Source organism: Neolamprologus multifasciatus, chromosome 5 (assembly GCF_963576455.1).
Source record: "Neolamprologus multifasciatus chromosome 5, fNeoMul1.2, whole genome shotgun sequence".
In the NCBI taxonomy this organism is placed as follows: Eukaryota; Metazoa; Chordata; class Actinopteri; order Cichliformes; family Cichlidae; genus Neolamprologus; species Neolamprologus multifasciatus.
This window is the reverse complement of record NC_140443.1, coordinates 27,306,662-27,450,840: the sequence shown is the minus strand read 5'-3', so window position 1 is coordinate 27,450,840 and position 144,179 is coordinate 27,306,662. Positions and strand designations below refer to the sequence as shown.

The following is a 144,179-nucleotide window of genomic DNA, read 5'->3' as shown; positions in this document are numbered from 1 at the left end:
ACCCTAACTCGTGAGAGATTTTTTGACAGAGCAGTTGGTAAATGTCCTGAAGTTGAAATTGAGGTGGGAGGGATTAAGGCTAGGACCCTTTTGGATACAGGGAGCCAGGTTAGCACCATCTCAGAGGCATTTTTCCGACAACACCTAATGGGTGAAGATGATGATGTAACCCCTACAGCTAAATGGCTTAAATTGACTGCAGCTAACTCATTGCCAATTCCTTATATAGGTTACATTGAGCTGGATGTGCAGGTCATGGGGTTAACAGTGCAGGAGTGTGGGTTTTTGGTAGTCAGGGACCCCGCCCCAGAACCCGGAGGGCCACAGGACCAAGAGCTAATGTCAGCTAAAGTTAAGGTGCAGGAAAATGATGTGGAACAGCAGGTGGAAAAAGGTGCCAGCAGACTAGAGGGATCCCCCCCTGTTCTTGTTGGAATGAACATAATAAAGAGATGTAAGGAGCTAGCCATTGCTAGTTTTGATTCAACTCTCGGAGGAGAGTTAAATGCTGCTTGGGGAGAAGCTTTTCAGAGGGTTCAAGCCTGCGAAGTATTAGAGAGGTCATCCACCGCCCGGTTAGCTGGTAAAAATACTGTACACGTGCCAGCATCATCCGTGGCCACAGTATTTGCTAGAGGGCTTGGGAAAGTTTCAGATGACCAGACCTTAATGTTACTTGAGCCAACCAACACGCTCGTTCCCAGCGGTTTGGTTGTTGTTCCTACTCTTGTTGAAACTGACAGGCACGTGTTTCCAGTTCAAGTTGTGAACTTCTCTCAGGAAGATGTGTGGTTGACTCCCCGGACCAGACTTGGTGTGCTTACTGTAGTGGAGTGTGTTGAAAATGCAGCTGAGGTGCAGTTTAATCGCATTTCTGCTGACCACGAGGAAGTGTCACTGAATAAGAAAGGGGCTAAAGAATCTGATGGTGAACTGAAATTGCTCATAGAGCAGCTGAGTATTAGTGGCTCCCAAGAGGAACAGACCAAATTAGCTGCACTTTTGGCTCAGTATGCAGATGTTTTTGCTTTCAAAGATGAAGATCTAGGTTATACAGAGAAGATCAGTCATGAGATACACCTAGTTGATGATGTCCCTGTCACCCAGGCCTACCGACGGATACCTCCAACACAGTACAAAGAGGTGCAAGAACACATAACCCAGCTTCTGAAAAAGGGTGTGATCAAAGAAAGCACTAGTGCCTATGCATCGCCCATTGTGCTGGTGAGGAAGACAGACAACAGCTTGAGGTTATGTGTCGATTACAGGCGGCTAAATGCCAAGACCAGACGTGATGCCTTTCCTTTGCCCCGTATAGATGAATCCTTTGATGCATTACATGGTGCAAGGTTTTTCTCGACTATCGACCTGGCAAGTGGCTATCATCAAGTGGCAGTTCACGAAAGGGACAGGCACAAGACTGCTTTTACAACCCCATTTGGGTTGTTTGAATATACCAGATTGCCCTTTGGTGTGTGTAATGGTCCAGCCACTTTCCAAAGACTCATGCAGGCCACTATGAGTGACTTAATCCTTCAGATTATGCTCGTGTACCTAGATGACATATTAGTCTACTCATCAACTTTTGAAGACCATTTGGCACGTCTTCAGACAGTGTTGCAGAGACTCAAGGAAACTGGGCTGAAGGTTAAGGTGGAGAAATGTCATTTTCTCCAATCTAGTGTACGCTTTTTGGGTCACCAGATCTCAGCTGAAGGGATAGGTACGGACCCAGACAAGATAGCTGCAGTGAGGCACTGGCCAGTACCCACCACAGTTAAAGAGCTGAGATCCTTCCTGGGTTTTTGCAGTTATTACAGGAGATTTCTCCATGGATTTTCGCAGCTGGCAGGTCCTTTGCATGATCTGATTAATGCATGGGGCAAAGAGGACAGTCCAGCTAAATATAAAAACTTGCTCGAAAGTGTGTGGACGCCATCTTGTCAAGAGTCATTTGAACAGCTGAAAGAGAAGCTCACAAGTGCCCCCCTACTTGCTTATGCTGATTTCTCACTGCCATTTGTTGTTGAGACAGATGCCAGCAGTTTAGGACTGGGAGCAATTCTTTATCAGGTGCAGGGTGGCAGGAAACGTGTTATAGCATATGCCAGCCGAAGGTTGAGAAATGCAGAGAGAAATGACAGAAATTATAGCAGCATGAAATTAGAGCTCCTCGCCCTTAAATGGGCTGTGTCTGAGAAGTTTAGGGGGTATCTCTTAGGCTCCAAATTCACAGTTGTGACAGATAACAACCCCCTCTGCCACCTGAACTCAGCAAAGCTGGGAGCCATTGAACAGCGCTGGGTTGCCCAGTTAGCGCCATTTGACTTTGAGGTGCAGTATCGTCCTGGTCGGTGTAACACAGCAGCCGATACCCTCTCTAGACAGCCATTAGCAGGGGAGCCCCAGCCTGCAGGAGATGAGGAGGAGTTTGATGGATGCATATCCATCTGTAACCTAGTCAGCAGAGGGACAACACTAGGCCTGGACTTAGTAAGTGCAGGTGTAAAATGTTGTCAGGTGAGGCAGGCCCGGGTCACAGCAGTTGAGCAAGACACCCATTTTACTGATTCCCAAGGGAATACACCCACTCTGCCAGGGTATTCTAAGGAAGAGTTGCGACAGTTTCAGAGCTCTGACCCTACTATCAAGTCCTTTAGGCAGTTTTGGGACAAAAAGAAGAAACCCACACACCAGCAGAGGAAAGGTTTGGCTAAGTCTGTGATTTCTCTGCTCCGGCAGTGGTCACGTATCATAGAGTTTGAGGGATTGTTGTATCGGGTCATTGAGGATGGACATTTGGGGAGGTGTCAGCAGCTCCTTTTGCCAGCTTGTTTAAAGGAAGCTGTACTGGGGAGTGTGCATGATCAGATGGGGCATCAGGGGGTGGAGCGGACCCAGAATCTGTTAAGACAGAGATGTCTGTGAAGGTTCTCAGTCATCCAGGTCATCGTAGTCAAAGGAGCTTGCAAAGAAAAGCGTCTGGACTTCTTTAAGTTACTTGAAGACGTTTCACCTCTCATCCGAGAGGCTTCTTCAGTTCTAAGGTCAAATGGTGGAGAGTCCCAGATATAACCCTAGTGGGAGTGTCCCCCCACAGAGGGACAAAAGGACCCCCTGATGATCCTCTAATCGCCTGAGCCAAGGTGTGGAACTGGGTGTGGGTCCCAATCAGCCAGAGTTTCGGGTGATTTCATTGTGAAACCTGGCCCCACCTTATCATGCGAATTCCTGAGGTCAGATGGCCCAGGGTGTGAGTGGGCGTTAAGGCGTCTGGGAAGGGATCTCAAAACTGGATTATAGATGGCAGAGAGTTGGTGTCGTAAACCACCGCCTCTGTTCAAAGATGGTCGCTCACAGTGGACATAGATGGCCACCATTTGACCTTAGAACTGAAGAAGCCTCTCGGATGAGAGGTGAAACGTCTTCAAGTAACTTAAAGAAGTCCAGACGCTTTTCTTTGCAAGCTCCTTTGACTTAAGACAGAGATGTTTTTGGGTTGGTATGTATGAAGAAGTGGACCAGTGGATTAAGAAATGCTACAGATGTGTGCTTACTAAGTTGCCACAGCCCAAGATTCATGCCCCTGTCAAGCCCTTTCTGGCCACTAGACCTCTTGAAGTGGTTGCAGTAGATTTTAGCGTGTTGGAGCCAGCCTCAGATGGACGGGAAAATGTGTTGGTGGTTACAGATGTTTTCACCAAGTTCACACAAGCTTTCCCCACGCGCGACCAGAAAGCTGATACAACTGCTAAGATTTTGCTCAGAGAGTGGTTCATGAGGTATGGTGTACCAGAGAGGTTACATTCTGATCAGGGCAGAAATTTTGAAAGTGATGTGATTCAGGAACTGTGCAAGTTATATGGGGTTAAAAAAAGCCGTACTACACCACATCATCCCCAAGGTAATGCACAATGTGAACGTTTCAATAGGACACTTCATGACCTATTGCGTACCCTCCCACCAGACAAGAAACGCCGTTGGCCTGAGTATTTGCCAGAGTTGGTCTATGCATACAATGTGACTCCCCATGCCACCACAGGTCACTCGCCTTATTACCTCATGTTTGGAGTGCACCCCCACCTTCCTGTAGATGCTTTACTAGGGCAGGAGCAGGTGCTTGATAAGAGACATGACTGGCTGGTTGTGCATCAGCAGCGCTTAAATGAAGCACATAACAGAGCAAGGCAGTACACGGAGCAGAAAGCAGCAGAAAGGCTTGAGCTGGACAGAACCCGGGTCTATTGCCCCCCTGTTGAAGTAGGTCAGTTAGTTTATCTGCGACACTGGCCCCAAGGCAGGAACAAAATTCAAGACGCCTGGAGCCCTGTAGTTTATAGGGTTGTCGAAGTCCAGGGCAGCACACATGCGGTGGAGCCTGTGGAGGGTGGGCCAGTAAAACGGGTTCACAGAGCTAACCTTAGACCTTGTATTGGCCCAATTCCTGCACCCAGGAAAAAGAAAAATAATGAATCCCTTGTGGTAGTGGGTCCTATGCCAGAAGAGAAAACAGGCTGTTCAGATTCAGATCCTGAGTATGTGTTGTTCGGAGAAACCTCATACCCAATTGCAGAGCAGGGGTCTGATGAAGACAGGGAAGCAGTTCAAAGCAGTGGCGTTTCAGAGTCTGTAAACACTGATGATGCTCGTGTTACTGCACCGTCTGCCTCTGAGCAGGTGTCCACACCAGAGACAGTTGCTACTGAAACCAACAGGGATATTGGGGTCATTACACCAACACCAATGCCCCGTCGGAGTAAAAGAGCTAATGCTGGAGTGCATTCAAACCCTTACCATGTCCCTGTATCAGCATGTCATGCCATCACCTTGAGCCCTGAGGTACTGTCTCAGTTGTTGACTAATATGGGTACTGCCCTCTTTAAAGAAGCAGTGCATGAGTTGAAATATACCAATTGAGTCACCGGGGACGTTGACTCTTAAGCAGGGGAGAATGTAGCCAGGTGGAAGTTCGATCTTATGGGACATGCCACTGGATGGCGCTGTTTCTTTTGGGGTACCCCTGAGAGCGCAAGGGATCATGGGGATCTACAGAGGCATTCACGGGAGTGCTAGCTTGCGGTTTTATGTGGGTGTGCAATGCCTTTTTTTCGCTGCGTGATCTGTTTTGAATGCAAAGTGTGCAACAGTTAAGGCACCAGGAGTTGCTGCAACCAACGTCGCCGTTCATCTCAGAGGGATCTATATTCCGTTTTCTGCTGAATTAATGCACTGTATGTATTTGAGTTCACACTTGTATTATACTATCTCTGTGGGTAAGAGGGAAATGTACCTTGTTAACTGTTTAATCTTGGCTCTGTATCTTAGCAGGAGAAGCCACTACAGTTATTTTTGCACTGCTAAGTTTGTTTTATTTATGTATGGGTTTATATCAGACACCAAATGACGCTAGACGTCCTTGAGTTCCAGATGCTGATAAAGTTGGGGAATAACCTGCAGTAGCAGTGGGTTACCAGTGCACAAAGCTGTTACTGGATAAGAACTGTCTGTAACAATTTTATTTCTTTATTTTTACAACCTTTTTTATTTTCTTCTGAGCGCTTACTTTATCATTCAGATTAAAAGAACCCCAAAGATAATCTGTGTTCTGGGCTGGTTAATTTAGCCAGGCTACATATAGATAAGGCTGCATGTCTCTTGGATTGGAAACAAAATATTCATAGAAGTTTTAGTAGTGTTCCCTGCTTAACCCAGTTTACCCAGTTAACAACATTCTCAACCCAGTAACAATGTTGTTACATTCTTACTGTCATGGTCCGGGTGTGCGGCTGTAAAATTCCACTGGATGTCTGAGCTTCCCTGGTATCTGCCCATTGACAGGGCCAACAGCCTCCCTCCCTGGAGCTGATTGAGGCAATTAGGCTGAAGATTTAAGCTCCTCGCTGACACTGCTTCCTCGCCAGTTTGTCAACGATCCTCTGTTGGTAACCAGGTCTCACGCTTCATGCTAGTAATTCTCAACTGCTTTACTTACCTTGTGATTTTGTTCTCTAGTTGCTCCCAGATACTCCATGGCACTGAACTACTCATCTAGTAAATCTGGTTCACCTGCCTGCTCTTCGGAAATATCTCCTTGCCTCACCTGCCTGCCCTCACACCACCACAGAACCTTCAACGCTCAGGACAGCCGACACACACCACCAAACTCACCCGGACTGCTCCACCTCTCCTTCAACGCTTCCATCTCCCACCTGCATAGTAAGACAAAGAGATTCATAGCATCCATGGGGCAGATGCTATGGGGCGATCGTAGCTCGAGAGTTGGCAGTTCGTCTTGTAATCAGAAGGTTGCCGGTTCAAGCCCCGGCTCGGACAGTCTCGGTCGTTGTGTCCTTGGGCAAGACACTTCACCTGTTGCCTTCTGGTGGTGGTCAGAGGGCCCGGTGGCGCCAGTGTCCGGCAGCCTCGCCTCTGTCAGTGCGCCCCAGGGCAGCTGTGGCTACAATGTAGCTTGCCATCACCAGTGTGTGAATGACTGAATGTACTGTAAAGCGCTTTGGGGTCCTTAGGGACTAGTAAAGCGCTATACAAATACAGACCATTTACCATCCACTCTCTCCAAGACACCTCACTGGCTACCATTTTAACACCGCTCTCCTCTCTTCCTAATTACCTAATTACCAGCCCAGCTCCGATTGCTTCCTTGGACCTGTCACTCTGCTTTTTCTCCTCCCTCCAAGCCAAGTCCCCACGTCCCGTTTACCAAGCTTTAAGTCGAGTGCTATTGTAAATATATCCCTGTGCTGGTTAATAAAACCTTTCCTTAGCCTGTGCTTTGGGTCCTCTGTACTTGGGTTTGGTTTGGGTACTGAGTCTCCGGCTGTTTTGTGATGCTTGCCATGTAGCAATACTGTTACATTTATTTACAAGTAAAATAATCAATTTAAATAAGTAAATAATTACTTACAAGTAGGGTTAACAGATTTTTAATTATGTCAACCGGTAACAGTTGCCCAAATAAGAAAATAAAATCTGCAGAAAAGATGTTAATAGCCACTGTTGTCAGAATGAGTCAGATCAGGGGGTTTTTGTTTGGGGTTTTTTACGTGCTTTTTGGTGCCAAAGACTTACTTTTTGTTGCTAAACCCCTGACACCGCTTCACTACTGCAAACAAGAAATTCTATGCAAAACATACTACAGTTATTCACTTGATATAATTAACGCAGGCAGCTTGAGTTAAAATCTTGATTGCAATTTCACATAAAATTACATGTAGCCAGGTGGAAGTTCTATATTATGGGACATGCCACTGGATGGCGCTGTTTCTTTTGGGGTACCCCTGAGAGCTCAAGGGATCATGGGGATCTACAGAGACATTCACGGGAGTGCTAGCTTGCATTGGTTTTATGTGGGTGTGCAATGCCTTTTTTCGCTGCGTGATCTGTTTTGAATGCAAAGTGTGCAACAGTTAAGGCACCAGGAGTTGCTGCAACCAACTTCGCCGTTTATCTCAGAGGGATCTATATTCCGTTTTCTGGTGAATTAATGCACTGTATGTATTAGTGATGGGATTTCCGGCTCTTTTTAGAGATCCGGCTCTTTCGGCTCGGCTCACTAAAAAGAGCCGGCTCTTTCGGCTCCGAACCGGCTCTTCAGGTTGTTTTGTTGCTTTAATTATTTAATCATTAACAATAATATAAAATTATGCAGAAAAGCTAAAACTAATTTTAAAAAAAAGTGGTTTTATTTATATATGTTTATATATGTACCCTAGAGACAAAACACATACAAACTCCAAAACACATTTCTAGCGTTAACTGAACTTCCAAAACAGAGCTACCCAGATCACTTAAATTACACAATTGAAAGCATGTGTGTATTGTTTGTGTATTTATAGACAAGCACTCATATTTATTCAAATAATTTAATAAAAATAATTCATTTACCTGTTACTACCACACACCAAATCTGGTTGTTGATACTTCTTGGCTTGTGTAGCCACTAGGTAACAAAAGCTCAACACTGCGCCTTAGCATCCTGGAGCACTTCTGTTGTCTTTTGTACGTGATTCTGAGTTTGTACGTGCTTCTTAGTTTTTACGTGTTTTGGAGTATGTACGTGCTTCTGAGTTTTTACGTGTTCTGGAGTTTGTACATGCTTCGGGGTTTGTAAGTGCGTCTGAGTTTTTACGCGTTTTGGAGTTTTTACGCGTTTTGGAGTTTGTACATGCTTTGTCTCTAAGGGCCACCATAAATATACTTTATTTATTCACTCCACATAAAATGTAATAAATAAATCATATAATACAAAGAACAACTATTTACATTTTAAACTTTTAACTATTTAAATTTTCAGCGTTTTCCTTTTAAACAAATTTAACGTGAAACAACACAAAACACTGCAAACCACAACAATTCAATATAAATTAAAATATTAAAACAAAAAGAAGATGCACATTCTCTGTCATATGGGCCTGCATGATTTCTGAATCCTTTATCATCTGCAACTGAAAATAGTGGATGATTACTATACCTTTCTAATGTGACGTTGTTGTCCCTCACTCTCTTTCTCTCTGGCTCTGTTCCTGTGCTACTGCAAGTGTAACTAACGCCCCTCCCCCCTCTGCCCAGCGCAAAGTACAGGCCGTGCATTCGAGTTTAGCGGGAAAAAGGGCGAGAGAGAGGGTGAGAGAAAGAAAAAACAAAACAAAACCTCACGGCTCCCAATAAGGAGCCGGCTCGCGTTGTTCACTTCAAAGAGTCGGCTCTAAGAGCCATTTCGTTCGCGAACGACCCATCACTAGTATGTATTTGAGTTCACACTTGTATTATACTATCTCTGTGGGTAAGAGGGAAATGTACCTTGTTAACTGTTTGATCTTGGCTCTGTATCTTAGCAGGAGAAGCCACTACAGTTATTTTTTCACAGCTAAGTTTATTTTATTTATGTATGGGTTTATATCAGACACAAAATGACGCTAGACGTCCTTGAGTTCCAGATGCTGATAAAGTTGGGGAAATAACCTGCAGTAGCAGTGGGTTACCAGTGCACAAAGCTGTTACTGGATAAGAACTGTCTGTAACAATTTTATTTCTTTATTTTTACAACCTTTTTTATTTTCTTCTGAGCGCTTACTTTATCATTCAGATTAATAGAACCCCAAAGATAATCTGTGTTCTGGGCTGGTTAATTTAGCCAGGCTACATACAGGATCACTCATAATTGAATTATTTTTAAAGGGGATCTTTTAGGAAAGAATATATTATTCACCTGACTGCTGTGTTAAGACAGTTACAGTTTTTATGGATTGGCCTAGGACCTGCCATCTAATGGTTAAAAATTAAGAATGCTAGGCTAGTTAAAATGAAGCATATGATGCTGGAAATTCCAAAGTAAATAACAATTGGTTGGCATTCAATCAGCTAATGTCAATCTGGGTTCTTGGCTAGCTTAGCAGCATAATGCTCTTGTTTCTGCATTATGCTGCCAACATAATTAAACCTAACCATGAACAAAATGTTTCATTTTAAGATTATTCTCCTTTGTAGTTTTGCAAAACACACATTACCAAACACCATAAGGATAGTACTGGAAGGTTTTCATATCGGCATAAGAGTTTGTTTGAATTGAACTGAAAAGTTTGTGAGATCTTCTTCACCTCAAAACTTGGTGTAATCGTATCTCATTGAAACAGAAGACATTGGGTCATTGTGCATTCATAATTTTTATTTAGACATTGATGGAATGTAACAAATGTGTCTATTTAACTCATCTGTTCTATTTAGTGCTTGGATTTAAACACTAGGGACTGACTCTGATTATGATTCTGAGATTGAATGGAGACTTGGCTCCCACTTGGTCCAAAAGACCTCAAGGTTTGACTTAAACTTCATTCAAAGGACTTAAGAGTAGCCTTGAAACTGTCTGCGGCTGTTATGTTTCCAATGCCCCACACCAACAGATATCTTTCTTGTCTGCTGGCTAAAAGCCTTCAAGCACTGGACACCAATCTTTTCCCATCGCTTTAAATTCTACATGACTGTAACATTTTTTGCAGTCCTCAACAGAATTAATGGAGGTCAAGGTGCACAACTTTTAAATGCAAAACTTCAAACAGCTTCAATTTCAGGTCTTACTCTCTGCCTTGGGCCTGTTCAAGAGGACTGACTTCAGCAAAAGTGTGCTTCACTCAGAATTTAGAAGAACTCAGAAGAAAGTTGGTGTTGTATTCAAGACAGGTTGTGATCAACCGTTCTTAAATACCAGCTTTGCCTGCTTATTTATAGGTGCCCTATTTATTCTCTGAGTTGGAAGAAAGTAAGTAACAGAAAAAATCTCGTTTTGCTGAAGGACATTAATTACTGTTCAATCCAAGATAAAGTTCAGTTATTTAGTCTTTCCTTTAGTGTGAATCCATTTTAACCATGGACTATGAAAAAGGGGCAAAGCTTTAGGCAAAATAAAAAGGATATGTGACAAAAGTGAAGTCATAACCCAGAGGCTGACGTTCGTCTAATATGGGGATTATATGATAGTGATGACTGATAGAATCAAAGAAAGACAATGAAAGAAAAAAGTGAAAGAGAAATCTGATTTGTTGCTTGCTGTTATTCTATTCTCTCTGAACCTTATCAGCTCAGAGCTGCTCCTTTATGGGTTGTGTTAAGAGATATATTCTAAAACACTTCTTCAGCAGAGAATCAGAGAGGAGAAACACACAGAATTTCTTACTAGCAAGGGCAGCCTAGAGTGAGACTCAGAGACTCGCCCTGAGGACTTGCCCAGTTACTTTATTTATACACTTCAGTGGGTGCTTGTGTGGTGTGTGTGTGGTGTGTGTGTGTGAGGGGGGGTCAGAGTGTGACCCCATAAAGACTTCCCTAAAACGGCTGGTCTGGAAAGTCCAGCAGTTCTTCAAACCAAAACCACTTAGACTGGAAACAGATATAACTACGTTAATCCTACCGTAAAACAATAAAACAAGGTACGAACTTTCCCATGCTCCTAGGATGTGGGGGTGAAAGCCAGAACACCCTGGAATGTTACAGACTTCCTAGGATGAGACATCCTTTCAATAAACACAAATGGTTACATGCAGTATTCTACCATATACAAACTTATATCATTAAAAGATCATACTGACTACTAAGTACAATTTGGAGTCATTTTTGACCAGGATATGTCCTTCAACGCACATATTAAACAAATATGTAAGACTGCGTTCTTCCATTTGCGCAACATCTCTAAAATTAGAAATATCCTGTCTCAGAGTGACGCTGAAAAACTAGTTCATGCATTTATTACTTCCAGGCTAGACTACTGCAATTCATTATTATCAGGATGTCCAAAAAACTCACTGAAAAGCCTTCAGTTAATCCAAAATGCTGCAGCAAGAGTACTGACAGGGACTAGAAAGAGAGAGCATATTTCTCCTGTTTTGGCTTCCCTTCATTGGCTTCCTGTTAAATCCAGAATTGAATTCAAAATCCTGCTCCTCACATACAAGGTCTTAAATAATCAGGCCCCATCTTATCTTAATGACCTTGTAGTACCATATTACCCTATTAGAGCACTTCGCTCTCGCTCTGCAGGCCTACTTGTTGTTCCTAGAGTATTTAAAAGTAGAATGGGAGGGAGAGCCTTCAGTTTTCAGGCCCCTCTTCTGTGGAACCAGCTTCCAGTTTGGATTCAGGAGACAGACACTATCTCTACTTTTAAGATTAGGCTTAAAACCTTCCTTTTTGCTAAAGCATATAGTTAGGGCTGGACCAGGTGACCCTGAATCCTCCCTTAGTTATGCTGCAATAGATGTAGGCTGCCGGGGGATTCCCATGATGCATTGAGTTTTTCCTTTCCAGTCACCTTTCTCACTCACTATGTATTAACAGACCTCTCTGTATTGAATCGTATCTGTTATTAATCTCTGTCTCTCTTCCACAGCATGTCTTTATCCTGTCTTCCTTCTCTCACCCCAACCGGTCGCAGCAGATGGCCGCCCCTCCCTGAGCCTGGTTCTGCCGGAGGTTTCTTCCTGTTAAAAGGGAGTTTTTCCTTCCCACTGTCGCCAAAGTGCTTGCTCATAGGGGGTCATATGATTGTTGGGCTTTTCTCTGTATCTATGAAGCGCCTTGAGGCGACATTTGTTGTGATTTGGCGCTATATAAATAAAATTGAATTGAATTGAATTGAATTTTCCATTGACAGGTTGTATATTGCTTCAATTCAGCATTCCCATCTAAAGAAAGAGGTTAATTGCCTTCCTCTTTCAATCACTTTTACATCGTCACCTCCAGAGCTTCAACTAGCTGTCAGTCATCCTTTGCTAAATATGAATTTTTCTGACTTGGCGCAATTTCACACTTTACATTCAGGTTCAGCTCTGTTTTTTTTTTTTTCTATGGCAAGTCGACTGCAGGGTTTTGTCTGTCTGCTTGTCGACACGTTTACACAAAAGCTACCAAGTGAAACTTTGGAATTTTATTTCCAGCTTGTACAAAGGAAGAACCCATTGAATTGTAAAGTAGTTCTACATCACATCAATAAAACTGCGAAACAGCCCAACTGGCCTAAACAGAGGGTGCTCTCTCCATCAGTTATTTAATAATGAGAGGACGTTTCTGCCTTCAAAGAGAAGATCAATAGCTGTGTTAATTTGTTACCCAGCCCATCATTGGGGAATCACTGGTTACTTATGTACTGCTGGGATGCTCCTCGAGCATTTAATGAGATAGTTGCAGCGGAAAGATAAGACTGCAAACTGGTGAGGAAAGCTTAAAGCAGTGAAAAACCTGATTCTTTTTCTTTTAAGGCCACGTATAAACATCTGTTTCCTATTCGTCTTCCTACTTTCATTGGGCTCTGCTCTACTTTGCTGCTTCTCTGCAGTCTTAATTTATTACTCAAGCTCAGTATTGCAATAAATAAAGTTCACTTATTTCAAATGATCACCCCCTATTGAAATGTCAGGCTGTGTGTGTGTGTGTGTGTGTGTGTGTGTGTGTGTGTGTGTGTGTGTGTGTGTGTGTGTGTGTGTGTGTGTATTTTCAGATATATTTGCAGTGTGTCTCATCGACCAAGCTATTCTTAGCCTGGGTTTGCCTTTTCTCTGCCTTCCACTGCAAAGGTTTGTGTTCTTGCTACTATGGCTTCATCAGAAGAGAGGCAGAAGTACAGTTGTCTACCATTATTCATCACAGCTACAGAGCTTCCTTCCCGCAAAGCATTCCTCTTCTGTACCTAAACACAAACACTGTGCATCCTGACAGCTCCAGCAGAGACAAAACACGATTTTTGTTTGTTTTCCCTCCCTGTACTCTAGATAAGAAAATTGTTTCTACAGTTTGTTTTTCAAAACAAAATCTACATTATTAAAGTGAGTTTCTCAAAAAAAGGGTATATGTGTATATAAGCTTTTCACAGAACATCACAAAGCTGTTTATATACTGACAGTTTAGTTGATGATACACCCTCTGGTGCCCCTGGACACATCGTCGGTGATGTAACCTGGGGTCATTGGGGGTTTCGGGTCTTTCAACAATCAGACCCCCTCTCCCAGGCGACCCAGCCAGGGTTGATCAAGCCCCAGCTTGTGTTCAGGTAACGCTACCTTACATGCCATGCCTCTCCTCTTTTGATCCACAGCCACCTCGACGCCGCTTCTGCTGCATTTCTGACCACCTTGATAGCTCTTCACTGGTTAGCCCCTACGATGCCTAGCATTTTGTATGCCCTGCAAAGGGACTGACCCGCAAATCCTCGACATCCCACTTCGATGGGTTGGCATCTTGCTCCCCAGTCATTACTCCGGCACTCCTCCACTTTATTAGTATTGGTAAAGTTTGGAGAATATACCCCTTGACTTTTTTCCTCAATGGGTGATTTAAAAGACCACTCATTCTAAAGATAAAATGATCCCAAGGAAGCTTGAGAGCAGCTTGTGTCAGCATTTCCCCTGGGGTTGAGAGAAGAGACATTCTCATTATAACTGTGCAGAGACCAGTGGAGCAGAATTAGTTCAAAGAAATCTTCAAATGTTCCATTTATCCTGCAGTATAGTGCATAAAATCATTTTCCAGGGCACTATGCTCTATCCTGATCCCTGGGATATCCACAAAGTTAGGTAGTGGATAATGTTAATGGGGAATGCATCTCCTATATCTAGTAGTTGCTCTGCCCTACATCAGTAAGCACCCTAAATGTGGTTTAAAATGAAAGAAGGGGCCTTCACTTTTCATTTACAGTGTTGATATCTACTTGATAAAAATGTATGTGAAATGAAAATGGTTTCCTTTGATCCTTCAGCAGCTGGTGAGAAAGCCCTGAAAGACCTCATCATTTTGTTAAAAAAATCATTAAATTGACCATCAAGAAGAAATTGGCTGTAAGGACAACTACAGCACACTCAATCAATACTCTAGGCGGTTTCATAAGACAGCCGCTTTGTAATTGGATATGTCCAAGGTTAAAATGAGATAGGTCTGTCTAGAGCTGAGCTGCAACATACTAACAATTGACAATTAAAAATTTATAGTGTTTATTTTTACTGATGTTAACATTTGAAACAAGGATAGCGTAACATTATATGCAATGGGGGTTTTTTGTACTGTGCCCCCGAGGCCACCATGCTAAACACCTTCCTTATTTTTTATCTGTCTTAAATATTTATTTTAAAAAGTCTTCATTTTAACAAAATGCAATTTAATACAGCAGAGGTCTACTTCAGATAAGCTAGATTTTACACAAAGCTAGCTGGAAAGCCAAATCTCATAACTACTGAGCTGGCTTTGGTGGTTTGAAAATATAAATATAAAATATAAGAGGATCTTAAACAAAAGAAATAAATACTACATAAATTACTTTATAGCTTTAAAATCTATTTATGTGCATGTCTTATCACACCATTTAAAACAATAGTGACTGGATGACCTTTTAATATAATTATCAAAAAGATAGGTCTATACATAACCATCCATTCATGTGACTATATCTGTTATACAGTTTGGAGCAGAGATTTTCTGATTGCTGAGGATGAAGCTCCATGTCTTGTTAGTTTGGATAAATTACTGCAGGTAAAGGAGAACATCTGCACTCATTACCCACAATCAGACAAGAGCAAAAAAAATGGCAAACATGGTTATGCTTCTGAAATGACATTGAACATGGGGCTAGATTTAGGCATGCAAGTATGGTGAAGACAACCTGCTGAAGTTCAAACCTAGCATTTGAATAGGAAGGAAAGGTGATTTAAGTAACTCTGAATGTAGCATGTTTGTTGGTGCCAGATGGGCTGGTCTGAGTATGTTAAAACTGTTGATATTTTCCCACATAACCATCACTAGGGTTTACAGACGATGGTCAGAGAAAGAGAAAATATTCAGTGAGCAGTCAGAGGAAAATGCACAGACATCATCGATCTGATAGGATGTTAAGTGGGGCCTAGAGGATAGAATAAATAGGGTTGTAAAGGGATGGATTTAAAATAAAGGCTCATTTGTGGCGAAGTGTATTATATATAAAATTTTTTAGGCATAATACCTTAAATAAAATGCTAACTATTGAATGAAATGCTATAAAATGCTGGTAAGCTGCAATGCTCTCATGGCCATATGCTGTCTAGACTACTCAGAGAAACTGTATACTATCTGTTTTATTTTGTTTGTTTTCTGCATCTGTTTTCTGAGCATTATGGGCTGAGGGTTGAAAAATGAATTATGCATATGCACACAAGTATTGCACTGTCAAAATGTATGCATGAATTCTGGACAAAAAGCTGCTGGATGAAAAATAGACTGTTGGGGTGGAATTGCTCATAGAAAAAACAAGCAAAAAAAACATTTCCCAAACTTTAAGAGTTTCTGCAAGTGTGTTTGTCAGTGGCAAATGCAGTTCTAAAAAAGCTGTTGCCTTGATCGGGGAAAAATAGTTGTGAATGTTGTGATTTCTGCTAAATGTTCCTGCCACACTGCCATACCATGTGAGACAGAAAAGCTCTGCTGCAATTCTTTTTTGAGTAATAAAGAAAAATGCAGCAGGTTAGTTCATGTTTACTCCCCTCCTTTCCCTTTCATTAGTCACTTATTGTTGATATGATATGTGTTAAACCGTCAGTCCAGAAAATTATGTTATAAACCAGACTTTATTATTATAGAAAAGGCTTTTTCAAGGAAACCATGGACATATAAAGCATCAAAATGAAGAATGTGCTGAAATAATGTGATTATAATCTGCAAATAGGTCCATTATTCCATCTTTTTTTAATATAATGTATGAAATTTGACTCTGAAATGTATGCCAGTGAAACATAAAAGCCCAACTCATACTTTGTTTTTAAAGAATCTACATTTTAGTTTTTGTTGTGCAGCCAAGGTCTATATTTGTTTAAAGTTAAAACAACAGAAATTATACCATCTGGTTTCCCGAAACCAGCCACTATCAGTTGTTATCAGTTCCATAAATATTTCCTGTTGGGGACTTCCTCTACCTTCAAGTCGGTTCAGTGGGCTGTCATCATCCATTGTGATTTCTGACAAGCAGAGAGCAATATGGATCAGGTAGACATGCTCTAGTGGTTGTGCAAAGAAGTGCTTTTAAAATTTGCGGTAAGGTAGCAAATGCAGTTATGTAAATGTGAAAGGGTGCATTTTAACCCAAGCTGTGATTTCTTTAAATAATTCTAATAATTTGCTTTTTACTAAATAATAATAATGATAAAATGAAAGATGCTGGCATTTGAAAAGTAAAATAAAAAGCAAATCATAAAAAATTGACATGAAAGTTTAAAGGGGTATTTATATTTAAATTGGTATGTAACAGATGTAAGTTGATTGGGTTAAGCCTTCACCAATAAAATTTAATGTTTTTTTTTTTAAAAAACAATAACATGGCATTGTTTTTATGAGAAGAAACACATTTGCCTCATTTTTCAGATTTCAAATGCAGAGTTTACTGCAAGTATACTGCATAAGCTGTATTTTTATTACAGAAATACTGAGCATGACTATATGAAAAATCAACAGGGTGATGTTCAATTAAGAGTTCAGTGACTGTTCTGGATCTTTTAGAGGTATCAGACTATTTATCTTGGCTGACTGAATTCATTAGTTGCTACAACATAATTCATTTTCTGAGCCAATGTTTTGCATCAGTGCCGTAGCATTTACAAAATTAACTGTTGTGAAAGCCAGTAACTGACCATGCTTCTGTTGAGTGCACATTTTAACCAAATACTAAACAAAATGATTATCATTTTGGGCAGTTCACATGTTGCAGGGATTTAGTGTGTAGACAAAGGCTAATCCCATGTAATTACTGTGAAAGCTCTCAGTGGGATTGTGCTCCAGTAGGCAAATAATCCTCAACTGATACAATTATAGACTTTTCAGATAAGCATGTTTTTGACAATTTATTATCACTATTCCTTAAATATACTTTAAAATAATAACATCCATCTACAGTCTTAAGATAAACGTCTGTTTGAACAGAAGAGCGTAAACTGTGTGGATCATGATGAGATTAGGCATTTTCAGATTAAGGAGGGGGGAATGTGACTGAGCAGCAGACGCTGTATTTATGAACCTGTGAGGAAAGTTGTGGCCCAATTCTACATCACCCATTAAGGTTAGTGCAGTCATCAGCTGTACAAATGGTGCACTGACATGCTGCCATTTGAAACCTTTTCAAGAGGTGAATAGTGTTGTTCTTTATTAACAGCCAGGAGACCGATGAACATCCATTTGTCTGAATCAGACTGGAGTTAAAACAGGTAAATTTGTGTATGGGGATTATTTAAAAATGTTACATTTTAGCAAATAATTCTTTATATATTCTTTATTATCTCACCACCTGTCATTAAAAACAAGAAAATGAAAACATTTTAGTCAAAAAAATTAGTTTAAAACTAAAAATGATATTCTGCTTTATTAGGCAAATAACTACATTCACATTAACGAGGAATGCAGCAATGCATGTAAATGACTGCAGCTTGGCATCTTAATCAAATAATAATAATGTGCTTCATTTAAACAGATAACAACAATAGTTATATTTTAGCAATAAATATATTTGATTAAAGATTAAAGGTGGAGGAACCATTACATAAACATAAAGAATAATATTGGTACCAGTATCAGTTTAATGCAGCTGTGGCGTAAACCTTATGATGGGTGGTGGTCTAATAATTTGCTTTTAAACTGTAGAAACTGTTTACATGCTAACTTAAAGTTAAGGCAGATTTCATTATCCCAGCTTCTTTTTTTTTTCTTTTCCTTTTTTTTTGTGGCAAGATGTTTATCTCCAGGATTTTACTAAGCTGCACTGATACTGTTTGGCAGCTGAAAACTGATTTTATTTGGATAAAGCATTGCATTGAGTTATTTAAGGTTTGTGAAAGGTGATGGAAAATCTTATTTTCAATCTTTGAGTGAGAATGTAGAAAAAAGTGAACACAATCACACTGCAGCACATAATCATCTGATGAGATCTGCAGATAAATTTCCTATCTTTGTGTCACAGCCTGCAAATCTGCCTCTAAAAGGCTGAGTAGAGCACACAGCACTCTTGCTTAAATTAGTTTGTTGTTGTAGAAGATTTTTGCTCTCCTACACCCTGCACCCACTAATAGCCCATGAGACCGCTGGGTCTAATGACTTTTCTATGCAGATTTGTCCTGTTTATTGTACTCATGCAGTAACATGGGGAAAATGAATCAGCTAGACCAAAGCATCTTTGTTCATCTTGCTCCTAAATAATTTTGTAAAACTGAAGGCAGATATAGACTAAACTACTGCAGACTACTTTACCTCCTCTAGATAAAGAGTGGCTTCAGTGGAAATGAGGCTGACTGTGAGGTCAAGCACAAAAGCAATCTCAAGCTATTAGACTACTGAGACATCGAGAAGCTTCCCTATATTAAAGGTGATAAACCCATTAAGTGTTTTAAAATGGGTTTGGACTTCTAGAAGAAAATGTGCAGTGTCCTGGAGTGTTTCTTGATGGCTTCGGGTCAAGAGATTTTGCAATAGTTTACAGGGCAGATGTCTCCATTTCATACTCAATGGCTATACCTGCTTTTTAAAATAAATAAATATAAATTCCCAAATCAATTCAAAGTGGCACTAGGAAACCTTAATTAAATCCCACCCCACAATGTGACCAGATCAATTTCCATTTTAAAACACCCTGTAAAATTAGGCTAATAGATTTTGTGACTTTCTGATCTAGTGGATCGACCCTCTGGAGTCTCAGAGCTTTTACTAGACATTAAGAAAATAATAAAGAGCGACCTGTTGAGTTAAATAGGATTATCATAACAATATTCATATACTTGAAAGGTAGTTATTTTCACACTTAAGACATTAATGGCAACAATGGTAATTTACATTACAACAAATAGGGAGGAAGGCTTATGAGGACTGAAAACGAGTCATAAATCAAAACATTTTACAGGAAAAAAAAGCTTGTGAATCAGTTGTTATCTATGCACATGTAATTCTGGGACTACAAATTGTGATGGTTTATTTCAGTGCACTGAGCTTTGTATGTATAATCCTCTCCACTTACTCTCCAGCTTCTGACCACATGAACAGGCTTTTCCTGCAGCTACAATCCAGTTGCTTCAAGCAATACTGCACTCTCACCGAAAGAACAGTGATGACACACATTTCCTGAAATCCTTTTCACAGGCTTCAGATATTGAATTTCCTATGTGCTGTCTGACCTTCTGCACTGGGCTCAGACTGCACTTAATTCAAATGAATCTCTGCAACATGTACTTTCTGGTTTTGAATATTATATTTAATTCATTTGATACTTTTTCTTCAATCGCTCAGTTTTTGTTAAAGGTCGAGTAATGAAACACAGTCAAACTATATTTTCAGCATGAACACATAACTAACAAACAGTAAGCTAACAAATACAATAAATCTGTTTTAACCCTTAAAATCAGAGCCGCTGCAGCGTGCTTATCTTTACAATATTCTAGTTTCATTATGCCGCAAACCATTAAAATTTTGGTGATTTGAGCAGTTCTAGAGCAATGTTTAAACATGAACTAAAATCATCTAAACCCAATATATACAGTTAGGTCTATGAGATTTTGGAAAATGACACAGTTTCTGTTATCCATCCATCCATTCGCTTCTGCTTATCCTTTTCAGGGTCTCAGGGGGCGCTGGAACCTATCCCAGCTGTCATAGGGCGAGAGGCGGGGTACACCCTGGACATGTCGCCAGTCTGTCGCAGGGCTAACACACAGGGACAGACAACCATTCGCACTCACTTTCATTTGCACATTCACACCTAGTGACAATTTGGATTATCCAATTAACCTATCCCCACAAGCTGCATGTCTTTGGACGGTGGGAGGAAGCCAGAGTACCTGGAGGGAACCCACGCAAACACGGGGAGAACATGCAAACTCCACATAGAAAGACCCCGGCCTGATGGTGGAATTGAACTCAGGACCTTCTTGCTGTGTGGCAACAGTGCTAACCACCGTGCCACCACTAGTTTCTGTTATTTTAAATCAAACAATTGTGATGTGAAGTGCAGAATTTGACCTTCAATGGGTTCAAAAATTGTATTGCATTATCTCTCTTTAGAAATTACAGCCATGTTTATTCACAGTTTTCAGATGTTCAGAAGTAATGGGATAGTAATTATATTTAAACTTAGTAATGAACAGCCTTTATGATTAAAGGATCTTTTTAACTGTTTTAAATGTTTAATGAAAATTCACTGCAGCCACTGTCAGTCAGTTGCTGCTTGTTTGTGCGTCTTTCTGCCTTTCTAGGATCAGGTGACTGACTTGGTTATTAAAGAAGATATGATTTCTTTGCTTTGAGAAACTCTTATTAGGTTGTATTTTGCAGCATGCCTTTGGTCATTATCCATTTGCACTGGGAAGTACTGTCTGCGGCATTTGGCTGAATCTGAGCAGAGAGTAAAGCCCTGTACACACCAGAATTCATCCTGCTACTTCTCAGCAGACACATCCTTAATAAACACTACTGACCTGGCTGCCAGTGAAACCATACCATAATAATGCCTGTTGTTATTGTTATTCAGTCCCGGTCATGTGTCTCGTCTCTGTCCTTCCCCCAGCTTCCCCCAGTTACGTCATTCTCGTCTTTATGTTTGTCTCGTTACCTGTTCCTCCAGTCACATCTCTGTGTGTGTCTCTCGCCTCTCACCCTCTCTCGCCTCTTGCTCTGTCTCTCACTCTCTCTCATCCCTTGATCTGCCTCTCGGCCTCTTTTTGTCCCTCGCTCTCTGTCCCTCTGTTGTCTGTGTTTCGTCTGTATGCGTCCCAGTGTGTGTGTGTTTCTCATACATCCTGTTTTAGTTTGTCAGTCTCTTGTCCTGTGCGTGTTCCATGTTCTTCTGTGTTCCCTCCTCTCGTTTGTTTGCCCTTGTGTGTATTTATGTCCGTGTCGCCGTCTCTCTCATTCCCTGGCTGTGTGTTCTCTGCCTGTCCGTGTAGTTCCTAGTTTCTTCCAGTTTGCTTTCATGTACTTTGCACTCCAGCTATAAAGCTGCATGTTGAGTTCGTCCTGTCTCTGAGAGTCTGCTTTATGGGTCCTCAATCCAGCTTGCTTCACACCACCATTTGACAATCTATGGTCATTGAAGTGTCTCTTAATAATGACTTTGATGCACCTACCTCCTCGATGGTGTTCTTGACATGTTTATTGTTTATTGTTTGTTGCAAAGTTATTGTACTTGACCAAATAATGAATTCTGAGATGACCCACTTTGTCTTCTGTGGTCTTTCAAGCCTTTTTTGTGCTGCTGAGCTGCTCATTGTATTCCTTCTTTTTAAGAATAAACCATATTGTTGATTCACCCCTAAAGTTTCTGCTATCTCTCTGATAGGTTTATTTTTTCAGTCTAAGGATGGTACTTGTGTCAGCATAATGAGACACTACAAAAACGCTCACTTGTCAGTTAATTGGCCAACTAATTTTGAGCATCTTAGCTGAATGTCTGTACTTCTGTCCTTTTCACTCCCCATATACAACTATTGCATTTAATTAATTTTAATATTTCTTTCACACACGCTTTGTCCTCTCTCTCCTGTCCTCTCCTTGTCCTCTCACACTCCTTCTTTCAGCAGGTATCTGCTGGAATCTTTTTTCCTCAGTTCTCACCAAATGCTTGTTAGATGGAACTTTGGTGTTTTCCTCTAGTTCATCTGCAGGTGTTAATGTGATTTAGCGCTAAATAAATAAAACTGAACTGAGCTGATCTGTAACTCTGAAGAAGACATCAGATGATCTGCCAAGGTGAGTTCTGAGTGCAGGTCATCGGTTATTAGTGTCAAAAATGACAACAAGGTTTAGAGTCCTCTTTGGTCCTCTCATTGCTCATGTCTTTTGAGAACTGCCATTAATCGGTGTGTGGTTCTCCAGCTGCATCACAGCACAGAGAAAGGCACTCCAGAGGGTCATCAATATGGCCCAAAAAAATCATTGGACATCCTCTTCCCTCCCTGAAGGACCTGTACAGCACTCGCTGTCTCAAGAGGGCACGCAGCATCCTACGGGACGGTACACACCCAGGACATCGGGTGTTTAAGCTGCTGCCTTCTGGCAGGAGGTTCAGGCTGCTGAGGTCCCGAACAAATAGACTCAAGGACAGCTTTTACAACAGGGCAATAACCCTGATCAATGCAAATAGCTGACCTGACTGGCTACCTACCTGAACTTTTTTTTGGGGGGTTAACAACGGTAAAACCAGTAATAATAATAATATTTATATTTATAACAAGGTGCAATAATAATTAAAGTGCAATACAAATACACTTATTCTTCTTTTTTATTACTAAGTTATTATACTGTGTTGTGTTGTTTGTGTTGCATTGTGATGTGTCGTATCGTGTCGTGTTATATGTAGTGCCGACGTAGGACAGTTTTCCAATTTCATTGTACTATTGTACTATGTATGACTGTGCAATGACAATAAAGAGTTATCTTATCTTATCTTATCTTATCTTATCTTATCTTATCTTATCTTATCTTATCTTATCTTATCTTAAGGTCAGGAAGAGTCACTGAGTCAATTCACATTTGAAACAACCCATAACTTATCAGTTGCTTCCTTCTTCAGCAGTTTACAGAAATACACTTGCTCAAACAGACACACAGCTGCTCTTGACATGTTGCTCAACCATTAAAAAAGTTCAGCCACAGCCATAGAGCCTGTCTTTTTTAATTAGCTCAAGCACTTTGGTCCTGTCAGTTCTGCTGCTTTGGGACAGTTGCTGACTGATTGAGACGATAGAGAAAAGGAAATCAGAATTACTTATTGGAACTGGCAGATGGCAGTAAAAAGGAAAAAGGGGGGCATTGGTAAACATGAAGTTTCCCTATGATCAGAAGTAATTAGCCTCGCGACCCTATCATAACACCGACATCGTGTCATAAGACGACATCAGGAGTTAGCACAACTTGATGATAAATTACTCTGTGATGTTTGTAGAACAAGCAGTTGAAAATCATTTTTAGTAGTTTGTGATTACAAGTGAAGGATCAAATAAATACAAATAAAATGCACTGCTCAAAAGCCTATTTTTACACTCGTAAAACTCATGTTAAACACATGATGAATGATCTTTACTTGAAGGGGGAGAGCCATAGTTTGTTATCCACTACAGTACTTACTGTCCTGCTTACTTTGGGTTCAGGTAGCAATTAACATTAAGCTTTCACTATTGTTATCTGAACTTACGCTTACTTTTCTCATATTTAGTGTAAAAAATTATGCCCCAGGTTGCTCACAAGTTGATAGAAAAACCTCCACCTGGAATGAAATACAAACTTGTGTACAAGCCGACGGTGAAAAACTGACACCTCTATTTGATCAACAAATTACAGGGTCAGTTTAAATCAACAAAAGCTGGTTACCAGCCTCTGTGTCAGGCTCGGTCCTCTAAAGTCTTTATCAATTTGACCTTGAGCTGAAAGTAAATGCTAAGATCTGGATGCTAGATAAATATTCTTTTCAGTCTGCGTTTTGGAATACAAGGCAGAACAGATGGCCTGTCCAATGTATTGCAAAAAACTGACCTTTTTATCAAATCAGCTTTCTGCCTTTGTACAATCAGGTGTTTTCTGAGATGCTGAGATACTCTGCTGAATACTTTTCCCCTGTAAATCATGCTATTGAGAGGTTGTTGTTTTTTTTTTTTTTAGAGAAATTGTATCACTGTGACTTGAGTATGTCTTGGCATACTAAGTTGTGCCACATACACAGTTCAGTTCAGTTCAGTTCAAATCACAAAAGGTGCCTCAAGGTGCTTTATACTGCAAGATGAAGACCCTACCATAGTGCAGAGAAAACCTCAACAATCTGATGACCTCCAATAAGCAAGCATTTAGTAACATTTGGAAGGAAAAACTCCCTTTTAACAGGAAGACTCTTCCAACAGAACCAGTTCTCAGGGATGGGCGGCCATCTGCCACAGCTGGTTAGGGTTAAAGGGAGGAAGACAGGACAAAAGACACGCAGTGGAAGAGAGCCAGAGATTAATAATAACTTCTGATTGAATGCAGAGTGGTGTATAAACACATGAAGTGAAGGGAGATGAGTGCAGCAGAAGAAAGGCTCACAGCTTCATGGGAAGCCCCCAGAAGCCTGGACCTTTTATACAGTGGGGAGAGGAGGTCATAACACTGACACATGCACTTTATGTCGGTTGATTGGCAGAAACTGTCTTGTAGTCTTTGGATACAGTATTTAGGGAAGCTTGATGCATCCTGTTACTATCACAAGACTTCTCTTTTTCTTTAAGCCACTACCTTTTATTAGCTGTGAAACTCTGGTTCCTCTTGTGATCTTACATATATAAACATAATTCCCAGAGGTGCTGGGCTCAATATCATGCTTCTTAAATTGTGTTTCATTACAAAGCATGGTAGTCAGAAGTTTTGTGAAGCATGAGAGTCTTTATCTATGTATAATCAGCGCTAGGCTATGGACCGGACAGGAGTGTTGGTCTGGAGGTTTGAAGTCGATGTAGCAGCAGCGCTGAGAACATTAGCATGATGCTCCCCTCCTTAAACTACAGGGTGATAAGAGGTGCTGCATTGCTGCCTGGCTGCGCTGCCATTGCTATACTGTATAAGGTCACTCCCCCATCCCAGACCTGCCCAGGTCTGTTGCCATGGTAACTGATGAATATGTCATTTATGTTAGGTCGATGTGATAGCAGGGAACGCAAGCCTCTGGCCCTGAGCTTTCTTTCTGCGAGTACAGGTGGAGCTTTCTCTCCATTCCAGGAGATGCTGACAGCAGGAAAACATTATCCGTGATGGTGTTCCACTTTGGGGAGTGATTCCATTTATAAATATCCGAGCCTGACAAGCAGATTGCCATTGTTCATCAAGCCAGACAATATATTTACAGTATGTTAACTCATTGCTTCTTTTGCTTTAATTATAACATCTATGTCTCTTACCATCTAGTCAATTCCAGTTGTAATGGAGTTTGGCACTTTTTTTTTCAAGCAGATTTTAAGAGTAGGTGACAACATTTGGCCCATCTGTCACAACTTTGAAATGGAAACACGATGAAAGTTTGCTTTTACGACAATCATTTTTGTACTTTTATGTCAAGCTATTTACAGAAAAGGTTCCAATGTGTTAACAGTCTGGGACTCAAATGTGCTGCATTTGAGAATATGCATTTTTTTTTTAACACTGAGCAAGGTTTAAGACTTTAAGTAATTGAGTAATTTATTTTCACTGGATCACTTTGACTTGCATCACACCATGCAGTGTCCAGCGATAAAAGGGCACAGAGGTCGAAAAAAGCCATCAATTCGCTGAAATAATGAAGCCATCTCAAAAGCAAATCAGTTCATTGTTGAAGCCAGTCTAATCAGATTTGGCCTTTTACTGATAGAATCCAAAGACTTGTTGCTTTTTCTTTTTTCTCCCCATGTAATGTTTTTTCTCCCCATGTAATGCTATTGATTTGTTCGAATAATAGGCCAGGCGGCACACATCGAATTGTTTTCAAATCAATGTTTAAATGCATAACCCCAAACAAATGACTGTGAAATGAAATCAGTAGAGCTGTCTGCTCTCAAATACCAAACATATTCCAACCCTGTTGCAACTCATTTCAAGATCTTTGTCATGTTCATGTTTTCCATGTTGTTGTTTTAATGACACCATAATTCAAATTGTTAAGGTTTTCATCCAAAACAGGTGAGAAGACCAACACTTGGGGGATAATTGGGTTGCAGTGACAGACATGTTTGTAATGTTGCATAAAGTTAGCTTTTATTTAATTAAGCCAGCAGACTTGGTGAACTACATATGATGGCAACATTACAGATGAAGCATAGTGTGTATGTAAGCATATATACACAGCCATAGAAAGCGAGTGTGTACATATTGAGTCCAGCTCTGTTTGGTGGGTGATGGTATAAAAATGTTTTATTTTATTTTATTAATAAAAATGACTTTATCTAGAGATGTTTATCTTATTTACATAAAAATTCAACCTGCAGCAACTTTTGAAAAGTAGTCAGTTAGAGACCTGAGAGGAACTACACCTGTCAGCACTTGGTTAATTGTTTTAAACTGTGTAGTTTTTATGGTTGAACTTACTTTCTTTTAAAGACCACGTATCTGCATTCACACACTCCACATTTCGCTAGACTTTGATTGAATTCAATAAAATTTGGTTCTTTCAAACTCCATTATGTGTGGTCTCCCTATTTTGTGAGCTTTGAGCCAGCTCGCACACAGACACACACACACTTAAAGTGACCGTCTCGGCCAGTAACAAGAGAATCACTCACCCATTGAGTGTTCTCTCATTGGTTAAGCACAAAGCATCATCCCAGGGTGTCATACAATGTTGTTTTAAGGCCACCTGCGCCTCCCTGTTGTACACAAGCTGTTCTTTGGCATTGGCGTGTTTTTCACGTTGTTTTGCTTTCTTTTTTTTCATGCTGATCGTTCTGTTTTTCTCTGACTTCTTCCCTTCACTGATTACATTTAGACTTTTAAAACTATTTGGTTAGGTTAAGTGACTAAAAAGGACTAGGTGAAAAAAAACCTACTGTGGTTTGTGTAAATGCGCCCGTTCACAAAACAGTAACCCTAAAGTTCAGCGTGACAAACGTGTCTTCCTAACACAACAACCTGGCACGTTAGCTTCTGCCAACAAAGGACACTTACAGCTACGATTAAACAGCTTTACCTGGGAATGAGAACAAGCTCATGTTATTGTGTGAATAAAGAATTTTTCAGCTCTACAAATTTTATTCAAATTGAGGATGTTTAGCTAATATTTAGAGGCAGTCCAAGATGCCTTAGTTACAGTGATCAGTGTCTTTCTTTGTTTTTGGTTAAAACTGATAAATCAATGTACAGTACAAATGAAATGTGTGCTGTAATAAACCAGAGAAAAGAATCTGCTAAACCTAAGTACCTGATGCTTACTAAAAATACACACACTCACATACTTGCTTGAGGGTGTCTGAAGTAATAAAGCTTACTTGTGGTAAACTATCACCACTGAGACTGAAGAGAAAGCAGGTGCTTCAGGGCCACAGTGGCCTTATAAAAGGGCTGCCAGTGGAAGGACCCTATAGCCAAATTATGTTTTATTAAGTGCAAATGTCAACAAAGGTCTTAAAGTTATTGCCAACACGATTGAATGGTTCACAGTATCAAGAGTGCCCCCAAACCTTCCTGTTGGGTGACATGGTTCAACCAATCAACTCTCCAGTCAACAAAAGAGGGTCGGAGGATAAGTACCACAAAAACAAGCAAAAAAAATGCCCCAAGACGCAGGTGTGGGAGGCTGGGATGCAACAGGTCAATGTTACTTTGCAAAACAAGACGTGCCTGTATTATTAAACGTCAGTGCCAAGGGTCTAATACTGTTAGTGTTGGTTGTGAGGACGGGGCCGCAGCATCCTTGTTATTATCAAGTGACAGGAGAATCCTGGCTATGTTTTTGTGTGTGTGAAAATTGAAATACACTACATGGACAAAACTACTTGGCCACGTAAATATTACACCCCCAGGAGCTGTTTGGCCATGGAAACTGAAAGCACCTACATTGAAAGATTAAGAAGTGTGACCAAATACTTTAGTCCATACAGTGTAGCTTTGATAGTTGCATATGATTTAAAGAAAATACTAGCTGTTTTTCCAAAGGGATTTGGGATATAGTGTGCAATATAAAGATGCTTAGTCATAGTGCAGCTGTGTAGACAAAAGATAAAGTCTGACAAATTCCATAATTATGGTTTTCACATCAAAGTAAATTACAGGTTTGACACAGTTAATTTGGTGGATAAACCGATGATTGTTTGTCTCTTTTGTTTTCCATTAGCTGTGACCAGATGGAGAAGACAAATCCAGCAGCGAGTGTTTAATGCAGTGGGCAGGCAGACTCCAAAGTGGGTTAATCCTTCACTGCTGAGGCAACAAACTCAGAGGGTGAGCATGGCAGAGATGTAGGGTGCAATAAATGTCTGCTTAGAGTGAAATGGTTATAGAGTTGAACAATGTTAGAATTATACAGAGAGATAAATGATCAGGTTATGTTAAATTATATCATATCATCATTAAGTCATTAAAATGCATTTGCTTTGAGACTATTGTGGTAGAAAACATGAAACATGAATGACTTTTGTGATGAATATACTGAAATACAAGCAGGATTCAGCATTATGAGCAAGGCAAAGACATCTGGTTGGTTGTCATGATTCAAGTGCTGAGGCAGACTATGTAGAGAGAATACAGCGCACATCTGCAGGGCAGGAAACCTTCTGTCACTGTTCATGTAGATAAACTTCAACACACTGTCAGAAACCCAGACTTGGAGAACTTTTTTGTCCTCATATTTAACCATAACAGAACTGTGAAAAAAGGAATATACTTATTTTAAACTACAAAGTCCAGGCAGTGTCAGAAAAAAAGGGCTCCAATGTACCTGGATAAGAGGCACAGAAACATTGAAGACTGCAGAACTGCTTTCATTGGGTAAAATAGAAAACCACAGAAATTCATATTTTCATTTCTTTCATTGAAAGCAGTGTTGGGGAGTAACGGAATACATGTACCGCCGTTATGTATTTAAAATACAAAATATGAGTAACTGTATTCCGTTACAGGTACCGTTTAAAAAGGTGGTATTTAGAATACAGTTACTTTGTTGAAATAAATGGATTACACGGCAGTACTTTCCTGTTTCATATTGTCACGGGTCAGGACTGTTTGGGTTTTGTTTGACAGCTACGTTCTGTAGTTCCAGGCGGCAGCGTTGCGGTTGCCATGGTTACAGGGTGCCACTCTCGCTGTGCGTGTTTCCTGGGTGAGAGAGCGCCTTTTTGTTGTTGTTGTTGTGCTAAGCTAATAGGCAGAATGCTACAGGTATAGCTCTAAAGAATGTAGCGTCATGGGCGGTGTAGTCCGTGCTGCAGGGAGAATGGACTGCCATACCCGTTATGTGTCTGTGAGCGCGAGGAGGGAGAAAAAGGAGAGTCGAAAAGTACGAGTTGTCATCGAGCAAAAACGGGAGCTGGAAGCATGTAAATATAATAATAACCACTGCAGCCATGAAGAGTGCCTGACGAGCCCAGTTGTAAGTAAGCTATTAAAACTCGACTGTATGCTTTGTTCGTGTTTTCCTCCCAAACAATAAGTTCCGTTGGAGCAACCTTTCAACACCTCTCTCTGTCTCTCGCAAGCAGAGTTGACCCACACAACAAAGTAAAGCTATTTTTCTGCTAAGAGTCCGACACGGAACCGTATTAGTCAGAGGTCCCTTTACTACGTTTTGGAGCCGCGGACCTTCCGTAATAGTAATAAATCACACAGCAATAGTACATTCATGTAGTTGTAAAATGCATGATAATATGTTAAGTAATCCAAAGTATTCAGAATACGCTACTCTCATTCAGTAACGTAACAGAATATGTTACAGAATACATTTTAGGGCATGTATTCTGTATTCTGTAATGGAATACATTTTAAAAGTAACCTTCCCAACACTGATTGAAAGTTTTCTCATTGTAGAGAACGGAGACAATCTTGACTTCAACATGAAATGAACTTTAAACTTTAAAAAGTATTTCACATCTGCAGTCAAGAGATACAGCGATACATCAGCACTCAGAGTTAGCCAGACCAAGTCTATATCTACCAAACAAAGTGCTTTAAAGATGAAACTGTCTTTTTTCACAGTGCTAAAAACCGAAAACTACATGTTTTAAATGATCGAACACTTTTTAATTTTAGACAAGTTATTATTTTGTTTACTACTATGGGAAAATAGCTATCCAGACCTATCTTGGTCCATGTGAAAAAGGATTTGCCCCATAGACCTAATGACTGGTTTGGCCACCCTTGGCAGCAAGGATGAAAAAAAAAAAACAGGGTTTCCAAACATCAATCAAGTGTTTGGAAAAACTGCCAGTGAGTCTTTCACATCATTGTGGAAGAATTCTGGCCCACTGTCCTTTGCAGAATTGTAATTCAGCCAAATTGAAGGCTTTTTGAGCACGAACAGCATGCCAAACCATATCAACAGCTGTTAACTTGTTAGAGTTAAGTGATTTGGCCACTCCAAAAATCTTAATTATGTTCTTTTTGAGCTGTTCAGAGGTGGACTTCCTGGTGTGTTTCAGAAAATTGTCCTGCTGAATAACTGAAAACTGAATTCACAGTTCCATCAATTACGGCAAGTCGTCCAGGTCCTGAAGCACCAAGGCACTCTACCTCCACCATTTTTGACTGTTGGTATGATAGTATTTTTAAGAAATGCTGTTATAGTTTTACACCAGATGTAACAAGACGCAAACCTTCAAAAAGTTCAACTTTTCCGTTGTCAGTCCACAGACTATTTTCCCAAATATTTATGGCAAATGTTAGACAAGCCTTTGTGTTTCTTTTTTGTCAGTAGTGATTTTCTCCTTGGAACATCCCATTCACTTTTTCACTTTTGTCCAGTCTCTGTCTTATTGTTGAAGTCTGACCTTAGCTGAGGCAATTGAAACCTTCAGGTTTTTAGATGTTGCTCTGGGTTCTTTTGTGGCCTTCTAGATGAGTTGCCGATGTACTCTTGGAGTAATTGCGGTAAGCTGTCCACTCCTGGGATTGTTCGCTACTGTTGCAAGTTTTTTTCTCTATGTGAATAATGGCTCTCACTGTGGTTCACTAGAGTCCCAAAGCCTTAAAAATTTATTTTCAACCCTTTTTAGACTGACAGACGGAAATTACTTTAGATTGTGGCATGATGTGTTGCTTTTTGACATCTTTTCACCTACTTCACTTTGTTCTCCCTGTGTTTGCGTGGGTTCTCACCGGGTACTGCAGCTTCCTCCCACAATCCAGAGACATCCAGTTAGTGCGGTTAGGTTAATTGGTCATTCTAACCCTGAGCAACCCTGACAAGGATAAGCGGAAGAGATCGGATGGATGGGAGTGGCAGTTACGTTTTCCACCAACAGTGAAATGGTAAATGGCCTGTATTTGTAAAGCGCTTTGGGGTCCTTAGGGACTAGGAAAGCGCTATACCACTCACTCCCGTCCAGTCATCCACCCATTCACACACACATTCACACATTGGTGATGGCAAGCTACGTTGTAGCCACAGCTGGGGTGCACTGACAGAGGCGAGGCTGCCGGACACTGGCGCCACCGGGCCCTCTGACCACCACCAGTAGGCAACGGGTGAAGTGTCTTGCCCAAGGACACAACGGCTGAGACCGTCCGAGCCGGGGCTCGAACCGGCAACCTTCTGATTGCAAGGCGAACTCTTGAGCCACAATCGCCAGAACAAGTGAATTGGAAAAGCACTTGGAAAATGCATGGATGGTTATTTTCAAGTGGAATCGTATCACCCACATTGCAAATTGCTGTCAGCTGTCATTCAGTGTATGTTTTGCTGTGCTGTTGCAGAGATCCAGGCCAGACCAGGCAGAAGCTGTTTCATCAGATGAAAAGAGGCTGGTAACATTTTTGTAAAATTAAATGAGCATTACAACCTGGATTTAAGATAAAACATTAAATACACAAGGAGCTGTTGAATACTAGAGTGCATCAATTAAATGGAAGGAAAATCCTCAATGGGTTCTGTTTTCAAATGGTTAAAGGAATTGTTTACCGAATACGAAATTTGATTTTCAGTCATTCTCTCTTCATAGGCCATGCGAGTGGGATTCACACATCACCTCCTGTGGCTCCCACTTCTTATTTTGCATAATCTGAAGTTAATTTGACACTGCTTCATGACAGGTTGCTTAACCAGCGATTTATCAAGCATACATTACTCTGCAGTGTTCTCTCATTAAACATATACAGCTTTGCAGCAGTGTGGTGTCATAATTACTCTCTCAGCACCCACCCAGCAAATCATTCTGTAAATTGCCCAGTAAGTAATGCTTCTGACAATATATGTCTCCAATAGTAGCAAGCTGGAACAGAGCTGTAAGGGACAACACTTACAATTATTATTCTCCTCCCTTCTCCGCCTTCTTGTATGTTAGGTAAATGTAATCTGAGACACTAACTCACTGGGTATTTGCAAAAATTAAAAGGACACGAAGACGCATGGAGGTTCTCCACCACCTTTCTACAATGCTATTTGAAAACGTGGACATCCCATCATAGCATGACACATACACACAGAAACACACTTTGTGTCTGTGTCTATATGAGGGGGTAGAGTGTCAGCCCCCCAGGCAGCGGACTTTCAAATATTGAGTACGCCGTACTGTGGAACAAACTGCGACTGCTATCCAATGCCACGCTTGTCTGCCTCTGTTCAGATCACTTCCTCCGCTGGCTCCAGCCATCTGGTGGGAGGTAGCCTTGGCTCGTTTCAGATTTGGAAAGGATCCAAATAGCTTTCCCTGTCAGCTTTACTGCGCTCTCTGCGTTCTCTCTCCCAGGTTGTGTATATTAAGACGTTAACCAAGACATCAGGATTACAGCTATAATCCTGAAATTTATGTCTCTCCTCAGATGCACGTCTGTCCCACCTCTCATTTATTAGGCTCTTAGGGAAGACTGAGATGAAGAGAGATGGGATGCTATAACTGGTCTTACTAAAGAAGAATGATCATATTTCTGGTTGTTCTGGCACACCTCTGTTTAGTGTCAGGACACAATCATCTGAGATGTGTTTCTTGCAGTGATAAAACCATAAAGCATGTTTTGGTTTTCTAGCCTCCAGCTGTACTGTTTTGGTCCAATGTCAACATGAAGACAGCACTGTGCACAACCAGATCAGTATCAAAAAGCCAAGAAACACCTAGCCCATTAAGTTTTTTGTGGACGTTTTGGCAAAGCAAAATACATTTTTTCAGAGACATGGGTAGAGACTTAAATAAAGTGAAAAAAACAGTGACTAACAGACCGAAACAAAACTCTGTATGCACTCTAATATTAGACAGAACTGTAAAAGCAATCAGTGGAATCAACATCTAATATAAACCCCAAACCACAGTCATTTTTATGACTGCTGAAGAGCCTCAGAACAGAATAGGAACAATTTGTTTCATCTTAATGAGAGACACAGACAAATACTTGCTTCATTGCTTTAATATATCTAAAAAGAAATTGCAGTCATATAAAAAAAACATTGAAAAAAAGCATTGACTTTACTTAATTTTTTTATGCTCAGTAAATATGTAAAAACAAGAAATATTTTCACACATTTGACCCTGCTTCTCGATTATGACTGTGCTTCATTCCTTCATTTACAAGGACGTTTGCATCTTAGTGGCATCTTGGGCTTTTCCATTCGTGTCAGAGTTAATAGACAGAACCAGCTCCATTTCCTGACCAGGCGAGGGGATGGGCATTTTATTAATCTTGGCAAAGCTCTGGCTGATGTCCATAAAGGTTTTATTTTTGGTTTCCGGGAGGACGACATAGAGATATATGGATCCCAGAATGCAGACTGCCACAAACACAAGGAAGGAAAAGGACTGCAGCGTCTCCTGTGCAAACAAAACATACAGACAAGAAACATGAAACACATCAGATTTGTGCATACACTGTGCTGTTTTCAACATCCTAGTTACCCTCAGTTCATCATTCTTCAATCAGATGACATCAAGTAAAGTTTATTAAAAAACAAAAATTTTACAGCAGAATTTTAAACAATTAAATGATTACTGGCGTGTCCACCTCCACACAGCTGGATCGTGACATTTTTCAGTCCATCTCTGCAGAGACATCATCTGTGGCATCTGTTTTGTCATCTGTTTTGTCAAATGTGTGTCATTGATGAGGACAGCATAACATTCCCATGATTTTCCGCTCAAAAGAATCCTACAAGCATATAAACTGAACATTACTCTTCTTGCATATACTTGCATGTAGTCGTGTGTTCAAGTACCAAAAGTATGAAAGGTAACCTTGTCCTGTGGGTTATGCCAATAATAGAGATTAGTGACAGATTTAAAAATACACACTGACTGATTACCCAGAGGGAGATTTAGATGTGGAGAGAGGGTTTTGTGCGTGTGCGTATGTGAGTAAGAGAGAAAGACAGAGAAAGAGTCTGAGAGAGAAAGGTTGGGTGTAGGGCAGAGAAACTTGGCTGACCCTGACCAGTATGTTACCAACTATAATCCCTCGCTTATCAGGAGGCAGACCGCAAATGCAGAACTATGTACCAGGTATTAGAAATGCAGTGTCCAAACAACCACGACCTCAGTAAAAAACTACTTACCACTTTGATTTTAGTTGGTTATATCACCACTGCTGTTAGTCTCTGACACTGTTTTCCTCTGTTGAGAGTATTTCATAATAGCGGCATAAAAAAAAAAACCTCAGAGCATCGTGCAAAGGGCCTGACCCAGTTTCCATGCTGCCTCTGTGACGTAACACTCATCTGCAAAGTTAGCAAGTTCTTCAGAAAGAACTGCCTTTCTCTCTCAGTTGTCAGGGTAGATGAGTCATCTTACAAACAGGACATTCATGCGTTCACTCCATTTGTCATTAATCGAATTTTTGCAAGCCCGTGGATTGACGAGGATGAGACAGTCCTGATTTTGACACTGGGATAAGCCTTTGATCTGCTGTGGTGGCTCAGCTGGGTTCAGTGTGGTGCACACGCAGACAGTAAGGCATGAACACAAAGACCCAATTGCTATACACACACACACACACACACACAAACAGACACACTTTTTTCATGCTTAAATGAATGTTGGCTGAATAATGTGCAAACAGAAAAGGCGAGGTGAATGCTCTAAAATGCACTGCAGACGTACTGTAAATCAAATCTGGTCAAATGAGTGTCCATGCTTGGACATATACTGTCAGTCACTGGTTTCTGGTGCAACAATGAGTCATTGCTGGGGGTAGGGGTTTGCCGGTGTTAAAAGGGGGATATTTGCATGGCTGTGGGCTTTCATAGATTGTGTTGCCTGTGGGAGGCACAACAAGGAGATCGAGATGTATACAAGATTTGAAATGTCCACACTGGACTGATTTATGGATTACACCGATCAGCCACAACATTAAAACCCCTGGGAGAGAATAACATTGATCATCTTGTTATAATGCAGTATTCTGTTGGGAAACCAGGAGTCCTGGCATTGATGTGGATCTTTTGACCTTGTCTTCAGACTCTCCAGATTCCAATATGATCAAGCTTCTGTGACAACCCACAGGACCCAATGGATCTGCTGCCAAAGTCCTGATGCCCGACTGTACAGTTGAGTGTTGTGGCTAATCCTTGGCTATATCATTGTTGGTACAATATGAGCATACAAGACCAAAAAACAACAATACCCATTAAGCATCATGTTTATGGATCACAGCTGCAATGCTACATACTCATTAATAAGGCAAACACAAAAAAACCCCACCATTTTATACTTATATATACATTTATATTGGTGTGAAGCATCGCATTGGAACTAGAGCTCCTGCTATGTTAGCATTTCTCCATATGATGACTTCACCAGCTTTGGTAAGGGTTAAAAAATGGCAAGTGAAAGTTTCTTCTTTTCATAAAATTCACTGTGGCAGAAATTGACGTTATACTGTTTGTACTGGCTGACTACATAGAGTTATAGAGCAGAGTGCACAGTTTGTGAAACGCTTGCCTGAGTCAATAACTGCAGAGTTCCAAACCTCCACCGTTATTAACATCAGCACACAAAGTGTGCACTGGGAGCTTCATAGCATCAGTTTCCATGACAGAGAAGCTCTTGCTCTTGCAAATCCTAGGGAATGCTTTAGACTCCAATTGCAGCAGAAAGAAGGTCTTGTAACCCTGTAGTGCATCCTGCTTGGTGCATGAGTTTTTGAGACCTTTACATCATGTTTATTGTTTATTTGTTTTTTCAGAAAAACCTGATGTACACAATTAGACACATGTGGTGCTACTGTGAGCAATAAATACACATAAATGCTTGTTGTAGCAAAAAGGATACAAATTAAAACTAATATGCAAATTGATATTTAATTTCTTTCCTCTTAATTTTTCAGGTTCCATAAATCCTCCAGTTAGACTTTTCTGGCAATTATTTCATGGTTCAGGCTTTATGAGGTGAAAGCACGTATTAGATCTGTTAAATTTATAAAAAAAGAAAGAAAGAAAAGAGCCAGTTAAACAATAAATCTCTGTTAAAACTTTAAATGAGGAAGAGGATGAACACATACAGGATGGCTGGAGCCTTTTCGTGCGTATTATTCCTGTGCCTGTATGGTTTTCCAAATTAGCCAAAGGTGAATTGATTTGGAGAACTGATGATTCAAAGTGATGATAGTGTGTGGTTGTCGGTGTTAGCTCTGCGATGAACTGGCAATTTGTCTTGAATATAGAGGGATTATGGCAGTCTTGCTTTGATTGATGACTTTGATTATTTTAGCTGAAAAAATAGTTGGTCCCTTTGAAACCATGACAGTGTTTAATATTAGAGAGATCCAACCTCTGGTCTTTTAAACAGAGCCAGTAGGATTCCCATACACCGAGTATTAAAAAAGTGAATACACTCGGGGCCAATTAAAATAAATCTCCAAAGTGGAAGATAAAATATACAATTTGCATTGGGGTCAGGATTGTCCCCCATGAACCTCGTTAACATGCTCCATCTGGTGCCATCATCATGTATTTGGCTCAAATATTTGATAAAATACAAAAGATGACCAGTCAAATCAGTAGTAACAGTAATTAATTGCTATCCTTTAATGTTCCAGGGCCAGTGTCTCAGTTGTCTGTATCAGCCTTTCATTGATCGGGAAATAGCCTTGGTGGAGTTTTCAGGAGTGTTAATTGGTATAATTGCTACTTAATGTGTTCCTTTTCCTGCACCATAGGCCTGGGAGCATTTTGCATATCTGTGTTCAGGTGCTGCTGTCCTTTTAGATATCCATGTAGGGAATTAAAATATAATTGATAATATTTCATATTACAAGATTTTAACTGCTATATTTTATAACCCCATTTGAACACCTAGCACTGCAGAGCACTAACTGACACCTCAGCAGTGGTCTGCCATGGAAAGATGGGATGTGACAGTTAAACAGTGTGTTGTTTGAAAAGGGGTCAGAGCTGGTTTCAGGTGCACGTCAGAAACCAGTCAGTCACTGCTGGGATCTGGATGCCAGGCATGTGCCTGGGAGTTCGTGGGGCTAGCAAAACCCAACCAACAAAAGCAACGAGCAACTCTGCAATATTTGTGGAATTGGCTGGCTAAAAATAACCTTCTGTTGCTTTCTGTTTCTCACACATGTCCAAATCTTCCCTGCCAGGTCAGCCTTATCTCTTGCTCTACTCTAGGACTTTCAAAACCCATTTCTCCTGTGACACACTCTTATTGTAAACCTTTATTATCTGTTTAATTACCTATTCAGCTCAATATCTACTTGACCTTCCATTTCCTGACATAAATTACCAGCAATCTCGTTGTTCAGCCATCAAAATACCATATTTAAAAAAAAACACCCTTATACCTCTTTGTCCTGTCTTCCTACTGGTCAGTGGTGCATGACAGGTAGAAGTGCAATATATCATCCTTTATTTCTCCAATCCTTATTTTTTACAAGAATGAAATGACAGTGCAGACACAATGGTGAGGTGTTCAGGCTCCTTTACATCTACTGACAACTCTTCATTTAAGGATTCATAGTCTGGTGTAGCCCTAGCACAGGAGAGTATAGGTGTTTCATTACATGTACAGGGTACCTGACATGCTGAAACCGGCAGAGTTCAGCACATTTCTGTAAATGACTTCCACAATGCAAGCTTCCTATTCTTAGCAGTGGGTGTTGCTTACCTACTTATATTGTGATCGGTAACATGACACAAGAAAACAAATGTAGTTTTTTGTCACACTGCCAATGTGAAGATGTGGATGGCATTTTTGTTTTTTAGTCACACTTCATTCGAGACTGAAATATCTTTACAGATGAGTTCCCCCACCAAACTTTGTGTTTCAGAGAGAAGTATCTGGAGAATGGAGCTCTGACGAGTTTTCCAGAGTTACACTTTGGCGTAACACTCTGGTAACCGCTTCTCTCCTAGCGCCATAGCCAGATCTTGATCATTTAAATCATTTCATTCATTTAAACTCTTCTGTGGTGGTGTACAGAGGTAAAACCACAAACACTGTGTCATTTTCCTAGTGCTTATGGGCCTGACTGTATAGCTATGAAAGAGTGACTTTGCAAACATTTTAACATCTCCAAAATTAATTACACAACGCTTTGAGAACACATCTGTTATTCCTGTGGGAGCTCATGCATCACACAGTCGGTGTGAGAGTGGAAGTGCAGGAGCGCATCGCCCAATGGGGTTTTGAGATGTTTGGGCTTTAATTTGGTTTTTTTCTTAAAATCAGCAAGACAAAATGAAAAGGAAAAGACAGATCATGCAAGAACAACTTCCACCTCTAAGAAAACACCAAGTGTTTGTTATGCCCTTTTCAGCTATTTTAGTTCTCCGTTCACTCTTTGCCTCCAACACATGACACTCCGGTACAGCTGACTGAAAGGACAAAATTAGATTTATCTGGGGGGGCTACTGAGCGAACAGGCAGAAAACATTTGACGGAAGGTCAAAACGGCGTCACTAAAATGTCCACCGTGCCTCAAGCAAACTTTCACTCTGATCTCAAACTTCTACGATGACTTTTGTCGAACTTTTTCTTTCTGACAATGAATGTGCCCTTAAAGCTACGGTCAGAGCACCTCGCTTTGTGGGAAAGTTGCAAAGGCGGAGGGAAGAACATATTGTTTCTGCTAAAAAGGTGAAACTCTGTTTAGTTGTAATTACAATCAGGTTCTGAGTCACTGTTTTCATGGCAAACACATATGCTCAACATCTGCTCTCTAGGCTAAAACCACTTCTGATTGACAAGTCGTTTTGTCAAGCCACTTATCATTTATCTCGTCCATGTCAAAACCATAGAATAAAATTCATGGTGCTGTAGCATTTTCTGTCGCATACGTCACATAGGGCTGCTAGAATGTAGAAACTGTAACCAAGATCTACATTTATGGATGAATAAAAATCAAAGAGACAAAAGAAAAAGAGAAATCCCCCCTGTGAAGTCACACACACCCATGTACCGCAAACCGAATTCATTTGCATTTCCAGTGTAGTTCAATCCCATATTTATTAATTTTCAAAGCCCTGCTCCTGTTTTCAGAACTTATCAAAATCTTATCCCTGAAAAATCCACTGATAATATCATCTGTGCTCTTCTTCATCAGTCTGTGAATACACTGTACAACTGATTCTTGTTCACAAAACTCCTGATGAGTGCTAGAGGCTAAATATCACGCACCCAACTGGATCAACAGGAGGTCAGGTTCATTCCTGAGCTGCACTCTGTGATGATCATTGGACACCCGATATTTCAAGGAGCAAAGGAGTGCTTGAGAAAAAACACAAGAACAAAGATGCACGTGAAATCCCAGAAGAAATGTTTAAGATAAGACGGGCAAAGGAATCCTGAAATGACACGTCACAGTCAACTCTGTGTAATTAAAACATCATCACACCCAGCTTTAGCTATAAATTCACATGCACTGAATAGTTAATCGTATTTGTAGTCCAGGCACTCAAACACAATTATTCAAAATGTATTTACTTTGCAGAGTCATGTACCTGTGTAGATGCATCCGTATTAACTACCCTGCCGCTCAGAGCTTTAAAGTATTAAATTCAATGTTTTTTCTGCATTAATTCGCTTTTTTAAATCAGCTGCATCCGATTTGTTTAAGGGTTTGTTTAAGGGTGCAGGAACATCAGCGTACATATTTAGATTTTATTTTTTTTATCTCACAAAGATTGAAATGTCAAATGCCATTAGGATCTAATGAGGGACAAGTGGGTCATTATAACCAAGGGCAAAGTTCTGTCTAAAAAAAAAAAAGGCAGAACCATGTCCTCTGCACACAGGGCAGATATAATCAGACAGTAGCACTTTATATTAGGTAATGTAAGAAAAGCAAAGTTAAAAACTCAAATATGCCATGTAAGAAATATAAAGGTCACACTTTCAGTTGAAATGTCATTTTTAAAAATATCTCTGTAACGATGTGTTATATAGATAATGATGTCTTTAGCAACAAAGTTTTCCTACTGTGGAGTAGCTAGAAATTACTATCACTGTCCACAGTAATAGTTTAATAGTTTAATAATGCTCTAATTAGAAAGCACACAGTTCAAGTTGCCAGAGTGCAATCTAAAAATGGCAGCCACACTGAAAGCTGTTTCGAAATGCCTGAGAAGATGATTTTGCCTCTCTCTTTTTGATTAAGATCACTTAATAACTTCAAGACAAAAGCAACGCAAAACCTCCATCTGAGTAAGAAACCAAAAGAGCAACACTTCACACTTTTAAGCCCATTTAAGAGCTCTGTTGGTTTTTAACTCACTGACACTCACTGAAAAGAGCAGGTGGAGAGAATGAGGTGTGTCTGCAGCTGCAGAGCAAGCCTCGCAGTTGTGAAGCAGCACTGGTGAATGTTTGCCCAAAGCTCAGTAAATTTGTCACCAGAGACAACTTGCTGAATAGATATAAAAACTCACTGAATCTATAAAGCCAACAGGTTGCCAATAAAGAAGTCTGCTTAAGTGCGATAATCACTGCTGTGAGTGACAGGAATGCCAAGCGCCCAATCTAATGTGGTATATGTTAGGTTATGTGATAAAGAAAGCTTTCACAGGACTCTATGCAGTCCTATAAAAAGCTAAGTATACCGTTAATGCTTCAGTAGGAATAAAGAGCATAAGGAGCAGCCAGCATTTGATGCACCTATTGCACCTATATAAACACAGAGGTTTGTGTGGTTTGCTTGCCTGGAGCATACAGGTTTATTTTAAAACAGTGCAATGAGTTTCCCGTGTATGGACAGAAAAGTCACCCCAAGCTTAGAGTGCTCAGAGAAACAAAGAAGCAAAAAAAACCAAGAGCTACATCTCAGACTCTACAGACCTCATTGAGCATGTTAAATGTTAAAGTTCATCAGAGAATAATTAGAGGATGGCCATAACAAGGATGGCTTGTTTGGAAGGGTTGCAAAGAGAAAGTCTCTCTCTAAAAAGAACATGGCAGCAGGGCTTAGCTTTTGAAAGGTGCATCTGAACAAACCAGACTTCTGGAACAATGTCCTTAAGAGAGATGAGACCAGAGGGGAGATGTTGGGCCATAATGAACAGCACCATGTTTAAGTACACTGGTAGAGAGGTGATGATTTGGGCTTGTTTTACAGCCACAGGAGCAGGGCACCTTGCAATCATTGAGTCGGACATGAAATCCTGTGTATACCAAAGTATTCTAAAGATGACCAACCATTTTCAAGAAATGAATACTTCTAGAAAGAATAAAACAGCTCGATATAAATTTTTTAAGGGATCGTGCACAAGGAAAACAGCAGGTTGTTGGAGATCTGTGTTAAGAATTCTAACCTCAATACACTGAGGGTACATTGTATTCACTGGTGCAGTACAGAGTACTGAGACACAATTAATACTGAGACACTTGGACAAAATTAAAGCAATGAACTGTGGATGACTCGAAAGCTTCACTGGCTGAAATGAGAAGAATATTTTAACCACAGTTTTTACAGATAACAGAGAAAGATCACAGTTAACAGTTAACTACTAAACGACTTCATTTTTTGTGCGCTAACATGAGATTGAAATGAAAAATAGCAGCAGTGAAGGACACAAAGAGACGGATATAGTTATAATAGCTTAAAATGTGAAAGAGGCCAAAGGAATAGCAGATGAGCTTAATTCTAATCATTTAGTTATAAATTCCTTGGAAGATGAGCACTAAGAGCAGAGGGAAAAAAGGAGGAGACTGTGTGAAGCATGAGGCTGGCAAACAAGTATTCAGTCTGTGGAATGAGGAACCACATTGCTTCGATAGAACTATGTCAGACTGATTTATCCTCTTTTCAGTTCAGTATCTTTTATGCTTGCCTGCATTCAGATCATAAGCAGATGTATATGATGGGTTGAGGCAGCCACAAATTGTCAGATTCAGTGCATATAGCAATGACTCACCGAGTGTTTCATTTTTAAATGTAGATAACCCGCATTCAACGCCTTTTCATCAGGATTCCCATTTTTGCAATGTTTGATTAAAAAAACCCTCACACTTCAGTAAAAGTCCCTTTTTTCACTCTACAACGCTAGATCCCCCCAACCACCGTCTTAAAGGAATACTGCTTGTCTTTACAAAGAAGTTGGTCCACCTTGAAACAAAACAAAACAAAGAATATAAAAGAATTGTTTTCATGCAGTATCAAGAGAAAATAAACCAATGAATGACCATTCCTTCAAAGGACACCGCAGCCAGCCAAGTTGGACAGTTATTATACAGAATGTACTCATTAAGGTTGCCTGTCAAGCTATTAATGGCTGCTACAAAATATCAAAGACAGAGGGATGAGAAGGACGAAACAGCGATGGTTCATTTATAATACACACACAGGCTGTGATTTCCCCAGTAAAACTCCAGGGTTTCCTCCAGTGTCTGCAAGCCAGCTGCGCCCGAGCATCAGATTTTAATATGCTTTTTCAGACAGGAGGGGTTGACAGTCCCAACAACTTTACTCGCTGAAACTATAAACTCTTTTGTTCTTCTTTACAGTTCCAGCCTTTCCCAGCTTTCCTTTTGCACCTCTGAATTCAGTGTTATAGTGTTAAAATTACATGTGAGCTTCACTGTAAGTAACTGTGTCACCACTGCCTTTACAGAACGCGACTGAAAATCAAAGTCTGTGTCTTCAGATGATGTTCCTGTAGGGGGACTCCCACCTCTGTCTCCCAGATGAGAGTTTTGCGTTTGTCACAGCAGCTCAGCAGCAGCTCGCTAAAAACACCTCGTGCAACAGCATTTAATGAACATATATGTGCCGGCATTGTTAAAAGACAGTCTGATATTACGGTGGCCCCTAGAGACAAAGCACGTACAAACTCCAAAACACTTGCAAAGTTTTGGAGTTTGCAAGTGTTTTGGAGTTTGCAAGTGTTTTGGAGTTTGTACGTGCTTTGTCTCTAGGGGCCACCGTACGATATGGGACAGAACAACCTCCAAGATGATAATGTTGTTGTTGTTTTTTTTTGTAACTGGAAGAGTACTAAAGGTCTAGAAATAAAGAATTAATAACCTTGGGTCGTCCCCTGTACAGGTATTTAAAAATACAGTTAAAATGCAGCGGAAAAAAAGAGAATAATAAAAAAGTAGTAATAAAAAGTATTAAATTAGTAAAAAAAAAAAAAAGTATAAATATTAAAAAAGAAAATGAAAAAATGAGCATGTTATGGTTCCACAGTGAAAGTGTTTAATCCAGATTCATATTTTAAGCTTAAAAACAGGTTTTTGATTTTTCTGTTTGTTGTGTTTCATGTTCATCACTGCACATATGTGAGTAAAAAAATATTCCCAGTGACTCTATTGCTTCATAGCTTATTCTATAAATTTCATTTTCCCAATAATGGGAAAAATAAGCATGCACACAGTGTGTGTAATAGTACGGAGCTGCATATGTCTTGAACTCCAGGAGCCATAAACCTCCTATCCAGCAGAAAGGCCTCTAAAATCCTCAGGCGTTTGGGGTTTTTTTTGGCTTGGTAGAGGTACTACATGTGCATTCTGTTATCTTACACACAAAAGCTCAGCATCATTCTGTGTGGCAGAAAACTGGCGCTGGAACACCTGCAGTGAATTGTCTGTGTTATCAGCCTGATTTCCCCCTACTACACCCAGAGTGGCAGTACAGTTTATAATTGTGTTGGAACCGGTCCAGCTCCTGTTGGGGAAAACTGCAGCCACTTAAGCTGCATAGGAGGTTATACATGTAGTCCAGTCGCATGGAGGAATTTAACACCCTCGTTCAGAATGGTTAGCCCTCTAAGCAGACACATCAAAATGCTGCCAGTCTTCCCCCACCATGATGGAAACCATTCAAAGTGCCCATCCTTGATGTCTGCTGTTTGAAGTGTAACATATTTGAAATAGGTGTAATAACAGCCAAATTATTTCATATCAGTTTTTCTTTTGTTCTGGTGCGTTATTCTTCTTGGAGAACAATCAAAAACGATCCCGTTCCCATATCCCTGTGCTTTCTGCTGCACTGCTTCAGTGATTCTCTGAATCCCCAGTGCTGATCTTGTCTTTGAGAAAGCGTACACTGCAAGAATGTGAAGTTGTTGAAGACATCAGTCCAGAATCAGAAAAGTGCTAACCATCTGAGTCCACCAGCTTGTCCCAGGGCTGTCTGGGTTGTGCTTGCAAGCTAAGGCTCTTTTAGTGTTCATAATGATGAGTTTATTCAATCTTTGGATATTAATAGATCTGATGGTGCTTCGCTGATCTCCATTTTCTTCTCATGAGGAATGTAAATTGATTTCTCTGTCCAGCGTGCTTGCTTTCCTCTTTGTGATCATGGCCTCATATTACCAAGTCTAGCCTTATTTCTTGTCAGTGACTCACTCGCTGCTTTACAGGAGATAACTGCTATGAATATAGCTGCACAAGAGTAACTATCCCCATGGGCCACAGATTCTATCCAACCCAGGCATATGCTACATCACAGGCCTTGTTAAAAGGGATGTCAATTCAAGACATTTGACTTCTCACACTGGGAGCGGATTTCCTGAAGCATCTAATCTCTCTGGATTGTCTATCAGGATAGTCAGGTTGACTTTAAAGTAATACAGGCTGGTCTTATCTTTATAAAAACTTAAAGAAATAATTTCAATGAGCTGAAATCCACTAAGTGATAAGACTATAAGGCTGCAACGGATAAACTAGAAATTGCTTCAGATAAGGCAGTTGGTTCTCAGGAAATGAGGGCAAATCCAAAGGCCCAACACATTTACAATACCTAAAGGTCAATTTTGCTGTATAGTGAGCTGACTGATGGCTAGAGACAAAGGCAACCAAATGTGTGTAAGAGGCACACACATACACATAAAATGGCTCAGAGTATGAGAGCTGCTGAAAGAAAAACCACCAGCACTGCACAAGCACAATAGTTAAGACTCCAGAGGAAGTCAGATGTCCACACTTTGCAGCCCAGTGTCTATGTCTGTTATAGCTGTAAACACCATTAACATTAAAGGATCCGACCACATCAGCCTTGATCTTAAAAAAGCAAAAAATACAAATAAAAAGCTCATGCATCGACTTGGGTGGCAGCAATGTCATTGGCTTGGTTTTTTTGTTGTTGTTTTTTTTTTTGTTGTTGTTCTTGTCTTTTCTGTTGGCACCAAACTACTGGAGCTCTTATGCAGCGTTGAATGTAAATCTGTTTCTGTGTCTATGCATTCAGCATTGCTGTCGCGTCTCACACTATTACACCTTGTTAAGAAATGTCCAAACAGTGAAACAGGCGCATCAGCGGTACAGCAGGATACATATCAATGCAGGATGCGTTTAGGCGCAGTGTTGCTGGACATTCGAAGACATTTTGACTAAATGGATAAAAAACACCAGACATCACAACATCTCTGAAACACGTGAGATTAAATTTTAGCATTACTGCACAGCTCATGAAGGCTGTACAAACTATATCCTGTATTTTAATCTTTACTGCTGTTAAGCTCCAAATACACTACAAACATATACCAACATGTTCCAAAATACAACTGAATCTTTAATTAAAGATCCCCAACTTCAGAAATGAAAATGCCCTTTTCTTTTAAACTATAGATCAATCCAAGTATTGATAGTATTGATACCAACGGCTGGTATTGGTATTGGATTGATACTAGCATGACAGGATCGATAACTTGTTTCTACCCTCCAAGTTCACTTTGTTCCCTAATGAATCATGTTAATTTTTGATTTATTTATAGTCTGTAGCACATTTAAAACAACAGAAGCGGAAAGACCCAGTTTCAAAATACACGAAAGGCTATAAAAGGTGTGTTTTGCTGGTAATTATTCCAAAAATAAAAAAATCACAGTGATTTAGTGTGTTCAGAATTAACAAATTGATAATGATTCATCTCATAAACCATGACACACTACTCTCCTCACATTCACTGCCTGAAAATGAACAGTATTGGTATTGGCAATACCAGCCTTGTATTTACTTAGTATCAGATCTGTACAAAACTTTTCAGCACTACCACCTCTAGTTTGCAGGATTTTCGTTTAAAAATTCAATTCTAAACTAAAACCTCTTTGATATCACTGATGGTAAGTTCTTAATTTTGGAAAACAGCTTACAAGCTAGACGGGACATTATAAAACAGTTTTCAAAGGTAGTGATTCTCATAAAAATTATATCTAATCTGTAAAGTGGGTTAAGTGCCCCTTAACAGTAACTTTTACTGCCAATATTTTGCTGGTACGGGGTTAAAGCTCACAATATTATCACACTAACCAGGGAAATAAAACCCCAATTCATAATTCCTGTAGAGTATGCCCTGCATGGCTTAACTGCTTTTCCTCACGGCTGTGCCAGGCGAGGCTTGTAGTAAATGAAGCAGGATCACAGTTTTCATATCTGTGCTTTACATAAAGGTCAGGATTACGTTTAAAGTCTTCTGTGCTCAATCCAAGTGCCTTGAAGAAAACTACCTTATAAAAGTTAAGTGGTCTTCGTCGGAGCGCCACTCGAAGCGAGTTCGTCTTCCTATCATCATTTTTAAATACATTCAGGCTTACAAGCATGAATTTCAAGGACATTTTCTTCATTAGGTTAAAAATCATGCGTTGTTTGGTTAATAGCACTACAGCTTTGGCTTCTTTTGTAATATATTTTTTTATTGTAAATTCAATATATGCTCCTGATGTTGTAAACCTGAGTGAGTAAGCTGCAAAATCATACCATAACTAAAATACAGTGTGAACATTATGGAGTGTGACAACATTGATATTTAATAATGATGATATCATGGGAATGATACACATATCCACATATTTAAAAGATTGACATAGCTTTGATATTAAAAAATTAAGCCACTGGTAAACTATGTTTAAAAAAATTGGTCCACATTAATGCTGAAAGAATAAAATGCATTTAGTGTGGGCCTTCCTTGTGACTAACAAGTCATTACCCTATGAGATGGTGGTTAAAATACTCAGTCCATATTTGATATGGATCTAAACTAACCAATGACTGGTGTCATGGTGTCTACACTCATCTTTTACATCCAGTGGCCAGTACCCCAGTGTGTGGATATGATTGCTCCACAGAGGCAACCTGTCGAGGGTGTACGCGGTCCAGTAAAAGCTGAGAACTGGATAAGCAGTTAAGAAACTTGATTGGCAGATGATTGTGGATGTGAGTGAGACGTTCACACTTCACAGAAGCTAGCTTTCCTCATTTGTCAGTTTTCTCTAACCCCATTTGGCAGAAAAGATTATGTTTTATACGTATACTGTGTGTTATTTTTGTCATGATAACAATGTAATTACAAACAGATATTGTGGTAGCCTGAGAGTATACATAAATAATGCCACTTACTTGAATAAATGGAAAAAGGAGGCCCACGGCAAAGTTAGATAGCCAGTTTACTGTGCCAGCGATCATGAAGGCAGCAGGTCGATAAGACTGTTCAAACAGTTCCCCGGTCAGGATAAAGGGGATGCCACCTGACAGAGAAAAAGACAGATGCACCATTAGTTACAATAACAAAGAGCTTTGGTCAGAGAGGAATTCTGTGTTTATTGCTTAATAATGAGACTTGTTTCTTGTTAACTCTTAAAGTTGAAATATGAGCTCCCACCTTTAAAGTAAGCCGTGTTATCTTTGCCTTTTCTGTTTGCCTTCCTACTTTTAACCAGAAATGTATCAGTCCAACTAAATCCAAGGATACTGTACCATCCTTGCATTTGGTTTCCACAGCACATATTCCCCTTTTTATCAGAAATCCATCAGTAATTTCTCACACTGAAATGAAGTATTATTTGTATCTACTGGAGTTTGACTTGCAGAATTTAAATAAGCAGGCACTTTCCTTGCTTTACCTGACCATCAAACTACATGTGTTCACTGTGCTGATTTAAATCAGGTGAATTTATAATAATTACTTTGCTAAATTATTTTCAGCTGTATTAATTTTTTTTTTTAATTCTCTAATCTGCTCTATTGTTGTTACAATTGACAAAAAAAAATGTGCCAGGTGACTTTAAGTTAGATATTAATAATCCCTCTAACTGTACTGCAACAGAATTTCTTAACATTGCTAAATTATTCATTTAGGGCAATGTGTTACCAGCCCCACACATAATGGTAGGCACACACTGGATCTGGCTTTTATGCTTGACATATCTGTTAACTGTTGCCTAATGAAAGCCATTATTCTTACACCAACTCATAAAAAAGATGTCTTGTTGTCTTGAGTAACAATAATAAGCACAATCCAAGGTTCAACCCTATCAACTGACTCATTCATCATACTCAGTTTTTTATCTTTGCTATATCTTCTAAGGTTTGTGAAAAATCTCTGTTATCGAGTTTTATTTATGAGTTCCACGACACACCGATGATGTGGAAGTCTCAAAAACTCACAAAAAGTAATTTAAAAATACGATACATTTGGCTTTAAAGGGTTAGAGAGGTTTTACCTGTCATATATCCCTGGCACCTCTCTATCATAAACAAATCCCTTTCATCTGGCTGTGATCCAGATTACTTTAAAACAACCAGTTTCTTCCCTCCTCAGACTCCACTGCTTTAAAGAATTACAGACCCATTTCCAAACAGCCATTTATTTCAAACATCTTTGAGAAAGTTGTTGCTCATCACTTCCTTCAGCTGGCTGAGGGAAACATCTTTGATTAATTCCAATCTGGTTACTGATCAAACAGCACCACTGAAACATGACCATAACCTAAATTTACTAAAAATATAACATTAAAGATAAAGGTGACTATTCCACTTTGGTCCTACTAGACCAGGGGTCTGCAACCTTTTACACCCAAAGAGCCACTTGGACCCGGTTTCCACGCAAAAGAAAACACTGGGAGCCTTACTAAAGTAAGTAAGTAAAGTTTATTTATTAAGAGCTTTTCACAGACAGGCAGTCACAAAGCGCTGCACACAAATATTAAAATAAACAATACAATCAATAGACATTATACACAATGTAAAAGATCAAATGTACATAATGTAAAGAATCTAAAATACATAGATCAACAAAATGCTTGTTTGAACAGAAACGTTTTTAACTGCTTTTTAAAAGAATCCACAGAGCAACTAAGGTTTGTTGCTTATGAAACCCATGAAGTGCTACAGAGAAAATTACATTTTATTTATGTAATTAACACATTTTGAACTCTTAAAGAAATATAACAAAAGGAAAGACAGAACTAAAATGATCCATGTAGCAAACAAAAACTGTTGTGAGCCGCCACCTTTATATCGCCTTTGGGCTTTTGGAGCCTTGACCTGACTTTTAAAAAGTAATTACGCAGGACTGTAAGCTTTCATCTGTGAGGCGTGAGCTGTGTTTGTTTTTAACATAGTTCACGGTGGAGAACAGCTGCTGACATAATGTGGATCCGAAGATCCATAACTGGCCTACCTGGGTTTGAAAGTCTCGATAAATGCATGGCGTTTTGGCGGGTATACCGGCTTCCGCGAGTGTGATGCTTATTTTGAGCGATGAAAAAATAATAAGATATAATTTTATTTTTATATTTCAAAATCACAATAATCTTCCAATTTAGAACTACAAGTTAAAAAAAGAACTAAACACAAATAAAATACACTTCAGCTAAATACTTCTAATTTAATTTCCCAAACCACCCGAAGCCGCACTATAAGGACTAAAGAGCCGCATGCAGCTCCGGAGCCGCAGGTTGCCGACCCATGTACTAGACTCATCTGCTGTCTTTGACACCAGTGATCATGTCATTCTTACTAATTACAATTATCTGACAGATACTTCAGTCCTTATCCGCACCTGTTTTATGTGGAGTCAGTCAAGGCTCAGTCATTGGACCATTTCTGTTTTCTTTACTAATGTTATCCTGGTTGAGCTTCAAAGCCATTTCTTACCATTTATATGCTGATGATACACAGCTGAACTTTTTTTGTCAAGCCTAACAGCCTGAACAGCCTCCCCTACATCAGGGGATGCTTTATTGTCTCAATTCTGGTAAAATTGAAGTTTTTATGTGTTAGGATGCCTGGGTTTTGAGTTTATTATATTATTTATAATTTCTAGTCTTTGGGTTTTCGTTAGAGTCATGTCTTATGGTTTGTCTCTGTGTAATCCTTAGTTGCTGTCTCCCCTGTCTGCTATATCCCCGTGTCCAGTCAGTGTCTGTGTCTGCCCTGGTCCCACATCTCTGTTCCCTCTGTTGTAGTGCCTGCATGTGAGTCTGTGTCTTTTGTTCAGTCTGTGTTATGTGTTTCCTGTTTTACTTTGAAGGTCTCTGTCTTATCTCAGTGTGTTCAGTTTACGCTTCCTTGTCTCGTCAGTTCTGATTTGCCCCAGCTGTGTTTCCCTCCTGTTGTCCATTCCCTGATTGCTCCCTCTATGTATTTAAGCCCTGTGTTTCAGTTTGTCATTGTCGTGATCTACTGTTTATCTAGCTGTGTGTTCTGTCAGTCTGTTTGTGTAAGTTTATTTTGGATACTCAGTTTTGTTGCTTTTTTGAGTTTAACATTAAAGCTGTATTTAAGTTCACCTTTGATTTCTGTGAGTCTGCTTTTTGGGTCCTTCATGTCACCACCCCTGCGTGCACACAGCCTTCACATAACAGAAGATCGCGACCAGAACATGGACCCCGCAGACTCTTTTTCCTCGGAGTTCAACGGCGAGATGATGCGGATGGTGAGTCTGCTCGACCGCATTGCCCAGTCACAGGATTTACGGACTATGGCAGTCGGGCTAAGTGCAGTAGATGCCATCATTCGTCATAACCCTCAGCTCTCTCAGTTTGCTAAGGACACTAAGTTGGATGGCACCATTACTGCCTGGAGAGAGCAAGTCGAGGCTGGTGAGCTTGCTCTCTCACTCACTACATCTTCCCAACCGCTGCCCCAGGACAACACACACTCTCCACCTGTCTCAACACTGCCACGGACTTCCTCTCCCTCCCCACACCAGCCGGGTCCTCGTTCGCCTGCCTTTTTCCTGGCGGCTATGTGGTCAGAGGATGAGGAGGTGGTCTCCTTTTCTCCACCGGTTCCTGTTTCCTCATCCCGAAGGAAACGGCGTTCAGGCCGCCGCCACTCCAGGTCGGTTGAGCAAACTCCTCTCGGGGGAGATGGTGACTGTTTATTGTATGCTCCATTTGAGCATTCTGACTCTGGACATTCTGACATCACACCCATTTCATCTGTTGGTCCCGCTGGGGGTTCTGGAGAACCGCTCCAACTGGAGGGGCTGAGTGGCCCGTTCAGCTTTCTGTCTCCGCTGGAGGGTCCGAGGGACCGCTTCAGCCGCCTGTTCCCGCTGGAGGGTCCGAGGGGCCCGTCCAGCCTCCTGCCTCCGCTGGAGGGTCCGAGGGGCCCGTCCAGCCTCCTGCCTCCGCTGGAGGGTCCGAGGGACCGCTTCAGCCGCCTGTTCCCGCTGGAGGGACCGCTTCAGCCGCCTGTTCCCGCTGGAGGGTCCGAGGGGCCCATCCAGCGACCTGTGTCGCCTGCAGCGCCACCACCTGCGGCTCCCACGCCGTTCCCTGCAGCACCGCCCTCGTCAGGTCCGGCCTCCGAGTCTTCGCCCTCGTCAGGTCCGGCCTCCGAGTCTTCGCCCTCGCCTGGTCCGGCCTCCGAGTCTTCGCCCTCGCCTGGTCCGGCCTCCGAGTCTTCGCCCTCGCCTGGTCCGGCCTCCGAGTCTTCGCCCTCGCCTGGTCCGGCCTCCGAGTCTTCGCCCTCGCCTGGTCCGGCCTCCGTGTCTTCGCCCTCATCTGGTCCGGCCTCCGTGTCTTCGCCCTCATCTGGTCCGGCCTCCGTGTCTTCGCCCTCATCTGGTCCGGCCTCCGTGTCTTCGCCTTCGGCGTCGCCTGGTCCTGCCTCGCTCCGTCTATCTTCGTCTGCGCCTGAGGTCCCCATGCCGTCTGGTCCTGTCCGTCCTGTTCGGCCACTTTCCGGGCCGATGACTGGACATCATTGCCGTTACGGACGGCCCCCTGACCTACGTCGCCGCCGGTGCCTCCCGTCCGGCCGGCCTCCTGACCTGCTCCGTCGCCGCCGGTGCCTCCCGCCTGCCCGGCCCCCTGAACTGTCCTCTTGGCTCTTGGGCCGCCTGCCTCAGGGCCGCCCCCCTGAACTGCCCGGGTTTGGACTGTTGTGCCGTCAGCCTCCGGGCCGGCCTCCTGAACCTTTTCGAGACTGGTACCTGGGCCTCTGCGCCTTTCATGGGCTTTTTGTCTGTTTTCTTTTGGACTGTTGCTGGGCCGCAGTGCTGTTGTTTTGTTCTGTTTTGGGCTTTTGCTCCCTGTATTTTTTTTTTCTCTAGCTCCGTGTGTTTGTTTCATTTCACCTTTGATTTCTGTGAGTCTGCATTTTGGGTCCTTCATGTCACCACCCCTGTGTGCACACAGCCTTCACATAACATTATGATCAGTCCTGAGAACCTCTCTGTGGAGCTCGCATCAAGAAAGTGCATCAGCTCACTCTGGAGTAATATCATATCATCTCCTAAGGACATTGGTATCACAACTCTTAAGTTAATCTTGTTTCCTTCATCCAATAAACATCACAAAAAATAAATCCTGACTGTGATTCAATAATGTGGTATTGTTAATACGCAGTTTAGTTTTCTCCCGCCTTGATTATTGGAATCATTAACACAAACACCACAAGTTGTGAAATTATTTAATGGGAATCCTCTACAGTTTCTATTCCAACGATACATGCATATAGGCATAAATCCTGGTATTAAGGTCCAGACCCAACTTTTGTTGAAGTGAAATAAAAGTTGCTTCCCTGTCGTCTTATCAATAAATGACACAACAACACAGCATGCAGTTAGAATATTTTCTTAAGCTGAAGATGGATTTACAAAATTTTTTCACCCCTCTATTATGGATGTAAACACAGTGCCACAGTTGAAAATGGCTAAAAAGGAAACCCTTCGGGCATTCTTATACAAACCACAGAAACAGTAAAAGGCAACCATCTCTTGGAGCGCTGAGTCTTGGGTAGATAATGGTGGCAGAGAAGCCAAGAGTACCAACAATTTCTTGCAGTGGGCGTATAGCATGTGCAATAGATTGGGGGGGGAAGCATGATTAAGGGTGCATGCAGCATGTTTTGCTTGAATGTAAATGACTGAAAACAAAATGCCTTTCAACATTGCTGTGCATGAACAAGTGATGGAAGAGAATCACACGCAGGGTCATTGTTTATTTTCATAATGTAGACACTATTATAAGTTATGCCTAATTTGGAATAAGCTACAACCTACAGAATAAATATGTGAGGGTATAGTGAGATAGTGTTCTGTGTAAACCAAAGCATGCTGTCGATTGGTGTTCGCAGGCAGCTTCACGAACGCGGCTCCCTATAATCTCACACATCTCACAGTTTCTCCCACACTGATTCTAAACCAAGACATGCACACATGGATGAGTTTATATCTTCATTGTTACTTGTCTGGTCTGATTTAAGATATCACTGCTATTGCCTTGTGCATTGTAAATGTGGTTGAAATATCCAACAAAAACATCGGCTAAGATAAAAATCTTTCAGACCAGTGCAGTGGCTTTTGCATTTAATCCTCACAGCAGGTTTTTTGTTGTCACATAATTGCTTCTGAGACGTGGGTTATTGAGCTACAAGCCACATGAGCATTTTCGGCGTGTGGTGAATAAAGGGAGGAATGGCTTCCATTAGCCCTTAGCATCCTCTTACATTTAATTGCTTGTAGTAATAAACTATCCCATTGATGGAAAAAGATGCTTTTTAACAAATGTGACCAGCTGATTAAAAGTGATTGCATGTGTTCATGCAAGAACAGAGCTGACCTACCTACCTACCACAGGGATAAAGGACTGGCTCTGTGTGAGCACATTACAGCCTCAGATTCTTGAACAAAACAAAACAAACAGCAGCAGCAGGAAGTAGATAAGATAATCAGCTTCACATCAGGGGCATTATTTGAAAAATTCACTTACTGTGATATTGTTTTCTTTATAATGCTAACACAGAAAACCAGTTATTTATAAAGCCTTACTCTGATTGAGAAATGATCTTTTCCTCTTCCCAAAGTCTAAACTTGACACCAAGCAGTTTTAATGCCGATTAATTAGGGGTATGACAGTCTGAGATGCATACCAGTCACAGTTCTCTCTTTCTGTCTCACCTTGTTCTCTGCAGCAATGACACCCCCCCCCCTTGTCTTTGTGTATCAGAGCCTAATGTTACAGTAGCAGAAAGAAGACAGTGAGCAGCTGTGCATGAATATGAATTCACTAATTCACATAACTAATTTGCATTTCACAGTCGAAGCCTTAGTTTTAAAGTTTGCAAACACGAATCACATTTACTGATAAATTTCAGACATATTAGGCATCTTGTCCCTGATTCATCCCCAGGATTGCAACTCTGATATAAATGTAACACAAAACTAATCACAGTAGCAGGACAGCACCACACAGGACAGAACAAATGTGCAGACACACAATGCAGAGAAAATTTGTATATATGTATAAGTTGTATAAGAGGCTAGGGTTCGGTGTGTTTACAACTATTAAAAAAATGGATGAAAAGCAAAGTGATATTTAGAGCAATTTAAGCTTAAAAATGTTGGAAATGCCTTACAATTTAACTTCAGTTAATTAAGTGGTTGAGGATTTGCCAAGGACAGCCATTTAATTGGGCTATTCATGTTATACGGCCAGCAGCACAAGTTTGTGGAGGAGACAGCATGCTACCATCTATGTGCTACTTTTACCTAAATGTCAAAGCCCTTTTCTCTGGAAACCATCCGTCTTTATGTGCGGATACATTTTTACTGTATGGCCTACTTATGTTAACGATTAATATCCAACCGCGTACATACATGATAAGATTAAAAAAAATGTATGGGAGGAGATTCCTGCTAGAGGGAATTGCATTTATCAAAGTTATACTGGCAAATGTTTTCTGCATTAAAACATAAAATTGTTTGGATTACAACACGTTCACACTGTATGAGGGACTCGCAGCTGGTGGGCAATGCATGCATAAATTACAGCATTCTGACACGCTCGTGTTCATGCAAAAATATGACATGTGCATTGTTCCAGTGTTTATTGTAGCGTATATCAAAACCATACAAATCGAAGAAGAAATTTCAAAGGATATACATCCAAACACAAATCTCAGAACCAATGCTGTAGCTTTGCTATTCACTTGCTTACTAATGGGTGGCGTGTTTAAGCGTATTATTAAATAATTAGCATTTATCTGCTAGTATGACAGAATGCAATTAAAGCTATTTAATAATTAAGAGATCATTTGTGACAGAAAAGGTTTAATAAAAAAAAACATGAATTAAATGAGGCCTGAATGATATAACATCACAGAGCAGATCAGACCAAAATATGGGTTGGATTTGTGACAGGAACTGTTGCACTGTCCTTCTGTTTCAGCTTGACCTGCTGCGATGTCAGTGGACTGGTTACGCACTACTAGTGCCAGACTCTTGATCTGTTGTGCCTCAGGCAGACAGAGCTGCAGAGTAAAACAAATACAAGAAGGCCTCACCAGAGGCAAGTGGGTTTCTTTTTCTCTCACCCACAATTAGTTGTGACAGATCTTTTTGTTTTAAATCAACTTAAATATTTATTAATCAGTGTTTTATGCCAATGCTGGAGTTTTCATTTTTCATACATATAGTTTTGTTTCATTTACCAAAGCATAATCAGCATTATTGTTTATGAGATGGTCATAGTTGGTTTTAAATTATGCACAGGTCTCGGAGACACTGCTGTTCCTGGAATAATCTTGGTTATGTGCGTAGTCACCCCTAATGGCACATTCTGAGCTAAGAAAAATCCTGTGTGACCTTGTCATAACTCATGTGGCTTACTCGATTGCTCTCAGTTTGTTGTATCTATGTTTCTAATATTATCTAACAACAGCTCACACACTAATTACATAATGGGATAATACTGTCACAGTAGCAGAATGGTGTCCAGCAAGGGCACAGCAAGGGCGTCATATTTTGCAGTATATTCAGAAACTTCCAAGTATTTAATGGATTTTGAAGTAAAAGATAATCGTGCTCAGAAAATCATCATTAATGCCAGTAGATGCGTTTAGAGTTAGACTGTTAAAGTACCAGTTTTTAACATTTCCACTTAATATTTAAACACATCACTGTGGAGTTTGAAAAGCAGCACCACTACTTAAACTGATGTACTGCTGAGCAGTTCTGAGTTGTTCTGAGGACTAAAGTAAAGTGAAGTCTGGTATTCATTTACTAATTGTGACTTTATAAAATCTTGGCTAAAACATTTTAATCCTTGTGAGTTTGTTAAAGGTTATAGCAGAGCATTTATGAGACCATCTGCAGGGATAACATTTTTTTTAAAAAAGCAACTAAAGGGAAAGATTATTTTTCTCGCTGATATGACAAGAAATGTAGAAGTCGTCTAAAATGTTACATGACCGAGAAAAAACTGTCAAAACTCACAAAATTACTAGGATGTTTCTGCTTTTCTTTGCACTCCACAGAAACGCACATATCTATTACCGGCTCAGCTTCAAATAATCAGATGAGACTTATAAAGTAAGGCTGTCATGGACCTCAACACATCACTGCAGTTTTGTCAAGCTATTTGCAGGTATGTGACCACAAACAATGCAACACTAATGTGTCCACTGTTTTGGACAATAAGCCCCCAGTCAACTGGGCTTAGAAACATCCACAATCATCTGGCAACCACTGGATGCTAGATGTAACTGGCTGCTGGAGGTTGACAGCAGTTACTGGGAACATGACTGCAAAAGCTCGAGTTACATGGGCCTACAGACTGGTCATTACAATCACCTCATATTCTTTCACCCTCTGGTTGATGAATTGAGACAAAATTTGTTGCATTTGTTGTAGTTTCAGGGTGGGCTTTTTCCAAGCAGCCATTTTGACATAAAACAGTAGGTAAACAGAGGTGGTAGTAAACATTACTTAATACTCTGTAGCTAGATAGAAAATAACCTTTGACTTAAAAAAAAGATGGAAATGTCCTATTTTAATGGAAAGTAGGTAAATATATTGCACATTATACGTGCTAATCATCAGTAGCACAGAATTATCATACTCATCATGTTGGGATGCAGGCAACAGCTTTTGACTCAAAACACTGCAATGCTTGCTAACACACAGCGCAGAGTGACTAGCATGTATTTTGTGTGTCATCCAGAAAACATCTTTTAATCATCTCTTACGTTCACTATCTATCTTGGCTCATTCATTAATTTTGGGCAGTTTTAAAATAATTACTAGCTGGCTGACTGTACTGCATTATGCACAATAAAAAGTCATCATAAATATGAGATAATTACTTTGGATTAGTTTCTTAAAGTAATTTCCATCCAGCGTGGGTCATGACACCATTAAGAGCCTGGTTTGGAGTCAGTAAGTGTGCTCTGGGCATCTGTGACATCTTTCTTTTATCTAACACAAAAGAGTAGCAAGTAAAATGTCACTAAAATAACTCTTCAAAAAAGTGGAGGCTGCTTCTGCTTTTCAATGAAGATCAAAAGATATTTTTAACTTTAACTGTATTCTGGCGAAAAGAAAAAACTGGCCGAGGATCAGCATTTGACTAACTCCACAGCTGTTGTATTACCCAGTTCGCTGTGTTTACTCTAAGGCTTTTCTGACACTAAAAGAGAAAGATGTCTGTGAGAGTGAACTGCGGGGAGTTAAGCTCATATTCTGCCCACAGCAGAAAGAAGAAAAAAACAGCTGAGGAATTTCCAGGTCAATTGCTCTCTCAGCTTGAATAAATTGTAGATGAGTCCAGAGGAGAGAGGCGAGGCCATTTTTGCCCAGGAGCAAGCAGAGTCATGGCACAAACCGGTGGCCCTGACTGGAAACATGCTTACTGGTGAGTTGATGCTTAATCTTTGGGCAGAAACGAGAGGCTTAAAAACATGTCAGCGTTAACTTTGGAGTGAAGGGGAAAAGTTAGGATTGCAATTATTATAAGACCAGAGTTTCTGGGGGATGTCAGAAGGAGACTGTTTGCAGGACACACAATGCTGAGTCCACACAGAGCTCGCATTGACAAAGGGAATTCATGTGCCATCTCAAAGGATTTCTGATCCATGACACCATTCATGTTTCCAACAATAGGAAAACCTCTTCCAGCTGGTAATGCAGAGACAGTTATGAATCCAGAAGCGAAGGCATTTCAAGTGTTCTCTTCTTCACATTCAGGACCCAAAAGACAGCCGAGGACGAGCTCCTGGCAGAAGATCAATACCACATCTATGAGAACAAAACATTGTTTCCTGCTTTTCAGAAACCGGGGACTGTATCTTTGGGTGGAATATTACACACTGCAAACGATCCTCACAGGAGACATCAGCCTTGGGATGCAAAGAAATATTTCTGAAGCTAAGAAAGAAATTACAACAATCAGGGCTCTACTGCAAACTACAGCAACTTATGATCATGATTTATATTTTTATGCTAAATGCAACTGTGAGGGTTGATTTAAGTGTTCATTCATGAGGCTAAATGACAAATTAGTCAAACGACATACTGTACAGCAAGACTGGGATATTAAAAAAAAAGTAGAAACTCTGCCTCTGTGTACTGAGAAGAAACAATAAATGACAAGAGATGATAAACACAAAAATGACAGATGCACCCACACGCATAGAATTTCACATGCAGAGACCATTTCCCTCACCGACTCATAAATCCATAAGACTTTACTTCTTCCTTCATTTCTTTTGCTCTTCTAATCATTTTTTTTCTCCGCCTGCCACGCATCATTAAGTTTCCCCTTGGTGTGAGTTCACTCCACAGAGACGCTGCTCTTATCACTTCGGTTTCTGTGTGTTTTTGCTCGTGGCTCCTAAAGAGAAAGCGCATGCCACTCTTGTCAGGAAGCATTCCCATCTTACCCCTGGTGTCTCTCATTACTTGCCACCTCTCACAACAGCAAGCCTGGTGGCCCAACATGTTTATGTCCAGATTCTCAGGTGAAAGGTGATTCCTCTTGTTCAGTGGATTTCAGTCTCCTATGTCGTGGCCTGTCTGTAGCACTTTGCAACCATCTTTTTGTCTTTCCCTCACTTGTATCAACAAATGGACGATTGACTGCAAAAATCCATAGCTTTCCAAAAAGAAACTCTTTTGTTTTAAATCTGATTTATGTTAATGGAACTGCTTTGACCTAAAAGTGTCGTGTATGATGGAGTTATCCTACTTTTGTTTTGCAACTCCCAGAAAATTATTCAATTGTACTAAAATAATAATACAAGTCAGGCTCAGACCACAACTGCCGATTATTTATTCAAATAGCTTTTAGCTGAATTCCAATGCAATTGAAAATCTTTACGACTGTGATTTCATTTACACTCCACCAAAGCTCCAGCGATATAAATAATAACAGTATTTCACCACCCACACACCACCACGATTGCGAAGGGAACTACACATAGAGGATCCTTAATGTTGTAGCCAAATTGAGTGTCCTTCACTCTCAAAGTAGCAGTACTACTCTATTACTAGCCGTACTCACACAAGCCCTGCTCTGAAGAAGAGTGCTGCTGGGTTGTGGCTGTGGCACCACATCTTGCACTGGGTCACTGCGTCTGTCAAATTAGATACTCTTTGTTTTTGAAAAAGAAAACAAAAGAGATCACCGTGGTTCTGATTGGTGTATCGAATCTGGCAGAGCCAGCAGGGGCAGTTGTGCTGGCTTTGAAAGATGCAGGTATGTCCTAGGTTTGGTTTTTGGCTAAGAGGAACTCTGATTCTTAGCTCCTGTTCACATTAAAGCAGCTGAAAGCAGTATATATTTCACTTCACTTCACTTCACTAATAGAATAAGGTGTCACTCTTGGTCGTACAACCCTTATATGTGTTCAGTAATTTTGCACAAATATTTCACTTAAGTTGTCTGCCAGTGAAAAATGTGCACAGAGCCATTTTTATGTAAATACACAATTTACACTTGGACAATAAGGGGTCTAGTGTAATATGACAGGGAACACCAATTATTTTCCTTTTATCGCTGAACAATGTTTATCTATAGCGACTGCTTCAATGCTTTTCCATAATTGCCTCCAGGCAGATTTGCACTGTAGCGCACAAAAGAATGTCATTTGCATTTTATCCCACAAAGAAAACTCTCCTACAACACGTGGGTTTGTTTACTTGCTCCTGCAGTGATTGAATACTTCCATTCTGACCAACAGACAAAATATCAAAGGAGCAACGTGATATAATTAATCAATATTATTATGTTATTGTTGAAAGAAATCACTGTGTGCCATCAATGTGGTCAGCTGATTTGGGGAACAAAAGGATTTCAAGGACTCTCCACTGGATTATGTTTGTGCAAAGTGAGCACAATATGCTACAATCTAATTAAAAAGATAAGTTTTCTTCAGCCACCTACCTATAATGAATGTTCTCAAACTCTCACGGGCCAGTGCTACCACTCAGCCTTCTAGTAGATGTACATTTGGTTTAAATCAGAAAATCCTAGATGATTTTTTTTAAAAGTTGACCTCTGACTTTGAGGTCAAGGTCACTGGGATTCTCACTCTTCCGAGATTTTTAGTAGATGCATCTTTAGTATTCATTTGCAAAATTGTTACTGCCTTCTGCTCGAGCTATTGTATTCACAAACTTGTCGCATGCTGGCCTGGCAGGAAGACAGCTATAGGTCATCAACCTTTTATGGATGAGAGGTAAAATGATTATATCATTATTACTTCTGATTACCGTCATTAAAATACATTAAAATAGTAAGCGGATGGTCACTGGTCAGGAGCAGGACAAGATCACAGTTACATGTAACCAACAAGCAAAAAGTTGACTGCATGAAAGTAACACATTGCTAGAAAGAAAAACTTGTTGTAAAATGCTTGTTTGCAGCAGCTCACAGCCATGACTGGGAGGGGCTTTTTAAAACTTTCTCCTTACTGAACATTTTAGTAAATCCAGTGTTCAATTACAATGCTTCCCTGTGAAAAGGCTAAAAACAAAAAACAGCACCATCCCTAATCAAGAGTAAAATAAATGAGTTCTTCTTCTGAAGCTAACTAAGCTCAAAGAATAGCCACATGCTTATTTTTAATTCTGTTTAACTGACTCTGCCCACCACAGTCCATTTTTTTAAAGCGCTTTGTTAGCGTCTTCTTCTCTAGAGATCAATTCTGCCATTTCCTCAAAGTGACAAGTTTATAGTGGCAACACTTTCTGTCAGTTCAGCCTGCATTGATCCCTTGCCCTTGTGCTTTATTGTTGAGGATTAGAAGAACTTTTATTTGTTAGATCACAAACTTCATCTCGAGGCTGTTCACTAAAGGCAAGTCATCAGGGAACTGAGGCAGGGAGAAATAAAGAGGATGAGAGATGAGTTTGTACCATACACAAAGTGCTTAGTTTGACAATATGGGTTTGTTTTTTTTACATGCTCGTCTCTCAGTGGTATGTCAATAGTGCAACATGAAAGAAAAGCTGCAAAGTTACACAACAAACCGACCAAAATAACAATGCACACATTTAGGTGCAAACGGTGACAGCTTGACTGTGAAATGCTTATTTTTATCCTCGGCAGCAGAATAATTCCCGCTTTAAACGAGAAGTGACTCAACAGCATAAACTGATTTAATTGTTCAGCTGTTAAATGAGCATGTGCTGAAAATATTGATTTCAGGAACTTCTTCCAAATTCGATTTGAAACTGTTTACAGAGCAGGAGAAACCTCTGTCTGCAGGCTGGGTTTGCAGGGGGGCTCAGTTTGAATCCAACAGATTCAAATTCCACGTTCACCCTGTGCCTGTATGGATTCTCTCCAGATACTCCACAGACATGCTTATTACATTAATAGGTGAGCCTAAATTGGTTGTACTGTAGGTGTGAATGTGAGTACATCTGTCTGTTTCAGCCTTGCGATAGATTGGGGACCTGTCCAACATTCAGCCCACATCTCATCAAATGACAGCTGGAACCGCTTCCAGCCCTACCCCGCAATCTTGATTTGGATAAGCAGTTAAGAAAATGGATGAGTTTCTGGCGCATTAAAATAATTTGGTACTAAACTTTCAATAATTTCTGTCAGATGTTAGGGCTGACTCCAAAAAGGTGGCAAATTTATTTCACAGTAAGCAGGAAGACAGTTATGCGTCCCAACTTTGGATGTTGCCTTCAAGGTGCTGCACTGACGAATCGAAATGCACAGAGGCTCCACGAGCTCATTGATTTTTGCCACAGCTGTGCAAAGTATCTCCTTAAAGAAAAAAAATGCACAAAAAATCATATGAGATGTGACAACTCTACAGTTTAGATTTCAATTAAAGCCAAGTGATTCATGCTGTGGAGCAACATTTCACATGCAACTGAGTCAGTGCTATCACAAAGAGCTGCAGGTCCATGAAGCAGGCGTCACTGCAGTGAATATTCAGCAGGACGCAAGCTGAGGATATTCCTCCCTCAATTGAGCAACCCACGACAAAAGGTGAAATGGACACAGTGGACCAGCATGTCTATTTAACATTTTGCTTTGCCTCTCCAAAATGTAAAATGGACACCCATGCAGAAATTGCATTACAAATAGGGGCAGATAATATATATTTAAAGCCATAAAGTTGGTAGTGAGCAAAAACCTATGAAGTGCATCCCAGGGTCTGTAAATTGTCAGAATTAATTAAGCTAGGCAGTTTATATGTTTATATGTAAATGCTTTCCCGTGATTATTTTCATGTTGGCTCAAAATAAAATATTACCCTCTGCTGTTCCTACAACTTCTGCTTGCGTGTCCATTTCACATTTTGGACAGGCAAAGCCTGAAATGGACACAGTGGACCAGCGTGTCTGTTTCAGGTTTTGTCGTGATATCGGGTTGGAATGAGATATATGTTATACTGTTTAAAACTACAAATCCAGTAGAGCTCATTTAAAAGTAATTACTTAAAAATAATAATTAATTATAGAAGGTTTTGTGAAAATAAAATATTGGCCTAGACCAGGGGTGAGCAAGTCCAGGCCTCGAGGGCCGGTGTCCCACAGGATTTAGATATCACCCTGGGTCAACACACCTGAATCACATGATCAGTTCATTACCAGGCCTCTGGAGAATTTAAGGACATGTTGAGGAGGTCATTTAGCCATTTCAATCAGCTGTGTTGGTTCAAGGACACATCTAAAACCTGCAGGACACTGGCCCTCGAGGCCTGGAGTTGCCTACCCCTGGCTTAGACCCACAAAGAATGGATCATTAATGAGTTGGATCCAACCTGTGTTTCTGTACAGCACTTTGGGCAAACTTTTTGTTTTTAAACGTGCTATATAAATAAACTGGATTTGGATTTGAACCCAAGATTCACAGGTATTTATTATGTGGATTTACAAATCGGCACTACCACTCAAATCATATCCCTTTAGATTCATGACGTATAACATAAGTACCCACATAAATGAAAAACAATGAAGAATATGTCACCACTGAAAGAAACGCCAGTGCCGTGGGGGAAAAGAGAATATTCCAAACTAACAAACACTTGACTACACTTGGGGTTGCATTTATCTCTGCTGTCCCACAGGTAACAGTGACAACAGCGTTAAAGCTATTTACTTTTTGGCAAGATAAAAGGAATTGCAATCCCGGGACTCTATAAAATAAAGATATATTTTAGGAAGATACTATTTATTGACTTGCTTCTGCTTCGAAATGACAGCTCTCAACTTGTTCTCCATGCAGAGTGTAGGAATGGAAGGAGTGATGGGATGCGGCGTAAGTTTGTTATAGACTATGCAGTATTATTCGTTTACAAAAATAGGAGGCACAGTTAAATGGGTTTAGAAACAGCTCAGGAGTGGGTTCTGACACGGGCTCAACACTCAACACGGGCGACAAAAAGAGAGAATCAGCAATTTCCAATTGAGGTGAGAGTGTCAGCCTGCTAGAAGAAATTTAAAAAACGAGTGGTGTGGAGCTATACTGCAGTACTCGAATGCTTCTATTTCAGTGCCCTTGCACTTCAATGTATAATCGCTGTATAGTTTGTGCAGCTGTCACCATAGGGACAGCTGCACAAATCATTACCTTCATGAACCTATACAGTGATTCAATATACAGCCTGCAGCTATGAAAAGACCCAGTAAATCTTGACTAGACATATCTGCATCAAGGATGCTCCACAACAGCTTCAGTGTACACCACAAGAATGGATTTGCTCAACAGACAGCAGTTTCACCTGTCAATCATCTGAACATCTGTCTACGTGTGAAAAAGTTGCATAATTGTTTTTTCTTCCTGAAGCTTCGACAGCTGTCTGTCACTATTAGAAGTAATATGTGCCGTACATGTCAAAAACAGCACATTCAGTAGTTTGTACCAAACAAGGTGTGAGGACATATGTGTTTGCCGTAATGAGCAGGTGTTGGAGGACTTTGTGAAATCTGTAACTTAGTTTCAGTTCAGGCTGAATCTGCACATTTTGTTGTTGTCCTGTCCTCTTTTTCTCCTGAAAATACGTTACAGTTATTCTTGATAAAAAGAAGCCAGAATCAAATATTTAATTATCACCTGTATTGTTCAAGTATTGTTATAAAGTTTGAGGACAAAATGCCAAATTCATAGAGCAACACAATCACAATAAAAAGAATACTTTCTTTTTATTGTGATTGTGTTTGTCTATGAATTTGGCAGTCCGTCCTTCTTTCAGACCCAAGGTTTTATGTATCGAGACAACACAAAAACAACAAGACTTTTGAGTCATGCAATAGGACAGAACCTGAATGAACTGAAACAACACTGTAAAGAACAGCTGACCAATGCGAGACTGATGAGTTCATACAGAAAATGATTACTTCGGCTTATTGCTGCTAAAGGTGGTTCTACGGTGACAATCATGTGGTGTACTTGTATTTTCACACACTCTGCATTGTGGCTTAATTTTTATTAGACACATAATGAAACAGTGTCTCGTGTTGCTGTTCGTGTGAGTTTGTCACTGAATAATTTTACCTTTGGTAAGGACAAGATAATTGTGTATTATATACTGACACATAATATATCATTTTATTACCTCTGTATGTCTTAATTTTGCTGCCACGTACAGTAATTACAGCTAATTAATTATTATAAGTTACCCTAAAGAAACATTTTAAATGCTGTAAAATGAGGAACGCTGTCACACAGAGCGGTGGTAATAATTTGATGCGAGCTAATCAAAGCTTCGTCCTTTCCTTTCTTTGATTGACGACCTCCCGTTACATCGATTTTATTGGCTGCCAGTAATTTACTGCAGTGGTGCCATATGGATACATGCTTGGCCAGATTTCATGTGAGTTTAGCATTAATAAACAACTGGTTATAATTAAAAATGTTACTTACATTATAACTTATAAACGTAATTAACATTTTCACTTGACTGCAGTTTTACACTTTGCCCTTTTTCCATCTTCCAGTCTATCGTTTTCTATTTGACAGCACTAATATCCAGTTGAGGGAATGTGCTTTAGATCCATAAGCAACCACACTATGAAAACATGATATTTTTACAGAGCATTAACTAAACCAGCGCTGAGCTATTGTTTTAGATACATCACTATTTTAAACGATAAAACATACCAATATTCAATTAACAAAATAATATAATTATTTATGTGGTGAACTGTAATAACCAAAGGGTGTCACAGTGATTTTTGAGTGTACTGCTACAAAACCCAGTTAAGTCTATTCTGTTGCATTCTCCCATGTAACAAGACTGCTGCAGAGGGCAACTGCTAGCAGTAAATTAACCTTCCACCGATCACAGTTTTAATCTATTCTAATATTCTAATTCATCTATAAAAATCTCCATGAGTGATGGAAGTGAACTTAAAAGCCATAAAATATGTATGCCAAATTTTGTTCTTCTAAAGGTGAGCCCCGAGACACAGTGAAGAAAATTAAACCTATGCCAAATTGGCTATTAGTCCTTGTGACAGCACTTTCTAGGACAGTGCAAACAGGGAATCCAATAAAGTCACTCCCCTGAGCTCACACTAAAGAACTGTGCTGTCTGAGGCTCATTCAGCTTCCTCTAAAATATCCCATCGCACCACTAAACCCTAAAAAGTACTGTACAAGCGCCCAAAGTGTGTCATTCCTGCATGTTTTGACTGTTACGCTGACACTGTGAAAGCTGGATAACGGTCTGTGACAGTCATATGAAGAAGCACAGAGAGATTATTTATCTCTTTTATTGCTCTGTTTAGCAGAATGGCAAAAAGGACAGGGTGAGAGAGCGATAACGACTAAACTACAGTCCAGGTGAGCTTCATACAAGATGCTACAAAGGCACAGGATACACCAAAGCAAAAAAGGACTAACTCAAATCTGTACCTGATGATTTCTTGTGAGCCAAGACATTATTTTGGTTAAAGAAAAAAATCTGTGAACTTGTTGCAACTGTGACAGCTGCACTGATTATATTTCAAATACTAGTTCATAGTGCTAAAATACAGAAAACTAAAAAATGAAGTGAAGTAAAACACAACCAAATTTGGAAAGTAATAAGCTCATCCGGGACAATCAGGATCAGAAAAAGAAAGATTTGAATAAAAGATTCATTTTTTAAAAAGGTGTAGTTTTTGTTCTCTTACAAGTACAACTCAAAGAAATATTTCAGCATTAGAAAATGAAAATGACATTTGACAAAGCATTTTGATTGCTGGCTTTATCAAACTGCAAATTGGAAAAAGAGGAAAATGAAAGAAAGAAACATTCAGATATAACAAACAATACCAAGAAAGCAACTTTAAGAGACAGAGAGACAAGAGTGAAGGCTTTCAAGATTCAAAGATTCCAAGATTAGGGAAAATTCATATATTTGAAGAAATAAAATTATAATTCAATGAAAAGGGAAGCTAAAAATAGAAAATAAACAATAAACAGAAATAAACGCTACAGCTCTGCCTTTTGTCATTATCAAACAGGAAAATATCCCTCTGCGCTTATAGAGAAATATAATCTTTGTTTTTGAAATATCTGGGCCATGGTTTCCATGGTGAAGTGACTTAAGAGGAGGTGTGGCTGCTCATTTATCCACTGGAAGGCTCACATCACTACTGGGGTCATCCCTCTGGTGAATCCCCACCCCCACTCTCAAGCCATTCACCAGTCATCAGTAGTGGGAAGCTTCATTTGTTTCAATAGGCTATAAATCATCACTGTGCAGTCAAACAATCTTCCTTTCCTCAGTGATTACCTGAAAAATGCACCTTAAAAAGGCATTGACTGACTCTAATGGTGTTGTTATGTGCGTTATGTCTGTGTCTCAGCATAAGGTTGTCTTATTTTCTTCCTCTTTATTAAAGAACTTTGGTCTGAAAAAAATAAAACAATAAAATGTGCTTTGCTTACTGTTGTGTGTGTGTCAGGTTTTTGATATTTTCTCCTACTCTGCAATTTCAGTCTCATTCTAAAGACACTGAGACACTTTACTGGGTGAATGCTTCCTGGAGATATTATTACTGTACAAGGATGAGCATGTGTGATGGCAGGAATAGCTTCACCTTGAAACCTAAAGTCAAACTTGCACAAGACCTGCCGTGGACACTGCCACATTTGCAGGGCAATGACATACACTGTATACTGTATGGCTCCTTTTTTAGTATGCTAATATATGACAGGAGCTTACTTTGCGATGCCAATCATTCCAGGCCGGAGTTGGGGAAAGTCACATTGATTATACAACAGGTACAGTACTTCACTGAATTACAGACACAGATTATCGAGCTAATCTGCTTGCAGGGTGTTTACTTTGATCAAAACAGAATATGTGAGTAGTTTTACCTGGTCCAGAGCAAAAGGAGGCAATCACAGCGAGTATGCAGACGTAACTGAGGTAGGGCATCCATGACACTCTATCCTGAAAGGAATCAGAGAGAGCAAGTGACATAATCAGTATTTTGTTATATATTACAGCTGCTGTACTGTGAGGTATTTAAATATTTTGCATTGTAAACGTTTTGCTAATAAGTAATTACAGTTCAAGAGTTTAATGATACTGAATGATGCAAAAAAAGTTTGAGATTTGCAACTGTGTTAAAATCCATGTTTTCTCAGAATATATTTTTATGTTGCCTCTTCAGATATTGTATGTCAAGTATAAAGGACAGGAAGTGTGGCTTACCTGGAAATTAAGAAAAACTGTGAGTAGGCTGAAGAACACGGCCATGGAAAAGAAACCAAATATGAGAAGGGGCTTCCTGCCAATTCGTTCTATCACCAAGCCCTGGAGAAAAGACAGCATAATAAACAACAGGGTTTTGTATATCATTTTTGGCTGCAGAGTTAATTTTCTCCAATTTATAGATCTGGGATCCACATGCCAATGGTTGGCAGTTAGATTGACCGTCACCGATGAGCAAGCAGTTTCTAAGTCTGCCCATTTCATCACATGCACATTAATATTTTGAACCAAAATGGTGACTGTAAAAAATTCAGTTTATATAGCGCCAAATCACAACAACAACCCTTTAAGAACACAAAGAAAACCCCAACAATTAGACAACCCTGCATGAGCAAGCACTTTGCAACAGTGGAAAGTAAAAAATGAATTTTAACAGGAAGAAAGCGGAAAAGTTTAATAACTGACAGCTGAAATTACTAACAAGTCACAAAATAATGGATCGCTTTAGCTACGTCCACCATTATAAAGTTTATGACTATTAGAATTTGTCATTCCTTGTATGATTTGTAAAAAAATAAAAATTAACTGCACTCCGCCCGTACAACCACTGAAAGCAGCCTATTCACCCACTCATCCACTTTAATTACTGTTTAGAATTTAATTACATGTTTCGATATCAATAATCAAACAAAATGAAATGAAATATGAACATTATATGTGTACGCTACATGTAGAGTGAGATATATCTTTGCTGATACCTTTTCATTATTTAGAGACACATTCTTTATGTTGGCAGAGCTCATTACAGCCAGTTTTTGTAACGTACTGTCCTCTGGAATTTTATTTTTACTTGATCAGTGCAGGAGATAGATTAAAAACAAATAGTTAATGCTAATGGTTCCAGTGTAAAGTCTAGTAAAGCCATTAAAGGTCACTGATCATCAGTTTATCAGAGTGAGGGTTATAGTCCTGGCTTAAAAAGTTGGCAGACATATCTGTAGGGGAATTTGCCAGTTGGTCAGCACAACATCTGAGCCCACGAATACGTATGTTTTAAGGTACTGTAGCTTTGCATAGGTTGACTCACCTCAGGTCCAAATCAAATGTGTCCTGAAAGACCAGAAGTCATTACAATCACAGGTCTTCCCAGAGTCTTTAAAGTGATTCTGCATTGTCTGATCTTAAGAACATTTGATTTTCCCGATAAATGAGATCTGATTGGCTCCTACTGGTCTCATGGGTAACCATATCACTGATTTAGATGGCACCATTTTGCAAAGTTGTCCTATCCCTCAAACCCTGAGTCTTAGTCCTTGCTGATATGCTGATTTACTTCACAGTTCACCCTGTGATTTGCTTCAGTGAAGCAAAGGCTTATATCCAAGAATTACCATCACAAATGGGATGGTCTGAGGTGCTGCCTATATATACAGTAACATGTACATACAGATTTCATCATACATAACACCGCATGTGACTCATCAGTGATTCTGTCACAGTAGGTCTTTGACCAGGTCCCTCTAGATTATGGATGCAGCATGAGCCATGACCCTATTCAAGTGCAGGCCACAGCTGCAGGCCTTCTTCCATCATAGTCTGTGTGAATTAAAGTATTCATCGCACTGCTCTTACCTCTTAAAACCAGTGGGACTTCATGACATTGTGCAAAAATGTCACTGTTATTTGTACAATATTTGTTCCCATACAAAGGGGCTTCTGAGTTGAGACTGAGAGGCAAAGATAGCAGGTGTTTATGTATGGTGTAAGGGAGGTGCTGAGCTTTCTTAAGAAGAAAACAGATTTTTTTTATGTTCCAAGAATACATTGGCTTTATTTTTGCTCTTTTAAGCAGTTTCCTCTTAGCATATTGCAGAATATATCAGTCTTCATTTGGAAATGACTCCAAAAGCACTGCAGTTCACTTAGGATGTATGTGTACATGTGTGTAAATACAGTGTCCATACCCTACTTGTCCCTGTAGGCACCAACTATTAATCTTCTAGGCACTACCCACACTGCAGAGGCACTCCAGTTCATTAAGACTTATGAAGGTGCTGAATATTTATAAGCCTTATTTTATATTTATATGACACAAAGTGACAACACACATTTGTCTATTGTAGCTTTTGTGTGCTGTACAAAGATGGTAAAAAGAAAGTACACCCCCTGATCATTTTAAGGGTTTACATATCAGGACAATTTAAAAAATCATCTAGTCCCTTCCAGGTCATAAACGTAGGTAAATACAACCTCAGATCAACAACACAACAGATTTCACAATGTCATTATTTATTTAAGAATATTTATATAGATTGTCACAATCTAGAAACAATGTGTGAAAAATTAAGTGCACCCGATGACTCAGCAGCTTGTAGAACCTCTGGCAGCAATAATTTGAAGTAATTACTGTCTGCATGAATTTATCAGTGTCACATGGTTTTGGGTGAATTCTGGCTGACTCCTCTTTACAGTGTTGCTTAAATTCATTGAGGTTTGTGGGTATTTGTTTATGCATAGCTCTCTTAAGGTCTTCTAAGCTGTTGGACAGATGGCCTCAAATACTTTTGGTAGACAGAGGAGCTCACGTTCACCTCAACAACTTAACAATGTGCCCAGGTCATGTGGTTGCAAAACACCCTTCCACCATCATGCTTAACAGTTGGCGTCAGGTGTTTGTGCTGATATGCTGCATTTCTTTTTGGCTTCACATGGAGCTCTGCATTAGGGCCAAACAGATGCAAACTTAAGCCATGCTGGTATGTTATTTTAGAGAAAAAATTACATAGCAACCAGATTTCTCATTGCAAACAGTCTTTTTCTAATTGCACTGTCATGAACTTAAACATTCAACATGCTAACTTAGGCCTATAAAGTTAGAGACATAGTCTCGGTTTCTGTGGCTTCAGGGGGTGAATTTGCTGGGGAATCCACTCTTGGAAAAATTAGCAATGTTCTTGAATCTTTTCCACTTGATGAAAACAGCCTTATGACACTTCCCACACTGATGGGCGGCAACAATTGCTTCTTCATTCATTCTTTATTGCATGTACTTGTACTGACATATACCTAAATGTTCCAGAGCAGCAAACTTTCAAAGCTTTTGCAAAAGTGCTCACACTTGCTGACTGATGATCAGTTAACCAAGTGCATTTAATTAGCAGCACAGAGCTGCTACTTACCTTCTTAATTCCCATGGAAGAAGTAAGAGTGTACTTAAGCCCCTTTCTATTAGTACCTACTCCACCAGGGTTCCAAGCGATACGAGGTGATACAAAAATGTGACATCAACAGACTGCATGACAAAGATTGGCTTGTCAGTGACATCGCTCAATTAGTCATGAGAGTGTCTCCTTCACAAAAATAAAAACTACCATTGCGTTTTTTATAGGGCTGCATATGTGAAAACTTTCTGTAAAGTCCTGCTGCTGAGGTTAGATTCTACAAGCTATCAAATGAGGTGTTTTTTTGTGTCATTTTCATTAAATAAATAATATCATACTATAATATGTCACATCTTGTGAGTTATCTTACGATGTGATAAGGACCAGATGATTTTTGCATGTAAAACCTAAGAATTGAAAGACAGTGCACTTTTTATCATGACTGTCACAGACGTGATCTGGCAGACATAATTTTTTGATTGTGTCATCCCTATAAAGCAGTTTGAACAGTTAAGTTTTATTTTGCTGCTTTAATGTGGCTTAACATCATGTCACCCTCGGTTTTAATGAGCAAACTTCACAAACTTATAAAAAGATCTTCTAGCTAATTATAATGTCTCAGTAACTCTGAGAATGACTTAATCATACAGCTAGCTAGTATGCTTAAAAATAAGATACATTTATACAGAGAGTCATAAATATATGTATTTATTTTCATATGACTTGCAGCAAAACCAAATATGATTATGTGTTTCTGTGTCAGGAGTATTTGTGCCTATAAATAACACACTTAACTACTGATTAAACAGGATTAAATGACAGCTCTAACAGAATAATACTCGCAACCTAATATACTCTTTCTTGGCAGGCTTGACAGAGGTCAGAATGGAAACTTCAGCTGTCACGGTTGGCAGGATTAAAACGTCATGCCACTCTTCATCACATCAAAAAGCAGATGAGCCATTCAAGACAACTGGCCACAGCTTTAGGGCCCACCGGCCATTCTGTCTGTATAAACACTGAAAATCATTGATCATTAAAAAACAATCTCAGCTAAAAGTAAATCCACATTTTACTGTTTGGATCTTTTATTGTAGATTCAAATGCTTCATCACTACCAAAAGACCCATTTTGCTATTTCAAGATAACTTGCTTGTTTCGCCAAAGGGTTACATGTGTGACGACATGCCCAGATGTGCATGAAATAATGCGGGTTGGCATGCAGTCCTCGGCTCTTGTATGTTAACCAGCCTTATAGTGACAAGTCTGCCACAATGAAACGGCGATTGCCCAGTAGGTCACTAGTAAACATGGCAGATTTCTTAAAGGAGTTACAGTAGATTTGTTTGTGAATAACAAATTTATTTCAATAAAGCTTAACATGTTATTATAAAAATGCTTAATGACGCATTTAGATCTAGGTTGAGGAGGAAAAGAGAAGAGTCCATCAGTAGCTGAAGATTAGTACAGAACTGACTGTAGTGACTGGAACAGATAGGCGCTTAATTGTTAAATTGGAAATTGGGCTTTCCAGCATAAAGGCTTCAGGATGCCAGCAGAGGTAGCATAAAGAGTAATGAAGTCCATGTAGGAAAGACATTTGGCTGGATGGATGAGTAACATGCTTTCATTCCAGAGTGTTTCATTCATTTTATTCCAGGTGTTTATATCTCATGTAAGAACAAAAGGCAGCTAAAGGCAGCTTAAGGGAGCTAAAAACATGGTTTGGGTTAAAATAGATCCTTTCTTAATATTAGTGACATATTACAAAGCCTTTTTGCCAGATCTGCAAGGAAACTTTTCTTTCTGCCCAAAAACAATTTGCACGACAAGCAAGTCCCATCTAGGTTCGTTACATTTTCTGTCATCTGGAAATAAGATCTGTTGCAATCTGTACTGCTTGAAGTTGCCCCCTCATTTATGTCATGGGTTTCTTTTTATGTCCAGCTCGTGTGTTTTCAGTTGGATGAGCACCTTTTCTCAATTTGTTTGTTTTGTCTGTTTGGATGCTTTTTTTCCTAAGCTACCTAAGCTGCATTGACATTTCTCAGGAACTATTTGTCTCTAAACTATTTCACTGTAATCTTTCAGTAGATTCTTTCCATCTTGCCATGTGCCCTGTCGGTGGAAAAATCGAGAATAAAAAGAGCTTTTTAATATATAGCTCAAGAAAAATACTCAAATACAAGCATTCTAGTGCCTTAATGAGCTGAGGACAGAAGGATTGCATTAGCTAGTGACATTGTCAAAGGGGAACTGCTAATCAAACAGCATTAAACTCTACATAGGTCATTTGATTTAAATCATAATAGTTAGCTTGTTGTATATTAGTTTCTCTTAGTCATTAATTCAGTTTAAAATGTTTTGTTTTGTGGTCACAGTGCATTATTGTAGTTTTTTAACATCCCAAACTTTAGCTGGTGATTGCAAAAGATGCAATACAAGCACAGCATACAAAAAATGGAATGCCATTCATGATAAATAGCTAATTTTCATTTTAAACCTCTGTATCCTTTCCTGTTTAAAGTGAATTGTACTGCATGGGTAAAAGCAATTCAGAATGCAGTATTGTGATGTTTAACAAACCATTGAATAAATCTGATTTTTTTTCTATAAAGCAATATGAGGAACATTTCTCCTGGGTGCACTTGATGCCTGGGCTTCCCAAAACTCATTAACAGCAAACTGCAACTAATCTTTTAGTGTTTACAAGCAAAGATCAGGATTTGGAGGCATGCAACACATGCCTTTTTATATGTAAAACTCTTTGTATAAGAAATTAATTGTGTGTGGGCAGCTTTATGTAAAAGGAAAAGCTTTGTTAATGGATGAAAGTCAGAGCTACATCACGAGGTGCATTCATTTCTCATATTACGAAGCATATATTGTTAAATACAGGGATTCAATTCTAACTTTAAAATGTTTCCTACCTAAATTGAAGAAAAGGTAAGGTGTAGACTTTAATTCAAAAATCATAAATAGCTTAAACTCAAAGTCAAAATTGAAATTCATCTTTCTTAATACATCAAATACGTCAAATTATTGTGAACATCCAACCAATGTTTAACACCAACGAACGATTACAACATGTCTGTAAAATTCTGAGTTTGGTCCATCAGCTACTTATATTTATTACAGAGTACAAATAAAGGCTTGTATATTTACATTTGCCTGATAGTGCTTGAAGTATTGTCCATCCATCCATTTTCATAACCACTTATCCAATTCCAATGCAATTGCACACAGGTGGGCAGGAGCCTAAACCATCTGTCACAGGGCCAGAGGCAGAGAACACCCTGAACAGGTCACTAGTCTATGGCAGAGCTAACACAAATTTACAGCCAATTTAGAGACACAAAATGAATGTGTGTCCAGACAGAACCCACAGAGGCACAGGAAGAACATGCAAACTCCAGACAGAAAGGTCTCAGCCAGTCAGTGGGTTCAAACCCAGAACCCCCTAGATACTAATAACTGTACCCCTGTACCAACTGACATAGTTCTAAAGAGCAAAGTTTGTACAGTTTATGACTATAACATAACATATCGCCTGTGGTGCAGTTGAGCTTCAGCATGAGTGACATGTCAGCTACGATAGTTGTGGATTCTGTTATTCGTTATCGAAAAGTCACAACTCATGACAAGTTATTTATTGGATTAATACACAGTCATAAATCTGACTTACGCTGGTTTCATTTGGATAATGTCCGACTATGTTGTGCATGCCAGCAAAACAGCCAGAGGATCATTATTGTCAGCCACATAAGAAGGGTGGTGTTCAGTAAAGGCAGCTGGAGGTGAGTTAGCAGCGCCTGATGAAGAGATAGTTCAGAGCTGGGGGTAAAACTGGTATCTGAAGAGTACATGCTGGTGTTTGAAGTCAGTCACCTGGCAGCTAAGTCACTCAGCGGGGTCTCCTCACTGCCACAGATCAAAGATCATCTTTAATGTGCTGACAGGAATCACAGAAATAGATAGCAGCCCACGCAGGGTATTAACAATCTCACAACATTAAATGTGGAGAGATGACATACTGCATTCCCCAGTGCATTTTTGCAATTAGTATTTGGTTTAAACTAAAAATGTAATGCCCTTTTTGGGCAAAGAGCTCCTTCAACTAAAAGTTGATTGATCATTTAGTTCATTTCTTTTGGCATTTCAAATGCATCTCAATAACAGGAGGATAATGGCAATTAGACCAATCCTTGGCCACTTCCTGTAGCTATTCCTGGGGATCCCAGAGTGTTCCCCTGCCAGAAGAGATAGACAATCACTATAATGTAAACTTGATCTGCTTTGTGGTCTCCACCCAGTTCAGCATGCCAAGAATACCTCCCTTGGAAACTCAGGTAGTGTCCTAGTCCGGTGTCTATGCCACATTAGCATTCCCACTCAGTGTGAAGTAGCAGCTGTTCAGTTGTGAGCTCCAGCTTTATGTATAAGCTCCTTACTCTGTCAGTGAGTCCACAGATCCCAAAAAGAAAACTCTTTTTGGGCCAACTTTATAACCTTTGGTTACTGGCCAGAAGACTGACTGATCATAGGTGAGAACAGGACCCTGCACTGGGAAGCTGAGAGCATTGCTCTGTAGATCAGCTCCTACTGTTTAGGAGACAGTAATACAGCTCTAGTATCAGTCATAAAAAAAACCAAATATTTTTACCCTGTCATTGTGCTGTGTGTGTGAATTGGGTAACACATGGTTACGCTATCTCGATCGATAGCGTACCTTCATCATCATGAATCACTGCTACTGCAGCAAAATAGTTTTAGTGATCAGTCCCTAAACTGTTGGACAATGACACATTTTGTAATTTTGCCCCTGCACACCATCACAGTGGATTTTAAATCAAACAAACAAGATCTGATTGAAGTGCAGACCTTCAGCTTTCATTCAAGGGTTAGAAAAAATTTACATTGAATGTTATATTGGCTTTTATACAAAGTCACCATTTTCAGAAGGTTAAAATGAATAGGATGGCTGATGCACAAGCAGTTTGATAGCCAGGTGAAACCTTTTCCCTTCCTATTTCATCACAATGGAAGCAGACATATCAGAAGTTGATTCAACGCGTTAAATATGAGGTCCAAAAAGATGCAAAGTGCAAGCGAGGGAGGCCATCATTTGGCTGAAAAAATAAATAAACCATCAGAGAGCAAAAACTTTAGGAGTGGCTAATTCAACAATCTGTATGTTCTTAAAAAGAACGAATGCACTCGGCACCATAAAAAAGGTCTGAGAGACCAAAGATGACAAATGAAGTGCATGATGGCCTCATTATTTCTAAAAACAGCAAAACAAATATCAAAAGCTCCATAACTGATCAATAATGCTTCTCAGTGCAAATGAGCCAAAGCATACTGCAAAAGCAACCCAAGACATTCTCAAAGCAAATAAATGGGATATTGCTAATGGCCAAGTCAGTCACGTGATCTCATCCCAATAGAGCATCATTTTCAGCTACTGAAGACAAATGTGAAAGAAGAGAGAGCCACAAATAAGCAGACACTGAAGGGAGATGCATCAAAGACCTGGTAGAGCCTTTTACTTCAGGCAGTTACTGACTGTAGAGGATTTTCATCCAAGTAGTTATGCTAGTTATCGTGGGAACCAAGGAGGCAAACGTAAGTCCAATACATCAAACACTGCTTTGTCTTCTCTGGAAAATATGTATCTCAAAGTTGTGAATAATATTCGTACATAAAATATAATTGTATCCTACTTGACATTTCTGAGACGTTTTACCGTAATAGTTTTTTGAAGTTTAGAGTTTTTGACAAGTGTCTGTGGTTTTGATCTTTGACCTCCAAAATCTAATTAGTAAATCCTCCAGTGTGGGACAGACATACAACCGGAAAATATAATGTCTGTATACTGATGCTGCTTTACGCTAACATTTGCTGCTGACTGAAACATGTCTCCAGTGGAATGTCTGTAAGATGGTCTTATTAGTGGGTTTTATGTGATCATAACTGTGATTATGCAAAGTTACTATTGCAAGTAAATCATCACATGATGTCAAATACTAACAACTCCGCCCACAAGCTGCCAGGAGAGATGCTCCAACAAACTAACTACTTCATTAAGCCGTTTCCCAAACAAAGTGCTCCCTGCTCCATCATTTAGAAAGTGATTTACTGCCAGAGGAAGTAATACTAAAAACAGCTGAGCTGCTAATATGTTAGAATATGCTAACATAGTAACAGTAAAGGATTGGGTTGATTGGGTTAAAGGATTGTCAACTACTGCATATTTGTCTTTGCCCTTCACACTACCCAGATTTCATCCACGGAGATCACGAGTCATATTTAATCAATAAATATGACAATATTTAGTAGTTGTTCAGTACACTTGTATAGAACTGACTTTACACAAATACACACACACACACACACACACACACACTTTATAACATACACCTGTTTTACTGCTCAATAATACCTAACCAGCCAGTCACATGGCAGCAGCTCATTGCATTTAGCCATGTAAATGGTATCAATGGCACCAAGACATTGACTTGCTGAAATTCAAACTCAGCATCAGAATGGAGAAGAAAGGTGATTTAAGTAACTTGGAATGTGGTATGGTTGTTTGTGCCAGACAGAAGCTGCAGATCTACTGAGAATTTCCAAGAGAAAAATATCCAGTGCACCTCAGTTCTCTGGTTAAAAATGTCTTATTGATGCCAGAAGTCAGAGGAGCATGGCCGGCCTGTGGTGACCTGACAGCAAAGCAACTGTAGCTCAAACAAGCACCTGTCACACCCCAGCTATGCAGTACAGGATCTCTGAATGCACAATACACTGAATCCTGCACCTAAAAAAGTGGCCGGTCAGAGTGTGTATGCATGCGCAGGAATGTAAATTTCAACAAAAGCAATTACAATCCACTGCTGACAAAATAAAAGCAAACCTCTCTCACATAGCGCGTACCCGTGTAAACCTAGAATTGTCAAACATACCAAAGCATACAATCAAACAGAAAATGTGCCTTGTGACTGTTCATTAGCAGAGGGGGCTTCTGGGTCATGGTGTCTGGCTTAGATAAGGGTTTGAATTTTCATTACTCTTGGTTTTCCAGTTTGCAAGAATATCTTATCTTCTGTCTCCACATCCTGTCTTTGTGTGCCTTTATAATTGTCTGCTCTTCCTAATTGTTTCCACCTGCACCTCATTAGTCTTGTGTGTGTACGCAGAGTCTCGTGCCCTCCCTCAGTTTGTATGTTGACTAACCTCAGGTCCCAGGTCATTGCTGCCAGAGTTTTGGTTTCTTTTTGGATTCTATCATTTTTAACAGGACTTTCTCTTTGTTCTCTGCAGCACCTTTTGTTGTTCTCTTCCATGTGAGTTATTTCTTCTTCTTTTTGGTTGTTATATTGACCACTCAGCTTTTTTTTGCCTGTCTGTGCTTGTTTTTCATTTTTGAACTCCTAGTACTTGAAAGTAAACCTGAAAGCTGTTGCTGACTTACAGTAATAAATCAAATAGCCATACTTACTGAGATGATGGCAGCCAGAGTCTCTATGGCACCTGTGCTCAGTGTGATGTAGGGAAGTATGCTCTCAGTAAAGCCTGCTTCACGAAGAATCCCATTGGTATAATACCAGATCTAAAAAAAATTAAAAAGTACCATTGGTCTTGGTTTTCACAACAACAACAACAACATACTCATTTATATATATCTTTACACAAAACTCAGCAATCCTGTTCGCTTCAGAGCTTACACACAAATTTTAACAATGCCACTAAAGTTGGCCTACATTCTCATCACATTTAGAATGATGAGATTGAAATGAAAGCAAATGAAATCCTGCCTAATTTTTGATATTGAAATGCAACAAGCTTAACACCTGCACTAATATTGTTAAAAACACAAAGAAAGACATTAAAACGTTTGAACATGTTTTACAGAAGGCTGAATAAGTGCGAACAAATGGAAGAAAAGTGAGAAAATACAATCTAGAGTTTTAAAAACTGCCAGCGTTTTTGCATTTGTGTGTGAATGGTAAATGGCCTGTATTTGTATAGCGCTTTACTAGTCCCTAAGGACCCCAAAGCGCTTTACACATCCAGTCATCCACCCATTCACACACACATTCACACACACATTCACACACTGGTGATGGCAAGCTACATTGTAGCCACAGCCACCCTGGGACGCACTGACAGAGGCAAGGCTGCCGGACATTGGCGCCACCGGGCCCTCTGACCACCACCAGTAGGCAACAGGTGAAGTGTCTTGGCCAAGGACACAATGACCGAGACTGTCCAAGCTGGGGCTCGAACCGGCAACCTTCCGATTACAAGGCGAACTCCCAGCTCTTGAGCCACGATCGCTCAAGAGTTGGGAGTCTGAAGTCAATTTTAAAGTAAGTTTTTCTCAGTCTGCCGTAATTAGCAGCAACTTTCCTCCAGGTGAAGGACTATTCTTGGCATTTATAAAGCCAGCTCAGAGGCATACCAATCATTGACACTCGAGTGCAGTGCAGCACAGCAGGTGAAGGATGGCTAAGCATCTTAGTCTGAACAAAGTGCACAAAATATAGTGACTCACAGCGACTTCTCCACACCCACTGGGTCTCCTGAGTCACTTTAATTAGGTTAACGGTGCACAAGCGCTCTTGTTTTTTTCTGTATTTACACTTGAACCTTTTCTTTAGACTTTTATAACAAAATGCAGTTCAAGAACTATGTAATTAAGCAAAGGACAGATTTAAAACTTGATTTAAAAAAGAAAAAAAATACTTGACTTCAAAAGTGATAAAACATACAAGGATCACACTTGTGAAAGCACAGGCACAGACCTCAGTGGGTTAAGTGGTGGAGTTGTTACCAAACCAGACACACATAATGGTTAAATAACAAGGTAAGGTAAGGTAACAAAATTTTACTGGTACACTTTGGTCGCGTTGAGGGCTAGGAATGTAGGGCAAATCAGTACAAAGTTGTGATTGATTGTCTTTTATTCTACCCTGATAGGTGGGTCATTTCTTCCAAGATGACACTGACCCATTTTTGGACTGATGCGTTAAACAGAACTTTCTCCAATGTGATCAAAAGCCCAAGTGAGGCAGTATGTCACTTAAAGAAAGCAGTTCCGTCCCTCAAATAGAAATCACGAAGCCTTTTTCTCATGCGGCAATTGGTGGTCGAACACTTTACTCGTGCGTTTTCTGTTCCTTTTTTTTTGTCTTTAATTCGTCATCAGTGTTTACTTCAATATTCTCTAGCCCAAGCCGAAATCAGAAAACAGCATAATCGACTGGGAATGTATTCTAGAGTGCCAGAATAGAGCAGAATAACAATTTCTCCTGTTGGAGTCTCTCCAGTAGAAGAGGTAACACTTATCACCTTCCTGCCTGGGGCTCCAAACTTATTAACAAGGTCTAGGTGTAACTCTCAGAGTGCCAGATCATCTTTAAAGATATATTGACTGTTTGCTTTCAGAATGGTGTTGGGGTGGGATCCTTATAATGATATATTTACACAGAGCTTGCATTATTGATTTGTTGCATCTGAATCTATTTAAATGAATAATAAATGATCTATAAATATAGTCAAATGCACTGTGAAATAGCATAAAGGGAGCTGATTCCACTCAAAACCTGAGAAAGGTAAGTTAAATCAAAAACTTACTGCATTGAGGCCACAGAGCTGATAGCAGGCCATGGTGATGATGACAGTTATGAGCTGCCAGCGAACAGCTGGGCTCTTCAGCAGCTGTAACACAGAGACGGTGTGTAGTTTGTCCTGAGCTCGAGCCTCCATGTGGACCTCTTCCAGTTCCTGGGACACATCCTTCTTTCCCAAAAACCTCTGAAAGGCTTACGCACAAACATTCACACATACAAGCGCAGCAGCGTTAAAAATATCGACAGTGCCATAACCCTCAATAACAACCATCATGCTGAGATCAAAGAACCTAACGATTTGTTCCACGGGCGAATGAGAACATATTGCTGTAAATGGAGCAGTGAAACTTTGAAAATGCAAAATTTCTATTGGTTTATCAATGGTACTTAAAAGTTAAGTAAACTGAGCCCCACAGTTTTGTTATTAACAGGCTGCATTTCAACCCTGACATTATGTCCAGCCTTTTGGCTCTTTTTACCAACATAATGTGAGCAGGTAGAAGTGTGAGCTGTCACACGGCTTAACAACAACAAACAGCATTGAGAGCGCACACCTCCACCAAGGCAGCTCCTTCTCTGGGTAGTATTTACCTTTAAAGGGAATTACATTGTATTTTGTAAATATTATGTAGGACTAGGTAATGTGTAATAGGTATTGATTGGTAAATGGTAAATGGCCTGTATTTATATAGCGCTTTTTACTAGTCCCTAAGGACCCCAAAGCACTTTACATATCCAGTCATGCACCCATTCACACACACATTCACACACTGGTGATGGCAAGCTACATTGTAGCCACAGCCACCCTGGGGCGCACTGACAGAGGCGATTCATAGATAACAGGACATGAATAACTTTAGCCTATTATATGAGATTTATTATATTATATGATATTATACTACGGTATTTCTGTATCTAGACAGCTCGTTCTCTTTTACTCGACAATGCTTTCTTCAAAGATATAACATTTTGAAAGAAAAGACAGATGCGAAATGCAAATGTAAGCTCAAAGGTCAAATTTAACATTATTTGGATGCAAACTTTGTGGCATTTACCCGAAAAGGTTGATTCTGTTCATCTGGACGTAGCGTTTTGAATGGGAGAAACGTTTCGTCACTAATCCAATTGACTTCTTCAGTCTCAGCTGACTGCAGGTTTCCCCAACCTTATAAACAGCACAGAGAACTGACCTCACAGCCCAGTGTTCATCCAGTGGGCTGGTTTCAGTTATTATGCAAATGTACTGTTTACAAGGTGACAAAAGATGAAACGTGTCTCCCATTGAAACGCTACATTCAAATGAACAGAATCAACCTTTTGGGATTTATGTACCTGGATGATTGAGCATGTATCAAGATATGTGGCATTTAGAATCTCCACATACTTGTAATAATACCTAATAAACCTAAATGCCACCAATACAGTAGAATTAGAATTTTTTCACCACAAAATTCTAAAAGTCAACAATAATTATTGTTGACTCATGTGACAACTTCAATTCTTCCCATAGAGAATGATAGTTGCGTCACATTTCTATGGCTTGAATCAATTGAAAATCACAGGTTAAGTAGTCGGTCAGAAGAATAACTATGTTAAAAAATATGTTGTTCTCTTTTTGCTGAAGGTACAAGCAGGTTTACATAAACTCATTTGCCTTTCTTTGCCATTAAATTATACAGCCATGGTGACAACAAATCATTTTCAATTTCCTGCCATTCCTTTTAGCTCCTGTGACCAGTGTCTTCTCCATAACTATGGTGGACGGGTCTCATGAGTGTGGCAGTAATTAGATTTGGAAGCTAAAATAATTAAAACTGGCCACAACAACACAAACCTATGGAGCTGTTACATTACAGGACAGAGTCCCGTGTGTCATTTTTCAGTTTTTTTAATGATTGGTCCCTGTTATATTTATATATTGTGAAAAAAATATAATACAAAATATAATATTTGAAAAACTGACTTGGATAACAGCATGAAGAAAATGCATTCAAGATGGAAAACATATTTCGCTCGTTTAAAATCTAAAGATTTGTTACATCTACAGGCCACATTTTCCCTGTTTAAATGCTTTTTCTGGGATACATAATTCATCAGCATAATAATACACTCTGCTGCAATGCAGATGACTTTCAGACCTCTTTGTTTGTTGGCTGTAGTGATTTAAGTATCTATCATATTATTTTGACCTCTGCTGAATGTAAAATAGGTGAGATTTTCTTTTTAATTGCCACAAATAGATTTTAGAAACACATATCATCTGTGACTAGATGTCGTTGTCCTACGTACTGCCTAACAAGTTTATGCATTTGTTATATAATATCGACCCAATACAAGACAGATTATTTACATTTAAGTAAGTTTAATGTCTTTTTTTGTGTCAGAATGAAGCAGAAATCACCACACCTTTTTTATTCAAGGCAAGACGACTGCTAACCGTTTTCTGTTATTTTTAGCTCAGCCATTTGAAGGTTGTTTGAACTCGTGCCTTCTTGGATGCAATAGATGGCAAATAATAAGTGGATGGAAAGAATCTTTTCTCACTTTGAGCCCTTCTCTTGTGAAGGTTAATCCCTGGAGTTGTGGGCAGGTCAACTAGGCACGGGTTTAGGACACAGTCCACGGGAGCAAATCTCTACAGTCAAGGGCTAAAAGCAGGTCATTAGGATGTGGAAATGAAATGACACGCGGTGCAGACGCTGCCCACACAAGATGGAGTCGGCCAGTGTCATAGTAAAGGCTGGGCCATGGTTTCTGAGGCAGGAAAAGGGAAGCATTTAAAGTAAAATACGTGTATCTGTGCTAAACCAAATAATCAAGCAAAAGAAGGCCAGTTAGGATTTTGATAATGATATAATAAAGAGAAAAGGGTGAGAGGGAAAAAGAGAGAGGTCATTATTTCCCCAAAAGTGCAGGTTGTGTTATATCAGTGCAGAATACAGATATATGAAACTCCAGTGAGAAATTATGATACTAAAACATAGCATACATAATATAGTTACTTAACTCACCTATCGACAGCCCAATGTACGGCTAAATATAAAAAGATATTCCCAGCAGTTTACATGGAAGCCCAAAATCTAAAATCTATTAACTACAATAGTGTGATCTCTGAAACAAAGTTTATAAAGGGAGAGAAAAGAACCAACAAGCTGAAATGATCAGTGTTATCAAACTAACTGCATGTAATTCTAATATAGATAGAGCATTAAACACCACTCGCTGCTATCCCAGTAGGTGTGACTTGATATCGATATCTGTTGGAGTAAGGTGAGTTGTTCAACAGTGTCACTGTCCCCATGCAGCCATCCTGTGTTACTGAGAACTGCAGGGCTCCACTCTGTGTCACTGTTGTGACCAAAGACTCACAGTGCCACAAGGTGGAGGGATGTGGTGTTAACAAAGGAGCTTTAAAGAACCACGATGGGCTTGTCGGTTCTGCAGTTTTACACTGGCAATAAAATCGTCATGGAGACAAGTGTGAAACAGAATATTTAAAGTTAGTCTCAAGGTGAAGTAAAATGTTGTGTGTGTTAGGATACAGCTGCCAGAATTTAAAGGTTGATGCTGCTGTATTCTGTGTCTCTGCCTGTTGTCAACATCCATTCTCTTCCACTTATCCGATTCAGGGTCACAGGGGAGCTGGAGACTCTCCCAGCTGTCTTAGGGCAAGTGGCAAGGTACACCCTAGACAGGTCAAAACTCTGTCACAGGGCTAACACATAGAGACAGGGAACCATTTAGAATCATCATCTTTAGACTTTGGGAGGAACCCAGAGTACCTGGAGAGAACATGCATACTCGACAGACCCTGGCTGGATGGTGGAACTGATCTTACTGTGAGGCAACTGTACTAACCACTGTTCAACCATGAGGCGACCTACAAAAATGCTTAAAAGAAGCAATGCATAGCTCACCTCTCTGTGATACCTTTAAATTGTAAATTATCTGTGAGTAGAAGTTCTGCAAACATTGCACTGGTTGCATTTTACTTCACTAAAAAAACAACAACACTCGTCTACGACGCCCATCAGTTTCCCTAAAAAGTCAGATATTGTAAGTTTTAGTAATATCACTCAGTAACTAAGCAGATTATTTGTTGGGGAAAGCATTGTGTGTTAAATTAAAGTCTTATGGGCACTTGTAGAGACAATAAGAAAGCAAGAAGTCTTTACCCAACCATTCATCGCTTCATCAGTTATTTAATGTTAGTATGAAAAAGCTGCTTCCAGCTTCACCCTTGCCACAAGGGGTGATGACAGCCGGTAGGGCTTGCACTAGTTGTTATGCACTAGCTGCCCTTCCTGAAAAAGCCCTAAAGAGGATTTGTGTCTCCAGCTGGGATTAAAACCAGCAACCCTTTCCTTGCCAAGCAAATGTGTTAACCACTACAGCACTGGAGGCACACTGTTTTAATCCAATTGTAATAAAAAGTAAGACAGAATTATATAAATAAAAGATTTAGAAACTTTAAATTTATAACATCATGCTTTTCTGCAGTTGGTTTCTGGACTTGTTCACCTCTCTTTTTGTCTTTTTTGTAAGATAAAAGCAACAAAAACACATTTCTTTGGTTCTAACTTGTTGGAAATACTCAAGGTAGGAATTTATTACACAAAGGAAGCAGCAACAAAAGACAAAACCAGAGCTAAACAAACAGTGTTCCATCGTGAAAGGTAAGGGTACTCTCCTTGAATTTTCACATAAAGTGTGCAGATAAAAGACACTGCAGAACTAGAATGTGTTTTCAAAGAAGCCCATTAGACCAACCAATTATTATTATCACTACTATTTGGTAACATGTCTATTGCTGCATAATAAATCTGTTTATTCCATTTAATTGTATTTTTGATCATTAATTTTATCATACGACACCATCATCATAAATACTGCTTTGTCCTCTGAGACCTTCATGCACAACATGTTCAAAAGAATCAAAGATCATGTTCAATTTTACAAAGAATAAACTGTAAGCCACCAAACCTTCAGAGATTACCAATCTATAATGTATGGACGCAGGCATGAAACAGCTCAAACCACCCCAGAGACCAAATTCATTAAAGTTTTGTTTGAAATTACATTTTTCTTTATACTTCATTAACACATGCAGTTTGAGCTACGTATGCCTTTAATCCATGCTGTGCCTTTTCATGTCACAGCATTTATATAATATTCTCTTTTTGAAGCTTGAAATATTTGTAATAGTTATGAAAACCTTTTATAATTTTGCACCTGTAACCTTTTACTATGGCCAATGTATAGGTAAGGTACAAAAAAACAAATTGTTGGAAAAGGTTGTGGTTAGTGAGAATAAATTATTGTTTGAGTAAGGTCTAAGGGGAAATGTAACACAACTGTGCAAAGATTGCTGCAATAAATAATGTATGTATTTCTCATGCTTCATAAAAAGCAGCTGATTGACTGCCGTTTTTTTCTGATATTTACTGCCTTTCGCAGCTGTGCAATCGGAATACCAAAAAAGTAAAAATAGGTGATTTGAAAACATTTTCAAAAGCAGAATACTAAAAAGACATGATTAAAAAGTAATGAATAATTTTCATTTGCATTTGTTTCAAATGAAACATTTCTGTGAAAATGTAGCTGCAAATTAAAGGTTAAGGGTCTACGCAGTTTCAAAACATGGATAAAACTCTTAACTGGGACATAACATTCAAGGGCAACTTTTTATTTCCCCTATTGTGTCATAAGAGCCAAAAAATATGCAAAAGACCATCTCCTCATTTCTTTCCTTTGTTTGAGGTCAGAAAGATGAAGATGTGCTGTGATTTTAAGTATCTCTCTGCCTCTCTGGCAGCTGCAGCTTACTGTGGTTTAAAGGCACTGAATCAGTGCATTTGAAACAGAATATATATATATATATATATATATATATATATATATATATATATATATAAAAGATTGTACAAGACATTTATACCTCCAATCAATGATTTGTGAGGTATCAAAAAAAAGATTTGTAAAATAGAAAACCAGAATTTTAATTGAGTAACTAAGGAACTGAATTACTCAATTAAAAGAGGATGGACTTTCAGGAGAGGAATGCTTGCCATTTTGTGGCAACAAATGTTTTCAACTGGTGAAATGTCTGGACTGCAGGCTAGTTCAGTGCAAAGCCATGCTGTTTGTAGTTTTACATTGTCTTGCAGAAATATGCAATATCTAAATATACATGCTATCTATGCATAGGCACTAGTGCACCCATATACCATCAGAGATGCAGGCTCTTGAACGCTTGGACATTTTTTCTCCTCCGTAGTCCAGAGGTGTGGTGTTCATGTTTTCCAAAACCAATTTAAAATTTTGATGTATTTAAACACAGAACAGTTTTACACTTTGCCTCAATCCAATTTAAATGAGCTTTGGCCCAGAGAAGACAGGGTATCTGTCATGGTGTGGGAGTTTGGTTATTTTGAGTTTTCTGTTTGTTAAGATTTTTTTTTATTTGCCTCTCATTGTTATCCTATCCTCTTGCCCTTCAGTTTTTATTACTATTGAGGGTTGAGTTTTGTTGTTTCTATTATTCTTTCATTTTGATTGCTGTGAGAGTTGTTATGCTGTTTTCGGTTCAGTGTACTGTGCCGTGATTTTAGTGTATGTATCACTCTAGGTTCCTTAGTGTTTTCTTGTTAAGTCCCTGTCTATTTGTGTTACAAGTTTTCCAGTTGAGTTACTTACTTACCTATTTTATTTTGTAATTCCCAGTTGCCTGTGGTTTGTATTCAGTTTTACTTCCTTTGAATCACTGGGCTTAATTAGTTCCAGTTCTTCCTTGTTCCTCTCCTGTTTCCTCTTCCCTTGATTAAACCTCAGTGTCTTTGTGTGCATATGTAGTCCCAGTTTCAATTTCCCTCTTGTCAGACTGCCTGTATACACGCCCTGTTATACTGGACTCACTTCAATTATTAAAGGAGCACTTTATGTGACACCTTTCCTGCCCTCTGAGTCTGTGTTTGGGTCCTTGTTCCTCATCACATGACAGGATCATGTTCATAATGTGTCTTTGTTCTTCCTGATAGAGCTTTACCCTGCTATTGTAGATGACATGGTGAACTGTGGTTACAGACATTGGTTCCTGGAAGTATTTCTGAGCCCATCACAGAATCATGCCTGTTCTTAATGCAGTGCTGCCTGAGGCCGTGAAATTCACAGCTCTTCAGTCTTGTCCTTTGTGTACGTCTCTCAAGTCCTGGAATCTTTTGATGATATGTACTGTACTAAATATTCAAAGTATCCATGATTTTAAGGAATATTATTGTCAGGGGCTGAATCTGTGATCCAGCATTTTGAGTTTATTTTGTATTCTTGATTTTCTTATGTTAGATTGCAATAATGTTAACTTCTTGTGTTATTATTTAGTTAGGGTTTAGTTGAGTTTTATTATAGCTTATGTTTCATCCATGTCTCCATGTTTATGAGTCATTTCCTGTCTTCTGTGTAAGTCTGTCCTGTCCTCTATGTTTAACGCTTAGTTATACCCCTGCTTTCGTCTCCCTTATCTGTTCCCACGTGTCTCTCCTTGTGTTCTGTGTCTCCCCAGTCTGTTGTGTGTGCGTGTTTCCATGTTCTATTGTCAAGCTTGTGTTCTCATCTCTACGTTCAATTATGTTTCCTGTTTTACTTGAGACTGGTGTTTCCATTTTCATTGTGTTTAATTTTACTTCCCCTGTGGCGTCATGTTCATTCGTGTCAGCTGTGTTTCCCCAGGTGTTTCCACTTCCATCATTACCCTTCTGTGTATTTAAGTCCTCTGTCTTCATCTGTTCAGTGTCGGTTCATCTGTTTACTTTGCGTCAAGTCACAGCAAGTTACAGTTTTTCTTAACACTGTTCAGGTTCATGCTCATGTTTTGATTATTTCTTGTTTACGTTTTGCATGTTCCTGTTCAGTTTCATGATATTGTCTCATGTCATTGTTTTTATAGTTGATCCTAGGATTTTTTCCCAGTTTAGGTTAGTTTAGTTCCTCCCTTGTTTCACCTTGCCTTATTTTTGGTATTCAGCCTAATACAAGGCTTGTTTTTATTACACTTCTTTTCCTTTCTCCCGTGTCTGCTAATATTTTTTTGTGAAATACAAGCTCTCACTGTTAAAACATGAAAAAAATAAAATATTGGTTTATGAAATTTGCATTTCATTCTGTTTCTATTTCCATTTTACACAGCATCCCAACCTTTTTGGAAATGGTATAGTAATATATGACTGAATATTAAAACAGATTTTAGATTTTATGGTTCTTTGCTCTCATTGTATTTTACATAAAGGCCTGTATATGTTTGGTAGTTTCTTTCTGTCATCAGCATAGCAAACACATTTTTTTACCAGTTTCAAACTAAAGTCAGTCTTTACATTGATTTTCTACATTAAAAAGTAAAAGCAACCAGCTACCAGTGCTTCCAGCAACGGGAAAAATAAGAGCTGATTTTAAATAAACTACTTGGATATGATTTAGGTTGCAAAAGTAGCAGTAAGTCAGTTAAAAAAAGGTAACTAAAAGACTTTTCACACACCCAGCTTTATCACTTATTATATAAGAAAAAACAGTTATATTAATAATGGCTGCAATAAATTCCAAATGTAGCATGTCAAAATGTCTGCTGTGAAAAAATAATAATAATAACCAATTATGTGTAGAATTAAAACCACTGAGAGTCACAGTTTATTTAACTCACATTACCAATGCACTTCTTTTTTGAAACTGCTTTACAATCATAAATAAAGATGTGAAGCCATCTCTGAGTCTTTAATTTAGTATTTGAAAGCTGTATTTAAGAATATATTTTTACATTTAAAAGTGAAGAATTCAAGAATTCACTCTCTGATTTGGTCCTCTTAAAACCTTGGCCAGTATTAAAAGCTGAAGTATTTATATAAAGCAAAACTTTCACTTGTGAAAATTGTGTAGCTAGTCTTCTGTACACTGAAATATCTGAAAACAGCATAAAACACTCTAAAAGCCACAAATCTCACCAGTGGAAAAGCAATCATGAACTTCTGTTTCACTAAAAAACTCTGTCTGGTCCCTGCAGATATACTTCAGTCACCTGAGTGACAGTGACAGTCTTACTTCTTAAGACATTTTTTCTAACTCTAAAAGAGTGGTAATGTGTAGTAGTTGTTGTAAAGAGCAACAGCAGAGTTTTCAAATATAATAACCACAATGAGACACCAAAGCCTCTTGTGTCAGCCGGACTGCATTTTGCAGATGTTCTTAAGTGTTGTTTATGGAATACCTTTTTCCGCTCCAGCCTCATCCCTCCTCTCCATCAGCAGGTAGCGAGGACTCTCGGGGAGGAAGGGCAGCACACACAGCTGTAGCATTGCGGGCAACGCAATGAAGGAAAACAGGTAAATCCAGGTGGACTCCTGCAGTCAAAACATCAACAAAAGAACTGCATCAAAGGTTCAGACATGGAACGGCTACACCATATGAAACAGCGATAAAACAGATGTATATCACAGCTGTTACAACACGTTCCACTGAATGGGTGGATGCATTTGGATTTTTTTCTGCAAAATGATGAGGCTACTAATTATATTATGTGAATATAACATCATTGGCTACTGTGCTAGCAAATACTGAGTAGGTTTAGTCAAGAATGTGAGGGTTTAGTAAAGCGACGCATTCCTTCTTGCATATATTTACTTAAAGCAGAAGGGGAATCTTTATATGGGCTGAAGGCCGTCTGCTGCTCTCATTAAATGTGAAGAGCATTTCAAATGTCAAGCAATGGTAATGAATATGGTAAAGTTTCTAAAACCTAATTTAGGAAAAAGAAAAGTTACAACACTGGATAAAAACAGGATGCAGGCATTTAACTAAATATGTGCTCAGATTTAATTTGATGGCATGGACTGCAACAAAAAAAGAGAAAAAAAAGAAAGAAGAAACTTGACAGGCACCTGTTACCATGGTGTTGCATCACCTCTTAACAACAGGCTGTAAGCATGTGTGAACTCAGGGGGGAAATTGCTTCAGTTATGAAGGCAAATAAAAGGTTTCGCACCTCCTTTATAGGAGTTTTTGTGTCATAATATACTCAATATATTCAGTAGGTCACTTGTGTGGGCACTTTGGGCAGACCAGCTTAACACCTTGCTACAGATTCATACTGCTATAATGCATGCAGAGTGTATTTTAGTATTATATTGTTGAAATAAGAAAGACTTCTTCTTTTTAAAAAAACAAACAAACAAACGACTGAGTGGTTCAAACTAAGTGGTGCACTAAACAACATCAAAACCTTAATTCTAAGACCGCAGACAAGATTTTTCCTTTTCATCACAGACTATCTCTGAATAAATAAACCCATAAACTTGGGTCTAAGTTAGGCACTATATTTATGTAGATTTTGGGTTATTTTTGGCAGAGTAGTTTAGCTATAAAGTGTGTGCCTATGCCATAAAGAGATTTCCACTAAACAATTGTATATTTTTAAATAATCTACAGCCTCAAAGATCATTCAAAACAGGTTTTTGTCCTTGTCCCATGTGGTCAGAGATCTCCTCCAGATCCTCTGAATCTTTTAATTATTTTATGTACTGCAGATGATGAGATCTCCAAATTCTTTGCAACTTTATGCTGGGCATTGTTAATCTCAAATAGTTTATCCAGTTGCACATGCAATTTTTCAAAGAGAAGTGAATGGCTTATCTTCTCCACGAGGCTCTTTTTACATCCAGTAATGTTACTAATTCATTAGCTATGAGTTGTGCCAGCAAGTGCGTATCAGAATCAGAACACCTTAATAATCCCAAAGGAAACTATGTGGTTCCAGTTTAAGCTCAATTATAAATATCCAGAACATTACAGAGGTGAAATATATATGATTGACATTTTACATATGTATATGTATAATGTATATATGTGTATATGTGTGTTAAATACAGGGTTTTTATTAAAATTGAAAATTTCATCCAACCAGATAACACAACACGGAAGATAAAATAACAAGGTCTTTTCAGCTGCTGAAAAAAAGTACCCTTGAAAACAAAATCAAGTGATCCTTGAAGGCATCACAACAATCCGAAGTAACCGTGTAGCCTCATCACAATGGACCGATTAAAAGTTATGCAAGTACCAGCATGTGAAAAAGACGAAAGAAGTCACCCGCGCGTCATCACACTTTGCTATTGCTTATTGCAAAGATGAGAGGATGCACAGTCTCATCTCTGTGCAGGGCTGTGCTTCCTGATGTCACTTTAGCAAATGGGAGGACGGTATGGCTGTATCCCAATTCAGGGTCTGCAGCCTTAAAGTACGCAGCCTCAACGATCCTCAAGGGGTGTACTTAAAGACCGCTAAGGCCGGAAGTGCGAGGCTTGTGAAATGGGACAGTCTAGCCTCCGTTGCGCTGCCCAGGTTGCCTAGCAACCATGATACTAACAGCTGGAAACATTTCATACAGCTTTGTTTGACAGAAATGAAGGAGAAAATCTTTTGCTCATTTGTTTGTTTGTTTCTACATGAGCTTTGATCATTCTCTGTAAGATTAAGGTCAGCTATTGAACAGCGTATATTTTAAAGTAAAGGCTTTACAGACAAGTTAGTACAAACGTCACTAATGTTACATAACTTTGCCGACATGTGGCCAACAGTAATGTTTTAATGTTCTTCATTATTAAACACATAAATAAGTGACATAATATTCATTACTTACTTAAAGTTTACTCTTCGGGCGCCCCTCATCTGCCGTTTTTTTCGGCAAAATTATCCACACCCACCGCAGCGCTATGCATTCTGGGATATGTTGGGCCACGAGGTCTACACCGCCACATCCTTAAAATTCAGGGAAATAAAGGACGCATTTGAGGGCCGGATTTTGAGCAGCCTTTGAATTGGGACAGCCTTCATCGCAGTGACATAATTGGCCTTAAAATGCGGCCTTTAAGGCTGCAGACCCTGAATTGGGATACAGCCTATGTATGCGTATGCACAGAGAAGGAGGTGCCATTTGGACAGAAAATGCTCTGAATTTATGTGAACTAAATCCCCCAAAATACTTTCCAGTTTCCAGGGATTAAGTTCACGTAAGAGTTTGTAAAAGGTTTGGTTTATGTTTTTTCTTGGTCATCTTCACCAACTGAACAAGCTGTAAACACTGACACATTATTGGTATGTCAGACGAGATCGGCTTGTGTTTTTGTTATTCATAACTGACTTTTCTTCTTTTTTTAAGTTTTGAGAGTGCTGGAAATAAAATGAAATTTGTGGGTGAAAACACTGATTATTTATGAGTTTGTCTCTTAGCGACATCTTTTATATGGTATATGCAGTGATGAAATATGCTGGATATACAAAAAATGTTTGGTTGTGCAGCTTTAAATCTAAAATGAATCCAGGCTGGGAGAGAGAATCACTTTGTTATCTTGGGGAAACCGTAGTTGTGTTTCTCAGCGAAGCCCTTCACAGATATTTCTTGGAACATAGAAAAAGATATATAAGATGTATAGTTTTTTGTCTCTGTCTCTCTGATGCTGAACAGTGGATCATCTTATCCCAGCAGGGGGTGACAGTGGCTGACTAGATTAAAGCTCTATAGCCTACTCTCAGAGACAAAGAATCTGTGCTGCAGGCATTGATTTCTGTGATCTGTACTATAAACCACTCATGTTACCTCTGCGTAATCTTCTGGTAAGATGTAATAGAAGCTGCTTAGGCTGACTGCACTCACAAAGTGATTATTTCTATTCTAACAAGCTTGTCAAGTGTGATTCAAGAAAGAAAAGAAGAAAAACGAACTTAATTTAATCCTGTGATGACCCCATCTGCCTACTTGTTTAGTCTGTCTTGTTATTTCTTAAAACATCCATAATCCCCCGCTCTTCTTCGCCTATCTGTCGCTAACATGATCTCTTTTCTGTTTTGTCGAAATTATGAGCCAGTTCTTGATCAGAATTTACAAGACTGGAAGAAAGCGACATGTCCCAATCAATCATCTGCAGAGAAATGCCTAACAATCAAGTGGCACAATGCTTATTAGGTATACGCACAGGAAACCATAGTTGACTTGGCAATTGTGACACAGCTGAAGAATGATCATTTGTGGGTTCACACTGAGGCCCTGTTCCATTAGTGTGTAACTTGTGAAGCACGCATTAAATGTTCTGTTTCACTCTCACACACCCAAATGCACACGAAGGTTTATCTGTGCAGTCAACAGTATGAACTAAATGCACGCCTTTCAGTGTCTAATAACTGTCATAAACAAAGGAGACAAATATTTTACTGCCTTATTACAAAGGCCGTGTAGTTCCCTTTTAATTATTACATGTGAGATGTTGACGGTTGTACATTCTGGGATTGAACAAATGCAAAGCATGAGCCTTTGTTGTTGGGAGCTGACAGGAATGAAATGGAGAAGGTTTACAACAACAGTGTGGCTTCATGAAATGCACAGAGGACTACTTCAACTACCAGACGGGTTTTGATATGAACATTTTCTGAGACACAGATAAAGGAAAGTCAGGTGTATCACATCTTTGATATAGACAGTTATAAACATTAACAGTATCTCTGTGTGGTTAGCCTTAATTACTTTTGCTGACCAGTGCATTCCCCAGCCAGGAGGTGAACTTGTTCTGTAGCGATTTTTTCTAATCATTTAATTGCAAATCTTTATTTTCCACAACAGGCAGTGAGATTAAGACAGTCATTCACTGTCAGTGTGGCACTCTGTCGTTCATAATTAACACATGAAGGATACAGTGTGCGTTGCAAAACGAAAAGTTGTCACTTTGGGATCTTTATAGAAGTGTTGTGTTTTCCAAAGCCTTTAGATTGATCAGAAGTCATCATTCTGGTGACGCAGGAAAGAACTTTCTAACGTCTGTTTATGTTTGTGTAAATGGTTGCACTTTGATCCAAACTATATTTTTCTAAAACTTATAAAGTTGTTTGAAGTAAAAAAAAAAAAAAAAGAAACACTGAGGAAAAATTTTAATTAAAAAAACTCAAACCTCGGTTTCCTGGTGTGACATGTTTTTAAATTTCTACTTTCTAAAGTGTTTCTAGTCCAAATAGTTTCCCCGTACATGGAGCACAAACATTTATCTGGAGCCGTTTTATATCTGCATGATAAAAGGAAGATCACAACACCTCTTCCATATCTAATTCTCACAAAATGAGAGCCTACTTGGTAAAAATGTCATGGCACCAGGATCTCAGCCATTGGAATACTTTATAGATGGACATCTGCCAGGATTAGATGAAAAGCTGTTTGTGATGAAAGTCACCTTCTCCGTAAGCCTGTTTTCCCGATGGTCTGTCAGAGGAACAAATTGACGACTGGCCCTCTCTGGTGTGTGCTGTTCTTAAAATATTAAAGAAGACTCCTTCTACTAGGGAAAATGTGAAAGTTCTGGATTCACACAGAACTTTCACATTCATTCACTCTTACCGCATATTATATTCTTTTCTATTATTTGACAGACAGACAGATGACTCATGCCCTGTGACAATGTGGGTTCAAAAATATTAACATGGTACACACGTATAAAAGCAATCAGCTTGAGAGACCTTGGGCTTTCCAACAAATCTAGACTCATGTTGCATTAACAGAAAAAACTTACAGAACATATTTGTTTTAATTGTTTTTTATCCTGTTAAAAAATGAATGTATTCCCCATATATAACAACCAATCTACAGTCTAAGTATCTATGTAATAAAGAATGTCATGTGGAAAATTAAGTATACACAGCTTACAACAGACAGTATCCAGGTGTTAAAAATTGAATTGAATTGAATAATTGATTATTAGCAAGTGTGAACGTCTCTATAAAAGCAGATGTTTTGGTAATTTACTGGTCTGAAGCACTCAGGTGTGCATTAATACAGACATCATCAGGGATCTTGGAGAAGCAATGCTGCTCATCAATATGGGTAGATTTATAATGTCATTTCTAAACAATTTGAAGTCCATCATTCATTCTACAGTGACAAAGATTCACCAAGTTGAGCTGTTTCTAAGAGCAGACATCCCGGTAAATTGAGCCCAAGGTCAGACTGTGCAATGCTCAGAGAAATTGCAAAAAATCAAAGAGCTACATCTTGCACTATCACAGGCTTCAGTTAGAATGTTAAATGTTAAAGTTCATCACAGTACAATAAAGAAAAAGACTGAGCAAGCATGACTTGTTTGGAAGGGTTTACAGGGGAAAGTCTGTTCACTTTAAAAAGAACATAGCAGCACAGCTAAGCTTTGTAAAGTTACATCAAAAAACACCTCAAGACTTTGGAACAACGTCCTTTGGACTAATATGACCAAAGTGGAGATGTTTGGCCACGATGCACCACAAACACCTCATTACCTCTCAAGCATGGCATTAGAGGAGTGATGATTTGGGTTTGCTTTCTGGAGTCAAATGTGAGTCTGTCCCAAGCACAGCAGCAAATCTACAACACAATGCCTGGAAAAGAATCAAGGTGCTGCAATGGCCCAGACAAAGTCCAGACCTCAACCTAAGTGAAATTCTTTGGTGGGACCTTAAAATAAATGCATGCCTGCAAACCTCAATGCATAGAAGCAACAATGTAAAGAAGAGTGGGCCAAAGTTCCCCCACAACAACATAAGAGACGGATAGTCATACAGAAAATGTTTACTTCAATGTACTACTGCTAAAGGTAGTTGTGCATGCTACTGAATAACGGGCTGTTTTTTTTTTCACACACACTTCTTCTGAATTTTGGTCCAGTTATGCTAAATAAGAGAAAGAAAGAAAGTGTGACACATGTTGTTGCTCATCTGAAGATTTATTTCAATTATTTTAGAACCTGTCAAGGACCAAGTGATATTATATCATGTCCCTTTCATATGATTCTAGCTGTAGTCAAGGCAGGCTGATAGCTTCACTATTTTGCACATGCTCAGTAGATTACTGGTTAAGATCCTGTTCCTGCTATAACGCAAAACATAAACATGTGTCTCAAAAAAGGACAGTGGCTTAGCATGAGGGTCACAGTAAGCATCCTTCTTCGAGGTTCATCAAAACAAGGAACCACACAACAAGCGACATCTTAAGACAGCCACCATGAACAGGCCTGTTTGAGCTTCATAACCAAAGGCCAGAATAGACTTTACCGTGGCATTATCATTAGATTTGTCACATATGTCTGTGATTTACTTGTGAAATAAAAAGGAAAGAAACGTGATAAGTGGGGCTGTATGTCAACACAAAACTCAATTTAGAGATGTGGTCAGCAGGTCATATTGACATGCGACAAATCAATGCTTTACAACTAAAAAAGAAATCCTTTTGTTTGCCTAAAGCTATAAAATAACACCAATATTTAATGGTAAAGTGCAAAGTAGCAATGGAAGAAAATAGGAGAGGACTTCATCAAATAAAGAGTGAGTAGGTTTGCGTAAAGATATCATTGATTTTATTTTGGTTTATCTTTTTGAAACAAGGGTAAAAATGCAAAGCGGTTTATAGGAGAATGAATTTGGTTTAGGAAGTTGAATACATTATTTTAATTATGTTTATCTTTTTTTTTTTCTTTTCTTTACATCACATATTTGCAGAGGACAGCCATGCATAAGGCAGAAGAAAGTAACAAAAAACCAAATTCATCACTACAACACTTGTGCCTTTATTCAGGATGGGCATTGGTCCACAGAAATTACATAAAAGGAAGCTTGAGCCAAAATCCACTGGCTTGAAAATATGTTTGTCGCTCTTATATTATCGTTGTTGGAAAGACAGCTCATGCACTGCTGGAGATGTGCATTATGCATATAGGATTCTGAACAAAAGGATAAGCTTCAAACAAAGCAGGACGCAGATACAGTCTGGTCTTTGAAGCCTTTGAAGTACGTTATCAAACACAAACAATTACACTGACAAATCAGTGTCACTTCATATGCATTAACATGTGTTGCTGTGGTTAATGTGCTGGCACACATTTATGAATTACCTTTGGTGCTCAGCTTTTTATACTCAATTGCTTTTTCTTTGTTTCTTTTATGACTTGATTACACACTGAAAGGCTACTGGAGGACTAGGTGTGACTTTGTGAACAGGGATCAATTTGTGAAATATGAAATTTGGACTGTCATGTTAATGCTTCGTCAAACAATGCACCGCCTACAGAAGCTTAATGCTAATGGCTATCGGGTGGAACTGTTTCGGACGAGCGTGACAACCAGCAGCACAACATTACAGAAGACTTAAAAAAGATGGGAGTGGGCACTTTAGATTTAGATTAAAGACATAAAGTGGATGGGGTTTTTTTTGTATCCATCCATTCATTATCTCCCACTTCCACTCCAGCGTCTGGGTTTTTTATATGTCACACAAACATCGTAAAGCAAAAGCTGATCATTCACCAAACTTGATTTGTAACAGCACATCCCTTTTTTTCAAACAAAAAAAGTATATTTTTATTTTAGGTTTAGTTTCTATTTAACCTCCTTTTTAGGCAGAAAAATCCCCAACATCTCTGGGGTGCACCCTAGACAGGTTGCCAGTCCGTCACATGAGCAACACAGAGAAACAGAAAACCGCACATTCTCACATGATCATTCTGGAATAAATATATATATATTTTTTTTTTATTTATATATTTTTAAATCATAATCCAAAACTGTTTGAGCATGCCGGTGCCAGAAAGTGTAATGTCATACTTTAAATTTGGAAAAGCAATTCTGGGAAAACATATTCCATTATTATTTCTGTTTTAATATGATGCCAAAGCAAGCAGTGATCTAATGTCAATAAATTTTGCCAGGAGTAGAGCACTTAGATTATTGGCTTTCTGTTCATATTACACAACTTATTTTGGCTTTCAAAGCATCTGTGCCTTAGGCTAATGTCTGTTTCCAGCCCCAACAGATAAACTGAAAATCTAGCACATAAATAATCTGTTATAAAAACATTTCAGCAGCAGACCAAGTCAACATGGCTAAAGTTGTGTACAGTGAGCAGTGAGGTGAGAAAGGATAAAATGGATAATATTTCCTCAAGGGTAAACAAGGTGTGTCTGAGAACTCCTACTGATAGCCTATTGAAATAAGAGACAGATAGAACCAATCAGATAGCCTGAAGGGTAAAAACGTGAGTTTGTTGCTCAAGTGGCAGAGGAAGCCATTGCTCAAGGGCAAAGCGCTTTCAGCCAGCCTTAGAAAGGGAGGAGTAATAGTGTGAGCAGAGTTCGAACTTTTCCCTTCAGTATGACTTCATGCTTGAATATCAAGTCGAAATGAAATTTTCTGCTATGCTAAAGCTGTAGAGCGAATAAGTCTGCCACTGAGGCTTCATCAGTACGACTGACTAATAGAACGAACCCGTTGTTAAAAACGGGATTAAAAGTATAAATATTCATACTCTCACAATGGAAATAAAATTTGATAAAAACAAAGTTAATTATAATAAATACTGATAAAAAGCATGTAAACATATGTTTAATTAATATGTACATATGTATATGTCAGTGGTTCCCAAACTTTTTTTGCTGGGCCCCCCTTTGTTTTACAAGAAAAATGCTCGCCCCCCCCCCCCCTCCCGCGCGTACACACGCACGCACGCATTAACACATCCTCCAACCACGCACGCCCATATTTTGCTCAATTGCGGTTTATTTCACACCTCAAACATTTAGTAAACAATTAAGCCAATACAAGTAATCTGCAGGTAGTAAGAAAATAAACTACTAACTCTTTTACGCTACGTCCGCACCTACACGGGTATTTTTGAAAACGCAGCTGTTTCGTCCACACGTAATCGGACGAATCACCGAAAACTGAGATTTTTTAAAACTAATTTTTTGCCTTTACGTGTGGACAAGGAATACAGAGTTCGTCACGAACGTTAAAGGTATGTGTCTTTTTTTCACGTCAGCTGTGCGCCACGTTATTGTTTACATGAGATGAATTGCAGAATGACAGTCAGATTAACAGTATTTTTTTTATTATTCTATCTTCAGGTTTTACACACGCAGTTACTGTCCCTCTATTTACAAAGTCAGAGGCGTCACGGTGTAATTATTTTACATGTAGTTGTTTTTTCCTGTGTAATAATATTCAACATTGCTATCAATACATTTTTCAAAAAAATGCCTCTCTGTGCAAAATGGGTTTAAAAACATAAACAGCTGTGGGATACTGTTTGTCTGTGATTTAGACAGGGGGAACAAATCGTGGCAGGATCAGCCTGATGTTATTTGTATCCCACTGTAACTTTACTGTATAAAGAGCAAACATCTCCAAAATGTCAGGAGTAGTTAGTTATTACAACAAGTGTTTGTGAACTAAAAATCGAGAATGTGGGATACTGTTTGTCCATGATTTGAACAGCCCAGCGGTGCTCCCGACGAAGGGAAAATCAATTCTACAAGGGAGACCTACCTTGGCACTTGTGCAGGTGAAACCAAAGGGAAGATATGTTTCACCATATTTTCTAGTCTTTGGCTTAGAATGAAGTTGGTTTGGAAACATATTCAGCTATGCTTCATCTCCTGCTTTGCCTTTGTGTAGGTGCCCCGTGCTAGCAGTGTCCAAGCATTGTTGTGTTTTTTTTCCCCTTTTCATGCCACGTAGTCTCCTCCGAATGCAGCCGACAAATGCGTCCTCCTTTCCCCCAAATTTGAAGGATGGGTCGGGTGTGTCCTTCGTGGCCTACCATATCCCAGAATTCATAGCGTGGCCCAGCCAAACTCCAGTTTCCAACAACGGCGGCCGCTACTAAGTTTTAAAATTACTCTTACTAATCTTTCTGGGCCACAAAATAAACTTTTAACATATTTTCAGGCGAGAAAGTAGCTGTGTAAACATCAAATATCTGCTCGGTTTATCAAGATATCGCATATTTGCACAAGTGCTTCGACGTTTTCGGAGACGTCTGCTACCCACCAGCTCAATAGCTAGTCGGGAGCTCGAGGGTCACTGAAGCCGCCGAGAACGGCACAACTCCCGGTACATCATTTTCAGATCACCGTGGACTTTCGCTACTCAGGTTAAACGTAATATATAAGTCACTCAGACAACCTAAAAATGTTATTGTTGGGCTTTTTTCAGTGTTTTATTTGTTCGTGAGTCAATCAGTTTGGCTGAGATTAAAGTTATTAGATTAGATTAGATAAAATAAAACTTTATTAATCCCCCGGTTGGGTTCCTCCTTGGTTTTTACACAGCTGAATAAACGTCAAACAGAAAACTGATTAAACAGAAGTATGAGACGGTCGAGAATTTACGCCAGTGTCCTGTTATATTTTAGATAGCAAGGAGCAGACGGCCGAGTTTATTAAACTCCACCGAGACAGCGGTGACGCTAATCAGAAGGCTAGACCATCTAATTTCCCCAGCCGTTTACTTCCGGCCTACCCGACCTTCTGAGGACCCGGCCCACGTACACCGCGAAGGCCGGGTCCTCAGGAGGATGCAGCCCATGAATTTGGACACAACCTATAAGTATAAGCAACGAGAAATTAAGTGCCTTCACCTGCACTTTATTTAGCTGAAACTTGATAAGCCTCAAGCCAGTGTGTATTTTTAATGCACTGCTGAGCTATTTTGTATTATTTTAAATGTGTGTTTCCTATGCACCTTTTCCCTTTGAAATTAGAATAATTTGTTGTACAACATAGAATATTTTGAAAGAAATTTAGAAACACTACAAGCAACTAGTAGTAATAATAAGTTACAGACACGATAGCTTAAATGTTGAACTACTGTGTTCTGGCCTGGTCCTCAGGTCAGGTTTTTTCCCTTTGCTTATTTGGATGGGATTGGTTTTGAGGACCTGAGAAGTGCTCTACTTTTGTTAAATGTGCACAACCTGCTGAACTGTAATAATTGCTAATAAATGCAATTGTGTTTTCTACACCTATTGCATACGAGTCCGCTGTTGTCATACACCCTTGGCTCCTACGAATCTAGAACCTGTCCGATCTGGCCCATATTTCCCTTCTGTCCTCGTACTGTGGCTAAAGGTAACTATTCTGCCTGTACTACATGCAAAGAAGGCAAGAAGTAGCACTAACAGGTCTTACATGCTCACTACTAGTATTGCACCACCAGTGTTACATTGACATTTAAACGCTGGTGGTTAATTCTCACTTTAATGCCACATAGTCGCCAAGGTCACACACAGACGTGAGAGGCACAAAGAAATTTCGGTGTAGACAACCCAAAATGTGATGTCCACATATGTGGACACCAGGTCCTAGGAGATTAAAGACCACATATATGGCTAAAAGCAGACATTAGATTCCTAAGCAGGCATCAGCTTCACCTTTTATCACATTTACGAAACAGAACCTCTCAACATTATATGCACACAAAGTTTAAGGAATCTGTGTCTACGGTCTTAAGATGTTTCAGTCTTTCTGTCCTATACAATTAGGTTTTCTCCAAATAAATTTGAATGGACTAATTTGCACCTTATGGGAAGCATAGTGGTGCCACATTTAGCACTGTTGCTTCACAGCATAAAGATCCTGGGTTCAAATCCACCATCTGTCTGTGTGAAGTTTGCATATTTGCCCTCTCTCTGCGTGGGTTCATTCCAGGTTCTAAATTGCTCATAGGTGTGAATGTGAGTCTGAATGGTTGTCGCTCTCTTTTTTTTTTTTTTTTTTCTTTTTTTTTTTTTTTTTCGCCTGTCCCATTTGGTTCTTTAGCCATCAGAATTGTTGTCTGAAGACCAACAAGGATACCCAATGGATTTATTTTGCCAAATGGATCATCATGGCATTGCCGTATTGGTCCATTTGATCGACCTTTGTTTTTATTATTTATTTTATTTTCAGTTGTTACAGACGGGACAGACATGAGTGAGGGATAGGAAAGGGAGAAAGAAAGAGGAAGGAAAAGAAAAACAGAAGGGGAGAGGGACAGTGAGAAAGGGGGGAAGAAAAAATATCTCCGGGATCACCTGTTGAGAGAAAAAGAATAGAAAACAAGCAAAAAAAACAAAACAAAGCAACATACTATACACAACACCATCGCATTAATCTAGCTAAGTGTAAACAGCAGTAAATACTAAATATTGAATGTTGTTGTGCAGCACGCAGGACAGACAGCGCACAATGTGCTTTGAAGTAGCAGCCAAGAAAGGTGTGATTTAAGTCTACGAACAGTGAACACCCATGTGCACACCTGTGTGGATCGGCGCGCTTGTATTCAAATGGTTTCCCCATGTAATGGTCTGCTAGAGGATGTAGAGAGCCATAGCCCCGTCCCCCAGGGCATGAAGCAGGCATGGAGGAGATCCAGGCCCCAGACATCCAGAGGCCCCAGAGTGCAAGAGCCCAAGGAGGACCACCGGAGGGGCATCCGTGCCACCTTCATGGGAAGGGCTGAGGATCCCCAGACGAGGGGTCACCCAGTAGCCACCGGGCAGGAGCTAGAGGGGGCTGCACCGGCGTGCCCACCGGCTCCGCCGGCAGCCAGCTGTGCCAGAGTGAACCGAGCCGCAGGCACAGAGGCCGGAGGCCCGAGGGCCCCCCGCGCCCCGGAAGAGGCCCGACCGAGCAGCAGGCGCCAGGCCCCGCCAAGTAGCCACCGGGAGTGAGCCGGTACATACCCGAGCGCCCAGCCCCGGACACCAAGAACCAACAATGCACCGACCCCTGAGGGCATCAGTCACCGGCAGGGAGTGTGGTGAGGGGAGATAGGCCTCCACACTTTGGAGGGCCTTGGAGTTCCCAGAGAGGTGGAGTCTAAGACCCGACCTGACATATAGACACAGACAAACAGGCACACACAGACACAGACATGCATTCCCACCCTCATGCACACATATACAAACACTCAGCACTCGCCCAACATAGGAATAAACGTAAATGGACATGTACACACAATCACACTCCCCAAACATACTCTATACCCCGGGTCCAGGTATCCTCACCCCCAGAGATGGAAACGGCACCCAGACCCAAGAGATATTACCCTTCCCTCCGGGGTGGAGGCAAGCAGACCGCCCCAGGCTCCGCAGCAGCAGGGAGGCCAATCGGACAGCCAGCATCTCTTCCCAGCCCCCCCGCCCCGATGGCTAGCAGAGAACGGGGGTGTGTTAAGACCCCATACCTCCCTCCTCCCGCTCAAGTGTAGTGTTGCTGCGTGTTGCTCTAAAGTGTATTTAAAACAAGGGAGAGCATGGTGCTGCTGCCAGAGAGCAGCAGGTGTTAGCACGGCCCCTCCCGAGAACCCTCAATGTCTACATGGATTTAAAATTGAGAGGTGGGCACCGGCGCCAGAGGTAGGTTTGAATACACAGACCGTCTACTGGACGCCGTTAACGTACCCACCCTCAAGGCCCTATATATATATATATGTGTGTGTGTTATGAGAGTGTAAGTAATGTGGATGTCTAAGTTGTGAGATAAAATTGAGGCACAGGTGGCCAGAAGAGGACAGAGGGGGGGGGAATGTCTCCCCTGCACCCTGGTGACACACCTGCACCCCAAAGCCCTACCTGTGTGGGTGGGTGTGGTGGAGCGGGAAGAGGGAGGCAGCCGGGGATGGGGAGGAAAAGAAGGGAGGGGAGGGTGTCCCTCCCTAGGGCCAGCTCCCCCGCTGACCCCAATATGCACCCCCGTCCTCCGGTATCCACCAAGGCAAGGGAGCCCAGGCCCATCCAGACCGGGGCCTACGGCAGCAGCACCGCCAAGCCCCACAGGACCCGGGGCAGCCCACCCCACCCCACCGCAGAGGAAACTGTACCCACCCCAACATTCAATCATCTCCCAGACTACACAAGACACAGACACCCAGGTTAAGTTTATTCTCCACCTCTCCTATGTCTCTCCCCCACCTGCAGAGTGGACTCCTGCAAAGATGGAACAACCTCCCTGCCGGTTCAAGAGCCCCCCGGTTAGGCCGATGCACAAGAGGCCCCCTGCGCCAGGGCTGAGCCCCCGTGCACCCACCCGCCCACAACCCCGGCGACACACCGACGAGGACCGAAGCCCCCAAGGCCCAGCCAGAGCCCCAGCACGGAGGCGAAGCACCCCCGAACCCCAAACCCCCACGCCCGCCCCGGATCCACTCAGGGGCAGCCAGGCCACCAGGCCAGTAACCTACGTCCGCCAGCACAGACCATCCTCCAGCCCCGCTGCACGCGGCCACGAGGAGAACAACCTCTGAGAGCGACCAGAGCCACTAACCAGGTTATGAACACAACCCCCAGGTTAAGCCCTCCAGGGATAACGTCTCTAGGGGTCCTCCAGGTGCCCTAAGCCCATCCCAACCTCCACATCAACCACAATAGCCAAGGCGGGACCAAACCACGACCCCCTACTCCCGCTAGGTGATGGAGCCGATCAAAGGAGCCCAGAGGGATTGATCTAATGTGGTGGCAGAGGCTATATCGGGACTAATGTGATCTATTAGATAGTTTCTATATTGGCTAGAATTAAGATTATTTTTATTTTTCCAGTTCATGAGGACCGTTTTCTTGGCGATGCATAGGGCAATAAAAACCATGTGGACTGTATTAATTTCTGTAGTGACATCATCCAAATTTCCCAACAAGCATACTAAAGGGGAGGTTGGAATTTTACATTTCAGACACTTTGATAAGTCCTCACATATCTCGTGCCAAAACTTCTGCACTGGTGGACAGAACCAAAGAGCGTGGATGTAACTGTCTGGTGTATTGCCTTGACAGTGTGAGCAGTTGTTGGCAGATGTAAAGCCCATCTTAAACATTCGATGACCTGTATAGTGCACTCTATGCAGTATTTTGTATTGTATTAATTGCAGATTGGGATTTTTAATCAATTTAAAGGTTTTTAAGCAAATCTGAGACCAGACGTTTTGGTCTAAGCTGACTGATAAATCTGCTTCCCACTTTGCAATAGGAAGGGATATTGATTCGTATATTTTAGATAATAGTTTGGGGGATTTAAGAGTAAGAAATTGAACCACACTTGGTGGTGTTTGTAATTCAACTTGACTGAGGTTAAATTTCTTTTTTACTATGGATTTAATTTGTTGATATTCTAAAAATCTTTTCTTGTTGATCCCATATTGTGTAACTAGTCTGTCAAATGGAATAAATTCTGTTCCCTCTAATATATGTTCTAAGTATTTAATTCCTTTACAACTCCATTCTGGGAAATTAATCATATTTTTGTTTTGTAATATGTCAGGGTTATTCCAGATAGGTGTACGTTTGCATGGGATTAATGAAGACTCCGTTATTTTTAGAAACTCCCACCATGCTGTCAGAGAAAAGCTGATGTTGATGCTTTTAAAGCATTCATGTCTTTTGATGTTTGAGCTAATAAATGGTAGGTCTGAAATCTCTAGATCATTGCATAATGCCTGTTCAACATCTAGCCAGGGCTCATCTAAGAGGGTACATTTTAACCATTCTGAGATGAACTGAAGCCTGTTGGCTAAGAAGTATTGGTGAAAATTAGGCAGATCTAATCCTCCTCTATCCTTGGTTCTTTGTAGCGTTTTTAAGCTGATGCGCGGGGGTTTATCTTTCCAAAGGAATTTAGAAATATGTGAATCCAGAGATCTGAACCAATCTTGTGATGGTTTGTTAGGGATCATTAAAAATAAGTAATTTATTTTTGGCAAGATCATCATTTTTATAGTGGCGACCCTTCCCATGAGTGATATGGGTAGAGATTTCCATCTAGTCAGATCGCCTTCTACTTTCTTTAGAAGTGGGATGTGGTTTAATTTAGTTAAGTCTGAAAGCTTAGGAGAAACATTAATACCTAAATATTTAATATTTCCAGATTGTAGTGGGGCAGAAGATGAATTATGGAAGGAGCAGTTAATGGGAAGAACTGTAGATTTTGGCCAGTTAATTGAATAATCTGAAACTCTTGAAAACCAGTTTATTAGAGTAATTACCTCAGAGAGGTTGAATTGTGAGTTCTGCAGAAAAAGCAACACATCATCCGCATAGAGACTGATTTTATGTTCTACGTTATTACATTTTATGCCCTTAATTGTTGTAGCCTGTCTAAGTGCTGCTGCTAGAGGTTCGATAAAAATTGCAAAAAGTGAAGGGGAGAGTGGGCATCCCTGTCTGGTGCCTCTCAGGAGACAAAAGCTGGAGGATGTCTGGTCATTTGTTCTGATACGAGCTGTTGGGGAATTGTATAATATTCTTATCCAATTTATGAAAGAGTTTCCAAAACCAAATTTGTGTAAAGTTGCAAATAAAAATTTCCAGTTAACTCTGTCAAATGCTTTTTCTGCATCTAGAGATAATATTATGGTTTCAATGTTTTTATTGTATGAGTAGTCTATTAAATTAAGTAATCTACGAGTGTTTGTTGAGGAGTGCCGACCTTTTATGAAACCAGTTTGGTCAGGATGAATTAAGAGGGGGGTTATTTTCTCTAATCTCTTTGAGAGAGCTTTGCAGATTATTTTAAGGTCTACATTTATAAGGGATATTGGACGATAACTTGAGGGAAATAAAGGGTCTTTTCCTGGTTTTAGCAGGAGACTAATGTTAGCAGAATTCATATTTGGTGGTAGTCTGCCATTTTTCTTGATTTCCTGCAACATTCCATGGAATACTGGTGCCAAAATTGTCCAGAATTCTTTGTAGAATTCTGCAGGAAAGCCGTCTGGACCTGGAGCTTTATTAATGGGCATACTTATCAGGGCTTCCTGGAGTTCACCTGGCGTCAGTGGCGAATCCAGTGCCATTGCTTGACTGTCTAGTAATTTTGGAAGAGTTACGTTGTCAAGAAACAAATCAATTTCATTTTTAGACGGGTTTATTTGTGGTGAATATAAAGTTTCATAGAAATCCCTAAAAATCTTGTTTATTCTTCCAGGGTCATATATTGTGTTCCCTGATAAATCTTTAGTAGCACATATAGTTGTTTTTTCTTTATTTATTTTTAACTGGTTTGCTAGAAATCGACCTGGTTTGTTACTGTGTTCAAAATTCTGCAAGCGAAGTCTTTGTACAAGGAATTGTGTTTTTCTATTAATAATTTCATTTAATTCTAGTTTTGTTTTGCATATTTTGTTCATTATTTCTTGATCTTGGTGGAACGCGTAGGCTTCTTCTAAGGATTTGATGGTTTTTTCTAATTCCTGAATATTTTTGTTTTCTTCTTTCTTTTTGTGTGATGAGAAAGAAATTATTTTACCTCTCATCACAGCTTTTCCTGCTTCCCATAGAACAGAAGCAGATGTTCCGGGAGTGTCATTAAAGTCTAAATATGAAGTCCATTCCTTTTTAAAATATTTAATAAAGTCTTCATCTTTAAGTAGTGATGTGTTAAATCTCCAGTTTTTACTTGGCGTAGTATTATTCTTGTGTATTAGTGTTAAAGATACAGGAGCATGATCGCTGACAGCTATAGGGTGAATCTCAGTGTCTGAAATGTCACTCAGCAGTGAGCTGCTGACCAAAAAATAATCCAGACGAGAGTAGGAGTGATGAACATGTGAGAAGAAAGTATATTCCTTACTGTTGGGGTGAAGGGAGCGCCATGCATCGCAAAGGCCATAGTCGCTCATATACTGTTTGATTATATTTGTGGATTGCCAATTGCGCTGAGTTCCTGTTGTGTTGAGCCTATCCATTTCTTCATTTAGTCCAAGGTTGAGGTCGCCTCCAAGAATGAGTGTGCAATCAAGGTGTTCAGAGAGTGCACTAAAAAATCCGTGGAAGAATGAGGGTTCATCAACATTTGGACCATATATACTTACAATACATAGTTTTTTGTTCAATATTGATAGTTTAATAATTAGAAATCTACCCTCTGGATCTATAACTGTATCGAGTACTGTAAAATTAACATTTTTATGTATTAAGATTGCTACTCCTCTTTGTCTAGAATTATAACAAGCTGCAAACACAGACATCCAGAGGCCCCAGAGTGCAAGAGCCCAAGGAGGACCACCGGAGGGGCATCCGTGCCACCTTCATGGGAAGGGCTGAGGATCCCCAGACGAGGGGTCACCCAGTAGCCACCAGGCAGGAGCTAGAGAGCTCTGTGTTAGCCCTGCAACACACTGGCAACCTGTCCAGTTTTCAGTTTTATTTGTCATATGCAAGTTAGCACAGGGTCAACATTGCAATGAAATGTATTTAGTCCAGGGTGTCCAGGGTGTAATGTGTCTCTCATCCTTTGTTAGTTGGGATAGTCTCCTTGCTACATGCAGTTATAGAGAATTTTGTTTTTGCTTTCAACATTGAAATACTAGAAACTAGGGCTGTTCGATATAACGATATATATCGGATGACGATATAAAAACGTCTGTCGTTTCATTTTACACTATTGTTTGTTTTGTGGTGTCGCAAAATAAACTGTTTACGGCAATATTTTTTCACCGTTTTGATGGTCACTGTAGTGGCTATATTAATTTATTAAAGTTCTCTCTTTCTCTTATATTTAATATAACCACACTATGGACGGACAAGCGCTTGTTTTTATGCTAACGACAACGACGGTAACACCATCGTGTGTCCGCTTGTTTATGTTCCACATAAACCTTTCACAATAAAGCTCAAGATCCTGTTGAGACTTTTCAAAATAAACTGAATCACATGAAAGAGCAGATTATTTACGGATGAGAAGTTAAAAAAGAGCCGCCAGGTGCTAAAAAATAAACCTTAGACTCAAACGTTAGAACAGGCTTTTCCCCGCAGCACGCCGTGTAATAAATACTCACAAAGAAAACGGCGGCTGTTACAACTTATGTCTAAAAATTTATCGTTTCATGCATCGGTTAAAACACTCGACTCCAGCTACATGACGCGCAGCTGGAAACACTTCACGCAAGTCGAGCTGCCCGAGATTCACAGAATTTACAGAAAATGTTACATTTTTGTGATTTATATTGTTATCGGGATGACAGAATTCTTATATCGGGATATGAGATTTTGGTCATATCGCACAGACCTACTAGAAACTCCCCAGCAGCCAGGTTGTCTGGGTGCATTTGATCTTGGCATTGTCCAGTCCGGATGGAAAAGATTAGACTCTTTCACTGTCTTTACCAAAGTTTAAACTGATGTGCTGGTTCCTCTCATTGTGTGAACTAAACATGTCGAATATGAACAAAATATGAACAATTTGTGAGCTATCGGTGATAAAATAATTTTTTTTACTACTCATTAACTACTGTATTTTTTCAAAGTGTTTTTTCTAGTTAATATTGATAGGTTTATGTTGTAAGTCAGACATATAGTGGAACCTGTCAGGCAGGCGAGAGGAAACAAACAGGATCCAAGAAACAAAAGAATGAGCTGACAGCGAGCCTATAGTACAGCTGATGCAAAAGATACAAAAAATAACAAAAACCACAACATGAGGTACATGAAAATCCAAAGAGAATAAATTGGGCTGCACACACACACATACACTTTGACAAAAAGGTGAAAGCAATTAACAACAGGTGAAAACAATCAGGGAATCAGAGGAGGACAGGAAGGAAGCAAACCTGACAGTAGACATGAAAGAAAACTACGCTTCAAAGCAAAACAGGAAACAACCAAAGGAAACTAGCAAACAACAACACAAAAACTTAAGATGTCAGAGACTAGGCAACACAGAGGGACAGAGGCATAAATGCAGAAATAAGGTACAATAAGACACAAGCTGAGGAAACTACTAATACTACTATTAAATATAACAACACACCGAAAAGAAGACAAAACAGAACATGTAACTGGTTACCACATTAAAAATAAGAAATAAAATCTTATCTTATCAATAATGTGAGAACTAAGTCTCACATTAGAATAATGTATAATAAATAAGTCAAAATCTAAAAATTCAGCTAAGAACAAAACACAAAATGTAAACCAAGACTGGAACCAGTTCAACCAGTGACAACTCTCACAATAGGTGAATAGTACTTTATCTAATGCATCACCAAAGTCATGACAGGTTCACATTTTACTTAAAGTGCCAATTTATATGACGTTTAGCATAATTTATTGATTCAGATTCCTCACTCACTCACTCACACTGGCTTTGGGCTTGCTGAAACGCTTTTAAATGCAGTTTGTTTATGACAGTGACTTGAGAGCAAACTTTATTACAGACATCCACAGTCAACAGACCTTCTCCACAGAAAATATACTGAAAACTGGGAGTGATGTGGTGGTTATGTTTAGCCCACTTTTCATTTACTAAACTCAAATTTCTTGTCTTGATTTAAAATTTCTCCAGCCTCAAAACCATTCTTACAGAAAACAACACGACATATACAGCACACTTTCAAAATGTAATCGTTCATAGCCAGTGTTGGGGAGTAACGGAATACATGTACCGCCGTTACGTATTTAAAATACAAAATATGAGTAACTGTATTCCGTTACAGTTACCGTTTAAAAAGGTGGTATTTAGAATATGGTTACTTTGTTGAAATAAATGGATTACACGGCGGTACTTCCCTGTTTCATATAGTGGCGGGTCAGGCCTGTTTGGGTTTTGTTTGACAGCTATGTTCTGTTGTTCCAGGTGGCAGCGTTACGGTTGCCATGGTTACAGGGTGCCGCTCTCTCTCTGCGTGTTTCTTGGGTGAGAGAGGCCTTTTTGTTGTTGTTGTGCTAAGCTAATAGGCAGAATGCTACAGGTATAGAATGTAGCATCATAGGCTGTGTAGTCCGTGCTGCAGGGAGAATGGACTGCCATACACGTTATGTGTCTGTGAGCGAGGGAGGGAGAAAAAGGAAAAGTACGAGTTGTCATCGAGCAAAAACGGGAGCTGGAAGCATGTAAATATAATAATAACCACTGCAGCCAAGAAGAGTGCCTGACAAGCCCAGTTGTAAGTAAGCTATTAAGACTCGACTGTACACCGTGTTCGTGTTTTCCTCCGAAACAATAAGTTCCGTTGGAGCAGCCTTTCAACGCCTCTCTCTGTCTCTCGCTAGCAAAGTTGACCCAGACAACAAAGTAAAGCTAGTTTTTGGCTACGAGCCCGACACAGAACCCGACGTATTAGCCAGAGGTCCCTTTACTATGGTTCGGAGCCGCGGACCTTCAGTAACATGAATAAATCACAGCAATAGTTGTAAACAGCATGATAAATAGTCCAAAGTATTCAGAATACGTTACTCTCATTGAGTAACATAACGGAATACGTTACAGAATACATTTTGGGGCATGTATTCTGTATTCTGTAATGGAATACATTTTAAAAGTAACCTTCCCAACACTGTTCATAGCCTCCTAAACCACTAACCTGACCCAGCAGCTCAGGCATCCCCAGCACTTGCCCAGTGAACACTCCTAAGCAGATTAGAATGGAGTTGAACTGGCCAATCATACCTCTGAAGTGTTTTGGGGAAATTTCTCCCAGGTACATGGGGAGAGCACTGAGAGCAATACCTGTCAGAAAGAAACAAGCAAACAATATATTAAAACCTATTAAAAACAATATATTCGTGTCTATGTAGACACTCCTCTCATCAGTATGTATTGACATAGTAGAGGAATATGCATTCACGTATCTTATCTAGGATCTGTAAGCATCAGCTGTCTTTAAAAGCATTGGGGGTGTTTTTATCAGTATCGAAGTCTGTTTTGTTTTACCACATAAATGTAAGTGCAGACACACCAACAGCTCCACTGCACTGACACACATTGAACATCAAGTCACATTTCACAGTTGGCTGTCTTGAACTGTGGGGCACAGTCATGGGTACTAGTATTGATGGTCTGTGCATCAGAAACGGTCTACACTGAAGAACAAGTTATTACTTAAATTAATTTCCACGCACTACAAATTGTAAACAAGTTATCATATGCTTCTGTAAATGTGTGTATTATTTTTAAAGGTAGCTACTATTTCTCCATTGTGGTATAACCAAGCTACTGTTAAAACCAAAACTGAGTTGCATTTTATGAGGTAGCACTTTTTTAGCACATGTGAAATCAATGATCATTGAATTTAAAACGCACAATGGCTTCTTCAGTTCATCACCAGATGGGAAGTCCCGGGTATTTGACCTCTAATAGTGCTATCACCTTGGATGTGCTCTTTGAATGGCCATCACTGAGTGGAGGTCGTGGCCTATGACACCATTTATCTGCAACATAGTCTTGAGATACCTTTCCAGACGACTCTACCCACACTCACACATTGAGTCAAGTCATCTTAATGACTCATATGATTCAGGATGGGGGAACATCTCACACCAATTCACACCTGATGCAGGTGATTCGCACGATTGACACCAAGAAGCACATCTTAGCTGATGTGACCCCAGGGACTGAAAGGACTACAGCGTGGGTGACCTGCAGCCCAGGAACCAGAAGTAAGCCTCCAGTCTGAGAGCAAAGTGCTCTATTAGGATAATATGGTACTATCAAGTCTATGAGGTATATTAACGTCTCAAATAAACATCTCGAATAAACAGGACCCCTGTTTATTCGAGATTCGAGATGGTCAACCAGATTAAACTTAAAAATATCATCATAATTTACATGATTAACTGAATGAATATTTTCTTTGTACTCCCTTACACTACAGCATTATGCTCTATATTGAATGTTCTACACTGTCTGATGAGTGGGAAATTATAAAAGCATATTTCTTACCAGAATCCACCCCCATAATGAGTCGTCCAAGGATGAGCATCTCAAAAGATCTTGACATTTCACCCAGAGACAGAAGCACAGCAGCTATTACAGCAAAGCTGTTATTCAGCAGCAAGGTCCCCTTTCTAAAGTCAGTAAGAAAAATACATGAACGAAAATGTAAAAATTAACAAAATGTAACTCATTAAATTCAATTTCTATAGTGCTTCACCTGGGATGAAAAGAAATTCACCTAACAAAAAGCTAGCGGAGCAAGAACTATCAGAGATAGGTGAGTTTTAAAAAGCTAACATCATGGAATAGCTGAATAACTTTTTATAGTTTCAAAGGAACACATTTGAGGCCATCACAACAGAAAAATCAGTTCTGTAATGGAGGTTTCTTACACTACGCTCAATCTGAAACTATTTCATTATTGCTAGTTGCTAGTATTCTATAAAAAATTAACCCAAGCTCCCAGAAGCACCAAATCAGTGGGAACTGTTCCTCTTCTTGACAACTAACAGTCAGTTCTCAATCACTTATTACATAACAGAATTTAGTGCAGCCTCTAGCCATGCAGTTCAAGAGGACACGATTACACCAGGTCGCATCAGCTGTCACAACTGACCCCCGTTTCAAAGAGCATCTGTCTGTCCTGCCTGCTGAACCTCTTCTGTTGTCCAACTGTTCTGGTTTCCAGCCTTTGTCTTGACCCGATCTCTTCTTTGGTCTTCCCGCCTGTTCCCTGCTGTATCTTAACCATTAGCCTCTAGCATGGCCCTGATGGAGCTCCACTTTCACAGCAGGTCCTGCCTCCTGGAGTAGTCTCTCTTTAATCCCCCATCTGCATCATCTGGGTAGCACTGGTGGCAAGGCAGATAAACAGGCCACCCAACATCTCTGGTTCCCTTGTTCTCCAGCATCGGGCCATTTGCGTGTGATCTCCAGCTCATCTGCTTACTTTTACTCTTTGGATTCTACCTCCCTACCAGCCCTTGTTGACCAAGTTGCTTTTTTTCTTCAGCATGCCTGTCTGCTGTGTGTGTGCATTCAGGTCTTGTTTGAACTGTACTTTTTTTTTTCCAATGTCAGGGGTCAAAGAAAAATGTTTTCTTCCTATTGATTTTTGCCATCTTTGTAGTGAGATGCTTAACAACGCCACTGAGACTCTCAGAGCAGCACATTTCGTAAGTTATAGCATTTGCACTCAGTATTTCAACATCAGTCACACAACACCAGCAGCATGATAATCAGCCGTGTTTTTCTTTCGGAGACGAAGGCTTTTCTCTCTTGCTGTGTCTAAATCTACATTTAAATCTAAAATTTAAATACACTCATTTGTGTAGTAGTGCAGTCGACCACAAATGTTTATTAATCTCTTTTCATGTCTGTGGTGAAATGTCCACACACCTCTATTGATTTTTTTTTTTAACTAAACCTACCTCGGCTTCCCTGGCATACTTTGAAGTGTGTTTCATTTCGATTGCTCCATGAGTCCTCATTAGTTAACATATATATTCAACTCTTGTCCCTGACATCTGAATTTCAACCTTTCCGAAACTCTGTGTAAAACTTCCAGCTGACCCACATGTCTAGCAGGGAATGTGGAGGGAAAATGAATTATACGCTTCAGCCTAATTAATACAGTGAGGATCGCAACCTGAGAAATCCAAGGTGAGCCTCAAGGGTATCTTAATTGTCTGAAATGACTCTGAGTAAAAGCTTCAAAAGTCTCTCTGTGACACTCTTGTCATTAGTGGATAACAGATTCTTTAGAAGACGTATCATTTCATAGCCCTGAGGTGATTTTGTTAGCGCCTGAACGTGTCCCTTGAGGATAGTAGGACATGTGGCTCTGCAGTCCAACATGTAGGTGAGCAAGACTTAAACCTAAATGCATCACGCTGGCTGTGAGATTGGATCTCATCATGCAGTATATAGGCTGTCAAACCAGTGCAAGTCAGTAAAGACCAATACCTTTTATGTCCTTGGAGTCAGTGCACTGACAGTCTTTTATGTCTTAAATCCATTACAAAACATACTGGTACTTGATCATTGTAAATGGAGGCTAAAGACAACAGTGAGATTGCTACAGAGTAGATTTAAAATTATTCATTATAGTACTTAAAGGAACTGGTTGTCTAACGGAGCCTTGTACAGCAAGGGAGACACGAGGAACAAAAATAACACTTGTACACTTTAAGGGTCTGTGTTTGTATTTAACATCACTTTTATTTAGTCACAGCTGGAGAGGTGAGGTTGACATTGGAATTTTAATGTGCCTGTGGGCGGAGTCTGTCTGCTTCATCCTTTACACACCCGGACCTGATCATTTAAAGGCTGGATGTTATCTCAGTTCCTTGCAATGTAATCCTCACTACAATAGTGAAGATAGGGCCAACTCTGTCACCTGTGATTAGCGCTTTTGTTCGCCAGCTAACCGTGAGTGTCTCTGCTCCTTTCAGCTGCCAGCCTCGTGCACAAGTGAATCATCTGTCTCTCTGGGATTCTTAAATGTTCCGACTTGTGAAAACCTCCAACCACACTTCAGCCTGCTTTAGCTTGGAAACTCAAAAGCCTGTAGAGAAAAGGACTCACCCACCCATTCTCCAACAGTCATGTTTGCCCACCACAGAAACCTCGCCCCATAGGCAGCTCCCGGGGATAAATCCACCTCTAACTCAAATAAGATGGTTCTAATCCCTACAATCAAGTGCTCAAAACGCCCCCTACATTTAAGCCATCGCTGACTCTGTCTCTCCTCATCCACAGAGCCCAGCCCGGCAGCTTCCATCACTTTAGATTTGTTTATTAACTTTGTTGTAAATAAACTGTGAATAAACAAAATATTCATAAAGCATTCATAATAATAATATTACCAGTGTCATTTAAATTTAACCTGCAATCATAAATCATTGTGTGTTGTTTACCTTAAACTGAGCCCTACAAATCTTTTGGAAGTAAGTCCTCTGTCATGTTGCTTTGTCAAGAGTAAAGCTCCATACACTGATTAGCCACAGTGTTAAAACCACAATGATTTTGTTGGATCATTTTGTTAAATTACATCATACTGAGAAGCCAACAGTTCGTGCACAAACAAGGTCATTTACCACCTGCCTAACCACTGTTCCAGATCAAGTGGTTAGTGGTTTCTTTTTTCCCTTGCTAACAGCAGCACACCACACTCCAAAAATTCCCCTTTCTTGTGTTTGTGCAGCACAGTGTTATCCTGCGGTCCCTCGATTTCAATCCGACCAAGCATTTGTGGGATTCACCAGAACAAGCTCGATCCAGAGAGACCCCTCCCCACAACAAAGGAAGCCAGAGGATCTACAGTGTTGTTCATATTCATTGATAACACAATCGTTTGCACCAAACTGACTGCTGTTCGCCATTCCCTGATGAGTGAAGGATATAAAAGCAATCTTCTTACCAACGATATTGTAAGCACATAACAGTGTTCTCACCTGCCCAGTACTTTGATGATTAACGTGGCAGACAGGGCTCCAAAAAGGCCTCCAATAGAAAATATGGACACTGTGACGGACCAGAGGAGGGTCACCGTCTCCGCTGAAATAGGCTCCCCATATCTCTCAATCCATGTCTTATTGTAGAAAGTTTTAATGTACTGCATTACAAAAGGAACAAAAAGAGATGTTTTAAATGTGTTATTCATATGGATAAATGGTGAAAAAAACAAAAAACATTGATATTTAAAAAGTTAAACCTAGAAACCCCCAACACATGTTTACTGAATATCATGTGTATCATGAGTGTGTTTTTACATTTCCAATCTGACTTTATGACCTAAACTTTGCCTGAAGAAAAGGACTAGCAGGAAATGATTGTTAAATGATATGACATTTTGTTTTAATACCAGTAATAATATTGGTAAGATTTTATATCTGGTCTGCACAATATGCAAATAAATTAATTTCAGTAGACTTAATGCAGGCACGTCATTAGCCCTGGGCGGCCCTGGATGTTTATTGAATAGTTCCAGATTTCATAAAAAAATTGTTTATTCTTTGCATCTGTATTCAGGATTGTCACATGTGAAACACTCTTATCTCTGACCTACCTGCCCTAATGCAATCTAAAATGTGTTAATGTGTTCATATACGTGATTGATTGACTCCTTGTATCCAATAAAATTAATAAATGACATGTAAAACAATCATCACATCAAAAGTTTGAGATTTGGATAGTTTGACTGGAGCATCACGATAGCATTATTTTTACAAAAAGGACAAAAGAGAGAACAAGAGCAGAGGCACCAAACTTACATGTCAACATACAGACTTGCATATAACTGCTTGATCAGCATCATAGTTTTAATCCAACTGCTTAAAGTTAAAGTGAAAAACTCAAATTGCACTGATTGCTTATTTCAGTATCATCCTGTCAAAGCAACATTAAAGCATCTGACTTCAACCTTTAAGTAGCAGACAGTGTCTGACGTTTTATATAACTTTACTTTAAAAAATAGCAAATAGCTTAATACCAACAAACTGAGTGACTTCATTAAGAAGTTGAAGCACAATGAGTCAGTGAATGCGTCGCATTAAATTATTGGCACTTGTATCAACCCACGAGAATTCTAAAGTGTCTTCATCGAGCGTGAAGACGTCGGTTGCATAGAAAGCAAAGAAAGGGGCCTTGTAGTGTTTTGATCTTTCATTTAAGAACTGCGACTCTGTTGAATTCCTGTTAAACCAAAGCTGAAGCCCTCCCTGTCTTCAGCACTGTCAGGAAGGGCAGTGGTCACACAGTTGCTGTCATTGCTTGCTTTGGCTTAGGAGCCACTCATTGTAAACATCACGTATCACGAGCATGATTGCTGGCTTTGCTTAACTTAAGACTGAAAAATGACCTTTGATGTCACTTCAAATTTGCTGAAAACAATTCTATCGCTAGGGGAAAAAAAGGGGGGGGTTACAGGTTACACCAGTTTCTACAGGGCTTTCATCACCCTTATCGCTACTTTTACTGAAGATCAGCCAAGTCACGTGCTATAGATAAATAATTACCAAAGATATGACTTCACATCATCATCACATCACTCCCTGCAAACATCCACCGAATTCAGTTATTCATGTGTTGAACAGTTATTTCTCACCAGCATCACAGCCACAAAACACAATCGATATTTTTAGATTTTGTACCATGGCAACATCTGTTTGACACGGCTATATAATATTTTACGCTCACTGGTTTTCTATCAGAGTGAAGCCGTTCATGAGTCGATCTGTTGTTATGTTGTCTCGGTTAATGTCAAGCTGTCGTAAGAAATGTTTGCATAAATAATGATTAAGACTCCTTCATTTTTATAACAGGTCTTGTGTCGAGGGGAGATTAATGCCATGCCACTATCATGCACATTAATTCAAAGATGTTACTGGTGCACCCAGTTAACTCCAAGAAAATGTCTTTGTGAAGATTTCTTTAGCACGGTAAATTTGATGTCTACAGAAAATGAAGGTAGTTATACATTATTAATGGGTAAATTCCCATCATCCTGACATTGTCTGGAAGTGGAATGAAGAGTAGCAAATAGTTTTTTGCCCCTACTTTGATGCTTCTCCTCTAAGATGAGTAGAGGTTTGTGGTCTACTTGCATATCTAATGTCTGATACCTCAATAGCTCGACCTATTAGAGTTCAATGGAAATGAATTTTTAATACTTCATATAATATTCCTTTGCCCACATTTGAAGATGGCTCGCTGCTGGGGGTGGCCCTGCTGTGCGTGGAGAAAGCTGAATGTTCATTTATAGGTTTTTGTGCCGCGTGTAGAAATGATTGTGGCTTTAGTGAACTATTAAAGAGATCGACTCGGTCTTTTTTGAAATGTAGTGAGAACTCTGTCTGTAATATTCCTTCTGTTGTGTTATCCTCATTCAACTTGACGTTTTTGTTGGTTTATTCTGTTCGGCTTTTGTAAAGACAGCAGGAGAAGTGGTGAGCCCTACTGAGGTGGAGGAGAGCCGGCGCTGCATAAATGATCAGCTAGTGCTTCTGGTGGGCAGATTCTATAAAGGGGAGTAAACAAAAAAGCAATGGCTCAACAACAACGTAAACTGGAGCATTAGCTGCAAAATACAGATTAAACAGTAGGTGGGACTTTTAAGTTTGCTAAGCCAAGCAGAAAACAAAATATCCAGGCAACAGATTTTGGGGTTGTGCAGAGTGGAACTGTGTGCAAAGAAGATCTGGAAGGTTCATTTTTGTTTGCTTGTTTTTTTAATTACTTCTCAATTTTCTTTTATTATTATTTGTTGTTAAGTGTATTTTACACCCCACTAATTCCATGCAGTAATCAGTAGGTCACTTGAAAATGAGAACATGGGAGAAGGGAGCCAGAGATCGACAGACGGATTGGGGCTGCAGCTGCAGTGATGCGGACGCTGCACCGGTCCGTCGTGTTGAAGAGGGAGCTGAGTGTAAAAGTGAAGCTCTCAATTTACCGGTCGATCTACGTCCCTACCCTCACCTATGGCCACGAGCTGTGGGTAGTGACCAAAAGAACGAGATTGCGGATACAAGCGGCGGAAATGAGCTTCCTCCGAAGGGTGGCCATCCGGGAGGGGCTCAGAGTAGAACCGCTGCTGCTCCACATCGAAAGGAGCCAGCTGAGGTGGTTCGGGCATCTGACAAGGATGCCTCCTGGGCACCTCCTGGGTGAGGTGTTCCGGGCATGTCCCACCGGGAGGAGGCCCCGGGGCAGACCCAGGACACGCTGGAGAGATTATATCTCTCGGCTGGCCTGGGAACGCCTTGGTGTTCCCCCGGATAAGCTGGAGGAGGTGGCTGGGGAGAGGGAGGTCTGGGCCTCTTTGCTTAGGCTGCTGCCCCTGCGACCCGGCCTCGGATAAAGCAGATGAAGATGGTTGGATGGATGGAAAATAAAATCATCACATTTCTGAACAAATTGTTAAAAAGGAAAGCCTTAATAGTATGTAGGCTGTGTTTTGTTGAGTTCTACCAAGTATAGAGAAGTGAACGATTTGAAACATTAGGATTGAAGCCCCTAAGGTGCAAATAAAACCAGCCTGTTATAAAGTCTCACACAGCCTAAACCCAGGGTGGACATAATGTTTTTAATGAAAGCAAAGAAATTTCAGTTATAGCCTGCCACTAAGAAATTTGGAGGATATGTGGAAGATCATGCATGTACAGCATTTAAAGAATAATCCACTTGGATAGTAGCATAGCAGGTCCTAGAGAACATAATAACATGATGTCCTTGACAAGAAAACAACATTTCAAAACTTTACATTCTGAAATAAAAAATAGTGGGAAAATTATTGTCATTGTTTAGACAAAGAATGCATTGTTCATAATCTGTGCTATACTCCTCTTATTTATGAGAGGTACTGTGACAAAATATCCAGGCTCTTGGTAAACGTACAACTACCACCCCCTATATATTGTTTTCAAGCTTGTTTGGAGGATTCATAATGTACTGAAGGCATCATATGAATCTGTTCTGTTAAAATCTTCCCATATAAGGTCAATCATCTATTTTCAAATTTATTTTAAAATATGGACACGGTTAAGAGCAGTATCAAAATGTGAAATTACACTGAACTGTCAGAAAGTACACTGTAAAACATAATATTATGCTTAATTTAAAATATAAAGTTGTCACGGCTGGGGCAGCAGTCGTGTGGAGGTGAGAAGGAGGATCCAAATAGCAGCCAGTGGTGGAGGTGCAAGTGAGATTTATTTACGGTGAGTAATAACCAAGAAGCGGGCAGAACCGAAACATGAACCTAAACTGGGAAAACTAACACAAAAGGAGGACACGGGGCGAGGAGCAGAGAGACGCGGTGAAACACGGAATAATGCTGAGTACACAGAAGATTCAAAGAGAAACACAGACGACGCGACGAGGAGCACAGGCAGACACGCAGTATAAATACACACCAGGTAATTAGGAGATGAGAGACAGGAGGGCAACACACCTGGGAGAAATCAGAGCCGACGGGACAGGGGAAACATAAACTGAACACACTCACATGAGACGGGGACCTTCAGAATAAGACAGGAAACTCACAGACACAGAGAACTAGACGAGACACTGAACTTACACAGATTCACACGCAGACAGTGTGACACCATAGACAGACAGAACACAGACGTGGGACCAGGGCAGGCACAGAACAGAACCCTAACAAATGGCAAATAATAACAGAATACATACCCAGACTAACAAAAGCACAAAGAAACACAAAACACTGAGTCGGCAGACTCAGGACCATGACAAAAGTAGACTGAAATCAGTTTTTATCAGCTTTCTAAACTACAGCTCCTTAATCTAAGCTTGGGAATTGTACTGCAATGAAAAATAAAATCATTTTAACATCTCACCTTTTTGTTTTGTGTTCAAGAAGCAACATGAGATGTGTGAGGATGAGAGGACACAGCTCACAGTGAACCAGCAGCAAAGTAATATAAAAAGAGCTTTCTGTAATCATTTAATGTAAGCTTACAAGAACATTGGCTGCACATGTTGTATTTTTTGGATACACATTACTTTGCAAAAGCAACCCCTCATTTCTTTATATTTTTTGCTGGAAAATTTGAAATAGTTGTAGTACTGAAAAATACATTGAAACACATTATATAATGCAAAAATATAATGTCCATACATTTCATACAACAAGCTAGAAAGTCAGTATTTGGTATGACCACCTTTACTGCTTCAATGCTGTTGAGGTTCAAGCTAAGAAGACTCGTGACTCATTGTATTGCTCTGTGTATTTTTCTATCCAAGTGTGCTTTTAGTGCATTGGCAGTGTGTTTGGGATCGATGTCGTACTGAAAAATGAAGCTGCTGCCAGTCAAATGCTTTCCAGATGATACTGCATTATGGATCAACTTTTTCATCAGACCTGTTGCCACTGATTTTCAGTCCTGTCCAAAATGTAATGTACAGTATATTTAATATAAGTATATGTATTTGGTCTGGAGGTTTAGGCTCCCCTGTTCTCAGCTGCCCAAACAAATTGTGAAATCATTAATCTGGCAGGACATTCCCCTGGGACTGTCCTGCAATCACATGGAAATAATACCTATATATAAAAAGTATACCTAAAGGTATTATGTATCGGTATAATACCTGTAAATGGTCACTGTACTGGGGATAATCCTGACTACAACAGTGTCTATGAGTCTGATATACTGTGTTCATTTTGAATAATTTCTTCTTAATGGGGGGGGGGGGGGGGGGGGTCTCTGTATCTGTCAATTGTACCTTTATTAGAACCTGGTTTTAGCACTGCCATTCAATATTTATGGATGAGTACTAAAAGTTTAATTACCACACAAAGAATACGTACAAAATCACTTGTGGTTCCCTGCAAAAAGGCTGAGAACAAGTGTTTGACTCACCAGAGCAGGAGCGTTGACCACAGAGAGGTTGTAGCCATAAAGGAAAGATGAGCCCAGGGAGCCAAAGAAGGCGGCACACAACAGGCAGGCTGTAAGTGACTGCTAATGAGAGAGCACACATGAACACATTATGCTAGTCATGCAGTCCTTTCCACATTGGTGTTGATCAATACCAAGGGCAGATCCAGTCAAGGGAATTCAACCCTGGGTGAGTTGTGTAACTCTGGGCATCAATGCTAAGAAAACAGCTTCTTAAATCCATGCTTTGTTTTTATTTTGTCAATTGTTTCATTTTAGTCAACACTGTGTGAAATATATTTCTCATGACAACTGAATGTATTATTACTGAAAAAGACAAAGGAGATTGGGAATAGGAAATAAACCATATCAAGGCTAAAACTGTGATGACCTGAAAGAAGCTCATTAAACACTTCAATACAAAAGAGAAGGATAGAAATTCAAAAAATGCAATAAAGGGGTTAAAATCATAAAGGTTTGCCCTCAGGGTAGCACATGATGAAAGGAGATAACATCATTAAATTGAAACCATTTTCCATCAGGAGAAGAAACTTGATTAGCAGATTGTATTGCATACTTACTTTATGAGTATCCTCTTGGCAAGGTGCTACGCTCTCCATCAGAAGGTTGTGCAAAATATTAAGTAAACGAGTTATAGAAGACCATGAGTTTCTATCGTGTATAGGTTTACGGGAGAGAAAGGGTTAAATAATGACCTCTAGAAGTTACACAATGTGTGTCAATCACTGTGTTCAACTTGAATATTTCATTCACCAAGATCCAGTGTGTGATTTAAGTGCACATTTTGTAAGTGTAATTAATTTGTTTTATAGCAACAAACATATTTTAAAACATCATACAGCATTAAGTGAAGGATGATAAGCTTTTCTATGAAGTACCAACCTTGGACCAATAGGCTGCAAAGACGAGCCAAAAAACTGAATGCACAGTATTGTTATCAAGTCCATGAGGATAAGATGCAGTAGAGCTATGAGGAGCCAGTGATTAAAGCTAAAGAAAATGAGTAGTAGACTGTAGATAAAGCTTTAGGAGGAGGAACGGAAGGAAAAGTAGTGATTCCAGCTCATAATGATAAGCTAAAGGGGTGGGGTGTGGGGAGAGGGGAGGGGAGGGGAAGGGAAGGAAAGGATATTCTGGATAGCATTTGAAATTGCATTTGATCCACAATGCTATCTGAGAAAATGAAGTCAAAGTAAAGGAAACCACATCACAGTTAAAGGAGATGAAGCTGAAACAGAATACATAAGGCTACTGCGAGCCTTGAATACGCATGTATAAGTCATCCTTATATATTTTTAATAAAGAGTAAAATCTCAAGCAATCGCCTAAAAACCCAGGGAGCAGTGCCATATAGGGGAAATTGATATCTCATATTTTTAAAGGTTAAAAACTCACTGATAGTAGCATCTTTCCCACAGTCCCTTAAAAAATATGTCCCAGTGACGCTGAGAGTTGTTTTCACGTGTCTTTCCATGCATTTCCTTTGTTTGGTAATGGATTCTCTAGAGCCCCTTAAAGCTTAATCTTGCAAACTTTGAAACAGACATGTGTGCGTGAGGGAGTTGGACTAACAATGGAGCGGATGAGTTACTTCCAGGTACTTACAGCCTAAACTATGTTCTCAATCAGGGGCTCAGTGTGACAATCACTTTGTAGCATCTGTGAAGAGTTGGGCGCAAATTCCAACAAGACTTTTTTTTTCTTTTCATAAATACAACAATACACAAATGACAAAGTTTCCCCAAGTGGCTTTGAGACCTATACAGCATTTGACATCCACTGTCCTCAGTAACAAGCAAACACACAAATGTGTGCGATTTGAGTACTTGTCAGAAAATTAACACCCAGCAAAACATAAAAGAAAAGGACCAATTAAATTCTGTTTATCCTAGAGCACATTTCCATCCATCCAGTGTCTTCTGTTTATCCAATTAAGGCTCTCAGCTGTCATAGGGTGAAAAGCGGGGAACACCCTAGAAAGACTGCCAGTCCATTGAAGAGCTAACACAAAGACAAGAACCATTCACACTCACATCAACACCTATGGACAATTTAGAACTGCCAATGAACCTAATCCAATGTGGACTGTGGGAGGAAGCCAGAGTACCCACGGAGAACCCACATATGCACAATGAGAATATGCAGACTCCCTCAAAGCTCACACAAATCTATGCATTTTAGACATAACACTGTTTCTGCAGAAGTGGACTGGCCAAAAAAATAAAAGTAATGAAATATGCAGATCCACTGACAGACTTTATTGCAACATAATTTTAGTTTTTATCTGAACAAGGTTACCACTAAAGCTGATGTCATTTTAGATCAAAAAGTGGGGCTCTAAGTTTCAGCAGCAGGTTTTAGGGGGAAAAGCTGGAAATGTGTGTGTTTCAATTACAAAGGTCGTGTACATATTTACTGAGGTGCAGTATCTTCACAGCTATGTAATGTCCACGGATAACATAACGGGTTAATGTATGACATAGCAGCCAAATAACAGGGAAACCAGAGGTATATATAGTACTATTAGGACAGGACTGTTCCTCCATAAAGCAAAGACATGATTGTCTACATTATAACATTTTTCATGCCAGAACAACACAAAGAAGTACGTAAGAATCAGTGCCTTAATCTGACTAACCTTCTTTTCAGAGTTGTTAGTGCTGTCGTCTTGGTCAATCTGATCATCCTTTTGTTTGTCCATGTTCACGTGTCAGCGACCTTAAATGAGAAGGCCATGTTATATCACGTGAGATACGTTGTCTATATGGAAAGGAGACGGGACACATTTCACAATGAGGATGAGGAGGAACCGAAAACTAAGTGAAACGTGCTGAAAAAGAAAATGACCTCTTTGCACGGACATGCAGAACATCTTTGCAAGCCAGAAAGCAAACTGGCTTCCTGGCTTGCAAAAGTGTGAAATGTTACCCCAGCTTGAAGTTTTGAGGGGATTTTACCCAGTTGCTCAACAACAGGGGAATACTGGTCTTGATTTAAAGTACACTTTAATGTCGTTTTCTACTGCTAGACCAGCTGACTGATCAAAGACTCAGTCTGCCACCTAGTGGTTATTAGAACAGCAGCACGCAATCACTGGGCAGTGGAAAACTGGTAGGGTTAAATAAAAAAATTACAGGAAGTTTTATCCACCACAGGTTACAGGGTGGTGAGAGGGGAAGAAAGAGAATTGTACTTTTTATGAAGCTTTTTTGGGATTCTGAACAAACCAAATACAAAATCAGAAAGAAGTAATTCATGCAGTACTGATAGGAGTTGATATTGTATAGCACTCCTCTCTGACTTCAAGGTTAATTACATTTTGCATTCAGACAGTTTCTGAAAAGTAAATTAGTCTCTGACTGGATGCAAATGAAAGCCAGCAGGACCCTGAGTCACAGGGAGCCAGATCAAAACCCACAGCTGTGGATTGAATTCTTAAGAAGACGTGTGACAAATCAGATTGTTCTTGTTTTACCTTCCTAATTTTACGCAAAGGATCACTGCAACTTTTTAATTAAATCGGCTGTTTGATCAGGAGGTCGAATTAGTGATCTGGAAGCTATAAAGTAATAAATGTGATTAATTTTATTGCCAGCCTGAGTGGATGATTTATGTTATACGGTGTATTTCTTCAACAATAAATGGCTGCGAAGGCTAACGCTTGAAAGTTTCATCAGGCATAAGACAAAATTCATGAGGTGACTATATCTGCAATGGGAAATGTGCTCGTTCAAGCATCAAACGAGTCCGCCTTGTTTCAGAAGACGTTTTTAGTTGGTTGAAACAGTTTATACAAGGACTTCAAACTGTTTGCTTTTTAATGAAGTTCTGCACTGTTGGAAGCCACCCAGCAGATAACGAGCAAAAACATATCCACATAGTGACCCTTAGCAGTGTGACTGTTAGGGTGTTAGTCTGAGATTCTACACCATAACTCTCAATTAGTGCAGTGCTGTAGGTGAAACACGCCTCATCAAAGCAAAATCTTTCTCCGGCTTATAAAACCCAGACCCCATGTAGTCTTGAAAAGTGGCTTTCAAAGATATGCACCTTGCTCCACGATTTTTGTATGTGGTACATCCTATACCCAGATAAAAACAACTGTTGTCGATAAATAAAGTTATGCTGTCTTATATATAACAGAAAAGTGACTAAAAAGCCACTTTCTTTGCACAATAACACACTGCAATGTAGCAATCTAGCAAAGATTGTCAAAATATCAAAGCCCACCGTGGATACATGTAAGTCAGAAATGGTACAAAGTTTTTAACAAAAGGTATGACTGTGGGCATTTACTTACCCAGCATTCAGGCAACGTATCCAGTGCATACAAAGAGAATACTCCCCAAACATTTCCCAGACATAACTGTGATAACACAACTGAGAAATGATTAACCTTGAGTTCTTCCCTCCCTCTCCATATCTGAGATCAGCCACACTGCAGATAAAAGAACAAATACGCTGCATGTGTATTAGCTGGTATTACTGCATAACTGAGACACACAGATGGCAATGACTGATCTCTCTACTGTCCTGTCTTAATAAGAGCATGAACAGTTTCATGAGGATGGTTATAACAATTTATTACGCTTGATTAACTTACAGAAAGAACTCTTCCTCAAAAAAGGGGGTGGGGGTTTAGATGAAACCCATTTTTCTTCATTAAATGGTGTATTAACCAGCAAGCTGCTCCACAGTATGAATCGATTTTAAATAAAGAATTTATGCCGTGGGGAAGAACAAGGGCTGTGAAATACACAACTAATGCACAAACATACCGCCAACATTATATTCTACAGTAAACTCAACAACCGCGTAAAACACTGCACAACTGTATCGTGGCACAAGCAGTTTCATTTTTCATTTTGCTGCAGTGAAGCACAGGTGTACTCCAGGAACTGGTGGCATCACTCATAGATGTGATTACAGGTGTTTAAAGTCTGACTTCCAACTGCATCCAAAGTGCATGTTTAACACTTTGAAGTTCAAAGTTCAAAGCAGTGAAATTCAGGTCTTCAATCACTAAGTTCACTTCTCTGCATTCGAATTGGACACAATCGGTAAAATGCGCCCAACTCCTGTGCACTGTGGGATAGCAGGTGCACTGGCTTTTTTATATTTTTATTCATTCATTCAAATCACTAGTGAACCAATTGGGGGGTTTTCTCGTTTATTAGATAATTTGTTAGCTCCCCTGTGACTCTTGCTTTTCTAGGTCAGTTTTGGGTACTTTAGATTTGGGTCTATTAAGTAGCTGGTTAGTTATGTTACATTGTTATCCTATGTTGGCATTACCACTTGAGTTTAATCTGGTTTATTTGATCTCTTCTAAGGGCCCAGAGCTACATCTGACTTCTTGCAAACTCTTTTTTTAATACTCATTGTAATAGAAAGTCATAATTACAAGGCACAAAATTGCTGTTATGAGCTCTCCTGATGAAACAAAAAGTTCTGATACATTAGGTCATAACTATAAGAATATGAGGTCAAAATTAGGAGAAATAATTTTGTTTTTTGACAAAAAGGTAATGACTCTATAAAAACAAAGAGACTTGCAGATCAGTGTCCTCTTTCTTCCATAGCCCTAGGTCCCAGGGTCCACATCCATACCTACAGCTTGTGACTCTTACATGTCTTTGGACTGTGGAGCAACTACAGGAAACACACACGGGCAATGGGAGAAGCTGAAGTCAAACAAAGTCCAAACAAATGAGAACCAGGAGATTCAAACCCGGAACATGCTGCAACTCAGTGAAACCATTTAAGTACCATCTATTATGTTTGGGGACAAGGAACATAAACCTCCTTCATTTCATGCATGGAAACACTGCAGTCAGACAACATCAAGATCCTGGAACTCACCATGAAATTTGGTATATAGTACATCCCATCCAGGCGCTGGAAATGCAAGGCCTGAACTCGCAAATGTGCAAATACCGTGCTGATAAGAGCTTGACTCTCGAAATATAAGAACAATGAAGTGTGGTCATCCGGTTTAACCACACACCACATTGTTCGGCCACATTCCTAGAACTCGTGTGAGAATGAGGAGCAAACCATTCACAAACGCAATAATCCAAAGTGAACATTCAGATGAAAGTATTCCACAGAGACATGTCGGAGGCTAATGTGCTATCAAAAGCAGTAACAACAATATTCCAACGCCAAAAAGAACAAACTGATTTTGTAGGCAGAAAGAACCATGACATGCTGCAGTTTTTTAGAGCACAACAACTTGGTGTTTAATCCTCAAAAAAGAAACCCTCCTCAGGCAGCTTTTTCACTGGCTTCTTTTTCACTGGCTTTTTCAATGGCTTCTTTATTCTCCCTCAACCTCACAGTAATTACATTTTTAAACAGCTTGTGACAACTATTTATAATGCAAACACGTGATTTTTTTGGATTTTTTTTTTTTTTTTTTTTTACCAAAACTGCAAAGTACAGGCTCTACAACTCTTTCTTTTTTTTTCTTTTTTTTTTTTTTAGCTTTGAAAACTGTCCTAAAGAAACATTTGGGTCAATAGCTGCCGTGGGGAAAAAAGATACTGCTGAGTAATGAAACTCGGGCTTGTAAGGTGAACACCCCCTTTGGGACAGCTTTTCTCAGCTCGGGAGTCTAGGTAACACAAGTATTAGATTGCCTGGGGGGGGGGGGGGGGGGTGGACCTTTCATGAGGGGAAAAATCCATAGACCGCGTCAAACCTCTGAATTCATACTTGAATTTTTATTTTTACAACAAAAATATTGAACCTAGGATGTCTTGTGTATTTTATACATATTGCATGTTACACACTGGGGTTAAATGTGCTCAGTCAAAGTATATATATATATACTGGAATAATGTACAATAAAATGATAGATATGGATATATTACAATAAAAAACAGCAGATAAATGGACTGGATCTTTTATTCATATACATATACAGTATAGATAGATAGATAGATAGATAGATAGATAGATAGATAGATAGATAGATAGATAGATAGATAGATAGATAGATAGATAGATAGATAGATAGATAGATAGATAGATAGATAGATAGATAGATTGTGCCAACAACACAAAGTTCATGTCCTCTAGCCTTGTTTTATCTCTGAGATCATTCTCTCTGGTGCTTTCTACTCCACTGACTTCACATAGTTACGACAGAAAGTTGTTGCTACTACTACAATGTCACTGTCAACAAAGTATTTTTCCACAAGTGGGAAAAAACAGGAAAGTTTCGAACGTTCCCCTGACGACAGCAGCATTCATTTTGTAAAAAGAAAAAATACATAAACAAGTGTAAGAGAGAGTAAATTCACCAGATCCTCTTAAGAATCTTTCTGTCCAGTGCCAGGGTTTCCCTGCAGATTCAGAGAGTAGCCATAGGCACATAATTAAAAAGTAATCATTATCACATGAGAGCCTGCTGGATAACTTAATTTGCTGAAGCTGGACATGAAAAGAGAAAGAACACAGCTCAGACAGGAACTCAGTCAATCATTGGCCTGATAGCATTACATAATGTTACTGCTGGAAGAAAATCACGATTTAACTAGCGCTGACCTTTGAACATCTCTTTACATCAACAGCACGTTACATCATTTTTAATCAACACATTTCCCTGACTGTCCTTGTTTTTAATCTCATAGTATAGTATTTCACTTGCCTTTTTATTTGCCTTTCTCTAGCAGGTTGCTTCAAGAAGTCCAGCTGAGCTCCTTCTCACTCCAACACAAAACCTGTTTGAGTCAAACTGTTTCTTTCTTCAACTGCTTTTCCTAAAGGACACCTTGCCGTGCGAGTATGCTGTGAACTTGGAAAATAGACAGATCATTTTTTTCACCCCCTATGTGCTAGAGAGACACGGGCTTACTTTACAGATGAGAATAGAATTATTAGCCCACCTATACATTTTTTCAAAGTATTTCCCAAGTGCCAAACATCCTAGTTTTATTTTTGATGGTTACATTGTTTAACTTTGTGCACAGAAACAACATTATTCCACTAAAACTACAATGGTCAAAATTATTAGCCCAAATTATGTTAATTTTCATCTGTGTATCCTTTTTGCTGTTGTTAGGTGTTGTTTTCATGTCTCAAATACACCTCTAGAGTAACCCCAGTTCATTCTTTTTGTCAAATCTCTCAAGCTTCTCCAGATTTGATGATCTTCTGACGTGGACCTTGCTCTTCAGTTCACCACACAGATTTATGTCAGTTTACTTTGGTCTTTAGTTCTTTACCAGAAGCGATATATGTTTAAGGTCACTGTTTTGATGGAAGACAAAGGATACACTCACTCAGTTTTGCTGCTGACTCTACTTGAGGTTTTTCTTTCAAATATGTCACATATGCTTCTGCTTTCATGATTCCTTCCATCTTGATAAGATTCCCAGTTTCAGACACACTGAAGCATCCCCACAGTTCTTCTGCAAAAGTGCAATTTTTCTTAGCCTGCAACGTCACAGTCCATTGCTGTGCAGAGTGCTAGTGATTGTCTTAAGACTGCAAATCCTGACTTGTCAAAGTCAATCACTGGTGTCTTGGCAGTTATTCTGGGATCTTTAGACACATCTTTCACTAGTTTTCTTCGCAGATTCTTTGATATCTTACAGTTACTTCTGCCAGGCTTGTTCTGTACTGTGTGGCTCTCTTTCAATTTCTTGAAGATACTTCTCACTTCAGTTGTCATAAACGTGTTTATGCTTTGCTTTCCTGCTTTATAAGCATCAACAATTCTTTTTCTCAAGTCTAAACTTTTTCCTTTGTTTTTGGCACAATGCTTTCTCAAGTGCCAGCTCCCTGAAGTTGTTGTGCTGTATGTAAATTGGAACATATCCATCAGTTTAACTTGATTTTACAAGCTTTGACTATTACAAAGTAAAAGCACATCCTTTCAGTTGTTTGTGCTATGGCTCAATAAACAGTTTTCAGGGAGCTAGAATTTGCCTGGCATTATTTTTTTACTTAAATCTTTTTTTTTAATTAAATAATCCATTGCACAACAAAAATCTGTTCTAACTGTTGCTATAATAATGTGCTTTTATTGGTGCCATGAGGACCTGTAGGCAAGTACCATCAGCTTCTATTATACTAAACAGCTGAATAAATAATGTAAAATGATAGGGATGTGTAAATGGTACTACAGGTCAGAGAGAAAATATGTTAGGAAACATTTCTATCACCTCTGCTTTGTTATATTTATGAAAAAAAGAGACTGGAAATTATTTGAATCATAAACACCCTTTAAAGAAGTTCATCAGCTCCGGTCACTCAGGAGGCCCCTCTAAGTAAACATCTACAGGTTAATCTATTCATGTTATTCATGTTTGCCATAAAGCTGTGCTGAAAATTCTCAGTTCAGTCTACAACTCAGGTGTTTAAAAGGATTACTGCGTGACAAGAAAAATGCATAAAAAGTTTTTTTTATTATTATTATTATTAATAATAATAATCATGAGTCTGTTCCACTTTGTAAGTGGATGCATAAAGACATAGAAAAAAAATTATGAGACAAGCAATGAGAGCCCAGACAAACGCACAGCAACAACACAGGACCTTCAACTAAACAGGCAGCATCTTGATTGTACACGTACTTCTCTCGGTTCCTATTATTGCTTCCCAGTCCAACAAGAAGAAATGTGAACCACAAAGTATGAAACCTAGGACAAAGCCAAAAGGCAAAGATTCACCCACCTTAAAACTTTGAAAATAAAGACTGACAGGCAGTTGGAACCAGTTACAGCTAATTTCAGGAATGTAACCAACGGGTTTTGTTTGTTTCCAACATACTTTTGTTCAATTAAAGGAAAAATATATGATTATGGTTCTTCCTTTAAGCCAGAAAGCATTGACCCCAACCACAGTTTATACCCATGGAATGATGAGCTCATTAATATTTTTTTGGGTCCATCATGCTTAAAGTGCTGTAAAAGCACACATTGTTACACGTTTCCTCTCTGTAAGCTAAGGTTATTTGCATTAAACAGATCACATGTGGTACCTTTTTACCTTTTTAACTGCTCAAAATCATTTACAAGTTTGGTGTTTATAGACAGCATTGAACACTTTTTAGGCAGGGAAAATACAGTTAAAGGAGAAAAAAAAAAGGAGGGAAAAAAAAAGATTCAATTCAACAGTAGTCCTTGTCCCTGGAGATGTGGATGTTTGTCTGCTTGAAGCTCAGTATGTAATAGTCCACTGCTTGACACTGGCGTCGTGGGAGGTGGTGACCAGAGTGTGAGCATCTATCCAAGCCAGGCCGCTAACATGGTGCAATCGGTGAGCGTCTGCAACAAAGACATCACAGCAATTTTAAAAAATAAATAAATAAATAAAAAAGCCATCTTCAACTAAAAGAACCTGGGTTTAATAAAAGTTTAGTTTGTTTAACATCCCATACTGACAGATGTGAGTTACAACTCTTTAAGAAATCAAGCCTGGTTTTGCTCCTAAACTTTAAGAAGCAGATTCAACAAACTGAGTTTATAAACTTTGTAACCATTTAGGACCATTTCATTTATTTTTACCCTCTTTTCAATAATTGTTCAGTAAACATTTAATATTAAAAAGCTTATTCCTTGTTGAAGATAACAAAGAAAAATAAAGGTAACAGTCCCGCTGTGTAACTGCACCCAGATGCAAACCCTAATTGCAGATCCAGTTCAGAGTCACTGCAATCTACGATGACCAGATGTCTCTTTGTGGGACTGCACAGCATTTTTATTCATTCTCCTCATCACACATTTTCACTGGTTCTGCAGGACATGCACTTTTTTTTTTTTAAGTCTGTCTGGTACTCAACGTATATAAAGTAAAGACACCAAAAAGGCACAAGCAGTTTGTTGATAATCATCATGAAAGCTACCATAAAGAAAATGAAGTGTCTGTATATTCTGACAAGTAGTTTGTCTTTTTTGATTATTATTTTTCAGTTTTAATCTCCAAATGTGACAGGCATTTTCCATCACTGTGACTGATTACAGTACAACAGATCATTGATCAGTGTGCTATGTGGCTGATTTAGACACTGATTACTACAGTAACACACAGAAAATATTTCAGAGGAACTGGGTGATGGACACCTACATCACTGTCCAGAAAGACTGAGACTAGAGTTTTATGAATAAGCCATGAATCGTAATCCTCATCCTGGTACATCGATGACTGATTATATATAAAACTGGGTTTTTGCTTATCTCAGGGTTAAACTCAGTTGTTAGCCGAACCTGCTTCCTGGAAGAGGGCCCTGATCTGTAATGTCTTTATTATGGGTCCATTCAGCCAACCATCAGCTCTCTTTTTTTTTTTTTTTTTAGTAGTAGAGTTTGCAGTTTCTGTGAGATTTATACTGCACAAAGCATTTGTTAGAATTCACCACCCAAACAGCTTCACAGTTCAGCACTGAATCTACTGCAGTCACAGTTACTGCTGATCCAATAAGCACATTCAATACTAAGTATTCAAATGGTAAAACAGAGGTCGGCTATATTTTAAAGCTGTCACAGAAAATGTGATGGAAGCCACTCAAACCATTCATTTATCTGAAGAACATATACATGTATAAATCACTTATTCAACAGCGAAATATTTTCGTGAGTAAAATTTCCTCTGACAGTTCCCAGGAAAGTTGTTTTGGGGTTACTTAACAGGATTTGGTTTTCTAACAGCTTTTGCTGTGCCCGGCGTAAAAATCAGACCACAGCTGTAATCGTTTTTGACGATGTTGAGAACGATGCAGGTTTGTTCAGCTGAAGTGTAATCAGATGCAGTTTCTTCATGGTTCCGTGAAATGAGCCAACAGCAAATGTATAAATGTAGCTGAGCTATAGTTACTCCTAGTCTTTTTTAAAAAAAAAAAAAAAAACAACATGCTTAGATGTGTTGAGTGTGGATCGCTTGCGAGACCGACCTGGGATTTTGAGCCGCTGGTCTGGATCGCTAACAGTCCAGACGTAGACCAGCATGTCCATCCCACCAGTCGCAAAGTGCTCATTATCAGGTGACCAGGCCAAAGTCACAGGTTTGGCATGGTGTCCATAAAACTCATTTTTAACCTGATGGGAAAAAAGAGGCAACCATATTTAAAAAAAAAAAAAAAAAAAAAAAAAAAAAAAAAAGTAACAGGCAACAAACAGAAGACAGGATGATTAAGAAAGGCAAATATTTACCGAATAGCCATCTGCCACGTTAAAGACAGTGATAACCTTCTTGTCATCAATGGCAGCCAGATAGGCGCCATCATTCGAATAGGCCATGTCTGTAATGGGCCCTTTGACCTCAAGAGCTTTCCCCTCATCTTTCAGAGTGTTGCCCTGAACTGAGTACAGATGAACTTTTCCATCCTAAGGAGAAAGAAAGAAAATGAATCCAGAGTCCAACCAAGCTTTTCTGTGATAGCTATAGTGTGTTTTTATTAAATGGAACCAACAAACATTGACCGAATGTAAACATGTGGCGAGATTATCTGTGTCCACTTACTGCTCCGCCCACTGCAGCAGTGGTGCCGCCAGGATGCAAAACTCCAACCTCTGCTTCATAGCCAAGATTGTCCAATGTGAAGACTTTCTTCTTATCCTTCACAAGGACAATCTACAAAGAGCCATGAATAACAATGCGGTCATTATTCCACAAACAAAAATCACCAACCTTGCAAGTGCAAGAATGACTGGATCTGATTTATGCAAGCAGTAATGACTGAAGCAAAGACATTACCTGCCCAATGCACACAGCCAATGACAGCCCACCTGCCCCTACGGACACACTTTTAGGCTGGAAATCCATCTTCACCACATCAGAGGCACTAGAAACCAACAAAAGAGGTTATTTATGTGAGGAGAGGAAGAAGAAAAAACAACAACCCTCTTCCTGCTATGAACAATTGAACTGTAAGCATGCATAAATTTTTTTTTTTTTTAAAAAGTACTTTCTTAGCCTTCCACCCTGTCCTTCCCCTGATCAAGGACAAACTTCTGTTTACTAGACCAAATGTAAAATAATTAATAAAATGGATTATTCATAAAGCCACATCATGGCCCCTCACCTGTACTCCTTCTTGCTGATGCTGGTGTAGCGCAGTGTATCATCCATGCTGCACGTCACCAACTCATTAACTTCATCAGTCACGATCTTGCTAACCTGGTTGCTGTGACCTTTTCCTGAGAAGCAGTCGTTCTCTCCAGTTTCTGCATCCCAGTAATGTGAGGGATAAGTTAAGGAACATTATCTATGTCTGCAGTTATTCTATGCAAATATGCAAGTCTGAGAAATGCCTGCAAAAACCAAAAACTGAAGTTGTTTTGTAACTTGCGTCACTATTCAAATAACAAAGCTCTCTAAAGAGTTATTCAACAGTGGTAGATGGGCCATATTTTTATTTATGTTTTTTTTAAGCAAACTATTAGAAAGTTCTGCTGCTTCAGGTTGTAAAAATGTAATTGTTCAATTTAAAGAGCTCAAATTATTTTAACAATTTGATTATTTTTTTTTTTTAATTTTGATTAAAACTCAGCTCCTGCACAACGTGAATCAAATCTACATTGATAGAAATCAATTAAATTTGATGAATGAAAAAAGGGCACGTTACATTATCACTACAAGTGTGTAATGACCTTGTGTTAAACAGAAAAACATCAAACCTCTTCTGAAAACAATTGAGCAAGATTGAAGCTTACATGCAGGACAGGGCGCCTACGCATGTCCCACTGAGTGACCTTTACAGTCATTAGCGACAATCAGTAAGTGTTGAAAGGATATTTATGTGTCCGTCGTGACTCCCCGAGTAGATGTACGGCCGCCCTTCATTTTTGTGAACAGTCACACACTGGATGGACTTGGTATGACCCTGTAGAAAGAATAAGCATACATTTGGATATATGGAAAGGTACACAAGACATTAACACTACAGTATTGCATCCCCACACAAATGAAAGACAGCACAGAGAACTGAAAACATTCATCTTTGTAATACCCACAGTGCACATTTAGATGCTTCTGTGAGAAGTTTATGTAATGACTTATTTTCCTGTCTTACCTACTAAACACGTGTATGATGGATACATCAGGAAGATGCATCACAAGACCCTTCTAGCCTCCTCACACCGACACCCTCATGTGTAAATGTTGAGCACACTGCTCTTTCATCACTAAAAACTAATTTCTCTTCCCATTTGAAAACAAAAAAAAAACTTGTATGAAAACAAGCAACTCAGTAAAGCAGGATCTGCAGTGTGCATTTGCACTCTTAGGCATGCAGTTTGAACCATCGCTATGCAAATATTGATGCGATTTACATTTAACAGATGCAAAGTTTTGTTTTCAAACACTGTAGAAAATGTTTCTACTATGACACTTTAATTTCCATTGTATTTCAGAAGCTCAAACACAGTTAAAAAACTAACAAAACTGCCATTATCATCATTATAAAATCAATTATTCTATCCAGAAATAGCATCCTTTAATTCTTGAGGCTGACCTTGATTGTGCGTATGGGCCGGTTGGGGTTGTTCTTGTCCAAGTAGTTGATGTATCCTGACAAGGAGATGCTGAGGAGGTGGTCTTTCTGCCACAGGCACCCCAGCTGCTGGTCTGTCACGTCGGAGCCCAGGTTGAAGGTGGTGACAGCCGTGGTTGCACCGACATCCCAGAGCTTCACGGTCTTGTCCCCTGAGGCAGAGATCAGTTGAGAGCTGTCAGGGCTCCAGCTGACCTGTGGGCGAAAAAACAGAAACGTAATATGTCAGAATGCACGTGAGCAAAGACGGAAATTCTGTAAGCACTGTTTGTGCAACCTATGAATGGGCATTAAACAATAGAAGAAAACACACCAACACTACGTGGAAAAGAAATCAAAGAAAAATGAGAAAAGATTAGTAATTCGAGGACAGAAGGGTTTATAGCATGCATAATTACCATTGGCACATAATTCCTCTAGGCAGACTGCCAAATCTGATTATAGTTGGCTCTCCAGAACAACAAAAGCCATTCATTTAACAAAGTGACTGTAAGTTAACACTGTAGCAAAGAGGTAAAACACTAGGATTGATCCTTTAAACAAGGCAGACTGTTAATGTACCTATCCATATTATTCACTGGAGTTTGTTTTAACCTAAAAACACTTACAGCATAGATTCCTCCTTTGTGAGCCTTCTCTCCACCAAGGGAGCCAACACATTCACCAGTTGTTCCATCATAGATGAAAATCTGTGGATATTTAATAAAAACAATTAGGTACACATTTTGCTTAAAGTCATTTTAATTTTAAGTTTCACATGATAACGGACACTTACCTGGCCATCAGCACCAGCTGTAACAAACCGACTTCCATCTGGAGAGAAACGAATGCAGTTGACGAACTGGCTGTGGTCCTTTAGGTGGAAAAAAATGAAAAAGAAATCAACATAGAAGTTAGCTTTATGGATCAAATGAGTGTTTGATTTTGACACATAATATTTGGTCTTGTGCATAAATGGAAACCAAACATTGAAAGTACATCCAGTATTTTCAACAGTTAGTGTAGACTTAACATAGTCTCAAACAAGTTAGGAAGGAGGAAGCACAAAAAAAAAAAAAAAAAAAACACGGCTTAGTCATCTTCATGACTGACAGAAACTCAGTCCTTCCTCAATTGAGACCATCATGACTGACCAGTATGCAGGCTTAAGGAAAACAAATGTTTCCTTGATTTTCCTTTAAGCGTGTGTTATAGGCAAATTTGAGAATGTAAATTTACCTATGACACAAATAGTACAGGGTTCATGTGGAGAGCAAAGACATGGGATCAATAGCTGTGATTACAATTCTTGTTTGTTTTTTGTTTTAATTTAATAACACCCCACTAATAAGCCAATAATGCAATTCTTAAAGGGAATACAAGGTGTAATTCACTTTAAAATTTAACAAATATATCCACCGTTTTATGTACCTTTACCAACAGGATTTTATATTAACTTCAAATAAATTAGTCTAAGCAGCTCACACTCTCCAAGAATTTATGGGGGATGTGGATTATGTAATATGGAAACAGGCAAACAAGGCCACATTGTCAAAAACCAACAGAGTGTGGCAGATTTGAGATGGCCAACAGATATTAAAGCCAGAGAAAGTTGGAAAGCTGAAGGACAATGCTTTGTCACCAGTGCATGTCAAAGACAACATTTAGCCATTGGCTGTTCTGACCACTTTAATCCAGCACATGTCAGCAGATCATCTTTTCTCTAAGACTTGTCCAGCAAAACAACAGCCAAGAAAAAAGAAGAACAAACAAACAAACAAACAAACAATCCAGCTTAGCTCTAATTACTCTGGAACAAACACCTCTTTACTAAAGCTCCTCAAATTGCAAACAAATGCAACTCACCCGTAATGTGAACTTGAACTTGAAGGGAGGTCCCTCAAAGAAGGAGGCACAGGTGTCGTCACTGGCAGTGGCAAGGCGGTAAGGGCGCTTCTGCCTTATGTCTACACTGTTAATTAATTTTGAGTGGCCAGAAACCTCTCCCACTGATGAGCCAGAGTCCCACAGAAACACTGCCCCAAACCTACAATGACAAGTGAACACCGATACAGTTGATCCAGGTTTGAATTAGAGGAAGAAAGATACGTGCTAGAAGGTTTCGATTTCCTGACCTGCACAATAGTGATGTAAACAGTTCTTTTTATAATAAAAACAATTAATAAATTACATTTGTCCTGCAAGTGCACAAACATATCACCTTGATATCTAAAGCAAACAGTGGGTTTGTGCCACGTGGGAATAAATCAGTGTGAACGCTGTAAGAGAAGTTTCTCATGAGACAGTTACCATGGTTGATTTTAAACTACGAATCAATTTGTAGCCAGTGTAGCGCACAAAAAAAAAATCCTGACACTCACTTCTCTCGTCCGTCCCCAACAACAGCAATCCTCTTGCTGTCCTCTGTCCATGCAATGTCCTTCACCTTCCCTGAAATCGGGGTGTACTCATACTTGAGCATGTGTTCCTTCTGGGTGGTGTCCCAGATACGGATCTTTCCTGATGCATCTAACGGATATAAAAAGCAACATGATTACATAGCAGTCACATTATTGTGGCAACTATGAGAACACACAGTTTTACCAGGATTTTTGCAGTGACTACTGATAAAATGTGGCTTGACCTTCATTATGGTCCAAATTCTACACAAAATCTGACAAATCCATTTAAAAAACATGTTTTAATTTAGCACAACTTCTTAAGTAATAACTCACAACGCAAGCTGGAAAAAGTAAATAAAAGTCAATTAACCTAATAACATCACCAAAACCTACTTGGACTCAGATGTTTCAGTTAAAGCCTTGTCCCTAAATGTCCATAAATCACAATCTACTCTTCCTAGGAAAAACTGGTTTACATGCATTGTGTCTTAACAGCAATTTTCATAGGAACTTAGCAAGGAGCATTACAAAAGTGCATGAAACTAGAGGAGATGTGCACAATCTGCAGTTTGACAGGATATCAGGATTGTTGCTACACTGTTGGGAGTGAAGATTCTAGAAAGACTACAATATTCATTCAATAAAGTGTAAAAGAACCCAACAGAACACCATTACAAGAAACAAACAACACAAAAAAAACCCACAGAGACACACACACACACAGAGTTTAGATGTTCAGTAACACTACTGGGATAACTTTGTGATGCCAAAAAGACAAACATTGAGCTTGTTTGCAAAAATGGTCCAAGCCCCAAGTCGGCAGAAGGAGTTCAGTTTTTTTCTGCATGCACTGCGAGTGGTTACTGAGTGTCAGAAGCACAGCAGTTCGTGTTTTTGTTTACTCTAATGGTGTTCATCCCCAATTATGTTTTAGATAAAAATCAGTAAATTCCAGTAGGTTTACAAACTCTTTCTTGCAAATGTTCAAATGTATTTTTCTCTTTTACCTCCAGATGCAATGTAGAATCCACTGGGTGCATACTTCGCAACAGTAACTTGATGGGCATGCTCAGTGTAAATATCTGCAATAGCTGGGTTCTTAAAAAACACAAAAGTGGAAAGATTAGCTTGATTAGCTCACAAATGGCAAATAAACGATGAGCATTTTTCCAATTGGTCACTTAAACCCAAACATCTAATCAACAATTACTGTTGGCGAAGAAAAAAATAAAAATAAAAAAATACACTTTGGTAAACACTGGTAAACCACAAGCTGAAATCCTTTCCTGAGCTACTTCTAGATTAGGTGCCAACTGACACCATTATGCTAACAGTAATTGTGCCAGCATGCAACTCAGATTTCAGAGAATATCAAGGGCACAATACTGAACACGCCCAAAAATACTGGGTGTAGGAGGGCAACAAACAAAACTAACCACTAGTAGAGTGAAATGGTGTCTTTGATGTGGCTGCTAGCTTTTGATGCTGTACATTTTATGTGGTTATTATTCTCATTTAGTAGATTCTGTCATAGCCAGTAGATTTGTAAATACAAATGAATAAATTAATCAGCATCATGTTGATACAACTTTAAGACTTTAATTACTTCAATGTTCCTGATGATGACACATTTCCCATTGGTGTAGAGGAAGTTGTTGCCTTTGGGATCACCACCGATCACTTTTGCAACTCCCCTCTCCATCTGTGGGAGACTGGCAAACACACGTTCTGAAAAAAGTGAAAATGATAAAATCAAAGATGTGGAAAACATTAATTAATGCACTGCAGACAGTGTTAAACACAAATAGAAAAAGTGTTTCCCTGCATATCCTTTATCTGCTGGGAATAAAATCTGCCATTTCAGATAGCAGATTTTATTACTAACAGAAGTGTTCTGTATCAACTAGTCGTTCATTAGTCATCCATAGGACTAGTGGAGCTGGTTTCAGGTACCTTACTGATTATCACAGACACTTTGAGCACACGGCCAAGTCTATTCCTATTGGTCTACCAAGCAGTTTCACCCTCCTTATTAAATGCCCTGAATGCAAAGAGTTTTACACTTCAACCTTTAAGGAGTAACAAAAATAAAACATAACTAGATTATGTTCTTCTGTGCACTTCCTCAAAATTTGGGCCTTTTTTTTTTTTAAACACCAACTATGCTAGAAGACCAGTAAAAGACAAGTCTGGATTTGTTGCTGTCATTACATGGGTGAATTTTCTACTTTGTATATTACTAAAGAAAAAAAATACAAGTAACTGCTTGTAATTGAAGTATTTGCTTTTGTTTAGTTACACATTTTTAAGTACAGAGTATCCATTCAGTAAGGTTTATGTTGATGAGTCTTGTTTTATAATAAGTGTACCGATTTTTACCGAAATTGCACAATTTTAATTATACAGCAATTTCAAATATTAGTATTTGAATGGAAGGGAAGATATGAATGTTTTATTATAGTTATATTATAAATTTACCAACACTTTGCTTACCATAATTTTTACATAACATTGTAATAAAGTAAACGAGATACACACTCAGGTCAAAACGCACTAGTACTAGCACACTTTTGCTTGCTCATAATGGTTTTTGAATACATCACGAGTGAATCCTGCCTTATGCAGTAACTACACGGTTGTAACTTGAATGTGCCTTGAAAGACCAAAAATAAATAAATCACTCCCATGTTTTCGCCATTTATATTTCCCACTGATTCAATGAAAAAAAAAAAATGTAGCGTTAAATATGTTAGGACATTCGACCACCGACAAATGTGTACTTCAGTACTTCCTCGGTGCTTCACTGGCAGACAGCCTCTGTGTGGACATGTCATAACAAAGCAATGGGAGCACAACTATTTCCTGACAGAGGCTAGCAACCTAGCTAACTAAAAAGCCACTGCCTGTGGCATGAAGCGGCTGCACTGAGTGCCAAAACATCTGCACAACACGCCGAGCTTTCCAAACACAGGTGTGCACTACACCGGCCAGAATCGTTGCATGAACGAAGCCTTTTTTTTGTCTTTCTTGTGTGGGGTGAAGTGTCAAAATTACGCAGTTATGGGCGAGGCTAGCTAGCTGCTACCTGGGTGACTAGCAGATCTGCCGACTAGTGTCACGCGAAGTAAGAGCCTTGTTCCTGTTTTTCCCGCCCTGCTGCTGACACAGAAATGAGACAGACTTACTCAGTTCATACGGCATTTTTTCTCCGCTGCCTCTGGCTTGGCCTTTCTCTTCCAGATGAATGAAACAGTGAAGACAGAAAAGCGCCCGTGGCTTTGCACTACCCTCCCTGATACACAAACACGGAAGCGGGTGCAGCTCTCGCTCTGCCTGGCTTTGCCCATATATAGTAAACTCAGATACCACGCTGAGGCTGTCAGCCAGTAACCGTGCGCTCGAGCTTTGGGGATAAATTTTACCTAAATATAGTCTCTCAGGCTCCAGGGCCGAACTAAAGCCATTCCAAAGCTTCACTAATCAAAATGGTCAGGTTGCCTCATTTTGAGGCATATCATGTGCTACAGCCAGATCACAGAGTCTTTTGTTAATTTTTAAAAATATAAACATATAGAAACAACATTTCTAATTCCTCAAATAACATAACATTCCTCAAAGAATGTTATCGTGTTAGTAATATATATATATATATATATATATATATATATATATATATATATATATATATATGTATAATCCAGGCAACTTGTCATGGAATCTAGAAATAGAGTTAAAACTAAAATAAGGAGGTGAGTTTTGCGCAATCATTTAATTGCCTGAAAGGCCTGACTCAGGGTAGTAAAGCTCGCTCTCTGACACGCACTCCTTTGAGCGCCGTGGATTTGTGATAGCATGAATAACCAAATGAATTGCCCGGAAAGGTAAATGAGGAAAATCTATCTAGAGTCA

General features: G+C 39.7%; 3 protein-coding genes across 8 annotated transcripts; 1 reads left to right on the top strand and 2 right to left on the bottom strand.

The window, feature by feature from the left end:
• The first annotated feature begins 3,483 nt into the window (after positions 1–3,483).
• LOC146518921 (uncharacterized) lies at positions 3,484–5,597 on the top strand. Of its 2 annotated transcripts, none has more exons than XM_085159123.1 (2): positions 3,484–5,231; positions 5,329–5,597. In XM_085159123.1, the coding sequence occupies exon 1, from the start codon at positions 3,505–3,507 to the stop codon at positions 4,915–4,917; it is 1,413 nt and encodes a 470-aa protein (XP_085015249.1). In that variant the 5' UTR covers positions 3,484–3,504; the 3' UTR covers positions 4,918–5,231; positions 5,329–5,597. The 2 variants fall into 2 exon arrangements, with proteins under 2 accessions (XP_085015249.1, XP_085015248.1); XM_085159122.1 differs by having other exon boundaries at positions 5,326–5,597.
• A 25,339-nt stretch (positions 5,598–30,936) lies between these two features.
• On the bottom strand, positions 30,937–130,848 carry slc2a9l2 (solute carrier family 2 member 9, like 2). 5 transcript variants are annotated; one of them, XM_085159121.1, is made up of 13 exons: positions 130,697–130,848; positions 126,028–126,107; positions 123,351–123,449; positions 117,423–117,583; positions 113,974–114,098; positions 112,616–112,761; positions 90,720–90,852; positions 81,474–81,661; positions 79,336–79,446; positions 68,677–68,778; positions 68,337–68,412; positions 47,890–48,017; positions 30,937–33,929 (listed from the first exon to the last, which is right to left on the bottom strand). In XM_085159121.1, the coding sequence occupies exons 2-13, from the start codon at positions 126,088–126,090 to the stop codon at positions 33,687–33,689; spliced, it is 1,575 nt and encodes a 524-aa protein (XP_085015247.1). In that variant the 5' UTR covers positions 126,091–126,107; positions 130,697–130,848; the 3' UTR covers positions 30,937–33,686. The 5 variants fall into 5 exon arrangements, with proteins under 5 accessions (XP_085015247.1, XP_085015246.1, XP_085015244.1 ...); XM_085159120.1 differs by lacking the exon at positions 130,697–130,848 and adding an exon at positions 127,690–127,813; XM_085159118.1 differs by having other exon boundaries at positions 30,939–33,929; positions 123,351–123,452.
• Positions 130,849–132,460: 1,612 nt separating this feature from the next.
• wdr1 (WD repeat domain 1) lies at positions 132,461–143,611 on the bottom strand. Its single transcript, XM_085159116.1, has 15 exons — positions 143,456–143,611; positions 141,877–141,998; positions 141,278–141,368; positions 140,250–140,397; positions 139,735–139,915; positions 138,665–138,742; positions 138,498–138,578; positions 137,851–138,084; positions 137,128–137,220; positions 136,420–136,571; positions 136,092–136,179; positions 135,858–135,968; positions 135,548–135,721; positions 135,289–135,433; positions 132,461–133,666 (listed from the first exon to the last, which is right to left on the bottom strand). Exons 1-15 carry the CDS (start codon positions 143,469–143,471, stop codon positions 133,560–133,562), a joined length of 1,821 nt encoding a protein of 606 aa, XP_085015242.1. The 5' UTR covers positions 143,472–143,611; the 3' UTR covers positions 132,461–133,559.
• Between the last annotated feature and the right edge of the window lie 568 nt (positions 143,612–144,179).

Coding starts and splice junctions, on each gene's coding strand:
- LOC146518921 (XM_085159123.1), top strand. CDS start 3,505: ATGTATGAAGAAGTGGACCAGTGGATTAAGAAATGCTACAGATGTGTG.
- slc2a9l2 (XM_085159118.1), bottom strand. CDS start 126,090: ATGGACAAACAAAAGGATGATCAGATTGACCAAGACGACAGCACTAAC. Junction 117,584..123,350: donor TGGTCAACGCTCCTGCTCTG/GTGAGTCAAACA, acceptor TTTGTAATGCAG/TACATTAAAACTTTCTACAA. Junction 33,930..47,889: donor TCCTTTTTCCATTTATTCAA/GTAAGTGGCATT, acceptor TTGTTTGCACAG/GAGACGCTGCAGTCCTTTTC.
- wdr1 (XM_085159116.1), bottom strand. Junction 138,579..138,664: donor CAGCTGGTGCTGATGGCCAG/GTAAGTGTCCGT, acceptor AAATATCCACAG/ATTTTCATCTATGATGGAAC. Junction 135,434..135,547: donor ACGTGGCAGATGGCTATTCG/GTAAATATTTGC, acceptor TTTTCCCATCAG/GTTAAAAATGAGTTTTATGG.